The sequence below is a fragment of the Cupressus sempervirens genome, chromosome 3 (assembly GCF_028749045.1).
Source record: "Cupressus sempervirens isolate cs-2001-9-10 chromosome 3, ASM2874904v1, whole genome shotgun sequence".
Taxonomy (NCBI): Eukaryota; Viridiplantae; Streptophyta; class Pinopsida; order Cupressales; family Cupressaceae; genus Cupressus; species Cupressus sempervirens.
Window position 1 is genome coordinate 1,080,927,673 of NC_143120.1, and position 144,179 is coordinate 1,081,071,851.

Consider the following 144,179-nt stretch of genomic DNA (forward strand, 5'->3'; position numbering starts at 1 on the left):
GAAGTTTTGTCTTCATCATACTTAGGAGGTGGATAAGATATAGAATATGGAGGGGAAAAATCTTGAAAGAGATGAAAGGGTGCTTGATCTTGATCTTTCTTGATATTTATAGCTTTTTCTTTTTGAGAGTCCTCTTGACATGGAGCCACTTCTAAGGACAAGGGAGAATGAAGAGAGAATGGAGTAGTGCTTGGATTAGGCATAGTAGTGCATGAAGGTTGAGGATGTTTAGGATTGGTAGCATGGAAAAGGTTTGCAGCCAAGTGAAGGTTAGCTTGAGTTTCTTTTAGAGGTAGCCCTTGAGGATACACATAGTCAATGTGGAAAGCATTAGGTTCCTTTTTTGATAGAGGCATGTTGGAAAGCTTTGAAGTTTTGGGAGATGCATGAGTGTTGGAAGAAGTGGAAGATGTAATGGAGCCACTACTAGACATAGGTTCATCAACATAATCTTGCTCAAGAGAAGTATCGTCAGCACATGAGTCACTAGAGGTTCCAAGATCAATAATCTCATCATCAATGAGATCTTGGATTTTATGTTTAAGTTCTATACAATCAGAAGTAGCATGGTCATTAGATTGATGATAAGCACAATAAGCATCCAAGAAAGGATTTCCATAGGAGCTAGACTTAGGCAACATGATGAGCTTAGTTTCAAGAAGTGTTTGCAAAATGTCATCATAAGAATGTTCCAAAGGAGTAAAAGTCCTCTCAAAAGTATGTCTAGGATCTTCTTGTTGTTTCTCAAGTGAATAGCATGCATTCATGTCTTCATCATTATCTTCATCAAAGATAGGTCCATCATGAAATTTTGGCATAGGCTCAAGTGCTTGTTCTCTACAAAGGTCTTTAGATTTAGAAGATGAAGACATTTGATGTCTTGAAGTAGAGCATGTAGACCTAGAAGAAGAGGATGACCTCAAAGAAGGTGACTCACATGCATGTAAAGACCTTAAGGAAGATTCATGTAATGATGCAATCTTCTCCTCTAACCTTTTCTCAAGTTTAAACTTCATTTCTGTCATGCACTTAGAGAGATGAAGGTAAGAAAGATCATTTGTCTCTTCTAATTCTTTGTATTGTGCATATAGATCTTGAAACTCTTTAGTGACATGGAGGATATCATGATCATCTATATTTGGTTGAGGTTTGGTAGCACAAGATTTGGATCCCATAGTTTTAGATGCAAAGCCAAGCATAAAATAGCCTAGAAGATAACTTGATGTTGAAACTATAGGAGGTAGAGTGTTCACTTGCCAAGATAGTAGAGAGAGATTAAAGCGACTTGTCAAACAATATGTCCAAGAAACTTACGACATGAATGACTCAAGTCAATAGCTAGGCAAGATGCCCAAATAGCCAAATAGATAGAGCAAGCAGGGTGACAAGTGAACAACTTTCCCAACCCAAGAGTGTAGTCAAGAAATCAAGACAACCATTTTAGCAAAAGGATAACTAGCAAGCATGCATAGACCATGAAGACAAAAAGACCAAGAGCAATAAGACCAAAAAGCCACTTTAAGCATGTTTAAGCACTAGAGACATAACAAATCAAAGCCGAATGATGAAACTCCCCTTAGCAAGAAACACAAGAAAAATGTTAAGACATGATGCTTTGACTTGGTTGACAAAGTTTGACAATAATTGATAGCATAGCAAGTTTGATGTTCAAAAGCAATTTCTTTCCAAGCAAGATAGTGACACATGAAGTAGTCTTCAAAAAATCAAGCAAGGGACAAAGAAACCTTGCATGATACAAGCATATGTAAGGTCTCAAAAGAAAGCTGTATAACTATCATCATGTGTATGTTCCAAAGATTTTCACTGGTATACCACATTTGAGAACACATCAAGCAATATCTACCTAAAGGACATGGTTCATTACTCAACAACTTAGCCCACGCTTGATGCTCCTTCGCCTCACACCAAGTGGTTGCCCACAAGAGATATTGGCTTTGTCATGGAAGTGCCATAAGCACAACCAAGGGAACACATATGGTGAGTGTAAATCTTGGGGTGATCCGGGTAGTCCACTAGGATCGATCCTTGCACCAAGAAGTTGAGCGGCTAAAAAAAAAGGTAGTTACTAACTTAGAGTTTTTAGATCGGGCTTCCATTCATAGTGTTCCTCTTGCTCCCAATTACGGGACACCTCACCTTGCGATGAGTAACCGATCTCGCGATCACAAGAGTACCTTAAGCATTCTTGCCTAGTGATCTCCCTATGGTCGAAATCCCATAAGCAATCACACTAGGCGAAGACAAATACTACGTCTACCAAAGTTTTGTGTCCTTGGTAGCCTTGAGTTTATAGTGGGTTGGAAGAGCCGGGTAATCTGCTTGTCCCCACTTGGGTCGTTCCTCTCAGGTTGTCCGAGAGCAGGCCCTCTAAAGGATTCTAACTACACAAAGAGTGGATCAACTTTCGAAAGTCAAGATTTCTGATTGACCACAAGGGTGAAGAGCATACTCTCCTATTCCAATTGTTTTCTCCCAAACACGCCAAGAAGATTCAATTGCCTCTTACTCTTGAAACCAAATGGTAAGTCAAAATTTCTGATTCACCACAAGGGTGAAGAGCATACTCTCCTATCACCAAAAGATCCCAATTGTAAGTTTTAATGTGCCTAAAAATAAACAACTAGTATATGCCGCACATGAAAACTAAAAAGAAAGAAATTTTGGGTTTTTATGCTTTGGGCAGCCCTGCAAACAATGTTAGTAGCCCTTGCGCATTTGAAGCTTTGACATGTGTTCTTTTTATGCAATGTTTCAATTTTTTTTTTCATAAGGATGGCAACCTGTAATCACAACTTGTTAGCACCAAAAGTTAGTATGAAATAACATAAAAATCTGCAATAAAAAGTGGTGAGTTGCCTCAAAAATCCAATTTATCTTCCAACCAAGTGCATGCAAAGAAAGTGCAAGTTAATCACAAATGCTCTCATTTTTACTCTTTGATTTTGACCTAGTCAATAAGATTGGACTTGTTTACTGTGATTTTGTATCCAAAAATGAAAATGAAAAGAAGAGACCCCTATTAAAAATCAGAGAGCTTTCCAAAAATGCAAGAAATTTTAAAAAATCTCTTCATTTGCGCTCTAGAGATCAATTTTGTCAAATAGACCAAATTTATCAAATCAAGTTTTTGATCTTTAATACGACTTCAAAATTCAAAACACAAAAAAAGAACCCCCATTAGAATTGAAAACCCTTTCTGGAAATGTAAGTTTTTTAAAAAAATTCGCTGATTTGCGATCAAAAACGGCTTTTTATGAAAAATTAAGAAAAACTCATAACTCTCGAAAATCACGTCAAAATGCTCTGCAAATCGGATTGAGACATTTTGAGCATATATCCAACCTGCAAAAAAAATTTCAGAACCAAAATCCAAGCGGTTTAAAAGATATGATCAAATCTTTAAACCAACTAAGTTTTTGACCTTCAAACCAATTTACTTATGGGTTGGCCTTAAAATCAAAGTGATAATTCTACAAAAGCATTTGATTAGATCCAATATGCTGCTGTAAAAAACCAGAGATAAAAAATAAAAACAAATGGAGCTAGAACTTGATTCAAGCCCCACGGTGGGCGCCAAAAATGTACACTCGAAAGTGTCCCACTCTAAACCCTTCTATCCAAACGATTCCATGAGATTGGAATGCTTGGATGCCAGCTTAGAGCTCCCTATCCACGGAGTGCAAGAGAGTATATTTCAAGAATAAGAAGGCTCTCAGATGAGCCTTAGAGATACTCTTCTTGCTAGTAAACCATGCAATGGGAGGTTCCAAAGACAAGATGCAAGAATGCAAATGTCCCAAGGAGTTCCTCAAGAATGCAATGCAAATGAAAATTAAGCTAGAATGATATGCAAAGTGGAGCTATGCTAAAACATGTATGAGAGTGTTACAATCCAAATATTAAGCTATGTGAGATAGATTATTGCAAAATAGAAGCTAAACTAACATGCAACATGAATCTAAGCTAAAATGCTATGGTATGAGAGAATGTAGACAAGAAATAGAAATACTCCACAAAGCTCCAAAGAAACCTGTTAGAAAACCTGCAGCATAACAATATTCAAAAGATGGATGGATTGAGGGGGAAAGCTCTCTCCCTTTTAAAGATGTATGGACGGTAGAGATCAAGATGAAGATGGCGGATGATCAACGGTGGAATTCAAAAAGAGGAGTGATCCATGTGCACACATAAGTCCACCAATAGAATATAAGTTGACTTGTCATATAAGACAAAAGTCACAAAGCCTTTTCTTTTAATTGCAAAATAGAAAAAGGACTTTATGTGTGCACTTTAAGTGGGTTAGAAGAATGGGGTCTTTTATTTAATTAAAAGGGGACATGTTCTTTTAATCAAATAATGAACTTAGGATAACATAGTCAAACTATAGGTTATAATCAAATAAATTGATTATTAGCAATTTGGCTTAAGTAAGTGATTAAATTAATTTAGCCAAAATGTTGAAAAGGGGGCTAATAGTCTAGATGACCATTTTTAGGTGATTACAATAACCATGCATCACATCAACTCGAAAGCATATACAATGAAAATGCTTGAGAAGGAAAAATATGTGATAATATGTATATTGCCCAGTCAACATAGTGGAGCTTGCAATTATTTCAAAAGCATCAATAATGTTTAAGGAAAATTAAAGAAGAAAAACAATGACAATAGAAGACCAAATGTTTTAGAAGAGGAGAAGAATATTTATCGCTGACCAAATGTTTGACGTCCACCTGGAAAAAAGAAAAGAAAAGAAAAGAAAAGAAAAGAATACATATAATAGCCATCAATTTGAATCTACTCTTGTTCACAACAACAATATGAAGAAGATAATCATTAAAAGGGATACAAATTTCCAGTTAGCATAAGATGACAATGGCAAGAAATGATAATACCCATATACAAAGATGAGTATTGTATCCACAAGAATCGATGAAAGTCACATGTCGATGGTAATGGATTTAATAAATTATTTTTGTAAAATAAGTAAAATGGTGATCTCACAAATGAGTAAGATAGTGCATATTTTAGCCGATATTCTATATGTGGAAACTTTGTTCCCGTATAATTACTTTTTTCGTCAAAAAATTGTCAGTCTTTGACTGGTAAATTGTCAACCCTTGCCATTAATAATTTTTTGATTGATTTTCATTTCACTCCACTTTTAACTCTTTTTAATTAATTAATTGATTTAATTAGTTATCATCTACATGGTTAACTATTATTATTTATTTATTTATTTAACTTAAAAATTATAACTATAAAATAATAAGATATGTCATACATTATTTAAATATTTCTATTTATTTAGCTTAATTAGCTATTATCTATATTGTTAACTCTTATTTTTTAATTTATTATTTAACTTAATAGTTATTATTGGTTGTTTATTTTCAAAAAAATACATATTTTTAATTTTAATTAGAAATTATTTATAATTTAAATTATTGAGATGAGATTTTTTATTTTATTTATAATTTTTATTTTATCTCTAATTTTAACTCTCTTGTTTTCCTATTTATTTAGAAACTTATTTACTTATTATCTCTACTTTTAACTCAGATTTTCCTTCCTTTTTATGGAACTTTTGATTTTCAAAATTGATTGAAGTTTTAGTTTTAAATTAATTTAATTTATTTTTAAAATTAGTTTAGCTAATAAGATATTTGTGAGACGAATTGCTATTTTTTAATATCTTATTATATTTCTCATGTTAATTTTTCATATTAAAAATTTCGTGAAGTTTTTAAAAAATGATTATTAATTTATATATTTAAGTCGACATATTTTAAAGTAGTTTAATTTTTAGTTTTTATAATTATTTTAGTTAATTTTTTACTATTCACTTTATACATGTTATTTTTTAGATGATAATTTATTAATATATGGTAAATTGAATTAAATAAATAATATTTATTTAATTTATTAAAAAATTAAATTTTATTTTACTTAATTTTTAAAAAAAATTAATCTAATTTATGCACATTAAATTATAGTTTTAAAAAATATTAGTAAACACCTATCGGCTCATCCTTGCAGGTACAAAAGTTTGGAACTGCTAGTTACAAGTATGTGATCAATTGGAGCAACCACATCAGACAATAATGATAAGGGTCCATTTGACTGCAAGAATAGAAATATGAGAATTGTTATTGTTATTTTGGAATAGACAATGGGGATACATATTCCTATTCTTGTTCGGGTTAGTCAGAATTTGATGAGGAATTCATAGACCCAAAAATTTATGTTTTCTAAAATAAATAAAATTGGAATAGGAATATGTATTCGAATTCCACCTATTTAAGTGGAATTGCAAATGCTCATTTTTGGGCCAAAATTGGAATACGTATTCATATTCGCAATTCTGATTTGGTGCACTCAAATGAAGAATTCAAAATTTAAGAATTTACATATGCCTATTCCACTCATATTCCCACTGCCAAACAAACCCTAATAGAAAGATAGAGCCTTGACACAAGATAATATGAATGACATATGTGATTATGTTCAGAAGATCCATCGAAAGAACTTGGAACATCAAATGCCTTCAAACAAGTTAGTTTTGACTTATTTAACAAGTATAACAAAAATAATCATAGTTGTGTTACAGGGACACCGACGAATAAGTCATGTAATGGGAGACAAAAAATGGGACCAAGAGGATTCCATAAACAAAACAAAGAATACCTGCCAAATCATTGTTTATGCAATAGACTATGTTCGATCAATAAAGAAAAGATACACAATGGTATTGAGAGTTGAATATATTTAATGATATCGATGATCAAACATGGCTTTACTTAAGACAATATATTTAATTCCAACGATTGACAATTTCATAATATGAGACACTTAATTACTACAAATAAATGAAGTTGATTGATGGGTGCAACACACAAGGAAGTACATTAATTAAAAGATTGTTTTATGATAATATTTGTAAATGAAAGATTACATTTTTAGTAAAGTCATAAAGATAGGACGTGAGTATCCTCCCTACAAACTGTATAGTTGACCAATTTTCAAAAAATAAAAAACACCATGAACTCTTCTAAAAATTCAGCATTTGATCTTCATGATCTGCATAGCTTGTAGTAAAAAACAACCAAAATTTTCGAAAACAATCGCTAGATTTTCATGAATCTGGAAAAAAAAGAAGTTTGACTTTGTTTTGTCTTTAGTGCATTTTGTCTGGAGATTAGCTTGTCCCATAAAGATATACCTCTTCAAATAAAAATTCTTAACTTTAAGAAGATGAAGGCATATATATATATATATATATATAGAGAGAGAGAGAGAGAGAGAGAGAGAGAGAGAGAGAGAGAGAGGTTGAATTTGAAGAAAAGAAAAGTGTGTGAGATATGAAGTATGAATAAAGAAAAGAGTAAAAAAAAAACTAGAAGCGTGAAGTATGTGTACTGATAACAAGAAATCAAATGTAAGTAAAACATAAAAGGAGACTATTTCAAAATATTAGATGAGAGGATAAAGAGCAAAACAAAAAATTCAATAGAATAGAAGGAATATTTAGATTTTTTAAATCTGACATATAAATTCATATATTATAAGTGTGGATCAGAATAATAAAACTGAACTTAAATGAGGAAGATTGTTTCTCTTTTCAATAAGGATATAAAGAAATATAATTTTGATATAAGCGAAGATTTTATATCTATTTAAAGAGAAGAAGTTGTGTAACTGAGAAAGTATCTATCATCAGTTAAGTGAGAAACATAGTCAAGGTGGAGAAACAATTTATGTGCAGTGAGTTGGTGCTCACGAAGACAATAGTGGGGGTTGGTGCTTCTAGTAGGTCAATGTCTGCGAAGTGTGGGAGTTGGAGCTTCCAGTGAGTTGCTGTTAAATAAACATAGGGGTTGGAGCCTACAAATCATTGTAAAAGAACAATTTTATACAAACACAATTATTTGCCATAATTTTCTCCTGTATTGGGTTTCCATGTAAACATTGGGTTATTGTGTTCATGTGCATAACTGTTTATTTCAGTATTTTAAGTTATTGTTTGGATAAAAGTTTGAAATTGCAAAAGTTGTTATTACACTGATTCACCTCCCCACTCTCTCAATATAATTGTGTGCTCTTCAAGGTCATATTGCTAGAGTCTATAGGAATCATCAAAATATGTTAAATGATCATTGTTATAATTGTAATAAATTTTTCCATAGAGCTAATGAGTGCAAAAGTAGATTAAACAACTGTCCTAGAGAATTTGTTAATTGGGTAAGTCCATAGAAAAGTAAAAATAGATGGAATGTTACTTTTTCACATTGTCACAATTATGGATGATTGGAAATTAATTTTAGACTAAGGAAAAAGAGACGAAATGTTGGACCTTGGAGAACAATAAATTTGCATGTCTTCTTTTCTATAAGGTTGGACACCTTGCTAAATTTTATTGGTCAAGGAACAATTGTAAGCAACTAGTAAAGCAAAATAGTGACAAGAGAGGAGACACAATTGCAATAGTTGAAGAGACAAGGAATCAAATGAACTAGATTTGGGTGAAGAAGGAAGAGGTAAGGATCTGCATCATCTCCAGATTTAAAGAATTCATTATCCAACTAAGTCATGATATGGTTAGGGGGAGCTCCATTTAAAACCACATACATGAATCCCCTAGGTAAGTGTGTACTAAATGAAAAAGGTTATCATCTTAAGTTCAAAGAAGGAGACAAAAAACTGTTGTGATGTGGAGCCTGATCAGACTTGGAGGTTTATTCAGTGTGGTTTTCTACCCACATTATTTCTAGGAGGTTTGGGGGCAACACCCCTGTGGAGTCAGATGCGCTCCCTATCGTAGTATACGGTGGGGTCGAGGGGCAACGCCCCAAAGCCAAAAATGCCCTTATATTATAAAAGGCATCGACTACTATTTTTCCTGTTGGACAACTTATTCTAGCCTTAATTTTGTAAATAGCAAAAACTTGTTTTAAAAGGCTTAGGGTTAGGGATTTCTTAATGTAATGGTGATATTGTAGTTTCTTGCGGCCATATTGAGTTGTAAGGGATTGTAGATTGTAATCATTAGATAATAATAATATTGGACTTGTTCTTGGTGGATGTAGCCTAGGGATTGGGTGAACCATGTTAAATCTTGGTGTCGTGTGTTCTCTTCTATGTGCTATATTATTCTCTGATATTGGCTATATTTGCATTAGCTGTTATTTCTGTTTGAGGTTAATCCTAACAAAAACATGCATGAAATTGTGTATGTTCAACCATAAGAGTATGGGGCAGTTTAGCTAAATAATGAAGTGGAATATTTAGAATCGATTGTACAAAAAATTGTGCTACAAGATGAGCAAAAATAACAAGAAAAAAATGAATCAAGCTTTGAGATAATGATACCGAGGTATGTGAAGTTAAATCATTTTATTGATTAAATTATTGGTGATAACAATACAAGAGTGTAGACTACCAGGAAGATCAGAGGGAGTACCTATTTGTTTTCAAAACTTGAACCTAAGACACTAAAGGAGGCATTGAAGAATGATGATTGGATAAATGACATTGAAGAAGAATTGGATCAAATTGAGAATAATGACACTTGGACACTTGTTCCCACACCAACAATCAAGAATATGATCAATACTTAATGGGTCTTTAGAAACAAACTCAATGAAGAAGTTGAAGTGGGTTTTAAAAAGGAAAGGTTAGTATGCAAAAATTATCCACAAGATGAAGGATTAGATTATGGAGAGGCTTTCACACTTGTAGCAAGACTTGAAGGGTTAAGAATCCTACTTGCCTATGCAACTTATAAGATATTTAAGGTTTATCTAATGGATGTCAAGTCACATTTTCTGAGTAAAATACCTGAGGAAGAACTATATATAGAAGAACATGTTGGTTTTTCATTCGCTAAAAACAGGGACATGGTATGCAAACTTCATAAATATTTGTATGGTTTGAGGAAATTTCCTAGAGCATGGTGTGAAAGGTTAGATTTGTATTTGATTAAAATTGATTTCATTAGAACAAGAGAGGATAGTAATGTTTATTTGAAATCTAGCAGAGAAAAGGCACTCATTGTTTAAGTGTTTGTAGATGATATCATTTTTGGAGGAAATGACAATATGAGTTTAGTTTTTGTAGAGATGGTATCTTTATCAAGCAGTCAAGGTAGATCAAGGAGATATTGAAGAATTTTGGAATGAAGGATTCAAAACTAGTTGGAACATCTATGGTAAAAAGATCTAAATTGTCCAAGAATGATGATTCAAGTGAAGTGGATGTGACTCTCTATATATTAATGATTGGTAAGTTGCTCTATGTAATACATAGTAGACCAAATGTTGCACAAGTAGTTGGGATAGTTGCTAGATTCTAGTCTAATCCTAAAGAGTCTCGTATTGTAGCAGTGAAAAGGATATTGAGACATCTCAATGGAACTATAGATTATGGTTTATGGTATCCTCAAAATGATGATTTCATTTTGACAGTGTTTACTGATGTAGATGTTTGAAATATAAGTTAGGCTAGGTTACTGAGAGGGGAGGGGTGAATCAGGAACCAATAAAACTTTATCTTATTTCACCAATTAATCCTTCATATATTATTATGATCTAATTGCATGCATAAAAGAATGAAAGCAATAAAACATTCATAACACTTTAGACAAGATATGGTGACCTGGAAACCTTCCAATTAGAAAGTAAAACTAGGGTGGGGATGATACCCACGAGCTTTAGTGTTATAGTATAAAGTTAACTTGCTAAGGTTTATAATTGACCACTTTTGGTGATATGCCCTATTAGGAGTAATAAGGACTGTGAGGTCCACCCTGTTAAAGGATTTACAAACATACAATGAAGTATACACTCTGTTAGGAGATTTAGCAAAAGATTGTTAAGTCTACGATGTTAAAGGATTTAACTGATACACCTGTTAGAATGAATCAGTGGATGATCTCTAATCTGTAACTTTGATTTGTTGTATCAGATTCCTTGTATTGTAATGATCACTTGGCTATGATAGATAAATATTTGTTGTTCCTTATACTACTTGTAGCCTTCTTTAATTCACACTCATGCACTTTATCTACTACTTCACATACTTCTTTGGATATGATATAATGTATTACATATATATCAATCCAATTCATTACCCTCTGAAGTTAGCTAGAATACCAAATTCATCATAATTCACAAAGTTGGCCCAACTGTTGTAACTTGGGTTTTGAAGACAAAATCGATGATGTTCTAATACACAACAAACACTATCAACACTCAAAAAACTCTGGCACTTGGTTGAAGTCGAAGCTTGGTCCATACTGATCACTCTTGAGTAGCTCAAACTCGGTCATCGCTATGTGACTTCTTGAACACTAAGAAACTTGGTAGCAACTGAATCACTCGATTGACAATGCATGACTTGGTCAATACTGGATTCACTATGTTAACATTGCAAGCTCGGTTAACACTGGAGAACTTGGTTAACACTACAGAGCTTGGTTAATGCTAGAGTCTTCACCACTTCCATTAGATAACTTGGTGGACACTGCTACGCTCAGGTTATACTGTAAATTGACTCTAATGATCAATAGATACTATGTAGCTCAACATGGACTACAAACTATCTGTTTAGCTTGGTAGCATTTGAGACACTTGGTTAACACGATTGGATGAATGATAAGTTCGGTAGCAACTATAGAGCTTAGTAGCAATGTAACCATTTTACTAAGTGTTTAGTCACTGATAGACAAACTGATCTTAATGTCAACAATCTCCCCCTTTGGCATTAGTGACAAAAACACTTATCAAACCAAAAAATCTAAATACTCAAAATTACAAGTAAAAAAGAAAAAACTTTCTTTATCACCATTCTGTGTCTTCAACTTGATTTTGATTTCCTATAGTTGTAGCTCGGTAACATACTCTATTTTTTTATTTTATTTTTCAAAATTTCTTTTGTAAAGATATTTTCTGCTTATCTGTACACGTATCTACTTATTACTATACTACTCCTCCATACATATATCTCTCCTGTGCACATATATTTAGAGTATAGTATTCTTCTCTATATATACACTTCTCCCCCTTTATCAATAGTATTCTCCCCTTTTATTAGAATACTATTATACAGATAATCATATTTACATCTCCCCCTTTTTGAGATAAATGCCAAAGGTTTATAATATCTACAAGTTAATACCAAAATTTGACAATAAATCATAATGTACCTTCATAATTAGTACCATAGTCTTGCCCCAATTCTCTTGCAATACCTTGTATGCAAGGCTATCTGTACTTCTGATGATAGTTCCATCATGTGGTAAGCTATGGAGAAGTTGTTATCATGGATGAGAGACACTGTATGTGCAATGCGCATTTTCAGTGCATCCATGTTTGGAAGAATCATGCCTTGAATTTCTGTAGGTGTAGCCCTGATTCTGGCTTCTTCCCTTAATAATTCTGCCTGTAGATTTGTCAGATATCTGATCTTTGTGAAATGTGCAGAGCTATAACTTGAATCAAGTGACAACTAGTGTGCACTTTCCTTCACACCCTCATCTATCTTTGATAATTTATCTTTAATATCCTTTGTGAAGATAGATGTGTCACTTGGTTTGAAAAACAATGAAACAACATTATTGATAGATGTTTCTAGTGTAGCAAGAATGTTAGATAGTTCTACTTGATCTATTGCAATTTTCTATGCTACTTGCCCCAAACAAATATCCTTTTAGCTCTTTGGAGCAGTTTTTCTTGTCCATTCAAATCTTCATTATACTTGTGGACAATTTTAGCTAACTAATCCAAAATGGGTTGTTTGCAATCAACCTCAATACTCAGAGCATCAACAAATATGCTCTTTATGTCCTCAAGGATTTGATTTTCTTTCTTCTTCTCTTCTCTAAGCTTCTGTTGCTTAGCCCTTTTCTTCAAGAGTTCTCCCAGGGTATCCATTTGATCAGGAGTGATGATAGTGATATCCCAATTTGGAATAACAATGTCCTCATCCAGATCAATTGCTTCCTCTTTACCCTTTTCTTTTGAAATTATCGATGAAATTATTTCTTTGCCTTTATTTAAAACTTCAGTGCTTGGTTGAGACTAATTCTCAATTGTCATTACACTAGCTATGGATACATTCGGTATAGAAACAATTGTAGAAATAGATGGAATAACAATAAATGTAGAAATAACACTGACAACAGGAATACCTTGATGTTGCTTAGTCAAGCCTGATGTTGGAAGAACTTGTTGCATGACAGATGAAGAGTTGGGCACTTTAGTCAATGTAACACTCGACAATATAGATCTAGAGATTGGTTGTGTGCTTGGTGTAACAGTTTTGACCTCAATCAACTTGGTAGAAGCCTTCTTTGAGCCTGATTGCACTAGGGCTTTGCTCAGAGAGTGAGGAAATGAAGTTATAGCTAATGCTGCAATCTTCTCTGCATCAATTTCTTCAATGCTTTGTATTTATGGAATATTTTCCTCAATGGCTTCCCGACCTTCCTCCTCATCATCAAGATCAACATCATCTATCTCATCATCCCTTATTTGTACTTCTTCTTTTGCATCCTCATCTTCACCATCCTTGTCATCAACATGCACCATAAAGTCACTGGGTTTGTGCAACCCATATATGTTCTTCCATGTGGTAGTAGTTGTCTTCATCACGGATTCAATGTCCTTAAGCAATATCATACATGTATTGAATTTGAGAGTGAGCTTCTTCTCATTCTACTTCAAGGATTCCTTCTCCTCCTTCTCACCGAGACTCAGCATAAGTTGTCTTAAAGTTTGTTCACATATGTCCCTAGTAGTCTTCATTGCACTTTCCCATCTAGGTTTAACTCCATTCATAAGTTCATTTGAAATTTTCTATGAAATCTCATAAAGTGAGCATTTTCACTTACCCAATTTTGCTACAAGGGTATCCTCAATCTACTCTTTCTCTTCTTCATTCCTGGTCTCGTACTTAAGAGACTTAAAGCATGCCATAAATGACCCTTCTTCTATCCTCTTCAATTTTTCTTGAAGTCTAGGTGTAGACCTTTTGAAGATGATCTATTTGGCTTCATCTTCACCTAACTTCAGCTTCTTTTTGGATTTGGCTGCCCTTCTTGTCAACACTGTAGGGCAAGATTTAACAGGTTTGGTTATAATGAACTTCCCCTTCTTCTTGGGAGACTCTTCCTTCTTAGATTTAGTTTCCTCTACTTCATCCTCTTCATCTTCATCTTCTACATCATCTCCTTTTCCCTTGGTAAGCATAAGAGGATAACTTGATGACTTGACATTCTTGATTATATTCTCTATTCTCTTTCTTCATCTGCTCATTGCTTGAGGTAGCTTTATCTCAAGCTCAATTCTTGCCTTGGCTTCATCATAAGTTCCAAAATAGGTGGCTTTAGGATCCACATGCTCATTCAATAGAGCTTCAATGATATCCTTTGTGTCATCAATGTTAACCTCATATTCCAAAGGCTTAACCTATGCCACTCTAGGTCTAACTGCCTGAATGTAAACTTTGTCACAGTCAACCATGAAACAAATATCTTTCTTATAGTCTTCTAAAAACTTGCTACGTATCCTGAATCTATTTTACATTTTTTCTTTGAATAACTCAAAGTAACTATCCATAATTCTGCTAAAATTCTCACCCATTTCTACTATGTATTCATTGATTTGGTATAATACTGGAACATCCTTTCTCCATACTACAGATCCTTTGGAAGGGAAAAAATTTTGAACAAAGAAAAATAGAAAAATCAAAAGAGAACCGAACTTACACAAGTTGTTCTTTGACACTCTAATGCTTTCCATATTTTGTTGAATTGTATTAGCAACAAACTGGTAAGGTCAAAAGACAAGTTATTCTTCACCACCTTATATGTTAGAACAATAGCCTTACACAACACGTTGTTCAACCGACTTGAGCTATATATCGTGTGAGCAATCACATGGATCCAAAAATTCAACTCCATGTATGTCACACCACTTAGCTTCATGCCTCTTCCATCCCACTCGACAAGAGTCCACTTTGTTAGTTTTGCCTGACCTAGGATTTTAGTGGTCTTAGCTTTATTTAACATTGGCAATCTAGTAACTCTATGTATCATCTTCTTTGTTATCAAGATAGGGTGATCTAACCATGACTATCCATTATGAACTCAACTTAGAATAAATCTAATCCACTTAAATTGAAATACCCTATATGAAGAATATGTGTTAAGCCCTTTGTTTCCAAATGATTATGCTCGAGTTTGAGAATGTCATCCACACATAGCTCATTGAATGCTTCATTCATTTCCATGGTTAAAAGTTCGTGAATAGAACAATGATAGAACGAGCATATATTGTGGACAAGAAGTACCTTGGGCAAAATTTGCAATTGCACTCCAATGGGGTCTAATGTCTCTGCGATTGTTGGACTCAGCTTGAATGTGGAGCCTTGCAATCCACTCCATGAACCAACATTTCCAATCCTTTCTTAATTTTTCTTCTTGAAGATGTCATTTCTTGGTAGGGTTTCAAAAATAAGAGAAATCTTCAACAACAATTGCTCAAATCGCTCGGAAACTCTAAATTCTCTCTTCACTTTATGCTTTGAAAATTCGCAGTGAAATAATTTGTTCGATTACTTCCTTTTAATGAATTTCCTCTTTTCAATTGCCATTAATGCTTTGTACACATGTTTTCTCGGTGATAGGTTGTCCTCCACTTGGTTTGGTTTTTAATGCTCGAAAGACACCTTCAACTCGGTAAGGTCTCCTAACTCCGTAGGAACTACCAACTTAGAGAACTTCAAAACTTGGTAACAATACCACCATTCGGTTTAACCTTGGTACTCGGTAGAGTCACCAACTCGGTGTCTGCATTATGAAATGACATGTAACTTGACCATGCTCGGTAAGGTCTTGCGACCCGACCTTTCTTGGTGATCCTTGTGCATCTTGAATGTTGATATGGATCTTTTTGCTTGTTGGTTGGAACTGATGTTAGATGACTTCTTTTGAATCATAGTTCTAGTGATCTCCATAGGGAACTAAGTTGAAATGGTTGGGCTAGCCAACTAACTGACTTGGGTGTCAACAATTTCATGACTTTGGTTTGCCATCACTCAGTAGAGTCACCAACAAATCAACATCTGCATCCTAAAATACTGTGCAACCGAACCTTACTTGATAAGGTCTTGTGACCTGACCTTTTCCGGTAAGGTCTTGATTTTTCATCATCACTCAGTGATCCTTGTGCATCTTGAATGTTGACTGGATCATTTGCTTGCTAACTAGAATTGATTTTAGATGACTTCTTTTGAATCACATTTCTAGTGATCTCCATGGATGTTTAAGTTGAAATGATTGAGTCACCCAATTCATTGATTTGGTTATAAATATTTTTTGGACTTTGGCTTGCATCCTTTGGGGATTTATGTACCCATTGCTGCCTCATTTGTTTTCTGATGTTGTCAGCTTTGGCTTTCTTTTCATCTTCAATTCTTCTTGTGTTCATATAGTTCTTGGCAAGATGTCCAAGTTCTATACAAATAAAACATCTCTTTGTAGTATCTCTTTTCCTCATGTGATGTTTCACACAGTTTGCTCCAATCTGCCCAAACTCACCATATTAGTGACATCTACACTATGTGTTGTAATCCCATCCAAATATTGCTTTCACAAATTGTTTTGTTGGGTTCCACTGCTTGGTTTTGCACTCTAATGAATTGTGTCCTTGTTTCTTGCAATTGTGACACTTTCCTTCAAACTGAGGTTTCTTTGCATTCACTTGCTCTATGTCCATGCTTGTTCCAATTGTAACACTTTCCATTGAATTTTTCTTTACCATTGCTCCAACATTTGTTTGATGTATGACCTATCTTACCCCAATGATTGCAAGTAGGCCTTTTGTTCTTTTGAGCTCCTTCCTGAGATGATTCACCTTCTTTTGTATATCCTAATCCAACTTTTTCTTTGTGTCTATACTGATTTTGCTCATTCAATTGATTCATGCTTTCTTAAGATTTCATAATTCTCTCATTGGTTAGGTTTTCAATGCTAAGATCATTTTGCATTCTTTCATTCTTTATCCTTAGATTGATAAGCTCTTGATTTGCATCATTGAGTTGATCAATAAAGTATGCTTGCTGAAGGGATACTTGATGGATTTCATTGTCTTTTCCTTCTATCTCTTCATTGGATTTTTCCTTCTGTTCCATGACTTCACACAATTTGACTGATTGGATTTATTGTTCTCTTTTCAAGTTTCAGAATTCTTCTTGAAGATTTAAATTCTTCTCTAGTAGGTCTTTGATTGTTGCATTAGCTTCATCTGAGTTTCATTCTGGACATAAGTCTTCAATTCTTTCTTCAATGTACATATTGTCATCCATTTGTATTGCAAGATCTTTCCTTTTTTTCAATGATTGAGAAAGTTGCTCCTTTGCTTTCTTGAGTTGTTTAATGGGTAATTCCATATCTAACTTTTCATTCTCAATAGCCTTATCTAACTTGTATACCTCCATTGCCTTTGATCTTATCTCAAGGTATCAAACTTTTGATGTGAGAACCAATAGCTCTGATACCAATTGTTGGAAATATAAAGTAGACTAGGTTACTGAGAGGGGAGGGGTGAATCGGGAACCTAATAAAACTTTATCTTATTTCACCAATTAATCCTTCATATATTATTTTGATCTAATTGCATGCATGAAAGAATGAAAGCAATAACATTCATAACACTTTGACACAAGATACAATGACCCAGAAACCTTCTAGTTAGAAAGTAAAACTAGGGTGGAGATGATACCCACAAGCTTTATTATAATATAGAGTTAACCTCTTAAGCCTTATAATTGAACACATTTGGTGATTTGCCTTATTAGGAGGAATAAGGACTATGAGGTCCACCTTGTTAAAGAATTTACAAACATACAATGAAGCACTCTATTAGGATATTTAGCAAAATACTATTAAGTCTACCCTTTTAAAGGATTTAACTAATACAACCATTAGAATGAACCAATGGTTGATCTTTGATTTGCAACTTTGATTTGTTGAATGAGATTCCTTGTATTACAATGATCACCTGGTTGTGATAAATAGATCTATGTTGTCCCTTATACTGCTTGTAGCTTTCCTTAATTCACGCTCATGTACTTTATATACTTGTTCGCATACTTCTTTGGATATGATATAATGCATTGCATATATAGCAATCCAATTCATTACCTTCTAAAGTCAGCTACAATACCAAATTCATCATATTTCACAAAGTCAGCCCAACTGTTGTAACTAGGGTTTTGAAGACAAACTCGATGATGATCTGATACACAAAAAACATTATCAATGCTTGAAAAACTTTGGCACTCGATTGAAGTCAAAGCTCAGTCCATATTGATCACTCTTGAGTAGCTCAAACTTGGTTAGCACTGTGTGACTTGGTGAACATTGAGAAACTTAGTAGCAACTGAATCACTCAGTTGACACTGCGTGACTTGGTCAGCACTAGATTCACTACATTAACACTGTGAGCTTGGTTAACATTGGAGAACCTGGTTAACACTACAGAGCTCAGTTAAAACTAGAGTCTTCATCACTTCCACTGGATAGATTGGTAGACACTGCTATGCTCAAGCTATACTGTAAACTTTCTTTGATGCAAGGTAGATACTATGTAGCTCGGCATGAACTGCGAACTGTTTGTTTAGATTGGTAGTGATTGAGACACTTGTTTAACACTATTGGATGAATGATAAGCTCAGTAGCAATTGTAGAGCTCAGTAGCAATGTAACCATTTGACTAAGTGTTGAGTAACTGATAGACAAATTGACCTTAACGTTAATAGTAGATTAGGACCAAAAGAGTATAAGTGGAGGAACTTTCTTTCTTGGTGAAAGATTGATGTCTTGGAAAAGGAAAAATTGCATATCACAAAATATAAAAGAGGCAAACTATGTGGCATAAACAACAAATTGTACACATGTTTCTTGGATGAAGCAAATTTTGGAAGGTATTAAGGAAAAGGTAACTGAATTGTAACTATTTACTACGACAATAATAGTGCAATAAATATTTCTAAAAATCTTGTTATGCATTGAAAGACTAAACATATCTTAATCAAATATCATTTCTTGAGAGAGAAAGTACAAAAGAAGGAGGTAAAGTTGGAACACATATCAACCAAGAGCATCTTGTAGATATTTTCACAAAGCTTTTGCCTATGAATACTTTTGAGTATCTAAGAGGTAGGTTAGAGGTCTTTCCCCTACCTGATCCCAACTGAAATATTTTTTATGACATCAATCTAAAGATCTTAATGCATATCACTGTTGAGAAAATTGGCATTCAAAGGTAGCAAGGAGACAATTAACATTACCTAACCATTTCCCAATTGGAAAGCTATATGATTCTCTAATGGTTGTCATTGATGGCAATCATACATTGATCGATGAGAACTAAGTTGGAAATCCAACATGTTCATTGGTAAAATCACATGTTAATGAGTCAATGAAGGACACCTGTCACAATTGGTGATCAATATGTGACAATCGATGATTATATGACAAAGTATGGATCATTTGCAAACCAATTGAGGAAGAGGTACATTAGATAGTGTGAATCCACAAATAGAAGGACAAGAGATATTAGTTGGATTTCTAGATTGATGCACTGATAAGAAGGTTACCTTGGGATAGGTAATGATTTCTAGTCTGAGCGATGGTCCGGAAAACATATATGAAGGCTGACCTAGTCAAATCTAATCATTGAGATCTATGAAATGTTTGATAAAACAAAGGAAACAAAAAACTCAAATGAAGGGTCACGATTAAGAGACAAAGATTATCGGTAAAAATATAGGATCTATAATGGATAGATTGATGTGGTTGAAGTTGTTGATGTGGAGAAGAGAACACAAAATGAACCATCAAAAGAAAACGATTGGTGCAAGCTAGTAGAAGAGAGTGATCTAGCAATTGTGATCAAGACACAAAGAAGAGAAGTGCACAATGTAGAAGAATTAGATTAGAGAGCATAAGGGATATGATAGGAAAATAGTTCCATATCTAGATTATAATAGTTATAACCAGTTATAACCAATAAATCCCTAGATTAGGTGGAACCTATAAGGATCTAAATTATAAATTCCTTATCAGGGTAGATTCTCAAAAGAGTTATGTAAATCCTTTAACAAGGTAGATCTTAGCATATATGTGTGTACTTCTAACAAGGTACAAAGTCACTCCTAACTTTGTAAACCCTTAGAAAGAGTAGTTGTATCCTCTTAACCAAAAAATTCTTTTACTATAGTAGTGAAGATTTGTGGTTACTATCCTCACCACGATTTTTACCTTCTAACAAGGGTTTCTACGTGACCATAACATTGTGTCATAAGTCATATATGTGTGATGGTTTAATCTTAATATGCTTTAATTTTTTATACCAGTTATATTTTTAGTCATTTGGAAGTTAGCAATTCAATTTTATAGATCAACAGTTAAAGTTTGGAATCATTTGAATGTAAGGATTCATCCCCTTCTCAGTAGCTACCAATCCTAAAAATCTTATTGATTGGGTTGATGTTATTAGGACTACTCTTTAGGGGGAGAAGTCTACAAGAGATGGTGTTTTTGCAATACCTTTAGCATTGGTTTCAAAGAGGGAGAGAATAGTAAGAAGACAAACATTGCTCCAGAGGGAGAGAATTGGTAAATGGTAAGGGAAAGAGAATAAGTAAGAAGAACAATGATGTACTAGTTAAGGGTGACAAATTGAGATCAAGGATGCTATCACTTATTCTGGTGTTGGCATCAATGCCAAAAGGGGAGATTGTTGGCATAACTAATGCAATGATGATTACTAAGGTTTCGTACATGTTTGGTGATAGAAAGATCAATTATTATGTTGACTATGTTCTTGATATATTGCTTGGTTGTATTTGATGTTGCATTGTTTAAGAACAAAATTCTTATTGTTATGGTGGACTATAATTTGGTTGTTTATTTTTTATTTTTTAACTACTATTTGTAATGCCAAGCACAAATTATTTGTTATGTTTGTATTTTAAAAATACAATAATATTACTTTTGTATTTTATAATTTTGCATTCAAATTATTAATTTAAAAAATAAAAAATAAAAATAATTTTAACTCAAATTATTTCACAAAATTTATACAACATTCTAGTTATTAAAATGAATTTTTCAAGACTAGTACATTTGTAAATTTTTACAAATTATATTGTACTAATGACTATTTTTTATATTTTTATTTTAATCTACCATATGTAAAACATTAACAAATGACAAGTATTATTCACTATGTAACACTTCTTTTGTCTAGTAGTGAGTATTTTAGGGAGTTGATGGCCCTATACATCTGTTTCATTTCCTAAATAATAGTCAATCAATAAAAATAGGAAAAGATTCCATATTATCCCTTTTCCACGATTCTAATTCTGCACGAGAACACTTTAAGTGCTTAAATTTAAGCAAAAAATGGAGTTAATCAACCACATGGGAACATGGTATAAACAAGTAAAAAATGGAACAACTAGAAATCATCCCATTAGCTTAAGAGTTATGTTTGCACATTTCAATCACTCAATAACTCCCACCAAAAGTTAGGACAAAAAATAATATATAAAAATATTTAAATATTCCTAAAAACTCACCCATCCCTACTTCCACCTCTCAAATTTTTTTCTTTTATTTTAATTAAAAATTTTTTTAGAAGAAAAATATTATTTTTACTCATTTTTATCATGGTGACTTAAAAGATAAGATCCACACATTTTCTCTAAATAAATATGTAGCATAAAATGTAGGCTTTTGAGAAAAAAATTATAATCCTTAACATTTTTTGTTTGACTTCATAGTATATGTGACTCCTTAAAAATAGATCCTAAATTTAGAACCCACTCATGAAATCTCACACCTATACAAATTATACTTTATTAGCCAATAGGCTTCCTCACAAGGGCAGTCGTTAGAATCATCTCATGCGAGCAGAAAGTAATGGTTTTGTCAGCATTAGAAATGGATGTCCATTGACGAAAAATCTTGAATGGTGACAAACATTTCAGAAGTGTGTTGTTTGCAAATAAAGACAAACGTCACAACAACCCCATCTTACACAGGATTGTGTTAAACTAAATAATTAGGTCAGAGATTAACATGCATCTTTTGGTGTGCAATGATGGACAATGAGTGTGCTTGCAAACACACAATGACTACTACCTTCTCTTGTGGCAAAGTTAATGTAGAGTAAGTTGAAAGGAAATTCATTGCCTGTTCTGACCACCAAACTTCTGATTTGCTTTGAATGATTGATTTCTATTTGGCCATGAATGTTATGAACTTCTTCTATAGTGACAGTTGGAGTAAAGATTGATGCAACAAGACGGGATAAAAAAGGGGGAGTGTTTACCGCATGGGGTAAATAGATCAATGCATACAAAAAATGAATAAGAACAACATTACTCCTTTTATTATTCGTATATGCCAAGAGATTACATAATGCTTTTGATGATGATTACAATGTTTTCCCACGATGTACATATACTATTCTGAAGAACCTTCCCAAAGGGGTTCGTTGGCTACATAACAAGAACCTTCCCGAAGGGACCCGTCGGTTACATAACAATAACCTTCCCGAAGGAAACTGTCGGCTACACAATATCTACTGACGACATCAACCCATCGGCTACACAATATTTACTGACAACATCATCCCCCCCAAAAGAAAAAGTCATCTCCGGACAACAATTACAAAATATCCGAGACAAGTTAACAAACAAAATACATTAACTGACTAACTACAACAAGATAGATCTGTTTCTATCACATCACTTTCACATTCATCCCATGCCTACACCAAACTGGTCTCCAAACCACGTTGCATTTGTAGCCTCTATTGACACCATACTGTCTCCTTAACCAAGCTGACCTTGATAGCCACCCGTGTCACTTTCTCTGCTTCCAACTCCTAGGTGTAGAACAAGATTTAGTGTGCAAGGAACATTAGCAATGAGAGAAACATTCACAAACTAAAACTAAATTCACATATATGCTTAGACAAAGAAAGCAAACAAGAAATGCAAACCTCAAAAGAGAAAACACTCCATGCTTCCTTGATTTTTGTAGATGTGTCCTTTGATGTGGATGTATGCTCAATTGCTTAAAGTTGCTTCAATGGTGGAGATGGATAATAGAAAATTGGTAGCTTTGTGAGCTCTCAATTTGGCATTATAAGGTTAAGATTGATGACTTTGGTTCTCAAAATAGTATGGTAACTTTAGCTCAAAGATTGTTTTTGAAATGGCTTGGGATGGGATTCAATTTATAGGCCAAGGGGTAGAGGGATGGAGGGCTTAGATGCAAGGAGAGATGAAGGCTTAAGGAGGGCTAGGATGCACTCAAAGGAGAGCACATGGATTGTGCTTGTTTAGCACCAATGGGAAGGTGACACTTGTCACAAGGAGGATGAGTGTGAAAGGGTAGGGTAAAGGGTTGGTTAAAGGCATGATGAGTGGGGTTGAGTATGTAAGAGAGATGTAAGAGGAATGAGTGTGGAAGAGGGAAGAGTGTGAAAGATGGATGTAAGAGTCATGAGTGGGCTTGTAAGAGTCTTTTATGGTTTGTAAGAGCACTCATGACTTGGTGGTTGGGATTTTTGAGGGGAGACTTTGATTTGGTATAGGAAAGTCTTAAACTTGTTTAGGGAATGTGACAACATTAGGCGGTGGATTAGGCTTGGGTTTAGGATTAGATTAGGGATGTTAGAGATGTGCAAGTGGATGGCATTAATGAGGGTGGGTGAGTTAGTGGTTAAGCTTGGTTAGTATGGGTGGATGGGGTGGATTAGGCTAAATGGAGGATTAGGGATAGGTTAGGGGTTTTTAGATTTGAGGATTTTATTTATCAAATAGATTTATTTAATAAATGGGGATTTTTGGAATTAGATAGGAGAATAAGATTTAATTGATAAATAATAGGTTATTTGATTTATCAATTAGGACTATAGATGATTAATTAAATTAATCAGCTAGGGGATGGCAAAGGATTAATTAAATAAGAATTTAATTAATGATGCCTTTAGAGATAACTAAATAGGATTACTAAAGCGGTGTAATCAAATTTAGGTGTCTACATTTTGCCCCTCTTTGACATAGTGTTGAGACAACACTATTTCAAAGAAGTTCGAATGAAGACGACATGAGGAAGATGTTTTGGCAACAAGGTTGCCCCAGTCTCGGATAAGAAGAAGAGAGACTAGACTTAGATGATGCCCCCTCAAGAAGGCGGCGGGGAGAGAAATGAGGCTTGACGACTTCTTGAAAAGTACAAGAAATCGAGATGAGTAGAGACATAGATTGGCAAAGGGGCTGAATTAGCTCAAACTCTCACTACAGGAGAATGATAAAGGGAAATTAGAGGCACAAGAGTAAAGCAAGCTTAAGACTTTCCAGGATTGGGGGGGGGGGGATGAAGGAGCGGAGCGCTATAAAAAGAATCCATGATAGGGAGATGGATGATGGGATGATAGAGCTGATGCAACAGGATTTCAAAGAGTCAGATTGGCAGAAGATGGGTTTCAGAGATCCCTAGGACTAGGATTGTGGATCTCAAAAAATGAGGCTTGGTGGGTTGATTTGATTGGTGGATCCCTAAGACTAGGATTTTGGATCCCTAAAGCTAAGCGTGAGGAGTGATTCAAAGAGATACTGATGCATAAGCTAGGATAGGTGCTGAAGATGGATGGGGAATAATGGAGATGAAGGGAATCTATTGAAGCTTTTTTGAGTGGGGGGGATACTTCAAAGAGAAGTACCACCATGTAGTTGAGCACTAGATTTGCTATAGGACTGTTGGTTAATTGCCAAGGTTACCAAGAACATCAAGGCCTTTTCACCAACCATCCAGAGGACTGATGAATTGACTCGAAACAAACACACAAGGATTGCCCCAGTATCACACATGAATCCCAGAGGAAGCAGCGTGGAAACGACACCGGGTAACCCACAAGCAGAAAAAGAAAATAAGCAAAAGACATGATCAAGACCTTACGCTCTGATTGCCCCATTCGCAGCATACCATGATATGGAAGATCGTGGCAACCTTGAGGAGGGAACAAGGAGATTGCTTGGAAAAGATATTTCAAGACCCAAAAGGGAAGATCCCAAATCAAAAGAAAGCAAAAATCCAAAAGAGAACGGTTTGCCAACGAGATGGGTAGGATGAGGTACTAACGGACCAAGATCAGACATGAGGAAAGCTATATCCTACAAGGACCTATCAGAGAGCACCTAAGGTGGTGGATCTGGATGAGTGATGCATCTGACAAGCTGAACTAAGAAGGATAACACTTTGGTGACAGGAAATCTAGCTAAAGGATGCATCAGAATAGCTAACCAAGGTGTGCGATGTGTGCAAGATGTTGATCAAGGACGAACTGACACAAATGCTGGATAGATACAATGGTGCTAAGCTAAAGAGGATGTACAAGTTGATAGACCAAGATATGTTACAAATGTACAAGTTTGTGCATGTTTTGGTTTTAGATGGAAATGTTTGTGAAGGATGGGATGTCTATAATAGTTGATAGGTGGATAGGTAGATGGTTTGCGAAAAGCTTAAGTGAAAATGGGGTTCTTTGTGTGCATGTGATAGGATACAAGATTATTTACAAGATGGAATATGGTACGAGCTTTGGACAAGATTCGGATATACAAGGTATGGTACAAGATTTACAAGGTATAATACAAGCTTTGGTACAAAATTTACAAGCTGAGATTCAAGATTTACAAGCTGAGGTACAAGATTTACAAGCTATACAGGAGGTATTTACAAGCTCCATTAGATTTTGGATATTTGGTTGGAACACTAAGGGAACAAGCAGGTGTTTTATGGCGATGGTGGGTGGATGGATGAGGGATAGGATAGTGATAGATAATGGATTAGTCTTTAGTACACAAGGCGCTTGAATTACCAAGTTTTCACCAAGGTACCTATCCAAGGCGCTTGAATTGCCAAGTTTTCACCATTGGACGCTTATTTCTCTTTACTATTTTTTTTTGTATTTTTCAAAAGCTGGGTATACCAAGGAGCTTCAAGCATAAAACTTCTTGAGATGAATGATGTTAGTGGGATCATTCAAGAGTTCTCCTTCTGGTGTAGATAACTGATAGGCTTTGGAGCCAAAGGATGCAGTGACAACGTAAGGACCAAGCCATGTAGGTTCAAACTTGCCTTTCTTTTCTCGATCTGCTTGGACTTTCATGTTTTCTTTGAGGACCATGTCACTGGCTGAAAGTGTCGTGGGAGCACCTTCTTGTTGAAATTTCTTTTGAGACGAGTTTGGTAGACTATGAGATGGTCATAGGCTTGTTGTCTCTTCTCGTCTAAGAGATCTAGCTGGGTGAGCATAGCTACTCTGTATTCTTCATCTGAGATTTGCCCTCGCAAAGATATGCGTAGTGAGGGAAGTTCAACTTCTATAGGTAATACCGCTTCGGCACCATAGACTAGGGAGTATGGAGTTGTTCCTGTGGATGTATGGAAGGAGGTTCGATAAGCCCATAGGGCTGGATTTATTTGTAGGTGCCAATCACGGTCGGAATCATTGACAACTTTCTTTAGGATTTTGAGGAGGGTTTTGTTAGTTGCCTCTACCTGGCCGTTACCTTGTGGGAAATATGGGCTAGAAAAGCGGTGATGGATGCAGAGGGAAGTGCATAATTCTTCCATGTTGAGATTTTCAAAGTTACCTCCGTGGTCTGTGAAGATTGTGGATGGGATGTCGAAGCAGCAAACGATGTGGTACAAGATGAACTTGGAGACCTGAACTCCTGTAGTTGAGACTAGGGGGACTGCTTCCACCCACTTAGTGAAATAGTCTGTAGCTGTTATTATCCATTTATGTCCATTAGATGATAGAGGTGTGATAGTTCCAACTAGATCAAGGCCCCAACAAGCGAAAGGCCAAGGTGGTGCAATAGGCTGTAGATCCTGTGATGGAGCGTGCACAAGATTTGTGTGTTGCTGACATGGGAGACACTTTCTGACAAAGTCACATGAGTCTTCTTCAATGGTAGGCCAATAGTAGCCTGCTCTAAGGATTTGTTGTGCTAGGACAATACCACTCGTGTGGGCACCGCAAAGTTTGAAGTGTACTTCTTTTAACGCCATTGCGGCCTCGTTTTCATCTAAACATCGAGAGAGAGTATCGTGATAACCCCGATGATATAGGGTATTGGCTATGATAACATAGCGGGACGATTTTCGAATGAAGTTCTGGCATTGGGTACGTGTGAGGTGAGGGGATATGATACCATCGTTAAGGTAAGCGTGAATTTCATGGTACCAAGGGGATTGAGGACCAACCAAGATACAAACATGTTTTGAATCCTCATTCGCATAGGTGGGTGTGAGGAGCTGCTTGACTAAAAACTTATACTGTGTAGCTTCTTGGGGAATTTCCAAGAGCAAGCTGATAGTGGCCATGGCATCTGCTGCCTTGTTCTGCATTCGAGGCACTTGTGTAAACTGAAGCTTTGTAAAATGTTGGGTCAGGTGATCAACTAGCTCTTTGTAGGGTAATAGCTTTTCATCTTTGGTTTGATATTCATTTAGGACTTGCTTGAGGATGAGCTAAGAATCGCCAAAGATTTGTAACTCAGTGATGTTCCATTTGGCTGCTATCTTTAATCCTGCTATGAGAGCCTCATATTCTGCTATATTGTTGGTACTAGGGAATTGTAGCTTGAAGGCTTTTGGAATATAATCTCCTTGAGGTGTGACCAGCAATATTCCTACCCTTGATCCATGAGATGTATATGAGCCATCAAAATAAAGCTTCCATGGGGGCTATTCTTCAATTAGGCAGATATGCTCGTCTGGAAATTCGGTGAGCAAAGGATATGCATCTACTAGAGGTGCATCAGCTAGGTGATCTGCTATAGCTTGCCCTTTGATTGCCTTTCTGTCCACATACTGGATGTCAAACTCACTTAGTAGCATAACGGATTTTGCTAGCCGACCTGTGAGTGCTGTTCTAGAGAGCATATACTTGAGAGGATCAATTTTGGATACTAGTTGGATGGTATGACTTAGCATGTAGTGGCAAAGCTTTTGAGTTGAGAAAACAACTGCCAAACAAGCTTTTTCCATAGGAGTGTAATTGAGTTCATAACCAAATAGGGTTCTACTGATATAGTAGATGGCTCTTTCTCTGTTATAATCATCGTGTTGTGCTAGAAGGGCCCCTAGAGCAGTAGGTGTTGCTGATATGTACAAGATCAAGGGATGACTAGGAACTGGTGGAACCAAAATAGGGGGATTGGCTAGATACTGCTTGAGTTGATCAAAGTTGCGTTGACATAAAGGATCCCACTTGAAGTTCTCATCCTTCTTTAGTAAATGTGAAAATGGTGTACACTTATCTGCAAGCTAGGAGATGAAGCACCAAACGGATTGAAGCTTTCCCTGAAGAGAGCGAAGCTGTCACAGTGTTTGGGGAGGAGGCATGTCTAAGATAGCTTTGACCTTCTTGGGGTCGATCTCTATACCTCGTTTAGAAACTATGAAGCTTAGAAGCTTGCCAGATGTGACCCCAAAGACACACTTCTTGGGATTTAGCATGAGATGATATTGGGCTAACCTATCAAAGACTTTCTCTAGGTCAGCAAGATGATCCATGAAGGTGTGAGATTTGACTAGGATATCGTCCACATAATCCTCCAAAATGTTATGGATAAGATCATGGAAAATGGCTGTCATAGCTCTTTGATAGGTAGCCCCAGCATTCTTTAGGCCAAAAGGCATCATGGTGTAGCAAAAGATTCCCCAAGGGGTAGTGAATGATGTCTTATGCTGATCCTCTTCTGTAATCTTGATTAGATTATACCCAGAAAATCCATCCATAAGGGAAAAAATTTCATGTCCAGCTGTAAGATCTACAATCATATCTATGTTGGGCAAGGGAAAATCATCCTTTGGACAAGCTTTGTTAAGATCTCTGAAATCAGTGTAGATTCTGATGTCACCAGAAGGCTTAGTGACAGGGACCATGTTGGAGATCCACTCTGAGTAGTCGATAGGTTGGATAACCTTAGCAGCTAACATTCTTTCTAATTCAGCTTTGACCAGTAATGCCACCTTGGGGTGCATTTTTCTAAGCTTTTGTCTGACGGGCTTGATCTTTGGATCGACTGCAAGATGGTGAACTACAAGCTTTGGATCCAACCCTGGCATGTCCTGATATGACCATGCAAATCGGCCAATGTTCTCCCTTAAGACCTCAAAGAGGTGATCAACTTGGTCTTGTGATAGGGATGCATCAATGTGAACAAATCTAGGGATCTCTAAAGAACCGATGTTGACTTCTCTAGTATCCTCTATTAGAATAGATGACACCTTTGGTCGATTATCTTGAAGAGGCAATACTAAATCCTCATGTTCTACTTGTGGCTCTAGATTTTCTTGTTGAGGGGCTTTCTTCACTACCTTAGCTAGTCCCAGATTCACCTTAGTTCCAATTTTGGGTGTATCAGAACTAGGTTGGGGATTTTCTCCAAAATACCCCTTGGGATCTAGCTTATAGATATAGGTAAAATCTGGCTTTGTTTTCTTGTGAGGTGTTTCAGCTCCCATGAATCTTTGAAGCGCTTCCTCTGATGCGAACTCATCAATGTGTATGATGCTTGGTTGGTCCCAATCTATGAGTTGTGGACGAGCAAGTGGTAGGTCAATGAGATGGATGAATAGTTCTCGGAGAATAGAGTCTCCTAGGAAGATTTGGTCCGAGATATCATCGTAGGCTCTCTTTTCAACTTCCTCAGGAATGTCTTCGATTTCGACAAGGTCGCAGTGGATGTTTGAAAAAGCGTGACCATTCTCGTTGGTGACCCCAATTGTGGGTATGCCAAAGCCAAGACCTGACTTCGTTTCCCACTTATGTGCTTCGATGGGACATTGCATGCCCCTTTCTTCTGGTCCTAGTCCACCTCCTTGATAGTTCCATTTTGTAGTGATGAGCTTATGTTCTTGGGGATACTTCTGGTTGAAGTGATCAAGGCGTGCTTGATTTCTTGGAGGTGCATCCTTATGTAACCAATTGTTGATATCTGGAGTGAGCTCTTCATGAAGAGGGACTTTTGAGGACACAAAGATGGTTGGGCCAAACTGTTTGTATTGAGGAGGTGGAATCTCCTTAGCTTTGTGATATGTCGGCCATCCATGGGTATGTGGATCAAGTGGGATTGCTCCGACAGCAAATGCATTTGACAGACTATATTCTCCACAGCCTTTATTGTTGATCTTTACGGTAGATAGGGTGGAGGCGAGGATGATTTTTGCGTCATTAAAAGTGTGGGATGAGCTGGCGATGGCTGTGCCAATGTGTATTCCAGGGCAATGGTTTGTATATGAAGCTTCAACTGCATTGCAGTAAGCAAAGGGTTTTGGATCAACATGGATGGTTACCTCAGTGCCTTGATGCGGAAATTTGATGCACTGATGGTAGGTGGATGGAATGGCCTTCATAGTGTGAATCCATGGGCGACTGAGGAGGATGTTAAATGGTAGGTTTAGATCAACAACATGGCAAACTATCTCTTGGATGACCGGCCCAACCTTGATTGGTAACAAAATAGTCCCTTCTGTGGTTCTTTCCAAGTTGTCATAAGCATTGATGGTGATAACCTCACTGATCATATCTGCCTCAGTATACCCAACTTGTTTTATGAATTTTAGGGTGCAAATGTTCAAGGCTGATCCATTATCTATCATTACTCTTTTCATGGAAAAATTGGATACCATGATGGCTATGCGAAGTGGAAGGGTGTGATCTGGCTCAATCGCGGGTATGTTGGTGGGTTTGAAAGACAGGGCACATGAGGAGGATAAGTGTTCGACAAGATTACGAAAGTCAGTAGCATTGATATCTGAAGGGACACGGGATTCTATGAGAGCACTATCAAGGATGCTTTTGTACACAGGACTTGTGCAGAGAAGGTCTAAAATGGAGATTTGGGCTGGCATGTTCCCAAGGTGTTCCAAGATATTGTACTGGCTTTTTGATGGAGTTGGTGGTGCTGATGAAACTGGTGGGCCGACAATGTTAAATCGCGCTCTTCGAGTGGTAACTGCACAATCATTGTCTGGTCCTCGGATATTGATAATATTGACAGAAGGCTCTTTCTCAGATATACAACCTATAAGGCTACCATAGTCTATATAGGATGAAGTGTGGTCATTGTTCTTCCCATGCTGTTGGTTTGGCTGGCGATTGTTGGTGTTGTTTTGGATAGGTGCTTTTCCAAGATTTTGGTTGTTGTGTGGAGGAAAAGCATTTTGATAAATCTGTAAGCCTGCATTGGGAGAGGTTTGGGCACCAACAGTGATTTCTTTCCGATCAATGAGGTCCTGCACATAATCTTTCAGTTTCATGCATTTGAGGGTGGTGTGACCATTTACCCTATGGAACTTGCAATACTCATTGTCCTTGTACCATGCAGCTTTGGATTGGCTTGGATCAATTTTCTGGGTAGGAGGAAATTTGATGAGGTTTTCCTTAGCCAATTTCTCAAAAATGACATCCAATGGCTCACCAAGGGGTGTATAGTTTCTAGGTGCAGGTTGGAATCTGGGTTTTTGCCCTGCAGCTACATTGATGGCATTAGCTTGATTGTTAGACCTTGAAAGTTGGGTCTTGTATTGTGGTTTTGATAGCTTTGGTTATTTCGTTGTTGGTAATTGATAGCTTGTTGGTTGTTTGGTTGATATGGTGGGTTAGACAGGTTTTGAGAAGGACCAACAATATTCACATGTCTGGTGTCAGTAACCCCATCTGTTGCAACATGCTTGTTTTTGTTCCAATACCTAGACTTGTCATTGGAATGTGATTGATTTTGGTTGGTTTCCTTATAGATCTTGACCACGCCATCTTTGATGAGTCCTTGCTCAAGGATCATTCCTTTCTCTTTGATATCCTTTTAGGTCTGCAAACAGTTCATGGTCATGTGGTGAGCCAAGCTGGGATGTGCATTATCAATAAACATTTTCACCACATGGCGCTCTGGCAAGGTGCAGGATATGCAGGTGGTAAGGGTTTGCCATCTTTGCAGGTATTCAGCAAGGCTTTCTCCACCTTTTTGCTTAGTGTGGACAAGGTCAACTATTGATAGCTCTGTTTCAACAAGATGGGCATATTGGGCTACGAATGCCTCAGATAATTCAGCAAAGTTTTTAATTGTGCCATAGGGGATTCTGTAAAACCATTCAAGAGCTGGTCCAGCCAAGCTTTTGGGAAAAGGGAGCAAGAGGAAGACATCATTGTATGCCACGTTTTGGCAGTGCATGACAAATTCTTTGATATGTGTGACAGGGTCTCCTTTTCCTCTGAATTTGTCAAATTTGGGTACCTCAAAGTGTTTGGGAAATGGTGTCATGGTAATGACTCTATCAAATGGGTAAGGACACACATTCTCAAACTTGAATGTCTTCGGATCATTCCCTTCTTGGATGGCTTTTAGAGCTGTTTTCATTTGCTCCCATTCTGAATTGATAGGTGATGGCTGGGGTGCCCCCAATGTAGGAGTTCCTTGAGGTAGGTATGCACTAGATGGGGCCACTGAATATGGATGGCTGTGAGGGATTTGCTTATAGGGATTGTACATTGTTTGGGCAGCTGCATGGTGGATGACGGGTTGTTGAGGGGGAGGTGGCGCATATTGCTGCATGTGCTGTGAGGCTTGTTGTTGATATGGGATTTGAGGTTGGGATTGAGGAACATAAGCTGGCTATGGGATAAATGAATGGCTTTGTGGAGGTAAGGTATAAGATGGTTGTGAAGCTTGGGGAAAGGATTGGGGGGCTTGTGGGGTTTGACCAATATATGTGCGTTGTGCCCCCATTTGGGATGGTACCTGCAAATAATTGGTGGTTGGTTGGATTGGTGGATTACCTCCTAGAAGTGGCATTGAAAAGTAGTTGGTAATAGGAGGCAATGGATTAGTTGGTGGTGGAGGTGGTGGGAATTGAAAGCTTGGAAATGGAACTGATGGGGTTTGATAGCTTGGTGGCTGGATTTGGAAGCTTGGTAGAGTGGTGGCAGGAGCTGGGGTCACTTGGGAGCTAGGCAAAAAATTGGCAGTAGCTTGTGGGATTTGATAGCTTTGTGGAGTGAAGGTAGTAGCTTGTGGATTTGTGGCTGATGGTATTGAGCTCCCAAGACTTAATGGAAATGATGGGGTTGTGCTTTGGGCTGTGGTGAACAAGCTGGGGGTGACGAAAGGTTGATTACTTAGCCCTATGGGTGGCATCCCTGTTGTATATTGCTAAGGTTGGCCAAAGATGCTAGCATTGATTTGGGAGATGGGTGGATTTGGAAGGTTGGGTTGGGGAGCAGCAGCAGCAATAGTGAAGGGGGTGAACGGTGAGGTGTTTTGGGTAAAGGGGGTTTGGAGCGGAGAGGTATGGACCAAGGATGGAGTGGTGGTGGCTAGGTTGGCTTGTGGCATGGAGATTTCAACTTGGGTGGATGATGGTATGTTTGGGTCTGTTGGATCATATGGATTGGCTTGAGGCTCTTCTTTTGGCATATATTGAGGATAATTTGGATCATAAGAGCCTATGGGTGGTGGCAGCTGCCCAAACAATGGGTGAGATGGATCTGATAACAGAGGGGGTCTTCCAAAGTCAAAGGTTCCTATATTGTCCCTTCAAAAATTAGCCATGATTGTCTCTTTGTTCTTGTCTATAATGGCGTTTACCAATATTGCATTTCCTGATTGGTTCATGAAAGCTTCAATGTCAGTAGGTGATGGCATAGCTTTCTCTAGGCTGAAGGATGGTTGAGTGCTCAACGGGGGTGAGGCTGTTCGATCCAAATGATAGGGCTTCATTGTTTCTTTCTTCTTGGCTAAGCGAGTGACGGGTGGCATGAAAATGCAAAATGTTCCTAGGGATGAGATGCAATAATGCTGATGGATGCAAAAGGGGGAAGGATTTTCTATGCAAATGATTTCTTAGGTTGAGGCAAAGCTATATGACAAAACCTAAGGAGGATTGGGTTGGGGATTCTAACTTCAAAGATATGTTGCCAAAGCACGAAAGGTCTGCTTTCCTATGTGCAAGCTTGGTGGTGATTGTGTCAACTTAAGGATAGACTCATGATCCTTTAGGAAGAACACGAGATTGACCACTTGTGGATCCCAACCTTTAGCTCAAGGTGATGAGGGATAACAAGTGACAAAGCTAGATTACCTTAGACAAAGCTCTGTCAAAGGGATAACCTTGGTGAGATTGGTGGATTTGGAAGATTTTAGGAATGACAAACTTTTGGCAAGGTGACAACAATTTTGAAAGCTTAGATGTGAAGCTTTTGGATTGCTGGCTAAATGGTTTGGTTTTAAATGAGATGGATAAGCTAATAATGCTTAAGGGGATAACCTAAGATGACTGGCTTTTCTACAAAGATGACTCTAAAGTGAAGCTTATCCAAGAAGATGTGGAGAAACAAGGGTGTCTAATCATAGAAGTCATGCCTAGTTGGTAAGGCATAAGCAGGATTAACTCCTGAATGTTGGCTAAATTTGATGGTGTGCTCTAACCAGGCCTCTTGAAGTGCTTCGTCAACAGCTTTGTCCTCTGCTTTGTGGAGTTTGGCAATTCGAGGACTTGGTGTTAGTTCTTTTCTCTTGGCTGAAAGTTCTTGGCATGCCTGAGATGGCTTGAGTTTAATTTTATGGAACTTCTGTTTGAGTTTGGGTTGTTCCGACATAAATTTCTGAATTTGCTTGGCTTTAAGAGATCTGAGTTGTTTTGCTTCAACTTGTTCAACTTCTAAAATAGGCAGTGACTATGCTAAGTGTGCCCTAAGCTAGGATTGACCAAGTTTGGCAAACATTCATTCAAAAAGTAAAATAAAATCAAGCAATAGATAGGAACACCCAGATAGAAGTTTGTGGTTCTCAAAATGTGATACTTGCGCCGAGGAATGTGTATGTTCTACAAATGTTTCGATCAGTCACTTCAAACACGTTAACACCCTAAATGGTTTCTGCAAGGCTAACAGTTGGTTTAGCTAGGGATTCCTCGATATACGCAAGGTACGTGAGGCCCAAATCCGTAGATGAGACCAAAAAGATGTCACACAGCTGAGAGGAGCAGTAACCCACTTCTCCTCTTTCACTTCTCAAAGGTATAAAGTTCCTTAAGGCTTAGCCTGAGTGACAAAATCTTGATCCCAAGAGAGGTGTCTTTTGATTCACCTCTCGGTTCTTATACTTCGTCGGAACGTTGGAGTTGAGGTCGTCCTAAGGGTGATGAAATCCCCAAGCAGGCCTCTTAAAAAAAAGAAACAAAGTTTTGGATCCTAATCTTATGCACCCAAGATGGCCTCGAAAGACGACAAGGGGAGAGAAGACTTGGATGACCTTGGGCTAAAAAACACGCTTGTTCTTTTACCAACTGACTCTTATGTGTGCTAATCTAGACCTTGCAAGCACTCATGTTTAAGAGACAATGTTCAATTCCAACTTGAAGCGCCAACAAAAGTAAATCGATTGAAGAATGCAAAAAAGAAGAAGAGTTAGGGTCAACAAAAGCAAACTTGCGCCCCCGGAGGCCCTCCACGTCAAGTATCGATTGATTTTTTTTAAGGCATTCAAGATTGAGTGTGTGTTCGTTTTAAACCCAAAACAAAGATGTGTGAGATTCGATTTCAAGCACACGCCCGGAGGCCCTCCACGTCAATTGTTGTTCAATTTTAGTGCCCAAACTTGAAGTGTGATCGATTTAATCTAGAGTTTTGGTCATTTAAGAATTTTGATAAAGTTAAAGCAAACGTTCAAAGACCAAGTGAGTTAGTTAGATTGTGGAACATTTAACACCTTTTTCAAGTAGACCCATCCCCATAAATGGCGCTGAGATTGCAACCAATGGTTGAATTGATGGGTGATTAGAAAAGAGGTGAGTCCAAGAAACTACTCAAATTGATTTTTGCAAATTTGTTTTTATCTTAACAAAGTTTCTTAATTGTCCAAAAATCAAACTTTGCCTAAATTGCATGCAAAAGAGAGATTTGTTTGTTTTTTTTAATGCACCAAAAATTGAAGTGTGAGATATTGCAATGGTTAATTGATCTTTGCATTCAAGATTGAGTTGTTTGTTTTAAGCATGCATTCCAAGAAAAATTGATTTTAATCCATGGCATTCAAGAGTGTGTTTTGAGCAACATTCATTCAATGGAAAATGTGTTTAACCATTCAAGTTCATTTTAGCAACATGCATTCAAAGACAAATGATTAAACATTCAATTTCATTTTTTAGCAACATGAGAACTTGCAAGAAACATGGTTAGTGGTTTCATATGTGCTCCAACCTGCAATGAGACAAAAAAAACAATTTAGTTAGTCACCCAAAATCTTCAAAAATGAAAGCTTAACTATGGGAAAAAAAATGTTAACTTTTTTTGTTGTCTTTCCTACGCGTAAAAATGCTTAGAATGGTCTAAATCCTATGGAACCACTAAAAGTCAAATTTTGATTTGTTTTTTTTTTTTAAAATTTTTTTTAACTACAAAGTGCAGAAATAAAGATTTTAAAACAGAAGTGCAACAGAGACAGGCGAATACGACAGTTCATCAGGCGCAGATGCCAAACTGCGGAGACGCTGATCTGCGGAGACGACAGAGAGAGAGGCAGAGACGATAGATTAGGTTGGTGACGACGGAGATGACAGTTTAGGTTGGCGATGGCGAAGACGACCGTTCAGGTTGTGAAGACGACAGAGTAGCCGACGGAGGCGCTGATTTGCGGAGACAACAGTCCAGGATGCATAGATGACAGTCAGAGACGCCAAATTGTGGAGATGACACTGCGCGAAAAAAGCTGAAAACACGAATTTTTTCCAAATTTTTTAAATTTTTTGTTATTTTCAAATTTTTAGAGGGTATTTCTTCTTCCTAAGTGCGCCTTTCAACCTACAAAAACAAGTGAAACACCCTACAACTAACTCAAACAGCAAGAAACATTAGATTGTTAGAAAAACAACATATAGATGGAAATTGATGATTAAATGACCCATAGCGGAGTCCCACCGGGCGTGCCAAAATGTAGAACAAGATTTAGTGTGCAAGGAACATTAGCAATGAGAGAAACATTCACAAACTAAAACTAAATTCACATATATGCTTAGACAAAGAAAGCAAACAAGAAATGCAAACCTCAAAAGAGAAAACACTCCATGCTTCCTTGATTTTTGTAGATGTGTCCTTTGATGTGGATGTATGCTCAATTGCTCAAAGTTGCTTCAATGGTGGAGATAAATAAGAGCAAATTGGTAGCTTTGTGAGCTCTCAATTTGGCATTATAAGGTTAAGATTGATGACTTTGGTTCTCAAAATAGCATGGTAACTTTAGCTCAAAGATTGTTGTTGAAATGACTTGGGATGAGATTCAATTTATAGGCCAAGGGGTAGAGGGATGGAGGGCTTAGATGCAAGGAGAGATGAAGGCTTAAGGAGGGCTAGGATGCACTCAAAGGAGAGCACATGGATTGTGCTTGTTTAGCACCAATGGGAAGGTGACACTTGTCACAAGGAGGATGAGTGTGAGAGGGTAGGGTAAAGGGTTGGTTAAAGGCATGATGAGTGGGGTTGAGTATGTAAAAGAGATGTAAGAGGAATGAGTGTGGAAGAGGGAAGAGTGTGGAAAATGGATGTAAGAGTCATGAGTGGGCTTGTAAGAGTCTTTTATGGTTTGTAAGAGCACTCATGACTTGGTGGTTGGGATTTTTGAGGGGAGACTTTGATTTGGTTTAGGAAAGTCTTAAACTTGTTTAGGGAATGTGACAACATTAGGGGGTGGATTAGGCTTGGGTTTAGGATTAGATTAGGTATGTTAGAGATGTGCAAGTGGATAGCATTAATGAGGGTGGGTGAGTTAGTGGTTAAGCTTGGTTAGTATGGGTGGATGGGGTGGATTAGGCTAAATGGAGGATTAGGGATAGGTTAGGGGTTTTTAGATTTGAGGATTTTATTTATCAAATAGATTTATTTAATAAATGGGGATTTTTGGAATTAGATAAGAGAATAAGATTTAATTGATAAATAATAGGTTATTTGATTTATCAATTAGGACTATAGATGATTAATTAAATTAATTAGCTAGGGGATGGCAAAGGATTAATTAAATAAGAATTTAATTAATGATGCGTTTAGAGATAACTAAATAGGATTACTAAAGCGGTGTAATCAAATTTAGGTGTCTACACTAGGTACCCTGAGCCAAGTGTCGTTGTACTGCCTTCAACTGAATGATCAACTCCTCCCGAGCTCTCTATGCATCCACCAAGATAGCTTCATGTCCGACACCTACTCTAAGTGCCTCAAAATGTATCACCCCTTTTGAAGGGCTTGCTCCAGTGCTCTCTCCACCTTTGGCACACTATGCCTACAACAACTCCAGGTCTCATCAACCGATCACACTTCCACGACTGATAACCACATCGACTAGGGGTCTAGGGCATCACCCCTAGCGGGGTCCTAGGGCAAGCGCGCTCCTTGTCGCGATATAGGGCGAGGTTAAGGGGTAGCACCCCTGCCGCCAAGACCAAATTAGCACTTTGAAACCCACACAAAATTGCATGGAATACACTATTTTTGTGATTTTCTTCTAATTCCACTCTTTCTGGCAACCGCTAATGTTTTACTACTTGCTTATGTCTTTCCCTTCGCTTGGGCATCGTCCATTATGCATTTTGAACATTTTTTATTTGTCGACATTTTTTTTTTTTTGCTCCTTCCTCTATTTCTCTGGAACTCTATAAATCCAACCCATGGCGACCGAAATCAAACATTTCTGCCCTAGCTTTCCTTTGATAGAGATGCAAAATTTCTCTAGCACTCCTCTCGTGCACCATATGGTCTATATTTTTGCCCCTTTCATCTCCTTCACTGTACCTATTTGTTTTTTCTTTGATTCCATCGTACCATCCTACGCCTTCTTTCCCTTGCTGGTAGTCATACGGGTTGGTATTACTAGTACCTTGTGTGCATTTATGTTGCCTTCGTACATCCATGAAAAAGTACAGCAACATTGAATCCGTACGGCATCAAACAGAAGGCTTAACCCCAAATTCGTACGATGTGTATAGAGAATTGCATTTGAAAATGTCGTATGGTGCTTGAATAGATAGGCTTTACGGTATCTTCAAGGCAATTTCGTACAGTGCCCAAAAACAACTTCCAATTGCTTACGAAATTCGTATTCACCAATAAACAAATTAAACTTCCAATTGCGTACAGAATTCATACGACACTAATCAACAAGTTAAACCTCCAAAATTACGGTAACAAAATCAATTTATTCCTAAAATTCGTACGATAGTAATATCAATTTAAACCTCTACAATCTGTACGTGTCCAATCATATAACTAAATCTTCAAAATTCGTACAGGATGGGGATCTTTTTTAAAGAAAGCTCCAAGGAAACCACCATACGGTGCCTTCCAGGTCACTTAAAGATACCGTACGGTAATTTTTTTTCTCCATTTTTTTGGTCTTTTTTTTCAAGTATTACTGCTCCCCGATATTCAACGATGACAGAACAATTCGTGCATGATATATGTTCAACTTGGAGCTGTTCATCATTTTCAAAATTTATTGTTCGTCCAACGTCCATAACTTTATTGCTCCGTTATCACCTACTTCCCAGATCTGATATGGCTTGACCCATTTGACTTTAAACTTGCCTGGTTTGATTTCGTTCCGTCTGTCATTCTTCAACACCATCTGGCCTAGTTGGAACTTGTTCAGTTTGAAGTGCTTATCGTGCCATGCTTTGCGCCTGTTCTGTGTCACCTTCGTGGCCCTTTGTGCTTGCAATCGTCAAAGTTTATTTAAGTTACACGATCTCTCCCTCAAGTTTTCCATATCGCCTAGTTTTTTCTCGACACTCGGTACCATGAATTCTGTCGGTTGCCACTCCTTGCCGTCAATAATTATATTCTTGATTTAGAACCTTCACTCCATACTACTACAACTTTTATTAAACCCTTCCTCTTTGTTTCCTTTTCAAATCGTATGATGTATCTTCCTTGCTGTCGACACCTTTCTGCTATATCTGTGGTTTGACGTAACATTTCCTTTCTACGCGGTCGTACGGTGGAATCTTTTTATTTTTTGGGTTCGTATTGTATGTTCTTCCCTTCCATTTCAGTCCTAACCACCTTTCCGTCTTCCACTTCTCTGTATTCCTTCGAACATTCATTTCCCTCTTCTTTCTCACCTTTATTGACCCTTAACATATTACAACTTAGAAAGAGCTCGTGATCCTCCACCTGCTAGTGGAAAAGGTCGTTCAACGAGTCTAGGTCATCCTCATTCGACCCTCCTTCTAGTCTCAATACTCCCTCTTCATCAGGTTCCATTCTCTTCTTCCCCTCGTCATCATTCTCGCTTTCACCTTCTAAGTCTGACAATGCTGCCTCCTCACCTACCATTTGTGTGTGCAGGTCAATTATGAATCTTCTGCCTTTGTGCTCCATTGATAGAGTATTCTTCTTCCAATCATGCTTAACCTTTGCTTGTATGAGCCATCCTCAGCTTAGAATGGCATCATATCCTCTCCTCTTTAGCAGGATGATGACGAAGTCGACCAGGAATGACTGTGTTTTGATAGTTATTGGTTGTGCCATCAGGACTCCCAACGGTTTGATCCTGTGTTGGTCTACCGTGAGCAACTAGAAGGTAGGTGGCTACAACGTTGGCTGTCCCAACTTCTTCCAGGTATCTTTTGGTAGGACGTTTACCCCTAAACCTCCGTCCACAATTGTGTCTGTCAGAACAATTCCCAAAATTCCCATCTTGACGACTGCCAGATGTCGTCCGGATGAGAGGGCTAGCAGCATTGGATCCTCTGCACTTACACCACTTTCCTTCTCCCTTTTGTTCGCTGTACTTGCTCTACTTTCATGCAATCTTTTGTGTTCTCCTGGTAGTTTAGCAGTTGGAGCGATGTGTGTAAGTATTGATCGGAGTTGAGGCATTGTGAGTAGCAGATCGTTTATTTTGATTGGTACTTTAGTTTGTAATATTTGTCGTACGATGTTTTGTTCTGCGCAATTCCTTGCTGAGGTACTAGTAGTGTCCTTCAGGTGTGCTTTCTCTACCTGTGTTGCTTTCTAAATTTTCATCTGCGCTACCTCTAGTCTCTTCTTTTCTTCCGTCGGGTTGAGGTACAATTTTGTTTGCTTCCATGTGATTGCCAGAACCTCTTCTTCATTTGTCCCGATAGTGATCAAATTCACTCTTGACTTCGGGCAGTTGGCATCTTCATGATCTCCAGGATCGCACCATCTGCATAACAACTTTGGTGCATTTGCCATTGTACAATCTCGGGCAAAGCGGCCCCACAAATTGCATGCGTGACATTGAACCATCGACTGGTCGTTCGCATCGTACTGAATTTGATTGCAACTCCCAATATAATTATTATTGGTATTGTTGTTATTGTTTTGCCCTCGTCGATTATTTCTATACTCTCCCAATGTGGCACCCGCATTACTAGTGTTACCGCTTCCTCCTAAAGCGAAAACCTCCTGTGTGAGGAGCACTTGCTGAGGTCCTCTTGTTTTCATGTTGAAGGGGCATTATTTTGTGGAATGTCCCATGATCTGACAGATCTCGTAGAACTGGTGTTTTAGACAGGATCCCTTCGTATGGCCTTCTGTCTTGCAGTCTGTGCACCATAGCTCATTTCCCTTGGTCTCCTTCTGCATGTTCTTAAATTCTTTCATCATTTGGATCATATCCTTTTGGAGAGCTCAGACCTTCTTGTTGCCCTTTTCGTCATCGTTGCTCTCTTCTTCCAAAGACAGTTTGTCATCTGACTCAGACGAGCTGCTCTTCCTCTTCTTTTATTGTTTTCTGCTCACTTTCCAAGTTCGTCGCTCGATTGTATGCTTCAGTGTATGATGATGGCGACACAATCCTCATCTTTTGCCCTAACTTCGGGCGTAGTCCTTCCATGAACCATCTCTTCAGCAGCCCATCCACAAGCTTACTTTCCATCTTGTTTATTAAGTCTTTTAATTTTCTAGCATATACTCGAATTGTTTCATTTTTGCCTTGCTTCATGTTGTATATCTCTACTACGATCTCATTGTCATCGCGGAGCAATTGGAATTCAGTGGTAAATTCCCTTTTAACGTCTTCCTAATTGGTTAATTTTTGGGGATCCATATTGGCAAACCAATCAATTATGACACCCCGTAGGGTTGTCAAAAATTGTTGGACCCATTCGTTTGTATTTGTTATGCCATTCGCCCTCCAAATCGTTTCACATGTTTTAGAGTGTCAGATTGGATCGGTTGTTCCATCACCATCAAATTTTGGCAATTTCTCCTTTGGTCTTGCCATTATTATTCGAGGATGAGGGGTTTGTTGTGTACCTGCACTATTTTGCACTCCCGCAGTGTTCTGCACACTTGCGATGTTCTGCACACTCACGCTATTCTGAACACCCGTGTTGTTATGCACACTCGTGCTATTCTACACACTCGTGCTATTCTGCACTCCCACACCATGGCTTTGCACTCCCACACCGGTGCTCTGCGCTCCCATACTGTCATTGTTTTGTACAGGTGCCTTGTTTGCAACAACTGCGAACTTTGGTGAAGAAGGATCTTTTGAAGTTGTCTCCTCCGGAAGTGTATCGCAGATGAAGAGTTCTCTCCACGCTCGTGCTCCCTCGACACTTCGAGTCGTGCAAGTTAATTCCCTTCCGTTTGGATTCTCTTCCCTCGGTGAATACAAGTTCAAAAATTCCTCCCTTACTTCTTCCACCAATTCCACCCACTGTCGAGTCTCCTCCAACAATTCCTCAATGCTTTGGTATCTGTTAGCAATTTGCTGAAACCTCCGTCTGCGTTCGGCCTGTTGTGCCAAGATTAAATTTTCTTGTGTGATGTGTATTCCATCTTTTCCCTTTAGCTTATATCTATCCTTGTTAAGCTGATTTGGCATTAGTCTGCATTCCTCTACCTTTATTCCAGGTCCATCAAGCAACGATGCCAAATGTTTATTGCATGGGGTAAATAGATCAATGCATACAGACAATGAACAAGAACTACAATACTCCTTTTATTATTCGCATATGCCAAGAGATTACATAATTCTTTTGATGATGATTACAATGTTTTCCCACCGTATACATATACTGTTCCGAAGAACCTTCCCGAAGGGGTCCGTCAGCTACATAACAAGAACCTTCCCGAAGGGACCTGTCGGCTACATAACAATAACCTTCCCGAAGGGACCTGTCAGCAACACAATATCTACCAACGATGTCAACCTGTCAGCTACACAATATTTATCAACAACAGGGAGTTCTTGGCTTAGAGATGTGAAAAGGGCACTTGGAACTCCTTCTAAAGGTTGAATCTAAGAAAAACATAAGGTAGTGTTCCCCTTCCAAAGGTAGAGGAGAAGAACTTTGTGTAGGAAATGGAGAAAAACTATTTGGGTGCTCTTAAAACTTGGCGGCTTTGCATTTTTTTTATGGTTGAGATGGATGTATTGGCTAATGAATTGAAGTTTATTGTGTGTAGAAAAAAATCCCAAAAGAGAAGTGCAAATGGGTGTTTGGGAAATCACCATAGTGTGGGGACCATCATGAAATGACAACAGTGGAGAATGGAGTTGAGAATAAGAATGGGGGTGGTGAGAAGCATGTCATTACTGTGGCTTTGGCATTTGCAACTGCTCAGGTTGCTATTGGAGTTGTCTGGCTCACCAAGCCTTCCATTTCTTAGGAAACAATCCAATCCAGACATTGGTAGTTATTAGGATACAAACTTCCTTCAAGGGATACCTGGTTAGTATGAGTAGATATATAAGTTACTTTCCCAGGTTGAAAAATATTGTTGTTTCCAAGACCCATTGCTGAAATTAGTTTGTTCTTTCGTCAATCCGGGCAAGACGGGCTTTGCGTGCTCTGAAAGGGCTTGTGAGACTTCAGGCCCTGGTAAAAGGACATAACATGAGGAAGCAAACAAATAGTATATTACAGTACATGCAAGCTCTTGTAAGAGTTCAAGCTCACGTACGAAACTGGTGTCTTTTTCTCGCAGACAAAACTCGGACAAACCTCAAATTTGGGAGAGAAGGCAACGATAAACCATTGAAAGAAATTCCACCTAATACATTTTAGAGGTTCTTTCAAATTGTTTATTTCATTTGGATGTATCCAAGTAACATTGCACCACATATTATCACATTGCGTGTAAGTGATAGTCTTCATATTGGTTATGTGACTGATGCAAATTTGGTAGGTTTGTACCTATTGTGTGGATAATTCTTTTCTCTGTGGACCTTGGAGAAAGAGTTGAGTGCTTGTTCTGTTTGGTTGTCATATTCCCAACAAATTTAATTTGTATGTTTCATTCTTACCATCTCTTAGATACACACACACACACACACACACACACACAAACACAATTCAAATGTGCTTATTGTAAATATTCGTTTATAAGTTCCTAAAAAATGGATCATTGATCTTCTCGTTGTATATTTAGTTTAATTGTAAACTCGTATTCGGTGATGTCCTTAATCTGAATATGTATCCTTCACAAAAATATTCATCTACAATTCGTCAGCGCCAAGTCCAACATATTAATCTTTTGATGTGTTTTTGTGTTTGTCTTTTCTTTTGCTATCATCTCCCTTTGAGTGATGTCTTTCAATACACATCACTTCATTGCCTTAACAAGACCCTTTCCTTTAATATGATCTGTATATGGATTAAATTAGAATTACAACTAGATTAAATTAGAATTACAACCACATCTGATGTCTTATGTTGTTGTTGACAGGACGACTTGACTTATTAAGCGCTGCTAGGAGCTTAGACATGAACTCCTCCATTAAAGAATGAACAAGGCATAGCCTCAACCTTACTAACTTCACCTTCATTAAAACCTCCAACTCTATTTACCACATTAAGCAACATGCAAAATTAGTTTAATAATCTTAAAGCTACTCTCCAAATCCCTAAACCTATGGACTATACATTTGCACCCTCTATGATGCAAGCACTAGTTAAATATTATACCCCAAAAAAGTCCCCTCATAAATCTGACAAATCATAAAGCCTAAATAAACAAAAGAAAAACACTTTAAAAAATTGATTATTATTTATTAAAAATAATAATTTTCCATTGCAGCAAGCGTGGAAGGTCAACACTAATTTATCTTTTGTTATCTAAACTTTTATACTAGAACTATGTATTGTTTTCCCTTTTGATTTACTTTTTGACGGGGATCACCCCGTCGTCCATGCGATCCTTCATCAGAAACAGTGTGATTCGGGACTCAAATGCAAAACTACTCAATAATTATCGAAGACCTGGTACAACAATAACAATGCATGACTGAAAAAATAATACTTCCGATTTGTTTTAAAATTTTTAGGGAGTAAAGTTACAGACATTTGAATTATAGTAGGTACCACGAATCTGGTCAAGTCCCAGGAATTTCGCGTGGAAGTTGAATTGTCATAATGAAAATGACTACGGACGCACTAACGCCCAAGTCTGTCACGATTTCCCCCTATAAACAGTTCCATCTCAACAATTTCCTTACGTAATTCTTGTTGAAGGCTGAAAAAATCTTAAATTTTAATTTTTCTTGCTCATTGAAAATTAAAATTTAACAATTTGTAAGTTCTAATTCAGCGGAATGGATGATACGTGCATTGTACAGGAGAACCTGTAATTTTGTCCTCAATAAAAAAAAAAATCACTCGAGTTTTGCCTCTGCAATTTAAGTACTCTACTATTGTTCATTTTGGAAAAGCACTCAACAAATTTCTCACACAACTCTTGTTGAAGGCAGAAAATATCGTAACTTCTAATTTTTCTTATTTCTTAAAAGTTAAAATGTAACAATTTGTAAGTCTTAATTCAGCGGAATGGATGATTCGCACATTCTTCAGGAGAATCTGTAATTTTGCTCTCAGCTGAGTTTTGTCCCTGCAATTTAATTACTTTACTATTGTTCATTTTGGAAAAGCACTCAACAACTGTTTTACATAATTCTTGTCCAAGGCAGAAAATATTGGAATTTTTTTTTTCTTGTTCATTAAAAGCTAAAATGTAACAACTTAAAAGTTTTAATTCAGCGGAATGGATGATTCGTACATTGTGCAGCAGAATTTGCAATTTTTACCTCAATAAAAAAATTCTACGGAGTTTTGTCTCTGCAATTTTATTACGTTACTCTTGCTCATTTTGTAAAAGCACAGCATGAATGCCAGAGCAATTATTAGTGTGGGGCAAATTTCTGGCGAGTATATTGTACGGATAGCGAATGTAAAGTTCAAGATCTGTATAATACAGAAAAAGCTGTGTGGAATGAATCTGCCTTCGACGTTTACTGAAAGGTCAAGTTTTTTCTTTCACCGCACGGGGTCAAAACAGAGAAAATGAAGTAGAGTACGATGGGCCCCACCATTTCTTGCCATAATCGTCTCACACTCTACGACGTGTCCCCGGAGGAATAAGAGCGCCTCCGATTGTTCTCCAAAAGCGCTGGAAAGAATCCCCTCCATTCATACAGTTCACTGGATAAATGACGTTAACATTGAATACCTTGTTCTTTTAACCAAGTTTTCAGTAGTTTCTGATTTTTTTCCATTTTTTTTTGGAAATCTTCCAGTAGTAATGGAAGTCAAATTACGACTAGATTCCAATGGATAGAGAAAATTCAAACCGAGGGTTTCCAGAGGTCGTGAGTTCGATTTCAGGAAGGGGCGAGGAGGCGGGTTTGTTTTTAACTTGTTAAAGGCATATGTGACGCTACAGCCTAGTGGCAGACGAGAAAATCTTTTTGTTTGAAGCCTTTTGCGGTTAAGGTGAAGGTCGCGAGTTCAATTTTAGCTCAAGGTATATATATGTTTGATGCACAGATGTTTTTAGGACTGCGTAGCAGCCCCAGTGGCTAATTTTTTTGTAATGCTATCTCAGATGTAGGGCAGATGTCAGGCCTGGAGCGGCCATAGAAAAAGTCTGCGTGCGTTGAAGTAGACAAGGTGAATATTTGCTCGCCTTTTTCTTTCAGAGCAGGAATTTTACAACATATCAAGCTTGCAGAAGAATATAATAAGCCTGTATGCGTTGAAGGAGACAAGGTGAATGTTTGCTCACCTTTTGTTTATGGAGCAGGAATTTTACAACATATCCAGGCTTGCAGGAGAATTCAAATGGGGTAGAATGAGCTTTAATTGTGAATGAATTGACCTTCTGAATATTTCTGAAAATATAAAAATTACAAAGTTTGAAAAATAAGAAGATCTAGAGTCCTGTATGTTTGTTCCTTCAAAAAAAAATTGAATGGCGGAATTGGTCTCATGTCTGTCACAAGAGCTTCGTTTCCGCTCAGAAGAACTCAGCTTGACGCCTAGTAAGCTGTGATTTTCTTAACTGCTCTGGTGTGACTATTATGAATTTTATAGGTCAGGAGATAGATCTGATCAGTGCTGAGATTTTTTTTTTTTATTAACGTGCTGTGGTTACTTTGAGAACGTCTGAGACATATCTGCTAGAGTTCGAGATCTTTTATGTAGACTAGTGTACCTACTCTGAATTCAGAAGTTCAGGAGATACATCTGTCCAACGTTTTTATTTTCAAATATGTAATTGTTGCGAGCTTTTAGATATTTCCTTATTGTCTTCAAAATCTTGCAGTTACGATCTTATTGGTCTTTGAATGTTTGTTGATTACAACTAGTTTCTGTAAGTTCACAGTTCTATAATATTTTTAAATTGGTGTGAGCAATTTTAAGAAAGTAATGGAGCCAGTCCCTCGCGGGTAAAGGAACGTGTATCATCTGTGTTCTTTCTATCCAGGAAGATACCTCCTATGTAATTCAGTCGTAATATAGACATTACCTGTTCTGTTACTCGAAGTAATATGAGATGCATTTTTAAAAAATAAATGCGTTGGTAAGTTTTGTTTGTTTGTTATATTGATATCTAGCTACAGTTTACCGCAGGGTCATAGAGAAATAAACAAGGAGTAGAACCATAATTGCATATCTAACAGTGCTCTTAATTCAAAGAACATCAAGGTACTTTCAGCTGCCGGGGACACTGTTGAGTTTTTTGCATTTCTTGTAGAGTATTGCACAGATGATCTACTTTACAGTTATTCGCTGCTTTGGACTTTTTAAGTCATTTTTGAAGCAAGCATAGCATGCAATTCTTTGTGTTGTTATGATGCATAATTTTATTTCTGTATTTTGTGAGAAGATATGGGTCGGGATGAAGATGTGACTTTGGAAAATGAAACCGCATGGAAGGGCAGGGAGGATGCAAGCAAGCCAAAGAGGAAGAATAATTGCTACAAAGGTATAGCCACGTATGCAGCCGTGCCTTCTGCTGAAGATGCACATAATACAGGTGCTAGTTGCTCGTTAGGGTCGTCTTCTGGAGTGGAAGGTGCTTATAATAGTAACGATCATAGAAGAGTGCTGCAAAAACAGGGTTTATTTCAAACTAACTCGGCAAATAGGGGGCATCAAGAACAAAAGACATGGGTTGAAGCAGGTTACCAGGGGCAGCTAAATAGTAATTTATACAGTGGGCCGAAAAATGGGAATAGGGAAATAGCTTTTTACCAGAGATCTAGATCGTCAAATTTGAAATCCTCACCAAATATGGCCAAAAGTGAGTTGTCTTCTTCAGTGGGTTTCAAAGACGATGCTGGTACCAGAAGGTCTAAAAAGGATTTTAGTCGAGCTCCACAGAAGGCACAAACATCGCATGATAAGAGTATAAGTAACGGGGGATGGGATCAGCCTAATGATGCAGGTAAATTATGGATCAATTTTGTCTCTTCAAGTCTCTTGGGATGTCTGTTTATTTATTTCCTTAGTGGTTTACGGTGTCGTGCACAATCTTGTTGATTGGCTTGGTGATCTCCTGTGTCAGCTTCTAAGACCCAGGGATTTAAAGATGGAATTCATCTTGAGAACAAGGGACAGAGGATTCTCCAAGTTGACAACTGGGGCATGAGAAATAAGGGTTGGCAGCCAGAAAATAAGTGCGAAAGGTATCAATCACGGGGGATGTGGCAATCACATAAGCCAGAAACAAATTCAGAAACTATTAATGTTAACTTAAACAGAGACAATAGACTTATCCCTCCTCCTGCACAGGGTTTTCGATGGAGAAACAAAGTGAATAATTCAGTCACAGGATCTGCCAAAGATTCTGCATCACAGGAGGCTGCAGAAGCTTCACATGTTAGAAATGGTGCATTGCCCAATCTTCTTCCTTCAGAACAATATCAAGCATTAAGTATGCCGGATGATGACATTGGATCTTATCAATCTGGAAGTGATTTTGATGCTCAAAGTATAGAAAGTGATGATGATTTGCTGGGAAGCGGTGATGATGATGACTCTGATGCTAGCAATGTAAGCCATGAAACTCAAAAGAAGAATAAGTGGTTCAGGAAATTCTTCCACTCATTGGATTGTCTGACCATTGAAGAGGTAAATGATTCTTCAAGGCAGTGGCATTGTCCGGCATGCCATGGTGGTGTGGGAGCCATTGATTGGTACAAAGGTATGCAACCCCTCATATCCCATGCAAAGACCATACGGTCAAAGAGGGTTAGGTTGCACAGGAAACTTGCAAAAATTTTGGAAGAGGAATTAAATAGGCGAGGAGCTGCAGGTCTGAATGCAGAAGGAATGTTTGGAAAGTGGAAAGGTTTGGGGGAGGTAATGAATAATCAACAGATTGTTTGGCCTCCAATGGTCATCATTCAGAACACTCTTCTCGAACAAGATGATAAAGAAATGGTATTGGCCTCAACCTTTGCTACTTTTTTTGTCTTTTCTTTTAACACAGGGAAAACAGTTCTTCGTGAAGTAGGAATCTTGTTCTGCTAGTACGCTGAATAAAATATAGAGCAACTCTCAAATCCAATAGAAAGCCTTATGAAATCATGTGTTTACCATCACATCTCTTCATAGAATCCGCAAATCAGCTGAAAGAGCATTTTGACTAGAACCATCTCTATGGGTTTATACACTTTGCCTCAAATCGAGGGGCTCATTGACATATAGCTTCACTTGAATATCTTCTAAGATTGGGCTTGACTATTGGTGTGACAATGCAAGAATAGATATTGGTGTTCTGATAGAATCAAAAAAACTCAATCTTAGAATTCTATTGAATAATGTTATATGTAGTAGGTATGTACTTCTGAAAGGTGACCTTTAATTTTTTTGTAACAGATAATAAGGCCCTACAAAAGATGGATGGTACATCTTGTAGTGGCACAAAACCATAGAAAATATAGAATCTGTATCAGATACTTCTAAATCCTTATTTTTATCTTCATTATTGGTTTTTTTAATACTAATGGAATAATTGATTAGGTAAGGAGGAATTATAAATTTATAGTTTAAAATCTTAGTTTTCATAGTCCCACCAACTCCCTGATGTGAACTCTCCAGAATTCATTGGGACTCTCTTATGGGCTACAAATATGTATATATTTCTGACTTTTATATGTTTTGGTAATGAATGAATCTAAAACAAACTCAACCTCCCAAAATTTTGACTGAACCCATGAACCGAATCATTGAATCCAAACCCACAAATCAGTCAACAACCATTGCTAGAAGGAAAAAGCTGTTTAAAGCACAAAATGATCAAACAGAGTAGAATGACTAAAAAAGGGAAAACAAATTAGAGATAATCTATCGCTGAAATGAAACTGGGTAAAGAGAATTTGGCCAAAAAAAAATTTCTCTTGAAGATTTTCTTTGATAAAACATATGTCAAGGAAAAGTGAGATTTCATAAGAAATGTGTTCATGTTAAGCTTGGGTTAGCTAACATTTTGATCCATGTTCCACAACGTAGCAGGGTCTTAATGGTCACATGCTTTAGCACATTTTGGTGTGAATGGTATCCTACCCTATTCATGTGTAGAGGCCCACCAAGATATGATACTCCATAGCTCCCAGCCTCTATGTTTAGTTGTTTCTCATTGAAATTTAGCACATTTTAGAGTGAATGGTATCCTACCCCATTCATGTGTAGAGGCCCACCAAGATATGATACTCCATAGCTCCCAGCCTCTATGTTAGTCTAGTTGTTTCTCATTGAAATTTTTGAGAAGCAGCCAAAATTTAGGGGCAAAATAGAGCATTCATGTGCTACATAGTTGGTATCTTCTAAACACAATGTTTGATGATGACTTGTCTAACCCTTTAGTGTACTCAAAAATGAGCTCAAGGTTAGTGGTGAGCAAAAAATTATTTACTGGGTGAGGTGACCCGATTCTGTGGCTGAAATGAGATAGAAACTCATAAGAAGTGAAATCATCTATTACTTGGGAATTCCACTTGGCACCTAGCTCATAGTGGCTAAGCAATGACATTAGGCATAATGGTAGAGTTTTGAAAAGAAGAAACTAGTGTGAAATAACGTGGACCTTCCACTTTCTTGGAAGGTTACAATTGTCAGAACTTTTGTAACTAGATGTATGATCTATTTGTCTTGTTAGTTCCCCTGCCAAACTGTATATAAATCATTGAGAAAACTCTTGGATGTTTTCAAAAAGGTAAGCAAGGAGTTGGCAAAGGCATCCCTGTTTCATGGGACATTTGCACCACAAGATCATGAGGGATGGGGATTCCAGACCTAAGAGAACAATGGATGGGCTGCATATGGAAGTGGATTGTAAAAGCAATGGAAGACAAGCTCTTTGTAAAGCCCTGATGCATGACACAGTCCTTATTTCACACCATCTACCAAACATAAGGAGCACCTGATGCTTTGTGACATAATTGGTAAGTCCTTGTGGCTAATGTTTCAACACCATTTAAGAAAATTTGGGATGTGTAGCAAATACTTTTGGATTCATTGCATTTTTCAACTCACTGAACAGTCAACTTGGGCTTTGTTGTTCTTTGAGGGAAAATGGTGGGAGTGCAAGGCTTGTTTTGGTGGAGAGATCTTTAGAATAATGACAAGCAACAATAACAATTTTGGATGAATCTATACCAAGCTCTAGTGTTGATGCGAAAAAAACAAACCACCTTGTCCAGAGATGTGTAAAATAATCTTGAAACTTGCCCTTTCATATCAAAACTAAAGTTCAGGGTTGTGTTGGAGTTATTGAAAGTTGAGCATTGGAAATTTGTTCTTCAATTATAAGACAAAGTACCAATATAACAAGAGAGTCATTCTGCAAGCACTTCTTCTTGATAAACAAACAAACAATGATAATGAAGGATCCTAAGTGAGATGGTACAGCATTGTCAATTCATTTGGAAAGCAAAAACCACATTCACAATACAAGGTAATGGGATGGTTAGTAATGCCAAAGAGTTTCATTGTCAAAGCACAAATGAGTGTGAATCGTGACGTGGGTATTACGAATGCTTTTTGCATTGTTTGGGAAAGAGAAGAAAAACAATCTCCTGGAAATGTTCAACTGCTAGAGGTTTTTGGGAGTAGTTACAATCTGAATTCAAATTTCTATTTATAACCTCTTTTGTGGCAGGACAGATGCTAAAGAGATTCATAGATGACAGCTAGGGACGCCAACAAAAGTTCAACACACAGTTTGGTTGGCAAAATCACTTTCCTTTAGAGGACAAGGTGCTAAGCTTGAGTGGTTTTGGAGGGGTTTTATCTTCTAACTTTTAGGAAACAAGTCTAGATACTAATTTCCTTTTCTATTAAGGGAGATATATTCCTTGTAATCATGATGCTTAGCCGAGGTATTTTGTTTTCTTGAGTAATATGAGATCATTTTTTTGAAATAGAAGATAAAAATTTAATAAATTCAACCTGATGAAGGCAAAGGATTGTGACAAAACCTAGTTGCCTAATTCAGGCGAAAAATCCAATATATATATATATAAATAATTCACATAAAACAAAATGAAATTTAAATCTCCAAAAAATTTATGTAGCTTAATATAGTATCAAAATTGGAGACAACTGAAGAAAAGAAACAAAATAATGAGTAGTTGGTAGGAATGAAGACTGGAGTATCCTATTAAAGCAGCAAGCAGACAGGTTTACAGAAATGTTAAGGCTTGTTACTTCCATAAATGTCTGGATTAAGGACCTCTAAGTTCACCCAGAATGAAAACAGAGATTCTGCATCTGCTATAAATTCACAAAATAAAACAGTTTAACGAGTTTTGCTAGTGAGATTATTTAATCAATCATTCAAATTCTTCTTTGATTATGATTCACCACAAACAATGCTAAATCTTATATCAGACCAGTAAGTTGATAGTAAACAGAGTATTTTGTTGCAAATGTTCATCTGGCATAGAATGTGATATTCTTCTTCCGGAAGAAAGAAGTCAACACAGCAACTACGGGTAAATTATTTTACTGCAGGTGACAGACTTAAGAGGAAAAATACAGGTAATTTTGGCTGATCATACCTTCTGTGATCAACAAAAGGTTATCATATTTTATCTCTTTTTTCTTCCTTTAACAGGGTAAAAATCAGTTATGCAGCCAACAAATGGTTATTGAAGATTTATTGTTTCCTTTAATAGTTATGTTGACAGAATAAAATTGAGTGTTGGGAAGCCCAAAGGCTTTTTAATTCAAGCATTTAGAATATATAGATACGTTTTCATAGTTAATGTCATACGGATTGAAGATGTCAAGTTGAAGGAAGAGAAAGCTCCTTAGGCTCTGACATTGCTCAATTTCTAAGAGAGGGATCAAATTTAACAGAGGTAAAAGTTTGATGTTTCAAATGATACTCATCAAATGACGTTGAATATGGACACAAGATTAAAAATCAGAGCCCTTAAAGGAGAGTACCAGAGGATCAGACTGCATGCTTGAGTAATGCATTGATGTAAAGTTTTCTCATGACCACTAACATTTGGTACAAGTTTGAGAAATATAGAACACTTCAAGCATGCTGCACTAATCAGTTCTTTTGAATAGTGGGATCTGAATAATAGCATGAGCAGAGGAGCAGTATCTCTCTTTGCAATCTTATGAAATACGTTAACTTTACATGTGTTTTCCTTGTTATGTCCACCTTGTTGGTTCCCTACAATCCATTTCTTCCCTATTTAACATCCACATGTTTTAGTATGTTTCTGTCTTTGAATTTCTTTATTAGGTGATGAAATACACATATAAATCTACTTGTTTTTGTTGTTCACGATTTATTTATAGAAGAATTTATAAAGTTGTGGAGTTTTTTTTGCTTATCTTTAAATCTTTCATATGATCTTATATAGAAAGTCGATTTTTTGTTGTCCACTTTGCAGGAAATCTAGAAAATTCAAAATGTTGCTTGTGAGAGTTGTGAATTTTAATACCATATGTTATTTCTAATATATTTTCACTAATATGGTGTTGCTGTTATGGTACAACTGTTTGAAGTGGCTGGGAATGGGAAATAAAGAACTACTTGAATATTTTAAAGGCTACAAGGCGATGAAGGCAAAGCATGCATATGGTCCAAAAGGACATCGAGGAATGAGTGTCCTTATCTTTGAGAGTTCAGCAATGGGATACTTGGAGGCAGAGCGCTTACATAAACATTTTGTGAAGGAAGGTAGAGGAAAGGATGACTGGGACAGATGCCGTGTTCAGTTTCAACCAGGGGGGAAACGTGTATTATATGGCCACATAGCAACAAAAGAGGACATCGAAATTTTTAACAAGCATTCCAAAGGTTCGTTTTTGTTAAAAATATTGTTTCATTTTTCCTACTTTTAAAGGTTCTAATTTTGTCAATGAAATTAGAAGAAAAATAAGTTCTGCATAATGTTCTTTAGCCTTGAAAATCAGATGTGCATTTCCAAGTGACAATATTGTTTAAGTTGAAATAGTTTTGTTATTGAAAATCCTTATAGTTGACTTGCAACTCATGATGAATTTATTTGCTGTGAGAAGGTTCTTCTTGTAGATAGACTTAGAAAAGTGTGTAGTGTCAAACTTGTCTGCTTAAGGGAGTGAAATTTTCTTATGATGCTTCAATTCTTGTTAGTCAATTTGTTGCCTAATTGGGTAAGGAAAATATATCCCAGGAAAGGCAAGACTAAAACATGACATGAGGTCATACCAGTTAATGGTTGTAGAGCCTATGAAGAAAATGAATGAGGATAACCAGAAGTTGATTTGGACTAAGAATAAAGCTGCCAAAGAACAAGAGCATAATAAAATATTGGAAGAAGCAGTGGGTATAGTGGGAAGAAAGCTGCGCATTAAAGAAAATGAAATTAAGATAATTAGACAAAGGGCTACAGAGCAACACGAGGAAAGCACAAGGGAGGTATGTTTACTCTTTTCTCTTAAAATTATGGCCTTCAGATAACATGTAATACGTGCCATTTGAGTCTATTTACAAGGGAGGTATGTTTACTCTATTCCCTTAAAATTACTGCCTTCAGGTAACATGTAATACATGCCATTTGAGTCTTTTTACCTACTAGTATTGTAAGTTTCCTAAATATCTTATTTTCCAATTAAGGTGGATAATTTTGTGAGTTGTTTTCTTAAATTTCTGTGGAAATCATGTTTTAAAACCATTCCTTTATTAGCTACTGAAAATTATTTGCAGATGAATTATTTAGAAGAAAGCTATAGAAAGGAATTGCAACAGCTGTTTGAAGATATAACAAGAAGAGAGCAGGCACTAGAGAAGATGCAAGAGGATTTCAAGAAAGAATATATGGATCGTTGTCATCAACTTGAAGTTGATTGTGTCAGTCTTCCCCAGGATATGAAAATTGGGAAGGATGAACAGGAAAGACAATCCAGGTAAAGTTTCTATACTCATTGAATTCTGATTTTTTGTTTGTTAATCAAATACAGTTCTAGATAATGTCACAATTTTTTTTGGCTAATGTTTAACTGCACTGGAGCAAAGAATTGCATAGATAATATTTAACAATACTGTAGCAAAGAACTGCATACAGTCATATCTAGTTTTGCAAACAATATAATTCTTTCAATTTTGTGTTTCTGGTAGCTCAACTGTTTATCTAGTAGAACTGGCAGAGATGCATATTGATATAATGAGATGAGAATTCAAGTGCATATCACTTCTAAGGACTTCAAACAGAATTTGTATGCTAAGGATTCAGAACAGGTTTGACCTGTGTTTATTTTGAGCAGTAACCACCATTATTAAGTACTGGTTACTGAGAAGCAACATATGCTCTAGAGGCAAGGCATATAATTCTAATGTTGTGTCCCGGTTGGAACCCTTATGGCGATGCCCCCATCCTTCTCACATTAGTAACCCATTTTTATGAAGTGTTTGGGGGATACAAAATTGCAGACGGATATGGTGTTGACCAAAGAGGAATAAGATATCACAATCTTGCTCTTGTATAACTCATAATTTAAGACTGTTGGTGTAAATACGTATTTACTATTTACACTTACTTAAGTTTACTTAGGTTAATGCATTATTTTATTATTTTGCATTATTTTATTATTTATTTTGTGAGACACTTAGGAGTTTGCGTACCTTTATGAGTTGTCATGTTGACAACACAGGAGTACGCAACTTTAATTCAACACATGGTGTCTATAACACTGGAGTTTTCATCATTCGCTGAGTTGTCATGTAGACAACACAGTTATTCGCACTCCTAATTTAGCAAATGGAGTTTACAACATTAATTTGCGTGATACACCTTTGTAGGCTTATCCTCTCATCATCGCACTTACTTCTGTGCTTAATGGAGGATAACCCATATCTGGTGGAGATGTGCTTGGTTGTATGACTTATCATGATCTTGATTCTTAGGCGTTCTAGATGCATCTCAAAGGCGTTTATATACACTCCTAGTGTACTTTCAATTCATATTGAATTGAATACATATCGATATTCTGATCATACTCTTTCTGGTCTACAATTGTGCTTGTGTTTGAGTTCTTAGTTCTTGGGTGAATTTTTCCCTAAGTCAAATTCTTACATGGCATCAGAGCTTGGAGAATTTCTCTTCCCATAGCCGTTTGAGACCTTTATTGCTTCAGCACCTCGGCTCGAATCCAGAGTACCGCAAAAATTGGGAGCGTCTAGAGCCAGAACGGACCTTGCCACTGCGTCCGAAACGTCAATTCGGTGCAACTTGGTTATAAATTCGACTACCCTAGGCCAAAGTCGATTGTGAGGCAAATTTTTTTTGCAAATCGACAGCCGGAGGCCCTGATTTGCAAGTTCGGGTATGATCTATTAGATCTGTAATTTAATTTAATTCGAATCTACATTTTAAATTCTTTGTATTTCCATCACAATATTTTGGCTATTTTTGGAATTTTTGGAATTTTTTTTTGGCTAGGCAGCCCTGCAGAGAAAAGTTTTTTGGGACTAGTACTGGGCTGTCAGATCTCGGCCTTGTACCCTGCGTAGAGAATATTCAGTTTGGATTGGCAGACCCATTTAATACATTCGGTCGGAATCCGACATCTCCCACTCAGCGGCTCAACTCAACATTCCACCAGCGGCATGCCTTTGTTTTGAACTCCGCATGCTCTTGTTTAAAAACAACGGAGATTGTTATAATCCCACCAATGTGGGATAATACATTGAGTTTCCGGCAAGAGAAACTGAACTCCAATTTGCGAATTCCATAATTTTGTCATCGAACTCTTTTCTCGGCTCCTGCGAAGACCTTCCGGCCGTTCATTCGCCCGTTGTCGCCAAACTCTGGTCCGACCAAATGCTTTTCCAAGAGTCGCAGCAACTGGCGCCAACTCAGCCTCAGACTCTGCCAGTTCTCTACAACACGGCGTAACCACCGTCCAGTCTCCAACATGTGTACAGAGTCCGAGTCATTGCCAACCCTCCATGTAGCACGCCGTCAATAGACCCACAACGCCTTATGTGGAAGCCAGCTCCCTTGCCATGCAGTGCCAGCTAGACATCCGATTGAGACGCCACGTTGGTCCAAGTCCGCAGACACGTGGATTGCCATGTCACCCTCTATGTTAGCACCGAGTCATCAGTTCGTACATGCCACGTGGACTGCTAGCTTAGACTATTGTACGCCACGTTTGCATTGACCATACAGTCTGTACGACACATCAGACGCTGTACTGCCACGTCACTAGGCGAGTTGTTTTTTGCTGACGTCAGCATTTTACGAGAAGAAATTTGGCAGCCATCTGATCGTCATTTCTTGGCATTTTATAACTGCTGCGACGACCATTTGACCGCCAAATTTGAGCTCAGTTTTCTATTCAGACCCCTCTACAGAGTGCTTTTTGTTTTGGCAGCCCCACTTTGAGAAGCCATAACTCGGTCATACAAACTCCAATTCAGGTGCGATTTTTTTAGTTTTGGGTAGAATTTCTTGAACTTTTCAGTGGTGGTGTTCTTTTCGGGTTTTGGTGCAAGGATTTGTCAGAAATTGCATTTTTTGGCAACTGTACCTATTTAATCTTGCATTTTGCAACTTCTGACGCTCCGTACGGGCTCATCTGGACACTTTTTTAGGTTCCATTTTTTTGAAAGTGCGTTATTTTTGTCTACTTTTCAGATCTGCAGTCAGATTCTAGGGTTGTGTGGACAAAACTCACTTGTAGAATTAGGTTTTTTTTTGCATTGTATTGCTTTGATTATTTTTCAAAATTGTTGTACATCTGAGCTATAGTGCTTAGTGATAGATTTGGGCCTCAAAAGGCAGTTGTAATAGGCAAAATCAGAAGTCCACTTTGTACTTTTTGACAAGTGGCCTATTGTACACGCACTACATATAAAGTGCCAAAAGCATCTTTTTTGGGGGGGATCTTTTGATTGAGTGACAAGGGGAGGTGTGTACTATGTTTTTGTGTCTCTTGTGTGTTCTTTTCATTTCTGTATCACAGGTTCACCTAAATGTCCACTTCTAACTTCACGTAATTATTCTACATGGAAAGATATTGCATAGAGTAGATTAATGGAAAAAGGTTACAATCTTTATGTTGATAGTACAATTCCCAAACCCATTGATGCTAAAGAACTCATTATTTGGCAACAACAAGACCAACAGGCTTTAGGAATTATCAGGAATTGTGTTCATAGAGATCTCTTCTTCCACATTTCCAGTTTCAAGGAATCCAAACCTGCATGGGACAAACTTGAATCATTGTATAGTAAGGTGGATGAGGAAAAGGGTTTTTAGATTGAGGATGATCTACTTCTATTGGATCCAAAGAACTTTGACACAATTTAGGATTACATCAACAAAGCCAATGAGTTTAGAGCACTACTTAAAGATTGTGGAAATCCCATGAAGGATGAAAAGTTGATTCATCACATCTTGAAGAGGCTACCTTCCGAGTATGTTTCCTTTGTTTCGAGTTATAATACTCACAAGTTGACCATGGGAAGTGCTTTCCAGAAGCCTACATTTGATGCATTTGCATAGATGTTGATTGTTGAACAATCTCACTTGATAGATTTGGGACTTCTCACGACATCAAAGACCAAAACATTGGTGGCTAGTGATGAGAACCAATCAAGTCAAGGAGGAAGAAGTTCTAACAAGAAGCAGTGGAAGCAGAAAACACAATCTGAGATACAACAATGCTCCTCATAGCAAGGCAATTCTTCTTCCAACAAGAAGGGAAGTAATGAAAAGGACAAACTTTTTTGTACAAATTGCAAGATGTTGAATCATGATGAGCATCCTTGCAAGACAAAAAGAATTGATGAGTTCAAAAACCTACTCAAGAAGAACAAAATTCAAGTGCCAGGTACTTCCAAAGATTCAACTCCACCCACTTCAAAGGGAAAAGGGCAAACACTTATGGCAAATACAAGTTCTTCATCGGAATGGATTCTTGACTCAGTTGCCTCTTATCACATGGGTTCTTCGAAGGGAGACTTTTCTTCATTGAAGCAGTTATAGGTACTGCACATCTTCATCGGAGATGATACTAAAATGGAAGTTGAAGGCAAAGGACATGTGGAAATGGAAAATGGGGAATTCAAAGACATTCTCTATGCTCCTAACCTAAGCTCCAATCTCCTCTCAGTTTACTAAATCACTCACCTTGGAGATGGTCACAAAGTTGAGTTCCTTCCAAATTCAATGATGGTGTGAAGTCTAAAAGATGATTCATTGGTTGTAGTGGGGAAAGTCAATCATGACAAGAGGCTTTATTCCTTCTCCCACTTTGTGCCTAAGTCTACTTCACAAGCCTTGTTGACTCACTTTAATTCACACATCAACCTATGGCATGAGTAGTTTGGTCATATTGCCTTCCACTATCTTTAGCAACTTTGCTCAAAACACATAGTCAAAGGTCTACCTAACATCAACTTTTCTAAGGGTGAGTGTTCATCATGTTCGGTGGATATGCATCTCGAGGAGGAGTATGATAAAGGGAAGTCTTCAAGAGCACTAGTTGTTCTTCAGTTGGTTTACATGGTATTAGTAGGACCTTTTGCAGTGACTTTAGTCAGCCAAGGCCACTACATCCTTACTTTCGTTGATGACTTTTCACGCTTCACATGGGTCTACTTCATCACAAGAATGAAGTGGTTGATAAGCTTCAAGCCTTCAAGATTCATGTTGAACAAAAATCAAGGAAAGCCATCAAGGTTCTACGGATGGACAATGAAAGCAGATATGTGGACAAAAGACTTAAGACTTTTGCAAACTTAAAGGGATTGATCTTCAGAATTCACCAACATTTAGTCCGCACAAGATAGATGTTGCAACACTGAGGATTATAACTCTTAAGTCCATGGCAAGTTGCATGATTAAAGCCAAGTCTCTTGATCCAACACTTAAAGTCGAAGCCATTAGCAGTGTCACCCACATACTTAACAAGTCTCCTCATAATGCCCTAGACGGGAATACTCCTTTTGAGGCATGGTGGGCAGAAAACCAGTTGTGTCACTTCAGAGTCTTCGGTTGTCCAGCACGGGCAAACTTATCTTCCAAGAGATGCAAGGCACCACCACCTAGGCCTTGTACTTTCATTGGGTATGAAGACAATGTTAAGGCATACAAACTTCTGGATCCAGAGACTCATGAGATTTTTGTGAAGAAGGATGTTCAGTTTGAGAAAAGTTCACCTAGCTTATCCTCTAATCCTCTCCGCACTTCATACATTGTGGAAACTGATAGTGACACTAGCGATAGTGCTTCAATAGATTCAAATATTTGGGGTTCTATCGACAGTTGCAGCAAGAGGTCACGGTATTAGTATAGTCCACATGCATACATTGCCATAGTGATAGGTCCAGCACCGCAGGGTACACTTTGTCTTCCAACTCTAGCAACAGAAGATGACTATATGGCAGACATTGCAGGTTTGTTTGTGGAGTCACACACCGCAGACTTGGGAGACAACCTTGATGATTTACATCTTCTCTTTGATGAAGATGATCCTTCTACAGTTGTTGCGAGGGCTCACTCTGACCCTCGTGCCCATTCTCTACATGATTGATCTTCATAGGTTGATGTGATTGTGGATCCTTATGAACAACAGTTGTTGGAGGTCTCTTTATCAGTTGAGGAGACCATTGGGATAGGTTCTACAAACATCCTTGCCAGATCTGCATTCGTTATTTTCAGCATCGTTGGAAGGGGTGAACATCAGCATTGACACAAGGACACTTGAGCAGGTTTTAGGGCCACCATACATCTTCAGGATTGTACCTTTGCCATTGTTTCTTCCAAAGGGAACACCATTCAGCACTCTTGAACCAACTTCTTCCTTAGAGCAACACTCGCTGGTCAACATTCGTCTTTTGGGGGGGGGGGGGGGGGGGTGGACTACCTTTTCTCTCTTCCTCTTCTTTCTTATGGGGGGGACTTTTTCCTCTTGTGAGGTCTTGTTCTTCTCATTCTTCACTATTGTATATACTTGATGTATGTCGTAATGGGGGGGTCTTGATTACTCCATCCATCCCTGCATCTTGCTTTTCATCTCTCTTTTTGGGGTAGGGTTTTTCCCATGAGGTTTTCCCTCTTTCTCTGCTTTATGAGAGATTGCATTTTCATTATGTACATGGGTACCTAATATGGCCTAGTAACTGAGACCCATCTTGCATTTCATCCTAGTTTTCGTAAGCTTAAGTGCATTCCCCTAAGTTGCACTTAAGGGGGGGTGTTGGTGTAAATACGTATTTACTATTTACACTTAAGTTTACTTAGGTTAATGCATTATTTTATTATTTATTTTGTGAGACACTTAAGAGTTTGCGCACCTTTATGAGTTGTCATGTTGACAACACAGGAGTACGCAACTCTAATTCAGTATAAGGTGTCTACAACACTGGAGTTTGTATCATTCACTGAATTGTCATGTAGACAACACAATTATTCACACTCCTAGTTTAGCACATGGTGTCTACAACATTAATTTATGTGATACACCTTTGTAGGCTTATCCTCTCATCATCACACTTACTTTTGTGCTTAATGGAGGATAACCCATATCTGGTGGACATGTGCCTGATTGTATGACTTATCATGACGCTGATTCTTAGGCATTCTAGATGCTTCTCAGAGGCCTTTATATACAGACACTCCCAGTGTACTTTCAACTCATATTGAATCGAATACAGATCGATATTCTGATCATACTCTTTCTAGTCCACAGTTGTGGTTGTGTTTGAGTTCTTAGTTCTTGGGTGAATTTTGCCCTAAGGCAAACTCTTACAAAGGCATAGAAGGCATCTGACAAGTAAGGGTAAATATAATATACAACTTGGATATAAATAAGATATATAGTCATATGGATCATTAGTGATAACTTGTCATCAATGTATCAGAAGAACAAAATTCTGCATAATTTGCATCTACCATGTTTGGACAAAGAGGATGATCTTTTACGAAGTACATGCAACAAATACAAGGAGATAAGGTCAAGCATCATGAGATTGTTAGGATTGAACCACAGACAGAAATAACAATTATATGCAAATATAAACAATATCAAAAAATAATAGATCACACAGAAAAGAACACAAGACACCAAGATTTAACGTGGTTCACCCAATCCCTGGGCTACGTCCACCAAATAGCAAGTCCGATATTATTACAATCCAGTGATTGCAACCTGATTACAATCCGTAATCCCTTACAGCTCAATACTGCCACAAGAACCAATTTTCGCATCACAACACTGAAACAATCTCTAACCCTAAGCCCTTTTATACAAGTATTTTTACCGCTTTAGGGTTATAATTAATAATTACATGTCGGCCCAAAATTTTTTTCCAGCCCCAAAGATTATGAACTATATACAGTACTTTCTTGATCAGTCACCACAAACTAACAATTTCCACTTGGGGACTGATCAGACTCCACACTAGAGAACAATCTCCCACTTGGAGACTGATCCTGTAGCAATACTGCTACCACATGGGGTTCCCATTGGATCAAACCACCCTGGACTTTGCTGTTATGTTATGCCTGTTTAGTCTAGAAGACCAATCGAAGCTGAAGAGGAATTCAACTTCTCCTGTGTCACTACCTTGGTAAACATATCTGTTGGATTGTCATCTACATGTACCTTGTCCAACTTCAATTGTCCATCCTCCAAAACTGACCGAATGAAATGGTACTGCAACTGTATGTATTTTATCTTTAAATGCAGAGCAGAATTCTTCGCAAGATGAATGACACTCTGACTATCTGTAAACAAATGATTATCCCTCTAAGGGTGTCCCAATTCTTCCAAGAACTAAAGCCATATCATCTCCTTCACTGTCTTTGTAGCAACAACATACTCTGCCTTTGTAGTGGATAAAGCATTAACCTTCTATAACTTAGAAACCCAGCTCACGACTGCCCCACCAACAGTAAAGACATAACCTGTAGTACTCCGCCTGGTATCAATATCCTTTGCCAAATCTGAATCAACATAGCCCTGCAAATCAGTAGTAGAGCCCCCAAAGTGTAAACACTTATTGGATATTCCTCTCAAATATCTGAGAATCCATTTGATTGCATTCCAATACTCAATTCCTAGATGACTCATATACTTGCTAACGACTCCCATTGCATGTGTAATATCTGGCCTTCTACATACCATAGCATACATCAAGCTTCCTATAGCTGAAGCATAGGGTAACTTGGACATCTCCTCCTCCTCTTCTTGTGTCTTGGGACACATCTCCTTAGTCAACTTCAAATGACTAGGTAAAGGTGTGCTGACAGCTTAAGTATTCTTCATAGAGAAACGTTGCAACACCTTTTCAACATAATCAACTTGATATAGCATCAATTTCCTGTTCTTCCTATCTTTGCAAATCTTCATACCAAGGATTTGTTTTGCTGCCCCCAAATCCTTCATAGAAAATGCATGTGCTAACTGGCGTTTCAGCCCCTTAATCTGATCCATGTTAGACCCAGCTACAAGCATATCAACATATAAACATAAAATAATGTAGCTATCATCATCCAACCTCTTAAAGTAAACACAATGATATGAATGACACTTACGATATCCACGCTCATGCATAAAACTGTCAAATTTCAGATACCATTGTCGAGGTGCTTGCTTCAAGCCATATAAACTTTTCTTTAATTTACACACTAAGTTCTCTTTACCTTTGACCTCAAATCCTTGTGGTTGAGCCATATATATCTCTTCATCGAAACCACTATAAAGGAAGACGGTTTTAACATCAAGCTACTCTAAATGCAAATCTTCAGTAGCCACAATACTTAAAATAGTACGGATAGAAATCATCTTAACAAGGAGGGAAAATATCTCATCAAAATTAATGCCTTTTTCTGTGCAAATCCTTTTACAACTAACCTGACTTTAAACCTTTTCTTACCTTCATCCTCTTCTTTTAACCTGTAAACTCACTTATTCTGTAAAACCCTTTTGCTTGCAGACAACTTGCATAAATCCCATGTCTTATTTTTCAACAAAGAGTCAATTTCATCTTTCATTGCAGACTTCCATTGAATCTTAATATCCACCTACACAGCTTCATCACAACATTCAGGTTCACCAACATCTTTTAGTAAAATATAATACAAAGAGGGAGAAAATCTTTCTAGAGGTCTAATTTGCTTTGTTGACCGTCTAATATTCACTGGCGTGTGTGGTATTTGTTGTTACAGTTGTTGCACATCATGAGGAATGGCTGAAACATCATCTTTTGGAGTATCATCCAACACTACATAATCATTTTCTTTCTTCTCATGTTGCTTCAACAGATCTTTGTACAACACTTTCTCATTGAATATGACATCCCTGCTTTTTACAATTTTATGATTTTCAAAATCCCAAAGCCTATAACCAAACTCATTAATGCCATATCCAACAAATACACATTTCTTTGACTTAGCTTCCAGCTTGGTTCTATTTTCAGAATCTATGTGAGCAAATGCTTCACAACCAAAGATTTTGAGAAAAGAATAACTCACCTTATCAATCCATGTTTCCTTTAGAACACCACAACCTAAAGGAGTAGAGGGTCCTCTATTAATCAAATATACAATAATACTGACAGCCTTTGCCCACATGTGTAAGGGCAACTCAACATACAACCTCATGCTCCTTTCATGTTTTATTATAGTCCTGTTCATGCGTTCAACCACTCCATTTTCTTATGGAGTCGTTGGAACAATTTTCTGTTTACGAATACCATTGGTGGAGCAATAATATTCAAATTCATGACTGCAATGCTCACCACCATTATCAGATCTGAGACATTTTAATTTATTACCAATCTCATTTTCAACCAAGCATTTTCATTTCTTAAAAGTTTGAAATACATCAGATTTCTGTCTAAGAAATAAATCGATACTTTTCTAGTTGTATCATCAAGAAAGGTAACATAATATTGAGAGCCACCAAGGGAAGATGCTTGAGCTGGTCCCCATACATCGGTATGCACAAGTTCTAATTTCTCCTTTTTATTTTCTTTCCCAATTTTCACAAAACTCACTCTCTTTTGTTTTCCATACACACAACTTTAACAGAAATTCATATTAACACATTTCAGACCTGGCAAAAAATTCTTTGAATGAAGTTCTTTCATACCTTTCTCACTCATGTGCCCAAGTCTATTGTGCCACAAACTTGTATTATAATTTATAGCAACTATTTGTTCTACCTGCTCAACTGCAGCAACTGTTCCTAAACATTCATTTTTCTTTGAAACAATTAAAGTAGAAGGAATAATATGACCTGTACAAAGATATAAGGTGCCTACTTTCATACCTTTTGGTACTACAAGGGAACCTTTTGAAACTTTTCAATTTTTATCAGTAAAAGTAACTACACAACCCTCATCACCGAGTCGCTTTGCTGAAATTAAATTCTTACTCAGCCTTGCAACATGTCTTACCTCATGTAGTAGTCAATGATTCCTATTCTGCAACTTAATATTAACTTTTCCCTTTCCAACAATCTGACAGGGTTCATTATCCCCCAAATAAACAAATCCAAAATTCCCTTGGACATAATCAATGAGATAACCTCTATGAGGTGTAACATAAAATGAAGCACTAGAATCTAAAACCCATGAATCATCAACATTTTCTAAAGATAGAAGCAAAGCATTCTCTTCGGATTTGTTATTTACCACATTTTTCTCCTTGTCTCCATTTGGTTTATCTCCATTTTTCTTTCAAGTCCAACAATCTTTCTTTTTATGCCCCGGTTTCCATAGTACTAGCAGTCATTCGATCCTCTCGATTGAGATCTCCGCTTTGACTTTCCTTTTGATTTCCCATGATTTCTGAAATTACTTCCTCTCTCAGTCGTTCTGCCTTTACTTTGTGCATTCAAAGCACTTCCAGATGTAAATCCACTTGAGGATTTCCTACAAGTTTCCTCACTCAAAATAACCCCAATCATATCATCATATTTTAAGATACTAGATCCAGGAATAAAATTACTCACAGCCATTACCAAGCCATTTCAACTTTCAAGCAAAGAACACAAAATCAAGAGAGCCCTAATTTCTTCATCAAAATTGATACCCACAAAAGATAACTGACTAGTAATAGTATTAAACTCATTTAAATGATCCGCAATAGATCCACCTTCTATCATTTTCATATTAAATAAATGTTTCATGAGAAATACCTTGTTTGAAGCGGAGGGCTTTTCATACAGTTTCATTAGGGTTTGCATCAACTCTTCTGTTGTCTTCGCTTTTGTAATATTAAATGCCACCAATGGTGTCAGGCATAATTGAATGCTTCCAAGTGCCTTTCTGTCCAAAAGATCCTAGTCCTAATTTGACATAGATCCCTGATTCTTGGTTTTGCCTTCCAATGGCTTCTATAATCCTTCTGATAAAAATAGTCTTCTATTTGCATCTTCCATAATTGAAAGTTTTGTCCATTAAACCTGTCAACACTCAGCTTACCCTCATCTGCCATTGCTCCCACTCAACGGGGAGACTCCCACTCAACCGTGAGACTTTCCTGCAGAGGATGATTGAAAGAACAACCTAGCTTTGATACCACTTGTTAGGATTAAACCACAAACAAAAATAACAATTAAATGCAAATATAAACAATATCTGAAAATAATAGATCACACAAAAAAGAGCACAAGACACCAAGATTTAATGTGCTTCACCCAATCCCTGGGCTTAATTATGTATTAGGAATCAATAACTGTTTCTTAATTTCATCTTGTTTAAATGCATAGCGATGTATGTTAATCATTGGGAATTGACAACTTCCTATTAGGGAACATTACAAATTGTCATTTCAAGCACAATCCAAACTGTAGTCGGGGTTTTAGGGTAAATCAAGTATAGACCGAATAAGGGACATTACACCCACTAAGAGAAATATAGACCTTATTATATTGGGCACCTAAGTACCTTGATATAGCAAATATAATACTTGTTCTATTTTAGTAGTTTTTTAATAAGATTCGTGCTTCCAATTTGATATCTCTATATTTTTGAAGTTTGCAAAGTCTCTAAAACCAAACTTACTGTAGTTACATGCAGCAACTGTACCTGTGTAAATCGGAAGTGAGTACATCCTTCTGTAGGGTAGTTTCCCTTTTAGACTACTGCATTCATTTAACAAATTTGATCTATACATATTCCAGTTCTACCATCATCTGCTAGCTAGTTTATTAAATTTGTAAGTGGAAATTTATGTTCAACATAAATGTACACTAGTAATTTTGTTTGGGAGTGTTTGATTAGAGATTGCAAATTTGTTTTGGGGACGTGTCTACCCTTTCTTAGTAAAATTAAAAATCGATTAATTTATTTACCTGTGTAGGGGAAGCAATAAATTTAAGGAAATGAAAATCATTCCCTCTAGATAAGCCTCTCTAGAGGCGTATCATCTTAAAAAGGAAGCACTCCATTTAAGATCTTTTGGCCCTCCTTAGTATGGTTTGGTACATTAGGGCCTCCTTTTGCATTTAATTACTTAAACCAATGTCCTTTCTTCTTCGAACCTTGCTCAAAATTCTATGTTGGCATTAATTTACATGCACGGCTTTCCATTTATTTGCCCAATCACATAGATCATTCTTTAAATGCATCGTAGTAATGTTATTTAAAAAAATATTGCAAAATGACAACCTAAATATTATTACTAGTTAAATAAAGTGGACATCTAAATTGGATATGATAAGGGGCTTTCAAAATAATCTCTAAAAAAGGGTATCAAAAGGGTATCTATAAAAGAGATAATCTCTCATAAGGAGATTATCAAATTAGTGAATCAAAACCTCCTTTTTATTTGATAGCTTGAGTGCTTGTGTTCATTTGTTTTTCCCAAGGATGAAAATCCTCGGAGCATAGAGATTTGGCGAACACAAACCCCTAGAGTGTAGAGGTTTGGATAATGAAAACTCTCTTGATTTCTACGTATGATCGGAGGACAAAAATTGCTTTGTCCTTTGGAGGTAATTTCACCTAGGATTTGCACTTGTGCATAGAAGAGTGTTCTATTTCTCCAATTTCTATTTTGTTATAGTACACAACCCGACTAGCTTTCTTTATACAGGCAATTTTCCCGTGCCCAAGAAGTTTCTAGAAATTTTAACCCTAGACCTTGAGACCGACCAACCCTAAAATATTATTATTCATATTTTATTACATTAGAGTAGGTCCCAACAACTTTTGGAACTCAAAAGAAATTTTGAAGGAATTTCATTTTTGCTCATTTCAACTGGCGCAACTTTCGAAGACCACAACTCATCATCAATTGCTCTAATTGAGTATTATGAGGCCATTTTGGAAATGCCACAATCTTCTCTACAACACTTGACTCGTGCAAGCTCCAATAAGAAAAGTTTTGACCCCTTTTTGTTGCCTCTAAACCCTTAAAAACATAGTTCAAAGTTATTTTACCCTACTGCCAATACCAAAAAATTTCAATAACTTTACAAATAGACTTGATAGTGCAATGAAACTTTATTGGAGGCTAATTAATCTAAAATGAATCTTCAGGGAAGAAATCAAAACATTTGGAGCTCAAACAACCAACTTGCTAAAAATAGTAGGCTTCCAGAAATAGCAACTCTGTACTGAGATAACCCTTATTGAAATATTTTTGGTTAATGCTATTGCTTCATGGTGCTCTATTTTGGTTGCTACTAAGATGTAACGTTTCCAAGAACTGTAGTTCTAAGTCCATTCTAAACAAGGGATATCAACATATAATCATCAAGTTTTTCCTTATAATACTATATTCTTGGTTTACATTTTTCACCACAGAGATGGATTCTGTAACATATTTATGATAATTGAGTTTAGTGTTTTACAATTACATTAATAGATCAATTTTCTTATATGCAAGTTATTTGTCATACAAATTCTTAAGCATCTTCCTTTCTTTCCAAGCTTCAAGTTTAATAGCCTCTATGTCTATTATAACTTGTGAAGAACAAGAAGATTTTAATGAGGCTGAAGCTTTGTTATCTTGCTTTTGGAATCTAGACAACTTTGCAACATAAATAGGGAGTGTAGGTTCATTCTCAACCAAATCTCAAATATCATTGAATATAAAAGTATTTTCCATATTCTACTCCAAATGTCATAATTTTTAGGTGTCTATAATGGGCAACTCTGATACCACTGTAATGGATACTCTAGAAACGGCTCTGATACCACTATAATGGGCACCCTAGAAATGCCCAAGAACTAAACTAATTACTGAAAGCGATTTTAATGTTTTAGCATAGGTTTCAATCCACATAACATGAGCAAGAAGGAATTTATGCAAATTGAAGATTGAACCGCTGCTGAAATATTATTAGTTTTTAGGATGATAAAATCAAATACACAGCAATGTATTCCAAAGGCTAAACTCCAAGGGAATGACCTCTAGAATATTACAAGAGAGGATGAACGTCCTCTAATGCCAAGACCAAATCTCTAACTCACACCTCCAAGCTTTATCAAATGCAATTCACAATCATCCGATGCTAAACAATGAGACTCTCACCCCTATTTATCCTTTTCCTTCACCCTTCTAGAAAGAACTAAAACATTAATTAATTGCATTTACTAAAGGCTTCCCCCTTCCAATAATTAATGCATTCTCTAGAAACTCTTCCCTAGCAATACAATAATTAATTGTGCTTCTAGAAAATTAAATTACTAGAGGTTTCCCCCTTTCCAATAATTAATACACACTCTAAAAGCTTCTCCCTTGTAATACAATAATTAATTAAATTAATTAAATATAAAGTCACTTTTTAATTTTTAATTTATTTAATGACTTTATAAGAAATTAATTGAATTTTCTCTTATGCTCCACTTAGCCTTTGGAGAACGTGAAGGCTAAAAGATGGAGTCATTACAGTCCGCCCTCCTTGAAATTGTTTGTCCTCAAGCAATCTTAGTCCTGTTTGCTGTGGCACCTGCTCACTCTCCCAAGTAGCGTCTTCCTCTGGCAGATATTTCCATTTGACTAAATATTCTTTAATCATCCTACTTCGTAGAGTCCTTGATTGATGGCTTTCTTAAGCCTTGACACACGAAACACATTATGCACCTGACTGCCCTCTGGAAGCTCAATCTTGTAAGCAACCTCGCCCACTTTGCGAATCACTCTGTAGGGGCCATAAAACCTAGGCTTCAACTTCTTTGATCCGCTTTTCTTGAGTGATGACTGTCTGTATGGTTGTAGCCTCAAGTAAACCATATCCCCAACCTCGAAATTGTGCTCTATTTGGCGCTGGTCAGCATACAATTTTTGCTGATTTTGGGCTTGCTATATATTCTCTTTGAGCACCCTCAAAATATCCTGACTATCTTGCAAGAAGTTTTTTGCTTTGGGCACTCTACTATCCCCCAAAACCAGATCCATGAAACTAGGTGCTCCATAACTGTATAGTGTCATGAATGGAGTCATCTTGATGGACATATGATAAGTGGTGTTATAACAATACTCTTCTATATGTAGCCATTTGACCCAAGCCCTCTGTTGTGCAATCACATAGTTCCTTAGATATCCTTCCACCCATTTATTCACAATCTTTGTCTCCCCATCTATCTGTGGATGATAACTAGTGCTAGGTGTAAGATTTGTACCACACAACTTAAACAATTCCTGCCAAAAAGTACTCATAAATTTACTGTTTAGATCACTAACAATGAAACTAGGTAGCCCATGTAACTTGCATATCTCTCTGAAGAAAAGATCAGCCACCTATGCTGCTATGTAAGTGGATGGAATAGCAAAAAAGTGAGCAAACTTCATCAGCCGGTCAACTATTACATAGATGCAATCTTTCCCCTGTACTTGTGGTAACCCGGTGATGAAGTCCATAGAAATACTTTCCCATTTCCTATTTGGAATGGGCAAAGGCTATAACAACCCTACAGGATTTGTGTGCTCTCCCTTATTCTGCTAACAAGTTGCACACTCCCTGACATGCTTCTGAACATCATCCTTGAGCCCTTTCCATGTGAACCACTCACGAATCTGCCTATAGGTCTTAAAGACCCCTGGATGTCTAGGTGTAGGTGCATCGTGAAATGCTTTCAGTATTACCTCCCTAAACTGTGATGAAAGAATCAAATATATCCTACCCTAAAACTTAATCAATCTATCCATCACCACATAACGATCATCATGTATGGTGCCTGCAATTACTCCAGAAGCCCAAGTGTCCCTCGCATACTCTTTTTTGATCTTATTTCTCCAATCTCCTGTAATCTCAACTAGAGCACAAATATGAGGTCTCCTGGATAAAGCATCTGCCACCACATTCTTCTTACCTTTGACACAATGTCAAAGTCATAGGCCTGTAACTTTGTAATCCACTTCTGTTGTCTATCATTAAATCACGTTGGCTCATGAAGTATTTGATGCTATTGTGATCAGTTTTTGATAACAAACTTTCCCCCAACTAGGTAGGATCGAAACTTAGTCAATGTATGCATTATAGCCAACATCTCCTGATCATAGATGGAATAGCTCCTCTCCACTCCACAGAGCTTCTTGCTCTCAAAAATAATGGGATGCTTCTCCTGCATCAAGACCGCCCCAATCCCATCTCTTGACGCATCATAATGAAGCTCAAATGGCTTTGTGAAATCTGGTAGAGCTAGTACCAAACATGGTGACATCACCTTCTTGAAATGATCAAAGCTTCTTTGAGCTGCCTCTGTCCATGTGAAGGTCCCTTTCCTGGTAAGGTCTATCAAAGGTGCAGCGATTTGTGAAAATCCCTTAACAAATCTCCTGTATAATCTGTAGAGACCAAGGAATCCCTTAAGCTGTGTAAGATTTGTAGGAGTAGGCCAATCAACAATAGCCCTAATCTTTTCAAGATCTACCCGAACTCCATTTGCGCTGATGATATGCCCAAGGTATAGTAGCTCAGTCATCCCAAACTCACACTTAGATTCCTTGGCATACAGTGACTCTTTCTCCAAAGTGGACAACACCATCTCAAGATGTTGTAAATGCTCCTCCCAAGTCTTACTAAAGACTAAAATGTCATCAAAGAAAATCAAGACAAATCTCCTAAGTTGCTCCCTGAATACCTGATTCATGCAACTATGGAACGTAGCAGGGGCATTGGTCAGCCCAAATGGCATAACCAAAAACTCGAAGTGGCCATAGTGACACCAAAAAGCTGTCTTCTCAATGTCATCCTCCCTCATCATAATCTGATGATACCCTGACCGTAGATCAATCTTTGTATAAAAGCATGCACCATGATGGAGCCCAAAATTCTGGCATCCATTTATGAGATTATGGAATGGGTCTTTATTTTAATATGATATTCAGGAAGTAAAATACTGGTTTTGTTTTTGTTTCTTTAGTTTTTCAGAAAGCAGAGTGTATGACAAGGCTAGTAAGGGGAATAGTTGTGAATAATCTGCATCCCTCAGTGTCTGAAGGAGAGCTTATGGAGTGCCTCAATTCTGTGTTGCTATCTAAAAGTGCTAACCACCTTCCAGGAACTTAGCACTGTATTAGCTGTGTTGTTAGTGAAGATAAATTCAAGCTTATGCAGAGTTTCTAACACCAGAAGATGCAACTACAACACTTTTGTTAGACGGCATAACAATGAATGGAAATAATCTGAAAATCAAACGACCCAAAGATTATGCTGGGCCAGCAAATGGGGGTTCCGAGAAAACTTTTCCTATGGTTGATTTGATATCCAACACTATTGTTGATTCTCCTTGCAAGATCTTTATTGGAGGGATTCCAAGTTTGCTTTCTTTTGATAAGGTCAAAGAGATTGTCACTGCCTTTGGATAGCTGAAAACCTGCCACTTGGAAGTTGACACAAACAAATCTTTTGCATTCTTTGAGTATGTTGATCAATCTGTCACTTCTAAAGCCTGTACGGGGTTGAATGGTATGAGGTTAGGAGGTGGCACCATCACTATAGTTCGGGCTACTCTTGATGCAAATATTGAGGTTGAATGTCTTCCAAATTATGCTATCCCAGAGTTTGCAAAGGCACTCATGCAGAGGCCTACTTGAATTTTGAAACTAAAGAACGTTTGTCGTCTACCAACTACTCACGGATTACCAGTTATAGAATATCATGCTCGATATATGAAAGGACGCAGATATATGGAAGATGATCGATTCATATGCGGCTCCAGTATATGGGAAGTTTTCTGTCCAATATTACTAATCTGTATCTAACACACTATATTTCTCTTGCAAGTATGAAATAGAATATGGAGAAAGGCGCGTGTGAGAAAGACTTTTCAGAGTTTGTAGCATAAGTCCAGCCTTGCTGGATACGTTCGTCGAAGTTATTTGATATATTTGGAGTAGAGTGAATGCATTTGGTATGATTACAGCACAGGAAAAGGTGATCCCGAAGAGCACAATATTTACCAGGCACTTTTGAGGGTAGCAAAGTTACCAAGGCTCGTAAGAAAAAGAACACGATAAAGATGCCGAGATTCCCATAGATTTTCACAGTGAAACAGTGGAGAAATGATTACAGATGTGCCATCGTATGAAATTGGGCAAATACATGTATTCCAAATTTTTCATAACAATTATAACCAATGATTATTTTATTAACATACATTGGTTAGTTGTTATTATGAAGGGGTGCGATCTTTAGAATGAAACCGATACCCCTTGTTGCTCTATAAATATATGCAATAGAAAACCAAGGAGACACCATCTCTTTTGATATTACTCTAAAAGGGTGAAGACTTTATATATTCTGAAGCAAATATTATCAAACTCTATTTTCGGAGAAGGATTAAAAGTTGAACTAAGCTCTTGCATATTGAAGGTGTTGGACAAATATTTCAAATATTGTGAAAATTTATGTTGAATGGAGCGTTGATAATTGGATGTCTTCAACATGACCCTTTTGCAATTAAAGTTAGTAAGAATTTCATTTGTGCTAGAATTAGATATTATATAATCTGTCTTTTGTGATTTTATTTTTATTTATCAACAATTCATTATCACGATAAGTAGATTAAATTATTCTTTGCTATTTGAACTTGATAAATACAAATATAGTAAAAGAAAGTTGTTTTCACATTTGTATCTATTTTGTCCCTTTATAGGTTAAAGCATTATAGACTAGTTTAAATATGCATAAAAGTGAATAATTTAATACATCGTGATAACTGAGTTGTTTGTAGATACTGTATATCATAAAATTGTACTTGAGAAAGTATACTATTGACTCTATCACCCATTTGAAATCTAGCATTGATCATTTAGCCGTCCATGCTTCTCAATTCATGTGCTGGCAACTTTCTAATCTCTTTTTTGAAGGACTTGATACTTATCAGTTTTAGTAATTCATTTTAAATTTTCCTTTCAGCAACACCAAATTTTAAGTAATCAAAGTTTGAAGATAAATAGTTATTAATCACAATCCAGAAGTTTTCTTTGAACACTTGCCAATTGGGGAGTTTGTTTTTATGTTATAATCCGCTACAAATCATCTTGGATCTGAGTTTTTGCTATCCAGGATTTGGGTGAACAGGCCTTGATCCAGCGGAGCCAAAAGCGCAGAGGATTTGAATCGATTAGATTAATCCTATCAAGTTGACCAAAATCAATTAGATACCCAACATCGAGCAGGCAAGGCTTGTAGGTCTAACCAGCGATTTTGATAACCAACACACGATGTAACTCATCAATCGGCTCATCTATTCGTGGGATGGGATATCTGTTCTTAATGGTCTTCTTATTTAATGTCCTATAATTGATTCACATGCGCATCGTCCCATCCTTCTTCTTTACCAACACTACTGTTGAAGAAAAGGGGCTCTTATTAGGCCTAATATGCCCTATTTCCAAAAACTCCTTAATTGTCTTCTCTATCTCATCCTTATGTTTCTTAGGATGATGATAGGGAGTAATCATAATTGGTTTGGCTCCCTCCTTGAGCTCAATAACATGCTCTATCCCCCTATCAGGAGGAACCCCATGTGGAATCTTGCCAAATACCTTAGTGTGCCTGTCAAGTATCTCTTGGATATCTGGTGGATGACTCTTCACCTGTGGCTCTTGTGAAGTTGGCATAGTGAAACATTATGCTGCCCACTCTATGCTATTATGCCAAAAAAGTCTCTGCATTCTCCTTAGGGAAACTACTCTGCAACTCCCATTTGAAAGTCGTCTAAGTACAATAGTTCTTCCCTCATGTTGAAACCTCATCTCCAATTTTGCTAGGTTAAGTGTGAACTCCACTAGCGAGGCCATCCATGTCATGCCGAGGATGACATCATAGTCTCCCATGTCTACCACATAGAACTCATCCTCCAACTCATAGCCATCTCCAAACCTGATGTGAAGATTTGATATCTTCCGAGTACATAATAGTTTGTCACCATTAGCTACCATGACTCTAAACCCGACGTGCTCCTCAGTCTTAGACCTTTCTTGGCTACCAATTGTGCATCTGTAAAATTACGTGTAGCCCCAGTGTCAATGAGGGAGGTCACTTTCTGCCCTTGGATAGTACTCCTGACCTTAAATGTGATCGCCTTTTGAGCCCTCGTTAATCGTGCTAATGACTTCTCATCCTCAAGAATGTTGCTCTCCTTTATAGTGCTATCCTCATCTGAATTAGAGTGTTGATCCTCCCTCTCTAACTGTGACTCCTCGAATGAGAAATATTCCATTTGATTTGCCTTAGCCTTGAGAGGACACTTATGAGATAAATCCCAAGGCTCTCTGCAATGAAAACATAACTTCTTAAATCATTCAAGGTGTCATTATCCAACTTATCTCTTTTTGGCTGCACATCCTTGTGAATAGTTTTTTTGTCCTTCTCCTTGTCCTTTCTCATATAAGAATCCCTGTGCTGAAATCTACTCCTAAATGAAGAAGTTGCTAAGTCACGAGCCTTTTTAGTGGCCACCTGCAATGTAGCTGGGTCATGCCCCTTGACCCAACCTCGCAAGGGTTCTGAGAGTCCATCCATAAACAACACTACTAACCTCCTCTCTGAAATATCAGTGGCCAACATAGCTAACCTTTGAAACTCACTGATATATGTCTCAATTGATCCCCACTGCTTGAGTTGTGCCAACTCCTTAAACTGTAATTCGAGATCCCTAGTATCAAATCTCTCTATGAGCTTCTCAGTGAACTCCTTGTAAGATGTGATCTGATTATGCCCCAAGGTTACCATGCCATTGTGCCACCACTCATGCGCTGGTCCATCCAAGTGAATAGTTGCATACTTTATAGCCTCCTCCTAAGGCATAGGATTCAGTTGCAAGTATGTATCCATCTTCTGCACCCAAGCTCGTGTGGTCATCTTCCCTGAAGCATCATAATAAGGTAAAGAAAGTTTTCCAACTTTCTTTCTCAGCTCAAGGTTTTGACTTCTTCCTCCTGATCTGGGCATGTGTCTCATCCTCAAGTCCAAGTAATCTCTGAGAGAAATATCTGCCTGAAACTCCAGTCCACTAGCCTCTTAATCCCTCCTGAACTGATCCTGTAACTCCGTAATCTATGGTTCATTAACTGGTTGAACTGGATCTCTAGGTGGAAAGGCGGGTAGAAGAGGTCTCGAGCTTATTGTTCGAGTTGGGCGTGCAACATGTCTAAAGTTATCAGCCTCATTCCCATTGTTGTCATGTCCATTATTACCATTAATGTTGCCTCAACCTCTATATTATTGCCTCTATTGTTGTTGTTTCCATTGTTGGCATCACTTGGATTAATATTAATGTCCATTTGTTTAGCCATAAGTTGCAACATCATATCCATTCGCCTATTCTGCTCCTGTTGCATACGCTGCCCCTCCTCTAATGTATCCAATAACCTGAACATTACATTTTCTTGATCTAGACTGGTATTCCTATCATCTCGGTCACCCATACTGTTGTCTTGTTCAAAGAATATCTCCTCTGTGTCTGTATGACTGGATTGTATGTCCCTTTGCATGGATGAACTACCTTGTTCGTTTTGCAAGTTTGAATTCCTACTTTGTCTTGCTCTGGTATTGCGGAAATTATAAAGCCCTTGTCACATGCTCAAACATAAATGCTTAAGATCTCCACAAGATGGCAGGACTTATAGCTCTGATACCACTGTAATGGATACCCTAGAAACAACTCTGATACCACTGTAATGGGCACCCTAGAAATGCCCAAGAACTAAACTAATTACTGAAAGCGATTTTAATGTTTTAGCATAGGTTTCAATCCACATAACATGAGCAAGAAGGAATTTATGCAAATTGAAGATTGAACCATTGCTGAAATATTTTTAGTTCTCAAGATGATAAAATCAAATACACAACAATGTATTCCAGAGGCCAAACCCCAAGGGAATGATGTCTAGAATGTTACAAGAGAGGATGAACGTCCTCTAATGCCAAGACCAAATCTCTAACTCACACCTCCAAGCTTTATCAAATGCAATTCACAATCATCCGATGCTAAACAATGAGACTCTCACCCCTATTTATCCTTTTCCTTCACCCTTTTAGAAGGAACTAAAACATTAATTAATTGCATTTACTAGAGGCTTCCCCCTTCCAATAATGAATGCATTCTCTAGAAACTCCTCCCTGGTAATACAATAATTAATTGTGCTTCTAGAAAATTAAATTACTAAAGGTTTCCCCCTTTCCAATAATTAATACACACTCTAGAAGCTTCTCCCATGTAATACAATAATTAATTATATATAAAGTCACCTTTTAATTTTTAATTTATTTAATGACTTTATAAAAAATTAATTGAATTTCCTCTTATGCTCCACTTAGCCTTTGGAGAATGTGAAGGCTAAAAGATGGGGTCATTACAGTGTCAGTATTCATAATTTTGAAATGTGAGTAATAAGTTAGGCATATTGACGTAATAGAAAAATAAGCTATATTAAACTAAGAGGTTTGAAGTGAGCAAATTCTTATTAAGAAACTAAAAGGTTTTGGGTCAGTGAATCCTTATAACAATGTTTGTTATTCTAGAAAAGTCCTCCTCCATACTCATATTTTAAATAAACAAAACTATTTTAATGTTCATGTCCGAAAAACTTGTAACTGCAAGTCAAATCCAAAACCTATTATCTTGAACCAATGCAAAATGTGTGTACCTTGAATAAGAGCCACAACTGTATGATTGTTGAAATCATTTTTTTCTTTATTGCCAATAGAGGAGAATTGTTTGTGGAATCCAAAATTGTGTGAAGCCTTCAAATCAGTTTGCCAATTCTAGATTTAGGTCGTGAATCTACCAAATACAAAACTTGAATAGTTGTTTCAGCCGAAATAGAAACAACTTTATATTACAAGCTAGGGTTGTTGTTACACCAAAAGATCAACCTATCAATGTTCAATACAACCACTAGATTTATAGAGCATAGGAAGCAGGTAAGCCATGTCACGAATCCCGAAGGGGAACATTGGCAGTTAGTCCAACAGTCCCCTTTCAACGTTCCTTAAGGAGATTTGGACCTATGAACAAGCTCTGAAACCACTTGTTACAAATTAGGGTTGTCATTGTACTAAAAGATTGACCTATCAATGTCCGATACAACCATTAGATTTATAGAACACAAAATGTGGTTAAGCCATGTCACAAATCCTGAGGGGAACATTGGCAGTTAATCCAACACTTTCAATCTAATTCTCCCTACCCCTTTGCCTTGCGATCAATTTGTTGAACACAATCCTAGATTGAGAGGGGGGTTGTGAATCAATTGGAAACAAATCCTTAATCATTTTCTATCAAAAACACATTAATCGTCTTTATCCAACTAATCCTTAATCATTTTCTATCACAAACACATTAATCATCTTTATCCAACTAAGCTTTGAAGAAATATACTGCAATGAACACAAAACACATGAACACTAAATTTTTACGTGGAAAACCCAATTTAGAAAAAACCACAGTGAGAATCACACACACCATAGGAATAATTGATTATAATGATCAATGTTAGAGGCCAGGGAAGCTCACTACTCCTGATAAGGACTTGCAAAATTGAGATGCGTGATCCTAGGGAAGATAAGGGAGTTGTAGATGAAAGTACACAACTCAAGGCAAGATACATGCACAAGTTGCCAAAGGACTTATTGTTTTCTAACAGGCACAATTTATATGAATTGAAATGTTATCCTTGTCGTGTACCCGTGCTCAACTACTTTTCAAGTGACCAATATATGTCAAAAACCTCACATATTTTCTGCCTTAAACTTGGTCAATCATAAAGTCACGATCATCAAAGCCCATCACAAACTGGCATTCCCAAATTTTTCTCTACACATCATTCTTACTCATTTCACACTTAAATGCAATCATCTGCAAATCTATTTATATAAACTTGATCACCGAAACCCACAATTGGGTTGGCTACAGTAAGAATGAACATTATTTACACAAAATTATCCACCATGAACAATTGCACTCACAACATGTCCTCCCAAGCTAATTCCAATAAACAACACACAACACAACAACCTCCAAAGTCAACATCAAATATAATGTGTAGAAAAATCTATGTTACCCGGGGACACGTTTCCACCCCTAAACCCGATGTTTCAGAAACAAGGACATTTACCAAACGTCTCCACCTAGAGAAGAAAATAGGAAATGCGTCCCCAAAACATCAGAAATGGTCAACAAGTTTTTGAACCATGTTGACCATTTTGGGGACTATTCTTCTGTTTCCTAATGTCCTAGGGACTGCATAAAAAGTTTCCTATTAAAAATTTATTAATCTCAAGAAAACCATTAAAAAAAGATTTTCTAGTCATCTACGGGCCCGGACTTGTAGAAGTCAATTTTTTATAAAATATATTATAATGAGTGATTAGGGGCAGCTGTCATAGCATATGTGTTTTCATTTTGAGGCTCGGGATGATATTGATAGTCACTTTGATATGGACAATTAGGGGCAGCTGCCATAGTATCTTTGTTTTGATTTTGGCTTTGATGTTTTAGAGTTTGGAGTGTTTTGTCTTGACATTATATGATTATTGATAGTCTATACATTGATGGAATGATTATATATCAATAGGATCATTGATAGACTATAGTTGATACATGAAAAGTTTAAAAATTAAAAGTTTGAGTCTTTATCTTTTTGATGTTTCCATTTTATTGAGAGTTGATGTTTTTCATTCTCTTATCTGATTCATTTCATTATGTACTTATGGTATTTAAAGTACTTAGAGGATGATTGAAAATGATGCTATTTAGAATTTTCTATGATGATTTGATTAATGTTGATTGCTATGCTCTATGATCGTTGATGAATCATTCTTGACTATGTTGCTATGATGAATGTAGAATTGATGAATATATTTGAAAATTCATATATATATATATATATATATCCATCCCCTGCCGTCCCCTGTTTCAGCAAAAAAAGAAACTGTTACAGAAACCCATTTCTCCGTCCCCCCGTGCCCTCGTCTTGGAAACTTGGGGTAACATAGTTTTAAACTCTGATGCTGTGATGAATGTAGAATTGATGAGTATATTTGAAAATTCATATATATATATATATCCCCTATTTCGGCAAAAAAAAAACTGTCCCCTAAACCCGCTTCCCGGTCCCCCTGTCCCCTCATCTCGGAAACTTGGGGTAACATAGAGAAAAATACATTAAAGCACGTTAACTAGTCAGCCCAAAGAATCCTCCAACATAAATTACTCCTTGTAGATCTTAACATGCTACATAAGACTCATAACAACCTCTTAACTCAATCTTCATTGCGTATATGGACCAAAAGATCATAATTGAACGAAGATTATCGAATCCAAACATCATAATCACTCTTGTGGAGAAAATCAACACATGAATTCTAAATTGGAAGATTACATGAATAGTCTAAGCATGTTCACCAAGCCATACATCTAGAAACAACACTTCGGAGCAATGTAGAGCATTCTCCAAACTAGTCTTGATAGGCAACCACCTTGTCAATAACTACTCACAACTTTAACCACTGAATTGTTGGGGAGTGCGACATTCACAAACCATAGACATTAAAACTAGAACTACAAAGTTTTCTCCCCTAATGATGTGGAATTTCTCAATTAAATGAGAAATGCCACTCACAAGAGCTAATTCATACAAAAAAATATCAAATACAAACTTTGACTATTGTTTATTAATAATATAACAAGGCTTTATAATTGAAAAAAGGAAAACATCCTCAACAAATTGAGATGCAAGTGTGCCCAAAAAAGGAATAGATTGAGAGGGTTCTCAATTAGCCTAAAATTAGGAAATATAAAATATTTTACCACACCCAAATAATAAGGATAGTCACCAAATATAAACAATTAATGGAGATAACAATTTCGTAAAGAATCCTTATTATTCCTCCCAACCATAGTAGCATTGGCTTCCAATGTTGTCATAGGAGAAGGAAAAATGACATTGGCATAGTTGATATTGATGATGACATAGATGTCCGACGAAACTGATGATTCAAAGACTTGAGCCCCAATCCATGCTGAAAATCAACTCAAATTCTCCCAACAAAAAAGTTGTTAAATGCTTATAATACCATACACAATGTAGTGATCCAAATGATAAGGCTATTGAAGTAGAATATACTTCAACAAAATCCTAGTATGGGGACTTCCAAACTGAGAGTGATTGCCAAAAGAAAGAAGATATACTCCCAAAGTCATGGATACTTGTTGTGAGGTTTTCACACTATCTCCCCATTGCAAAGATGTTTTTAGGTGGTCTTAAATGGTCAAAGGTGGTAACAATTTTCAACTCTTTAAGTCGAAGAGATGAGTTTGAGCAACATTGGTATGTTGTGAAGTCAAGTTTGTCTAGGGTGTGAGCAAAAGTTGATCTAAGCTAGTCAAGGATATGGAGTTGAAACCAAGTGATTTGTGATGAAATGAGTTAAAACCTTTTGAAAATCATTGTTCTAGTATCAATTTCATCTTAGAAAGTCAAGAAAGGTTATGCGAGGTAGCACTGTTGAAGAAATGTTGAATCTTGAAATTTGGTAAGTTCGAATTTTTTTGAAAACCTCTAGAATCTAGAATCTTTATTAAAACTCCTATAAAGTTAAAATTGTTACCTAAATTTTCACCCCCCAGCTCATTTTAGGTAGTCATAGTTATGTCAATCAATGGTGCATTTTTGTTTGAGCCAAATACAAGAGTCAGGTTCACAACAAGTTGAAGGGATACAAAGCAACAAGGGTAATCTACAATAGTTGTAAGAGGAAGGAATCAAAGTTTTCCTGTATGAAACTTTACCCCAAGGTTTCAGATCTAAAGAGAAATCAACAAAGAGCTTCCAGATTTTTGGAAATGATAACAAGAAGCTTCAGAGTTTTTTTTATTTTTGTAAGCTTGTATTGTATTTTTTTAATAATATTTATGAATGATATTTTATAAATCATTTACTTGATATTATTTTTTAAAATATAAAATATAGAAATTGGCTTTTAAAATAAAAATAAATTTTTTTTTATCATTTAATAAAAATTATCAAATAATTTATAATCTATCATTTTTAATGAACATTATTATATTAATAATATTGTTAAGTGATTTAATATCACTCAATAAATATTATTAATATAATTAATTTTGTTTAAATAATAAATTATTAATTATCTAATAATTGTTAAATAAATGTATTAAATACTTTATAGTTCATTACTTAATTGATATTTATTAAGTAAATGGATTAATAAGTTATTTAATAATTATTATAGAGTGCAAGATAAGATATTTATTTTTATCTCTAAAAGTCAAACAAAGATATTTTGGAGAGTTATGGCAAGGTGTCAAAGGTCATATTGATGGGGTTTGAAGGGCAAAAAGTTATTACTTTTCAGAGACTTTATTGGGATATTTTGAGAGAAAAGAGTGCATTAATGAGGGGTCTTTATGTTGATATTGTTGAGGCATGACTTTTGCGGCCACTTGTACACTTTTTAAAGACTTTATAGGGACTCAAAATTGGCTTTGAAGGCTAAATTTGACCAAGGAGTGGTTGTTTGCATTTATGATGCAATTGAAGTGAAAAAGCATAAGTATGAGCTTGAGGCTCATTTGTAAGGGTCCACAGTTTTTTTAGTAAGAGAGTTATTGTTGCACTTTCTTCTTGAATCCTTCATAGTTCGCATACTGATTTCTTTGTAACAATTATGGGAATGCTATTGGCTCACCCTTTGAAACTTCGAATTGAAGAGTTGTTTGAAGACCTTTTCTAAGTTTCATCTTGTTGTATGAAAGGTATTGGTTTGTTGTCATTATTGTGATTCATCTTGAGTCCTCAGTAAGAATCCTTCAGTTTTTTAGCATCTACAAAATGAGTAATCTGTTATCAAGAAGGTTTCATTATGTCAAGAATATCAATCTCATTTCAAGTTCGATGCATCACCTTAGTCTCAAGTTTTAATTATGTTATCCTTCTATCTCTTTCCCTCCCAAGTTTTAATTTATGTTTGAAGAGAAAGTAGGTGAAAGCATCTCATAGGAACCGGCCTAGAACCCAAAGATCTACTATGTTTTTCGAGTAACCCACGGACCCAGGAGTATTTCCATGTTTCTCGAATTTCTCGAAGTGACTAGGTTTTAGAACTCATTTTGGGTGCAACTTTTAGAGATAAGAATTTTGGCACGTTTGGTGGGACATTTTGTGTCGAAACTTGAGCCCAAAAATCATATGAAAACAACAATAAAGAAACCATAATCAAGACATAACCAACACCAGAGGATATCTTGGGAAAACCCTTCTAGAATGAAGGGAAAAACCTAGCCACACAACAAAAGATCATTTTATTGATAATAATAGTGCAAAATGTACAATATCCTTTGTTTGATGCAAATATATAACAATAGGAGAGACTCTTCACATTATAACTGAAGGTTTTTTGAGATTCCCATAACTCCTATAATTAATTATAACTCTTCGAATATTCATGCCTCAATGCATGTGAATGACACATGTCATTTACAATTAATATTACAAATTAAACTTAAGTGACCTTTTCAATTGAAGATGACGATAGCGGTAATAACGCCTTGATTTCAAGAGATAAAGATCTCTATCGCGGCTATAAACTTTAACACTCCCTCTTAGCAAGAGAGAGATCTTTAGCTGAACAATCACACAAAAATGCAACTAAAAATGTCAATGATAAATTTTGATCATACAAATTCAAAACATAATTCATCGAGTTACTCAACATGGAGTCCTGTAATAATGAATCATATTCATGGAATCACTCAACATGAAAACCTTTAACAATTATTCATATTCATGGAATCACTCAACATGAAAACCTGTAACAATTACTCATTGTGAATCATCATGGAATCACTCAACATGACAACTTGTAGCAATTACTCATTGTGAATCATCATGGAATCACTCAACATGACAACCTGTAACAATTACTTATTGTTAATAATCATGGAATTACCCAACATGACAACCTGTAATAATACCCATTGTTAATAGTCATGGAATTGCTCAACATGACAGATTTGTAAGACTCACAGATAAGCCTTTAAACACGAGCTCTCTCAACGTGAACTGCCATGAAATCTCTCAACATGACATCTAACTCCCATCACAATATCTCTCAACATGATGACATCATGAACTCTCTCAACATGATGTTCATGGACTCTCTCAACATGATGTTCACTATCGCATAGTGAAAGAGTTATCATAGCTGATCTTACAATCTTATTGTTGATTTCACACATAAAATCATAATTGAAAGTCTACACCAACACAAGTCTAAAAAATCTACTATACCAAAGCATGTAAAAGAAAACAAGGGTTTTAATGAGAACTCCCTCTCAATCAAGAACAACTCCCTCTGGTCATAATTGATTCCAAATTATTTTAGTCATGTCATGCAATCTCCCTCTAAAGTTGAATAGTCTCTCTTTCTAAATATGATCTTCCCCTTTTGATAATGTGCCATCGGTTTAATATCAAGACTGCAAACAATGTTGCATAATCTCTCACCATTCCATTAAATCCTGCAACCATGAGAGATATTAAAAACTCATGACTATTAATGCTAAAACAAATATTTAAAGACAATATTCAAGAAATATAACCATTAATACTTATCTCTTTGAAGTCTTATCTCAACATGCACACACAAAAGAGATTATGTCTTGACCTTCTCATGACATCAATAAGAAAAATTATATATAAAAACAATCTGATATCAAAATCAAAACAATACTCATTGTATCAAACCTTTGATTCAAAATACTGACTGAGAAAGTTCATCAGAAATATCTGCAAAAAATTTTTGCATCAGTAACACTTCAACACATACAAAGCCTCTTCCATAAATAATAATCGGGTCATTAGAAATCAATATTTAACACGGTGAAAACTTATCTCTTGATTTTCTCCAATGTTGTTGTTAAGTATTTGTCTTATCTATTTCTAACAGGCCTTTCTTGCCTTTGTAGCTTTATTTAATGTATCTTCGGTTTCATTTTTCAATTTAGGTGAAAGATACAATGACCATATCTCCCTCGGCAAATAACTGGATGATTGGGTTGGAAAGCATCAAAAAATATGATAGCGCTCAGCTTGGTGCTCATTACTCCTATGCTGATAGTTCTCAAACATCAAATGAAATAAAACTCCAATAGCTTGACAACTTAGCAATTACACAAACAGTGTCGGTTCATAAGCTAATGTCTTTAGAATGTATACAACAGTCCATGATACTAATGTCCTTAATATTGTCGCACAGTAAGAATAACTATTTTGTCCAGATTAATGAGGCTTTCGATAATGTCTATCGTGACATCAGTACTCCCTCTTTCTCCTTCAAGACGGAAATGAATACACAAAGAGTCTTTGTTAAGATTTGTTCGAGTAGCTCCGTTAAATATATTTGACCCCTCAAGTATGCTCCACCATCAATATCAATGCTCAGAATTTCACCGACATTGGCATCTCCTCCAACCAAATAGTCTCCTACGACATAGTTTCCCTGTTTAGTCAATTTCACTTAGATTGCTTCTTTTGGATTTCGACAAGATACAAAGCACCTTCTCTTGAGCTCCCGAAATGCATGATTTTGATTTTTGATTTTTATTCATCTACATGTGTTACCAAGATTGAGTATGAACGCTCAAAGATGCAAATGCGGTGAATAAGAATATGTTGTCATTACCAGTTCCCCGCGATGTCCAAGCATATCATATTCAACAAATAAAAATCATACCAAAACATGTCACAATTTATTCATAGAATTAACAAACAGAAGGAAAATAGCATGCGCGACAATACTGGGAATATCCATGTTTGAGCTAGATCTTTTAGTAGCAGTGCTAAGAGACAGAAAAAAAGGCTCTGGTGCTTGAGACGAAGAACATGAGTGATGTGATAGGCTCGGTTGAGATTGAGCTCTGAACCACTTAAGAAACTAATATCCTCGACTTTTCTTAGTCCCCATGGATAGCATATCATGCGCCTTCAAATTGTTCTTAGTCACTCCTTCCTCTGTAAAATACTCGAATTTGGGCAATTGGACGCTCGCAACATTTTCTTGACGGGCACGGACCTTGACGGTTGCGGATTCCACATTTTCTAGGATGATATGCTTGATGTTTTCCCCTGCCACATATTTGGCTTCAGTTAGGGCAAAGGCAGATGCTTTCATGGTTTCACCCATGGCTTCTTTCACTAAAACGATGCAGTTCAAGATGTGTCAGAACTAGATGGTAAGGGCATCACTTTTCTTCTTCATAGAGTGTGCTCTAATACAAAGCTATAAAACTCAAAATATTAATCATAGTGGAACGAATCATTATTGCAACCAACGTGAATAGCGGTGACTCCATGAACTGACGAAGAGCAAGAAAATTGTCATGCATTAATGCATGTAATATGACACATGAACACCATTATTGATGACTTAAGGGAGCCAACAGATCATGCATACTGTAATTGCTTAAATCTCTTAATGTCGGAAATTGTAACAGATCAGTATTAAAGGGTATAGAGAAAACGTATCTCAATGATAAAATGAATCTCTGCAAAATTTTGTCATTTAGAGATTTGTCCACCCTCTAAACATGTGATTAAAACTATCCCGAGCATGGTCTTCTAAGATTGAAGATACACATTCCTCCATGTTGCCAAGAGATTGTCAATACAAACAAATCCAACATGCATTGGCAATCATGAAGCCCAGAAAATAGAGCATGTATCACAGATAGAGCCAAAATTTTAAAAAATAGATCATGACCAAGATTGAACCGCAAATATAAGAGAAAGATTTCCTGAAGTTGATATCAAAGGAACCTAGCTCTGATACCATGTAGAAACTTGAGCCCATAAATAAGATGAAAACAACAATAAAGAAACCATAATCGAGACATAACCAACACTAGAGGATATCTTGGGAAAACCCTTCTAGAATGAAGGGAAAAACCCAGCCACACAACAAAAGATCATTTTATTGATAATAACAGTTCAAAATGTACAATATCCTTTGCTTGATGCAAATATATAACAATAGGAGAGATTCTTCACATTATAACTGAAAGTCTCTTGAGATTCTCATAACTCCTATAATTAATTATAACTCTTTGAATATTCATGCCTCAATGCATGTGAATGACACATGTCATTTACAATTAATATTACAAATTAAACTTAAGTGACCTTTTCAGCTGAAGATGACAATAATGGTAATAACGTCCTGATTTCGAGAGATAAAGATCTCTATCGCGGCTACAAACTTTAACATTTTGAACTTTTCCATTCCAGATATTTTCATTATATTGTTGTTGTTAGATGTGTACAATAATAATTTTTGCATTCGGAGGCTACAAACAGACACATCTGGTGACTCTAGAAGAGTATCTACTGGTTTGAAGCAGATAAAGTGCCGGTATGTGGAAAATCAAACCTGATTTTACTGGTTTTCAATAATTTTAATGATTTTCCATCTTTTATGAATGTTTCAGCATGCCTTCTTTTCATACAAACATGCCTTATCACCCTTGTTTCCATGAAAGTCCTCCCCATATCACATCCTACCAACCATGTCAAGAAGCATATTTTACTAGTTTTGCCCAAAAGAATATAAAATATCCTGTAGAAGAAAATATCCAGCAAGCTCTATACAGTTACCATCCATCAACCCTTACTCAAACTCTATGGCAGCCTACTAATGCACATCAACAATCCCAAGAAACCCATCTCCCATCGAGACAACATGCTTACTCACAATGTCATTTTCAGCATGCTGACAATATGAGCATAAATGGCATTTGGTCAAATATTCAAGAGCACTTGCAGTCTATAGAAAGAGAAAATGAGTAACATGCAGCAGGATGAGAAGCCTTCCTATCAAGTTTATCAAAATCAGCAGGAGATGGGATTGCAACAACAACAGTACGAGGAATCTCTTGCAAGAGAGATCGATGTAAAAGAGTAGAAGATGAGGTTATTAATTGCACTTTCCAAATCTCAAAGTAAACAAGTTCAGGAGCTAGAGGCTTAATCAGCCTTTTGTGCTCCTGTAAATGAAGATGTTCCCAAATACAATTTTCCAAATTTCAAACAGGCTGAACCTCTATAGTACCCCAGTATATCTTCTAAGTTTGAGATTCCCAGTTTTAGGGGTCATAGTATTGTAAAAAGGATAGAACATCCCTTAACTGAGCCCCTAAATGAGCAAAGTCAGCCAAACAACTTTCTTAATCCTCAGTTTGATTCTGAACTAGATAATAAAAATATGCAACAGCCATGACATCCTTCTTGGAGTACGCATCCTGATTTTCAAATGCCAAATCTTGTTAAGGTTATCTCATGTAAGCCAATCCAAGATCAGAAAGCTGAAAATGAAGCTGATGTTGTTTCAAAGTTGTTGAGATAAGTGTTAAGAGGTTCAAGAGCAGCTCTAGGTGGGACAAGAGACACCAAATTTATTTGTTGAGTTGCCTGCATATTTTGAGCAATATAGTGAACAATCCATAGTAGTTGCAAGAAAAGAGGTCGGAGAGGAGGAAGATGTCATGTTTTGGTCTGATGAACTATCCTCTTTTGTTGACCTAAATGAAGAAGATATGGCTATGGGCATGTCAACTGTAAACTTGCCATAACTGGAGGATATAGATCATCATGATCTTTTGTTGGTTGAAGAAGCTATAGTTGAAGAAGTATCTTCAAAAGATATGGAAGTTGACTAAAGCACAGAGGGTTGTTTCAACAACATTATCAAAGATTTCTGTGAGAATCTTGCTATTAGAATTCTGGAATATGTATTTATTGAAGAAGTCTTCCTGATGGAAAGTACTCTTCTTGAGGATTATCTGTTTGAATCGAAGCTGGAGCTAGTTTCCAAGAATTTTCAATGGGTTGATAGCTTCAAGAAACTCTTACCTGATCTAATGGAGGATGATGGTCCCCTAACAATGGAAGAGGAGCTAACATGGCTGTCAATTTTGCAAGACAACCACAATAAATCAAAAAGATAGAAAGATATAGAAGAAACCAGCAAAGTAAACTCTAAATTCATATTCTTAAGAGGCTTCCCATTCAGATATTTGTCTCAATTTGGGACAAGTGAGAGGATCTCGTTTACATAAACACATAAGCATGGAGATATTGATGAAAAAGAGCAAATACAATATGTTGACTCTTTCCAATATGCCAATTTGTCCAATCAGCTTGATGAAGTAAGTACAATTGTTTTTGTACTTCAAGAAGTATTGCACCAGCTAGTCAAATGTTGGTTATTTTTCCATCTCCTTATAGTTGTCCATGAACATGGTATTCATTGGAAATTGAAGAGAAAAGGCAACTATTTTTCAGAACTAGTAAATGGTTTTGTTTAGCATCTTGTTGTTGGTAAGGATAAGATAGGTTAGTTTTCAGTTTTCCCAAAGTGTTGTCTAAGCGTAGTAGAGTAGTTTTAGTTGTAGTTTTCTAGTTTTCAAGAAGTGTTCCAAGTCCAAGATTTGTTCAAGTTACAAAGGGAGTTGCTCTGCTGTGAAAAAAGGAAGGTCATGTTCCAAATGTTGTTTAAAATGTGTGCAAACAAAAAACAATCCTTGCCTAATGATCAGACGTGCATCTATGGTTTATGCTAATGAAGTTCAATACTTCAGTGTCACAAATCATAAGCATACATTCAATCAGCAAGGAAGGGTTATCTTGCATCCATAGTCTGAGTTTTAGGTTCAATCGTGTTTTTTGCTGACTCCATACCCAATGTATTGTATTATGCTATTGGTCTTGATGTTTAGTAGGCAGACATATAGCATATGTCGCAAAAAATGTTACCTAAATTTTCACCCCCGGCTCTTTTTAGGTAGTCATAGTTACGTCAATCAATGTTGCATTTTTGTTTGAGCCAAATACAAGAGTTAGATTCGCAACAAGTTAAAGGGTTACAAAGCAACAAGGGTACATCTGCAATAGTTGTAAGAGGAAGGAAGCATAGTTTTCCTGTATAAAACTTTACCCCAAGGTTTCAGATCTAAAGAGAAATCAACAAAGAGCTTCCAAATTTTTAGAAATGATAAAAAGCTTCAGATCTTTTTTATTTTTGTAAGTTTGTATTGTATTTTTTTTAATAATATTTATGAATGATATTTTATAAATCATTTATTTGATATTATTTAAAAAATACAAAATATAGAAATTGGCTTTTAAAATAACAATATTTTTTTAATTTTGTATCATTTAATAAAAAATATTAAATAATTTTTAATCTATTATTTTTAATGAACATTATAATATTAATAATATTGTTAAGTGATTTAATTATCATACAATAAATATTAATAATATAATTAATTTTGTTCAAATAATAAATTATTAGTTATCTAATAATTGTTAAATGAATGTATTATATACTTTATAGTTCATTACTTAATTGATATTTATTAAGTAAATGAATTATAAGTTATTTAATAATTATCACTTAGAAAGCAAAATAAGATATTTTGGAGAGTTATGGCAAGGTGTCTAAAGGTCATATTGAAGGGATTTGAAGGTCAAAAAGTTATTACTTTTCAAAGACTTTATTGGGATATTTTGAGAGCTAAGAGTGCTTTAGTGAGGGGTCTTTATGTTGATATTGTTGAGGCATGACTTTTGAGGCCACTTGTACACTTTTTGAAGACTTTTTAGGGGCTCAAAATTGGCCTTGAAGGCTGAATTTGACCAGTGAGTGTTGTTTGCATTTATGATGCAGTTGAAGTGAAAAAACATAAGTATGAGCTTGAGGCTCATTTGTAAGGGCCCCCATTTTATTTTGTAAGAGAGTTGTTGTAATTTCTTCTTGAATCTTTCATAGTTCACATACTAATTGCTTTGTAACAATTATGGGAATGCTATTGGCTCACCCTTTGAAACTTCAAATGGAAGAGTTGTTTGAAGACCTTTCTTGAGTTTCATTTTGTTGTCATTATTGTGATTCATCTTGAGTCCTAAGTGAGATCCCTTCAATTTTTTAGCGTTTGCAAAATGAGTAATCTGTTATCAGAATTGTGTCATATTGAGTGGTTTTAGGAAGGTTTCATTGTGTCAAGAATATCAATATCATTTCAAGTTCGGTGCATCACCTTAGTCTTAAGTTTTAATTATGTTATCCTTCTATCTCTTTCCCTCCCAAGTTTTAAGTTATGTTTGAAGAGAAAATAGGTGAAAGCATCTCATAGGAACCAACCTAGAACCTGGAGATCTACTTCGTTTTTTGCGTAATCCATAGACCCATGAGTATTTCCATGTTTTTCGAAGTGACTAGGTTTTTTAGAACTCAGTCTGGGTGCAACTTTGAGAGATAATAGAAACCTATCTCAAACATCCTGATAGTATTTATATAAAATATAACTTATAGTATTTATTATTACTTAAATATAAATCATGTCGCCCTCTGAGCAAAAAAGTTGACTAAGTCTACATGAAGAGATCAGGAGGTGGCGGAATTCCTCTCAGCCCAGGAATTCTGCCCAATGTTTGTCCTCTATCCTCGAACATTCACCCAAGGAAAAGAACACTGTTGATGAGGATCAAGTACCCAAGAAATGAGGATGGAAAAGAATTATGATTAGGGAGTGAAAATGATGAGATTTTGAAGGTAAAATAAGAGTTTTGAACATGGAAAAGAGTGGCGGAATTCCTCTGTTCCAAGGAATTCCACCCTAAGAAATTCCTCTGTTCCAAGGAATTCCAACCTAAGAAATTCCTCTATTTCCAAAACCTCTGCTCTAATGGAATGCCAAAATGTTGCTGCAGAAAAACTTCCAAGTTGGGGGAAATTGTGAAGGCAGGAGGTAAGTTTATGAAGGAAGGCAAAGAGCATGGAAGATGGTGGAATTCCTCTCTTCCAAGGAATTCTGCCCATAATAATTCCTCAACTTTTAAAATCTTCACCAATGAAAAGGCTTGGTTTCCTTTGTGAAGTCAAACACCCAAGTTGTGAGGATTAAAAAGTGATGATGGGAGGTTGAAAATATTAATGGGGAAAGGAATAATGACCAGATTTTCGTTGAACAAGAAGGGGGTATAAAATCATGTCAGAATTCCTCTAATCCTAGGAATTCTGCCCTAAAGAATTCCTCTAAAACCAAAATCTTTGCTCCCTCAACCTGAGTTTTTATTGGAAATTTGATCAACTCCAGAATTTGGGTGTGACTATAGGCATTGATTAGAGATGAAATTTGACACAATTCGAAGGGTGAAACCATTTTTTTGGGTCAAAGTGATGGAAGAGCAAATCTGGTCGGAATTCCTCTAATCCTAGGAATTCCACCATAAATTCAAAGAGCAAGATTGATGCAAAACAACAAACAATTTTCTAGACCTTCAAAATGATGAAATCTAGCAAGAATTTCTGGGTCTTTAAAGAGGGCAGAATTTTTCATGGGTGAGGAATTTCATTCCTGAACACCCAAAATCTCTGTCATGGGCTGAAATGAAGAACAAAGGAGCCAAACTTGTGCAATCTCAAAGGATAACAAGGTGGTTCTCCTTTTTCAATCGCCAATTGAAATATTTAGTGCAAAAAATGATGTGGAGCCAAGTAATGTATTTGCAGAATGCTTCTAATCCTAGCAATTCTATCCAATGCTTATCCTCAAAACTCAAGATCTCTGCCTTGGAGAATTTCAGAAGCAAGTGCCCAAAACTCTATATTTTAATCTCAGATTTTCAAGGCAAAATAACAATTTCATGATCATGAAAATCTATCCACTACAACTGACAAAGAGCTGAAGCAAAAGGGGCAATTTGTGTGCCTAAAAGAAACAAAGTTAAATTTAATTCCCTCTATGGTAAAGGTCAACCAGCATAATGCAAAAACAAAGATAAATTAAAACGTTTTAGTTGACTTAAAAAGGCCATGTCAGCTCAATAAATTGACATCTCATTGACTATATAAGGAGAGAGATTGTTTCATTTCAACATCAAATCAAATCAAATTCATCTCGGCATTCAAGGTAGAAATTTTTTACATAAAAGACAGTGATTTTCTTGGCAGCGATGTCATCTTTGATAGTGATTTCAAGACTTCGAGAAAGACTTGGGGAGGATTTCAGGAAGTGAGAAAGACTTGGGGAGGATTTCAGGAGAAGAGTAAAATGTTGGAGGAAAGCAAGGGAGAATTTTGGAAAAATAAAATAAAATCAGACCTTAGAGTACAGGGTTTATTGATCAAGTAGAGGAAAAATTTGATTTAAAGTTGATCTGGATGCAATTTCATATCATGAAAGCTTTCAGATTTTCTTCATTTGGTTATGCTTATCAATTTTGTGAGGCTTATTTATTTTTCTCCTTTGTTTTGGAAGGTAAATCATTCAAGGAGAAGCTTAGGCAGTGAGGAGATGCTACAATGTCAAGTTCAAACTTCAAATAAGAAGATCAAATAGACTTCAAATGAGGAGGAGGTTCAACTCAGATTATCAAAAGACAAATTCAAGGATCAAAATCAAGATGGAGCTCGAGAAAGCAAAGAGCAAGGTAAAAAAAAAAATCAAAGAATTTTCATCAACTTGAATTTCCTCCGATAATACTATTATAGAATAAAGCAATAACATAATTATTAAGTCATCTTGACTTGATCATTAAGTTCCTTTACTTCTCTCTTAAGATAGCACTTTTTGCATTAGTGACATTTAATAATTATATTAATTATTAAATGATTGCTTTTTAGGGTTTCTTATTTTAGAACTCGATCTCCTTTATAAGGATTTATCATTGTATTCTTTATTGATTGATTTGATCTGATAATATGATCTTTCATATCTTTCAGAGCCCAAACCTTTGCTTTGTTATTCCATTCTTTCCGGTGATAAGTTATCTTTGCATGCAGGTGATCTTAGCTTCATGAAGTTGGGTTAACTTGTACATGGTATCAAAGCATTGATCTACTGCAACTTGTACTGGTTTTTCAAAGATTTCTTGGAGTAATCGGGATCTTCTTGGACGGATCACAATTGTTCATTGGTTTTTATGAAATAGGAGCTCACTTTTTATTGGTGCACTCTGAGCCCAAACAAACCTCACCGTTGGGTTCATGACACCCAAAAACCTCTATTTCCATATAAAATTTGTCAAAATAGGACACAATTGCAAAATCTAAGGCAAAAATTTAGACCAAGACCATAGTGCATGCAAAATGAGTCAACAATTTTTTTTATCACAAACAATGAACTCTTTTTTTTTTCTTTTTTTGAAAAGCAACACTTTCTTTTTAATAGACCATGCACTTTTTACAAAGGCATGTGATTCTGTTAAAAGACCAACACCTTGGGAAAGTACCTACACACTCTGACCTCATGTTAGCCTGCTAACAACTAACTGACGGACCCTCTATCCTACATAGCTCACACCACTGTTTTCCAGTGCCAAGCACCACTAGTTTCCATGCAATTTTTCCCACTTGGGCTAGTGCCACATGGGACTTCCACACGATAGGCTTGCACCATGTGGCACTCCTTAGTTTGACTGCCCTCACTGGATTTTTCGTGAATTTACGACATGTAAAGGCAAATTTTCGGGGTTTGACTTAAACAACTAGTTTGCCGACAATGTCAAGTAGTTTTCTCATTTATTGGCAGTTTTTCGTCAATGATGATGGTTTCCTAGGATTAGACAATGATTTTCTAAGTTTTTGATAGTTTTTCAGCATTGATGGTTGTTTATCGAGATTTGATAGTGGTTTTTGGCAGTTCTTGACATCTTTTCAACAATTTTCCAAACACAGGTGGTTCGGCATTCGAAGATGGTTTCTTGGCACACGTCTTTTTTCCTAGTAGCCAGTCCTTTTCTTTCTGGGAATTGTGAATTTTTTCAACATATTTTCTGGCAGGATTTTTCTTGGTGATGGCCAAATGACTGTCAATAATCCACTTCAGTACTGATATCAGCACTACATCAGCATGCTCGCTAGCCCTTCTAGACCTATTTGGAGGATTAAGTGGTTTTTTCCCCATATCTTGGGCATACAAACTTCGTTTTTTCCAAACGAGTTATTGCCAGAAAGTTGTTTGTAAGCCTACTGTAATGGTGCAGGTTTGATTTATTGATTTTGGTGTTTTGATGGCTTATTTTATTGTCCAAGCCAAAGGTTCTATTTTGCACTCTGAGAGATATCTTGAGCATCTGGACTCCGTTTTTCAAAAACTTTTATATCGTTGGAAAACTTGTTTTGTGCTCTTTCCAATGATATGGGTCTTTTCTAGCTTCTTCTTGAAGTACATTCTATTCATTTGTTTGTATTTTTGCACTCTAGTAAATATCTTGGTTGTGTCAAGTTTGGGGATTGTTTTCATTGCATGGAATGAGTCGTCTTGGGTTGTACTTTTTGTTGTACTAGCCCTATGTCTCTTCTAATCTTTGTTGACATATTTTGTAATCATTTATGCAAATGCACTGAGATAAAGTATCATTTTTCTATCTGTCTCTTCGACTTCAATTGTTTGTCTTTGTTTTGCCTCATGATTTGAGCAGTGTCATTTGAGGGCACTCATATAGATTACTATCTTTTTGGGATCAACCACATCTTGTGCCTTATTGTACATGCACTACTAATTAAGTGTAATGGGGGGTTGATGTTTTGCTTTTGTTTGCCATCTACCTTTGTCAGGTGAGAGTTCCTTCCACGACATTAGCCTCATGTCCATGCGCAGAGATTGATCACCTTACGACACTATTATGTATTTTTTGTGCATCTTAATCTTCGTTCCTTGACATGCAATTCTTGTTGGCCATCTTTTTCAATTGCCTATCACCTCATCCTTGTCTACGTTTGAGGATGGGGGTGGTTTCTTGTATTGGTTCCTGTGCTTGGTTCGATGGAGTGAGCTATGTATATAGTATTTGTTCCTATATACTAGGTGGATGCAATGGCTGGGTACCTATGCATTTTGATGAGATAAATCATTTACCATATGGACCCTTTTTTCATTCTTGTTTTGGAGGAAGCCTTCCATGTTCAATTGATTAGCTCTTTAGGGCTTGGTGTTTTATGTCATTTGTATCTTCAATTTCGGTTGTTTGCCTCCTAAGTCGAGTAGTATCATCTGAGGGAACTCATGCAGATTACACTCTTCTCTACTTGGTCACATTCTATTTTAGAGGAGTTTCTTCAGATGAACAATTACTTTCAGATAGAGCTTTACAACTTTTTCATGCTTCAATAGTGTTCTAAATGGTCATTCTTTTATTCCCATTTTTTGGGACATTCTTTAGTTTAGAAGCTTTTGCAATCCTTCACTAGTTTTTCAATATTCTTTCCATCTCTTCTTGGAGTAGAGTTTGTCTCATGTGGTTTTTTCTATTTCTCCACTTTAGAGAGCTTTGGTTGTGATTGGGTACCTCATTACACTATGTTGTTGGAACCCAAGTTTGTTTTTTGCATCGTAGTTTCCTTTGCTTTTTATGCATTGTTTGTAGCTGCATTATCGTTCATCTTAATAAGACACCTTATGTATTAGTGACATTTAATAATTATATTAATTATTAAATGATTGTTTTTTAGGGTTTCCTATTTAGGTTACCAGATCTCCTTTATAAGGATTGATCATTGTATTCTTTATTGCTTTGTTTGGTCTAATACTATAATCTTTCATGTTTTTAGAACCCAAACCCTTGTTTTGTTATTCCATTCTTCTTAGTGATAGGTTATCTTTGCATACAGGTGATCTTGGCTTTATGAAGTTGGATTGACAACTTCTACAAATACAAGTCCATTTTGAAGAATCTAGGTACGTGAAAAACTTCATCATTCCAAGAAGATGAAAATCAAGGCATTGAAAGAGCTATCAAGTTTGTGAGTCAAATCATGACAATGAGGTAATTTCCAAGAACAGAGATAAATAAAATGTGAGAAGATGAAGCAATTTGGGAATTCGCCATCACAATTGAAGGCTTGATAATGTTGAGCATCAAGAGATATTTTGTCATCACAAAAGAATTGTTCGAGTCTACAGAATAAGGATGTTTAGGTGATGCCTGCTCTATCTTCAACCAATCAAAAAAATTCAGTTACAGTAGTTCAATCACATTCAATCATATTATGCCAAGTGTACAATTTTCTCATTGGCTCTCAAGAGCTTTGTAATTTTCTTATTGACTCATATGATGGCAAACCTAATTAGGGTTTGTAATGGATTTATCTTCGCCCTTCATTGTAATTGACAACTATGAAAGGCTAAGGCCTCCCATTTGAAAAAAGGTTAGATTTTAGATTCATTAGAGAAGTTGTTGGCTAGAGAGAAGAGTAGGAGAAGACTTGGTGAAATTGTTGCTAAAATGCTATCAAAGTAATTGTTGATTCATTGTTGGTCTTCATGGTGGATTACTTGTGTTGCTTTGGAGTGTTGCATGGTTTCTTCGAATTCCTCATTTGATTGGAAGTTATTGTTGAATGGTGGTTAATGGTGAAGCTAGTGTCCATACCTTTTGGTGCTTGTTGATTGTGAGTAGTGGTCAAGGTTAGTATGGGTCTAAATTGCAAGTGTTTAACTTCTATTGGAGATGTTCATTTAGATTGTGTCGTAAAGGATATTTGAATGAATATTGACAATGTGAAAGTCACTATCGCATCCTTAAGTGATAGTACCATCTTATGCCTAATTGACACAACAAAGCAAAAATTGGTCAGAGGCTTACCCCATCATCAACATTGTCTTACATTCTTAGAGTTGGATATTATTTCTAAACTCTTTCCTTTGCAAGTTATTTGGTTGGAAGTGATTGAAGAAGTTAAAGTTAGGTTGATATCCATTGAATGAATAGCGTAAGTACCTTTGGGATAACCAACATATCTCATCATTATAATTGAGTGAAAGTCCATGAGTAAGGAGCCTCGAGGTTGTCTCATTTGATTGCACAATCTAGATACGTTGTTTAGCATATAAGCATCCTTATTCAAGAGACAAATAAGATTTGGTGTTTCATTTGGAATACCAAGTGTTCAATTTTGTATTTTGTAGTGGAACACATTGACAATACCAAAGCAAACTTGCAACGAAAATGCTTGAGTGGGAAAAATTGCTAAAAGTAATTACAAAGAAGCCCAAGATGTTAGTGGATGATGCCAAATACGGACATCTCCAAATATAAAATTTGAATAATAGGTTCTCTATCAAAAGTCTAACTTTTACATCAAGAAATCTTGCCACGTGTGTACAAAACATCAGCAAATGATAACAAGAGAATGAAATAATAAGTAAAAAAGAGGTCAAGGCATAAAGAGTTATTGGACCTCTAGCTGCAATTTTGTTCATAGCTTTCATTACAAGGTATTAAATCATATTCCATCAAAAACTCTTTGGATATATCGAACCAATTATTCCATTGTTATAAAATAATTTCTCTATTGTGGCTATTGGAGAGGGATAACCTATCCCAAGATTCAAGGTAGGCACAGTTGTATTGCTTTTAGACCCATGAGACTTCAATCAAGAATATCTCATAAACCAGAAAATAACATTGAATTCTATTTTCCATTGGTATATGATACTTCCTCTATTTTAGCCTTTAGAGAGAATATTCATGCTGAAATGGAAGAGCGACTGTTTTATTCTCAGACCTGCAAGCAACAATATCTCATAAACCAGAAAAAAAAATCAAATTTCATAAAGAATCCATTTGAGTTAACACAAATTCGTTTGGAATGGGCTATCATATGCCCTTTGAAATGATCTACGGATTGTGGCACCTCTCTAATCTTTGCAGACTACATGATTTTCATTTTGAGTAAAAACAAAAAAGCTGCAATTGAGTCGTATGGACATAAATATAAATGATGCAACCCATGATCCAAGTATAGCACTTTGATACTGATGATGTAGTATTTCTCAATTAAATGAGAAACCCCACTCACAAGGGCTAGTTCATACAAACAATTAACAAATACAAACTCTAGCTATCTTTTGTTAATAATATAATAAAGCTTTAAGACTTTATAGTGTTAACAAAGAAAACTTCCTCGACTAAGAAACAAACTCCCCTAAACAAGGAATAAGTGCATATAAGATCTTAACTATACCATAAAGATCCCATCTAGCCCAAAAATAAGAAATCAGAATATTTCATCACACCAATATAATTATGATAATCTCCAAATACAAACAACTAATGGAGATAATAATTACATCTTCAAAATGTAGGGAATAGAATCCTTATCATGTAAGGACTCCAAGTTCTCCTTCATATGCAAGCTTCCCATATTATTACCTTCTGGAAATACCACAAATTGACTCAACATTATCACCCGAAATCAGAGCAACAGTTGAACACATTTTTGAACCCCTATCATCTTCCAGACATCAGGTTGGTATCAATGTATACAACAAGTTGACATTAACGCATACAGCAAGTTGACATGAATGACAACATTGAATCCTTATTGCTAACAATCTCCCTTTCTGTCATTGAACACAACACCAATGACAAACACAGTTAACAACCTTCTCTTACTACTCTCCTTTGTCATCAATGCCAACAAGTTTGACATCAATGACAACATAGTGCAAACTATCAACAATTCTCCCCCCTTTGTCATTGGTGGCAACACTTGCACCACCAATGAATAACTATAACTTTTTCCACAACTATACTCAGCCTTCATTGCTCCCCTCTGAGAGTAGCAACCACATCAATTTAGAAGATAAACAGATAAACATAAGTCGCCCCCTAGAAATATGTGGTCGTGTATTCCTAGTTGTAGGAAAAAGTGTTGCAAAGCTGAGATAACCCTGATCGGAGGGTTGTTAAAGTTGTTAGAGCCATACCCAAAAAGGGAAGAGCTGGTTGGAACAGTTTTTAAGTGTTGCACTCTTTGTCCTTGATATCAAAGGGGGAGGCAGTTGCAATGAAGAGAGAAATATATTTGTGGAGAAAGTTACTATTGTTGATTGGTGGTATAAGTGTTGCAATCAATGACAAAGGGCGAGATTGTTGGCACTTGCATTATGTTGGCATTGATGTCAAATTTGTATATTGATGAAAAAGGAGAATAGTAAGAGAAAGTTGTCACTTATATTTGTCATTGGTGTTTCCATCAAGGACAAAGGGGGAGCAATATGGATATAGTGTTGTCATTGATGCCAACCTACTGTGTGTGTTGATGTCAACTTGATGTATGGAAGAACCATAGTGAGAATCACATTCATTATATTAATACTTAAATACAATGTTTTAAAGGACTCGAGCAATACAAATTCACAAAGCTCGAAGAATACCTGCATGTAAAAACCTATCATAGAAGAAAAAGATAAGAGGAGGTAAGGGTTTTGCTCTGAAAATATGCAAATTGTATTCTCAGAAATGAAAAAGACGTGAGGTAATTACAAACATCTATCCTTATTGAAGGAGATCGAAACTCAAAAAGGGTAACTTGAAATGTAAAAACTATTTAATAATTACTAATTAATTATTAAATAAGAATGCAAAAGGTGCATAAAGTGAAATCTTAAGAAGGGAGAAAAGGTAATTTAATAAATTAAATTAAATTAACCTTTTTCTCTAACACCCCCCCTTTAGATGAGCAACAATGCAAAAAGAGCAAGGAAACTACAATGCAAAAAGCAAACTTGGGTCTTGACAACAAGGCCTGATGAGATACCCAATCACAATTAGATTTTCTATGAAATGGAGAAATAGAGAAAACCCAGTGGGAAAAGAGACAAAAAAATGATGCACAAATGAAACATCTCCAGAGAATCTCTCAAGACCATAAGTACAATGAAAGCCTCCACAATAGAAGCTTGAGACTCCATAGCCCCCCCCAGAATGGTAGAACTCCTATGTTGATTAACATACCAATGTGGCTCCACTCTAATGGAAACAAAGGCAGTGGACAAGGATGATAAAACCCATATATGTAAGGTGCAGCTAGAAGTCCTAGCAAATGCTCAAAGGAGAAAGCATGAGAATCCTGAAATGGAATCTCCAATGGAGGTGGGATAACAGGTGTGTTAAATTTGTCATCTAAGAGGAGCTGAGTGCCCTCTGATATATCATCAACAACTGTAGTAGGTGGCTCGATGACTAGAGCTGCAATAGTAGGCAATGCTAAAGAGTAATCCTGTGCAAGAGATGGAATTTGAATAGGAGGTGGAGGTGTGGAAGTCACAAGACTAGTCTCAGGAACAACACATAAGTTCAAGTGACCTAACTTCACATCAGTAGACTCTTGTGAAAAAGAGAGTGAGTCTCCGATAGTGGAGATGGTGGACCAAAATGTGAGAAGGAATATAGGCGAGAAACATGATCAACAATTCCTATAGCAATAATATTGCCTGTCTCACTACCTCTGATGTGCATTGAATCCTGTGCAAACTCAATTGTCTTCCCACTCCCACTGTTTGTAATCTGATAAATAGAGAGAAGGTTAGAGGACAAAGATGAAACACAAAGTACATCATGAAATGTACCATCACCAATGTCAATGGAACCTTTCCCACATACAGTCATAACAATGTTGTTCCCCATCAAAATGTGTGGAGTAGGAGAAGCCTCAAAAGAAGAGAACAAATCTTGAGAAGATGACATGGTGTGAAGCACTTGAATCTAGTAACCATCTTGAAGAATGAGGAATAGTAGTTGCACATAGTGCATAACCCTTTCCTATATCTTTACCATCAAACTAAAATAATGATGATGAAGAAGCTTTGTAAGAAGTAGAAGGAATATCAATGTTGCTCCTTTGAAGGAGAATTGTCAAATCTAAAACTTGTTTGGCATAGCCATCTAACTTCTTCTCATAGCAATTTGACTCATCATGATTAGGCTTATTACAATAACTACATTTTGGTCTTTTTGGCTTTGATTTACCCCCTTTAAGAGGAGGTGGCCCTAATGAACTGTGAGTGCTGGAATCAATCCAAGACTTTGTAGAACGAGATTTCTGAGTCTTCTCCTTCGTCCTTGAAGATGGCTAAGCTACCAATGCATGAGTTTGAGAGCTTGTGAGAGAATCCAAATAAGAGAGTTTAGCTTGCTCTCGAGTCAGACGATCACAAAAAACCTCAAAGAATGGCATGACAAATCTATTACCCAAAGCATCTTTGGTGGAATAGAAGGTAGAAGAAAAAATTTGAAAATTTCCACGAAGCTTAGAAAGAATCACGTAGACACACTCAGTGTCAGTCTTCATTTGTCCACAACCTTGTAATAAAGATCTCTGTTGATTAAACTTCATCAAGAAGTTGTCAATGGAAGGAGAAGAATCCAGTGCAAGAGAGGTAAGCTCTGCCTCAATCTGAAGTGCCCTGAACTCATTCACTATACAAAACAAGCCTACAAGCTTGGTCCACATACCTAGAGGGGTATTGCACCCATCAAGATGAAACTATAGATTGTCAGAGACCTATAAGGAAATCAATCCTATTGCCTCATCCATCTTGTTCCTATACTACATGACCTCAAAAGGTCTCTGTAAAATTGGTTGCACTGCATCTAAACAAGAACACAATCCTTTTGACTGGAGAAGTCATGTCATCAAGGTCTTCCATGTGTGATAATTATGAGTTAGAAGTTCTAGATAAGAAGAGGTCTCGACCATTGTTTTAGAAGGTGTTGAATTGTTTTCGAATGTAGTTTTGGTTTACATAAGTAAATAATAGCAACAATATGACAAAACATCCCCCACAATTCAAAAAATCGAACCCCAGCTGCTAGAAGGAATGTGTAAATGAGAGGAGCAAAAAAGCTTCAGTTTAGAATCACAATGTACCTTGGAGGAATACTGATGAAAAATATTAGAGAATTTGGAAAGTGCTCGAGAAGAGCTTTCCGACACATTTTTTGGATCGGAAAACGGAGCTATAACAAAGAAGTTATGCTCCCTGGAAGATATAAGTCATCCATAGATTTCAAGCGCCAAAACACGTACCAAACAGGAAATCTAAAAATACTTGATCCATTGTCTCCATCTGAGAACCAACTTTTCAGTGCTTCTTTCGGATCGAAAAAAGACCCCCATATGCTCAATATATTGCCAAAGAACTACAAGGCCCCCAAAAATGCATGAAAAAAGAATTTATTTTTAAAATAAATAAATAAATAAAATCAACCACCCCTTGAGTGGAGTGGCGGTGGCGGCCCGCTGGTTGGAGGGTGGCAACACCATTGGCGACGGAGTTGCGAAGGTGCAAGAGCGAAGTGGCGGTGATGGGTGTCGTCCGGCGACGGCAGGGTGTTTTCCGACGTGGGCAGAGTGTCTTGGTGGTGGCTATAGTGCCTCGGTGGTGCTGTGGTCGGAAAAAGGTGACAACAGTGATGGGAACCGAAAAAAGGTGGGAGCATGCCGGCAAATTTGATTTTGTCAACTGAAAACGGCCTGTGGGCCATTTTTATTAATTTTTCAATTTTTTAAAATAAAAAAATTGCCTTGTAAAGCATGCAAGAGGTCATATGACCCTATTGGGCAAATTTTTGCCTCTCAGATCAATGTTGTCCAAAGTTGACAAACTTTATATGAAAACAGGGGTTTTAACACCTTCTAAATCCATTTGCGAGCTCTGTTTGGCCTCAAAGTGCTTCGAAAATCAGAGACTCCCTTGTTTTGAAAAGAAATATTTGAAAAAATCCATATTTGTTATGTCAAACCGTCGTTTTCATTTTTCTCCAAATACCAAACAAGCTACAACAGATCTGGCTCTTATACCATAAAGGATTTGAGCAATACAAATCCACAAAGCCCAATGAATACCTGCATGTAAAAACTTGTCACAAAGAAGAAAAAGACGAGAGGAGGCAAGGGTTTTGCTCTAAAAATATGCAAATTATATTCTCAGAAATGAAAAAGGTGTGAGATAATTACAAACGATCTATTCTTATAGAAAGAGATCGAAACCCAAAAAGGGTAACCTGAAAGGTAAACGCTATTTAATAATTACTAATTAATTATTGAATGAGAATGCAAAAGGTGCAAAAGTGAAATCTTAAGAAGGGAGAAAAGGTAATTTAATAAAAAAAATTAAATTAACCTTTTTCTCTAACATGTTTTAGGCCAAAGGCCAAAGAAGCTCACTCTTCCTGATTAGGACTTGCAAGCTAAGGCAAACAACCTTAGGAAAAGATACAAGAGCTTGCAAAACTGAGCTACATGATCCTAGGGCAAGATACCAAGGGAATTGTAGACCAAAACACACTACTCCAAGGCAAGATACTAATCTATACAAACTACCAAAAGGACTTACAATCTTCTAGCGGGCACAAGAATATGATGAGTTACAATGAAGTTCTCCTTATCATGAAATTGTCCTCAACCACTTTCTCAAGTGACCAATATCATGCCAAACACAACTTGCACATTTGTTGTCTCAAACTCTATCAATTAAAAAGATATTATCATCAAAGTGCATCACAAATTGATATTCACACTTCTTCCCTTATCACATCTGATACCACATCATCCGTTCTTAATTCACAGTTCAAATTGACCATCCACACATCTAGTTATAGTAACTTGATCGCTGAAACTCTCAACTAGGTCAGCCATAGTATTTACACAAAGTCAGTCAACAAGAACAACTAATTCCAATGCAGCATAACACGAGAGATGAAGGGGATCTAAACACATCAAAAAACATCCTCTGAAGTCAATTCCAATGAACTACATGCAACATAACCACCTGCAAAGTAGGCATCAAATGTTATATGTAGAAAAACGTTGAAGTACATTAACCAGTCAGCTCTAAAACATTCTCCAATGCAAATTACTCAACGACGATCTTAACACACCATGATAAGCCCATAACAACCTCTTAACACAACTTCCAATGCATATTTGGACTAAAAGATCATAATTCAATTAAGATAATCCACTACATCGGCCAAAGACTAAGACAAGCAACAAAATTGAACAATAAAACAACATAATTTTAACTAGAGCATTGCACAGACATTCTAAGCACATCCACCAAGCCGCACACCCAAGAACAATATTATGGAGCATTCTTCGAACCAGTTATGATGGATAACCACCTTGTATGTAACCAACTCACAACTTCAAGCACTGAATTGTTCGGGGCCTAAAATTATAATAGTGTAACATTCATAGACCACAAACATCACACCCAAAATCGCAATCCATCAACTTATGCAAAGGAATGCAAAGCATTGTCCCATAAGGACTTCAAATACTCTTTCTAGCATATTCAAGCTTCCTAGGATGTTATCTTCTAGAAACACCACATACTAACTCATCATCACCAAATATCAGAGAAACATCTTAACACTCATTTTCAAATCTGTCATCTTTCACACATCAAGTTGACTTCAATGACAACATTGAATCCATATTGCTAATAACAACATCCCTTATCAGTAAGTGTTTATGACATAAAAGGTTTAAGGATTTGTTCTAGATTAATTAAACCCCCTAATCTTGTGGTATGTTCAACAGTTGCCTAAGTTATCATGTGCTCTACAAATGAATACAAGTATGGTTTTGGTTCAATCTATGGTCTGCTTTATTTTGTTAGTGCAGAATTTCTCATAGTTGAAAACATATAGAGCTCATGGATCCTTCCCTAACCAAGATTAGGTCAAATTTATATTGAAACTCCGCATTGTGGATCTTGCCAAACTCTCTTTACCTCAAATTCATTATCTTAGGCTCACATAGACCAACCATAAATAGAGCTTCCCTCGGCCAAGCTAAACTTTGACTCAATGTTTGATTCTAAGGGTTTGACTTGTGCACAAGCACTCAAAGATGCTAGTGATAACTTTTACAATTCGGGTCATTAGACACAAGTCTTCTGGGATAGGTTCCACAATCATGAAGCACTAGAGTAAATTTAAATATTTTTTTATAATATAAATTTTAAAATATATTATTTAATTTTAATAATAATCTCAGTTTTCTATATATATATATATATATATATATAATTGTTTTTGTACTAAGGAACCCCGACCCTGAACCCCATTTCAAAATTTTGTCATACTAGTGAACTGGTTCTTCGTATTTGAACCCGAACCTGAACTGACAACTTAGACAATGGGTATCAGAACAACATCTGAACACTCATCTTTGGACCTCTATCATCTTCCACACATCAAGTTGAGATCAATGCACGCAACAGGTTGACATCAGTAACAACATTGAATCTACATTGCTAATAGTCTCCCCCTTTCTCATTGATGGTAACACCAACAACAAACACAGCTGACAACCTTCTCTTACTGTTCTCCTTTGTCATCAACACCAGCAAGTTTGACATTAATGACAACATAAGAAAAACTGCCAACACATGCTAAAAATTTGTGTTTGATAAAAAAATCTCTTTATTTGCTGCAGCTGATCCACTGGTTACATGGGACTGCAATCTGCGCAAAATTTGAATTTCTTCCAAAACATAATACAAGCCCAATCTGCCTGCTCCTATCTATCAACTTTGTCACAACTTAGCTTGTCCACCTTCCATCATTTGGTTGTGTAGTAGCTCTCATACCAATGCCAGTTCAAGGATTAAATATGCAAAAAATAATGATAGAAGAGAATTAAATTGCAAAACACCCAAGACATTTTTACACAGGATATCAATATGTATCAATATTACAATGAACTTGTATCAAATTACAATGCCATTCCGGTGAGAAACTATCGAACTAACCCTAAAACTTACATATAGGAGAATTTCCAAAACTAATAATAAACTACTGAAGTAGCACAATATTTTTAACTACTCACTTCTGATCAATGAACGTAACAATATTAACTACTTTTGGTCACAGTGAAGGAAAGATCAAGTGTGTTGGATGAGCTGCAGGGAAAGAAAGATCCATTCTGGTTATGAAATGTCACTTTTATGTTTTATAGTATGGAAATATCCGGAATTTGATGTGCAAAATGATAATTTTACAATTCTAACTGCCCAAAGAAAAGTGATCCGGTATGCTCTTTCCTTTATAAGAAGGATACAATTTTTATTAGGAAGGGTAAACACCAGAAGTTTCTAATAATGTCTTATATTTTGTGTTGTATATCATACACTGATATTTTAATTATTTATTTATAGCATTCCCATTAACAGTTGGTGGTGATATGCAAAACAGGCAAAGCAGATGCTAATTTTCTCCTCTCAATTAAATTTTGCATAAAAGTTGGCAGTAAGACCATTCATTGCTGGTTAGATTTTTTCACTGCGATTGTTATTGCATACTCTAGATGCTGCACAAGAGCACAAATATCTTATATGTTTCTACTCTTTTCCTCAGATATAGTGGTGTTAAATATACAAGTTTTATGTTTGCATGATTAGAGAATTGTTCTATGGGGTTTTAAGGTCTTGCAGAGCCCATACAGCTGATATCCTCTTTGTTATTTTGGTTTGCAATTTTGATGTTTCTTTCCAGAATTCGAGAAGAGATTGCAACTATTGTTGAGTTGAGCATTAAAGAAACGGAAGAATATGAACGTGAGAGACAAGAACTTATCAAAGATCATGATAGCAGGAGAAAGGAATTCAGAATGAAACAACTTTGTGAGGAAGTAAGCTTCGAGAAGGAATGTGAGCAAGAAAGGTTTCATATGTTGGATAAGTTTTCCAAAAGAAGGCAAGAAGCAGAACATTGTATCAACTAGTAATTTGGAGGGTAATATACTATGGAACCAATGAATTTCAGTAAGAAAATAATAATGGATCCTTTGTTAACATTTGTTAGAAAGCCTCTGGAGGGTGTAAGGTTACACTTGAAACCCTAGCAAGTGTCAACGTATTTAAATAGCTATCAACAACAAACATTTGTATATATATTAGCAGATCTGATTTCAACGTAGGAACAAAACTGCCGGATGCATCTGTTGTTACCGATTCAGAAGCATTGTCTAAACTTGGCTCCTATCCTTAAGTACCTGATTTCTGTGTGTCTTTCTGCACATAATGGATCTATTTTATAAACTCTTTCTATGACTTAAGAAACTATCTTTCTAACAAGTCTATATTTCTTACAAGATAGACAAAGTTGCACTAGATAATAGATTGCAAAATTAAGGACCATTTGGTCATAAAGGGAAAGCTGGGACATCTGCAGGGAAACTATTTTACAAGTTGCAATTCATCGTGCACTTCATGTTTAACTTAGGTTTTTGATAAGACCTACGATATGTAGCTGGATAAACAAAATGAAGGCAATTCAGGAAATCACATTCTTACATACATAACACTGTGCGCTGGAGTTGAGGATATGTTGTGAGACACTCTTTCTTCGTTACTGATCTCCATTTAATTTGGCATTGTTTGTTCTAAATGCGGAGCAAGAGAATGAATGAAATATCTGAAAATCATTCACAACACTTGTAAACTTAGTTCTTTCACATTAACATTTATCGAGGCTTCCTTGAAATTTTCTCATATACTTATCTGTTTCCAAATTGTTGTTTGAACATTCCTGAAGACTGTCCCATATCTTCATCCATGTTGCATTCTTCTTCTTTCATTCTTTTCAAATCATTGCAACAGTTCTTGACAAAATAGGCGAGAAATCATTAAGTATGGTTTCCTGCTGCACATACGGAGAAATTAGTAAAAAAATTCGCGATATTTTTGTCAGCTGAATAATATCTTGATCGGGAAAATCCCGCTAAATTCCATTAGTTTCATTTTCTACCCTGTATACGCTTGCTGACACTGGTTTTTCAACTTATTTTGTGGCTCCGTCATATTTTTAAATATTTGTGCTTCCGACTTTTAAGTTTTTGCTGAACCTTATAGGGTTTTAGGGGAAGTTGCATGGCGATTTGAGGTCACATTGATTAGATCGTCGACATCACCTCTGAAATCGGCAAAAATCATATTCTTTTCGTGTTCCAATATTAAATCCTCAGAAATAGAAATGCTTCATAACCTAAAAAATGTTCTAGTTATGTATATGTAATTGGTGATATGCTTTGAGCCAATTCAATGCAATTATATGTTACATTCTCATACTGTTATAAGATTTATAAGATTTGAATACCTAATTTGTAGGCCATAATACTGATATATAAAAAAATATTTTATATAGGTGATGTTGGCATGGAAGGTCAATATTATTCTAATTCAACAGAGCTTAAATATAGTAAGTTAAATATAGTAAGTGTTAAGTGTATCATTCATATATAAGGCTAATTACATATGAGTCAATGAATTTGACGTGAAAATTATGACACTTGCACAAAATGAAAATTGCTTAAGACTCTGATTTTTATAATTCATTTTAGTTGTCATTTTAATGTAAAAACACCACATTATTAAATTAGTAGTTCTAGAAGAAGTTTAAAGAATGTTAGATATGTAGGGTTCTTTTTGAGTCTAATTTTTACATAGTCTATATGTAAACTCTAAAATGTCATAAAGTTGTGAAAGTTGAATGTTATTAGTATTTGTGACTTCTTAGTTTAACTAGTAATTAAAATAATGTATATGAACCAATTAGAAATTAGTATTTATTATTTTATTTTATTGATTTATCTATTTTTTATCGGTAAAAGATTGAAGCTCTCTATTACATTAAATAATAAATTTACAAATAGTCTTGCTCAAAGAGAGTGGTAAATTAAATTTTGTTTACAGACCAATGTCTTTGTCTTCTACTATTTCAAATTTGCTTCCTTGAACTTTCTTCTTTAATCGAAGATCTTGTTACAAACTTTTGAATGTTTGTTAGTCACTTCCATTCCTTGATGCTAGTTAAATTGTAAATGTATTGAGTGGAGACCTTGCAAGAATATACATACTTGGCCAAGATCCTTGTTAGAGAAAAAATGCAAATAAGTCTATTGTCTACCTTGAACCATTATAATAGATCACATTTCATTTCCTATTAAGGAAAATTGCCTTGTAGATTATTATTATTTTATTTAGTTAATAATAAAATCATGCGTAATTCTTTCTAACCTGTATCATTGAATTGATGATCAATTATACTTCCTTTGATATGATATTTTATTTTATTTGCATCATTAATACTCCCTTCAATTCTAAGATTTCTGTAAGTACGTTTGCTTCTTAATTAGTTAGAATTACTTAGTTTTTTTTTAATGAATATTTCTTCTCCATTGGCCCTTGGATTTGCTACAGAATCGACTTCTTTATTTCCTTCCCTGAATATGTGTTGATCAGACATCTTCTAATTTATCTATTAAATCTAAAGCATGTTCTAATTTGGAGTTGAGTTGCCAATTAGGGGTTCCTCATTTTCTGATTGCATTAAGAGTGATCTGAGAATCCCCAATGATACATTTCTCAATTCCCAAATCCAAGCTCAATTGGAGACCTTCAATTAAAACCTCCATCTTTACAACATTATTTGTAATCTTCCCTATGAATTTAGCTCCTTTGGCTAACCATTCTTAATTAGCAGTATGAATGATGCATCCCAAGCTTGGTAATTACCAGAATTACCTCTCGATACACCATCAAAATTCAACTTAATCCTTCCACTACATGGAGAACTCCATGAACAATTAGCTCTAGCTAGCTTATTAGCTTTAGAGTATATCATGGGAGGGTTGATAAGATTTCTCCAATTTTCCTTCCTTTCCACATCCCATTTAGAGAAATATCCTTCTTCTTTGACCAAGTTTCTAAGATTATTGTTGATGTTTTCTATGATAGTAGCCTCTACTTTATTCAAAAAAGAAGGAATAAATAGTTCCTCGTTCATGAAGTCTCTATGGTTTCTTTCCTTCCAAATTTTCCAAAGTAATATGGAAGGGGTTGTTGGTGTTTGAAAACGTTACCCATTTCCAATTACCCTGATGAGAACAAGACATATCTAGGGGCAGCTAACTCCCATTTTCAACATGCCCATTCAAACACCAAGCCAACTATAAGGCATGACCCTTCTTCTTGTTCAGGCTCTACAAAACCTAGGTGGGTGAACCTATAGATTCCTTATATGGTACCAGTTATCAAAGCATACACTGAATCTAATACAAAGCAAATAGAAACCCTTGTTTCTCCTAATAACTTATGAAATAACATATATCTGCAGTAGCTAGATGCAAAACAATGAAATTCATAAGCTGAGTGAGGGCATTTTGTTTATAGCTCTTCAACATGAAAGGGAAATTCATTTGATTAAAGATGTTGATTCAACAAAACCTCAAAAATGCAACAGTATAACCAGTGATCCTATAACTGATCAGTGCCTAATCCATTGGGCAATTTCATGAATTCAAAACATACATCTGTGACATCAGGACGTATCTCATATACCCAGACATCAGATCTATCCAACCATCTTGTGATTCAGACATCAGTGTTCATTTAGGTCTCATTCTCACAAAATATCCTTCTCAAACAACCAGTAACCTTGTTTAAGTATATTGAGCATTTACTTGGCCCTTTAGTCCAACAACAAAATACATCAAACATACAACCTGAAAGGGATGCAAATGGGTCTCAAATCTTTGTTCCAAAACGACATAAGATTTACAGAATGCTGAGACAGGAGACAAGAACCAGAACAAAACTAGTGAAATTGTTGCTCATATGTATTCATTTCCTTGAAACTATACATTCAGATGCATAAGATTAAAACATGAAACAACCTAATATCTCAGAACTATCTATATTATCTCTACAATGCTGTTCACATGAGAGTTCTGCTGAAGAAAATGGTGTCACAGTCATGGAAACATGTCAAAATACTGGAACCAATGGTCTCACAGTGCAAAAACTGGAATCCCTAATGGTATCACAGCAATGAACTCTTTCTTCCCAGAAACTGGAACCCATACAATGGAAGAAAAATAAAAAGATATAGCAAAGGAAAGAATCTCGGATCTGATCTTAAAAATGACAAGTGTCCATTTGAAATGCAATCCTCTGTAACTGAAAACCTCTTTCTTCCATGGGTGAAAACAAATCCCTCAACTGTTAATCATATCCTTTCTGTTTTGCCTTGCAAAATATCTTAGTAAAAACAAATATCTGTTAATGAACCCGGATATTTGCCAATTTACCAAATTGAAGCCAAAACAACATAAAAACATCAAATAATCAGACACAAAGGTTACTGAGTGCATTTTAGGCATCTTTTCACTGAATCCTGCAACTGGTGATTCAAAACACCTAATAAAACATGCCAACCAACCTTTGATAGAAAAACCCCCTGTAGTAGGAACAGACTACTACCTATGCAAAAAACAACCTCATATTTGGAAAATTTAGATCTTCCCGGTTCCGGCGGTATATTGGAGTGCATATCTAGCCTCCCAAAAATGCCCAGAAAGTCGATTTGAAAAATGCTCCTCTATCTAGAAAAATCAGGTCTGCACATCTTTGATTTTAAAATGTTGAAATTTTTTAAATTTATCTAAAGTTAAAACTTTAGAATAAAATCCCTTTTGAAATTCAAAAACCCTACGTGCATTTAAAATGATTAAAAATCATTTTGTTTAAAAACTTTTATTTTTTAGCACCCTTGAATTTCAAGGTCAAACCCTCGTTGACCAAGCGACACGTGTCACTCACTGATTCGTCCACCTCTACTTCATCTGCCACGTCATCGCCGCAGGGACCCAGTGCCACGTGTCGAGAATGCGCTTCCCCGCATTACTTAAATCCCTACAACTCCATATTGCGAGGATGCGCAGACCGTCAGATCTTGCCACGTGGCAAAATCCTGTGCCTCCATTTGAGCTGCTTGTTCTCGCCACGTCATCTTTCCCAGGACTCACCATGCCACGTGGCGCCTAGGCGCATTCCCACATTTTTTAACGTCCGCTCAACTCTTTTTTGCGGGGAAGCGCCGTTCATCAATCTTCAACACGTGTCATCATCCGCTGCAATCTCCGGTTTTGGCGCCACATCAACGTGCCGGCATGTTTGTTTAAAACTTTGTGGTACGTGATCCCACCAATTGTCTTCATATTCCAACTGGCCGCCAACGGGCCCCGCACACTAAGATTGGTGCTCTCAAAAGCGTTGTCTAATAGACATTCAACCTGTTGCAAGGAAAAGTATTTAAAGACCAAATGAAACATACTGCCAAAGCATGTGGGATTATGCTTCTATGCCTCGGCTCCTTGCACGTGGATAAATTCTTTCATTGGTATTTTCTTATCTGTAGTGGCTGAGGTTTGACTGAGTTCTTTGCTGCCAACGACTCCCTTTTTTGATGTCGCTTCCAAGACCGTTGTTGCTCGAACATTCTGCGCCAGCTCTCTGGCTTGAAACGCCCCTGTTAACTGGTGTGGGATTTGCTGCGGATTCTTCTCTATCTATATGTGAGTCGTGCCTTCTCCAGATCTAAATTACTGCCATGATGCCACTGCCCTGCTAAACGGCTTCTTTATCAACTCATGCAGGCTTCTTAAACTCTGATTGCGGCTTGCAAAATTGCACATCATTTCTTATAGACGCCTTCTTCCTTTAATTGGCGTGATTCTTAATGCGTGAATGTGTGCTCTGTTTTCCTTTTAAAGGCACATGCTTCTGGTTTTATGAATGGATGGGGATTTCTTTCTTTAATCATGCCTCTGAGCACGATTCTTTAAAACCTTTAAAACTTTATTATCTCTGCTAGTGTTTGAACTTCTCAGCCGCCAATCCCATAATACTTGCAATCATTGCCACCACTCCTCCATGCAATATTTCATATACATTCGCGATGGATGACTTGACTTTGAGTGTCGAAATGACAATGCCAGGCTCCACACGATCCACTATCAAATGATGGAGAAGTAGAGTGCGGTTGAAGGTGTAAGATTGATTTTCAGGCGGAAGAAAAGCAGAGGAATGCATAGCTTCAAGCCATTTAACCATTACAGATTGAGAATGATCAACAGAGACAGAGGAGAAGATTGATCTGATGACCTCTCCTGTGTATTGGCGAGAGATGATTGTGTCATTCTAAGACCCTTTGACATTGTGCTTTCTAGTGCTGCGTGGGCTCTTTGAGCAACATGATTTTAAAACGTTGTTGTTTATTGCCTCCTCCACATGAGCAGCTGCCCATCTTGCAATTTTCCATTAGTTTCTCATCCATTTCTTATCAGGAAAATGTTCATTTGGCTGCTTACTTCTAATGCCTGCAACTTATCCACTATTTATAGCATCTGACAATTGTTTATGCATTATTGCTCGTAATGACATAAGCAACATCTCGAAGCTTCTCAAAACTTGACATTTGCGATACAACTTGAAATACCTCTTCATTCCCCTTTTTTTTACTTCCAATGATTTCACATACCTCTTGCAAATTTTAAAACCCACCGCTTCAAAACTTCTCTTAAGATCAAGGATAACTTTTATGATCTACTGGCCACATTATTCTCTATAACCAGCGTACTGGAAATGTCACTACAACTTCTAGGATGGATCCGACTATTCCTCCCAAAGGCATCAATTATAGAACTATAAGTGATGACAAGCATTATAACCTTCTCAAGGGAAACTTTAAAATCTCAGTATCTTATCAGTCCGCAACAATCAGTCAAAATTAGTCGGGCCCCACAGTGGGTCTGGCTAAAAAAAATTTCATTTCCGAACAACTGATTCTCTAAACTGATCCATCAATCATCTTGAACTAAATGGAATCAAATTTGATCACTGATTGACCATTAAAACTCATTTTAAATCAGTTTCGCAACACTGTGAAACTTGTGTCCAAAGGCCTATTGCCTGGTTTTAAAAACTGACCCGGACAACTGGCTAGGCTCTGAAACCTGACCCACTGATTCTTTGCTCCAGATACTTTCACCCTGTTAGATCTCGTCTTATGAAAAATTGGTGGTCAAAAGATATTGACCATCAAAGTCGCCTTCTCAGGTTTATCTGCAAACAAACACGTCAGAAAACAACAAATTGGCTCTGGAATTGGCTTGGAAAACTGGACAAGTGAACACTTGGGAAGAGGAAAACTGGGGCATTGAATCTCTGTCATGAGGAGAATATGAATCTACGATTTGGGCTCATGACGAATAACAGGGTGCAAATGGCGAGCGTTCAAAATGAGCTACTCATAATTACTAACTCGAAACAATGTTTGAAAAGCGATTTTTTGCAAATGGAATGACCTTGGAAAAACCTGCAAACGAATTCGTCAAGATTTGAAAACTAGCACACTTGTCGTATTTTCAGTATAGAACACAGGGAAATAGACCATTTAGTCCTACCAATCACGGATTAGGAGTTATAATGCCACGAACAGGGGTACTGACAAATCTGCGAATATTGACATCAGTAAAACTTTAGAAATTCCATTTGGAATCGCGTTTGAAAACTGATCAAACGAATTCGTCAAGAACTGGAACTTGAAACATGACAAATATCTGATGTCTAAAATGCAACACAAAGGGAATTTTAGCATTTCGATCAACTAGTCAACAATTATAACTCGTCAAACAGGGCTTTCCAGAATTATGAACATTTTGCAAATGTGTGAAAACAGTAACTGACCAAATTTGAGGGATTCAAAACCTAGTCAAACGGACTCAAAATGACTTGAAACCTAAAACATAGGTTCTCAGGTATGGACACTAGATAATCTCAAAATGGCAAGTCATGATACATTTCTGGGTGCAAGATATTCATTGGCAAACATAGCCTCCTGTCGCTGTTTGACACTTAAGTGAAAATGCAAAATTGATACTAGCTCAAAACAGAACTTTGCCAAATGACTCGAAATGACAATTGAACTTCATGGAATGCTTAGGCGGACTGAATGAAAGGTGTTAGAAACATTAAACACCTCACAAGCCTTAAGGGTACAGGCCGGTACATTTGCATTTATGGGGCTTTCATAGGCTTGACTTGATTCAAAATTTTAAATGGTCACTCAAAATGAGAACGCAATTTTGAGCACCAACAGTGGCTCTTTCTGGGGATGCATGTCCCTTGCGGGCATGGCAAGGATTCAGATCTCTGGGAGAAGCAGACCACACACTTGAACTTCAAAAACTTCTCTCGAACAGCTTTATTGAAAACATGAAACTACTCTACTATGTACAAGCAATGCCCTCGGGCCACCAAAAGTTTTAGAACTTCTTACCTCTGTCAAAAACCTGATTCTCATTTACATCCTTCCGAGGCAAACTAAAACTCTCTTTCCCATCAATTCCACTAATCAGATTAGCACTTTGAAGAAAAACACTCAGCCAAATTGAATTCACATTTTCATTCTCATAATGCATACATATATCAGAATTACCCTTTACTTCATGCTCATTATGAGAGAACAAATCAGCATGCTCATAATTATACAAATTGGTTTTAGAATCAAAATCCAACAATGATTCATGCACGCTGATTGGAAACACAAAGACTTCATATTCTATATCATTCACCAAGTTGCATGTATTAAAGGCTTGCAACTCACCTTGTGTCTCCGGCTACAAAAAGTGTTTGGAATCTGATTGTTGTTTACTTGCAGTCGTATCATTCACTAAATCAGATTCATCCTTCACTGAAACCTCTTCACACTCAAAACATTGATTAGTCACCATACATGAAAATTCATTCTAAAAGTGTTGATCTAAACTATGTTGATCACTATCATTTTCTTCATCAAATTGAATGTTGGAATACACCTTGAACTCATCTTTACAAGACTTATCAGCACATGAAAAAAATCTATAATCTGATTGACAACCTTTACTATCTTCTACTTCATCATATGAAACATCAAAACAATGTTCAGCAAGATCAATATGAAAAGAATCTGAAACAACATTAAACTTCCCTTCATCAACATTCTCTACATCCAACAAATCGTCATGTGCAAAAACATTTGAGGTTCTGTTATATACACCTCCAAAGTCTAACAAAGATTGTTCGGATTCTACCTCTTTTTTCTCATCAAACTTTGGGGAATTGATTTGACTGAATGAGAAAGTATTATGAGAGGACATATGAAGATCCTTAGAGATACTTACGTGCTTTTCAAACTCACGAGCCAACAAAACAGAGATTTCATCAGAACTCAAGAAGATTGCCTCACAAATCTTCTCCCGGCTGTGGTTATCATCTGGACAACATGAAGAACTTCCAACAACAGGATCCTTAGTGTAACAATCTAGAAAATCAGAATTATTACAACATTCTTTCTTATCATGGCAATCACTGGATCTACTGTTGTTACAACTTTCTTCAACGTCATATGTACTGTAACTTAATTTATCTTCTCTTTCATATCCATCTTTTTCATGCTGATTGCTATTACCTAACTCATTAACATTTGAATCCACCTCTTCACATTCGGAAGACAGATTATCTTGCTCTACGGACTCATTGTATTCATTACTACCTTGACTTTCAGCACACTCATTATCATTAGAAGACATGTCATGAAATCTGTAATCACCACTTTCCATCTCCTCAATGAATTTTTCAATTTGCAAAAATATTTGTAACCTTATAGGTGCTGGCCAATTGATTGAATCGGGTACTAGAACATCAAGGAAAACACCAAGTAGGAAAGATTCCTCAGGTCTACAATGAAAAGGCATCTTACTGATTACTGATTTAAGCCTTAAATAACATTGTTTGGCACTTAAACCTTTAGTATTTCCTACCTCAATTCTTATAAGACTGGCAGTCCTTTTGTAGACCAGTCCATTCAACATAGCAATGTTATTACTCACAGTTTCTAAACTCTCAGAATTTGGCAGACTAATCTCAGATCTGAGATTTGACTCCATGATAGAACAAAATTTTGACCTCTTCCTTCTAGTGCTGAAAATCACTTGATAGAGCCACTGATTCTAACATTTGATTTCCATTAAAAGAAAAAATGAAAACCAAAATACCTCAAGTGCTGATGCTGAACTTCGATCTGCTAATTTGGCATAGGTGTAAGATTGAAATTCTTCACACCACTGATCAAACTTTGTAGAGTCGCCACCTCCTTTCAAGAGGATAAAGAGATCACTGCTATGATCTACCTTTTACATTTTAGTTTCTTTATAACAACAGATTTCAAACAGCACTTCAAAACTTATCAAGAATTTAGAATTCCTTTCTAAGAAACTATCAACAATTTTAGATCTGCCCATACAACTGAAAGTCCTTCAAAATTTTGCAATGAAATAAACTAGGAACAAACTGGTACAGAGATTTGAGAGTCGCCACTCACACTTTGTGAGAAATGAAACATAATTTGTCACTCAACAAATCTAAACCAGACCTTCAATGCAGGAAAAACTTGCAAATCAATAACACCTTAAAAAGAAAATATACTTTATAAACGAATTCTTGACTCTGGAACTTTTTTAACAGTATCTGCAAACTGGACTGATTGAAGATAGACCTATGCCAGTCATAGAACACAATTTTCATCCAGTTTTACAACATACTGTTGTCTATGAATAAAGCTCAACTGGGGTGCATAATATTTGAGTAAGAGACCTGGAAAATACATTAGATAACCTACTGCTGCAACTGTTTTATGCACTTCATCTGCTGTATTGAATCTCCTCTTTTAAATTCTCAAGGTTTGTCTTACATCTGATTCAATACAGTCCCCAGCAAAGTCGCCATTTTGTTGGTGTTTGAAAACGTTACCCATTTCCAATTACCTGATGAGAACAAGACATATCTAGGGGCAACTAACTCCCATTTTCAACATGCCCATTCAAACACCAGGCCAACTATAAGGCATGACTCTTCTTCTTCTTCAGGCTCTACAAAACCTAGGTGGGTGAACCTATAGATTCCTTATATGGTACCAGTTATCAAAGCATACACTGAATCTAATACAAAGCAGATAGAAACCCTTGTTTCTCCTAATAACTTATGAAATAACATATATCTGCAGTAGCTAGATGTAAAACAATGAAATTCATAAGCTGAGTGAGGGCATTCTGTTTATAGCTCTTCAACATGAAAGGGAAATTCATTTGATTAAATATGTTGATTCAACAAAATCTCAAAAATGCAACAGTATAACCAGTGATCCTATAATTGATCAGTGCCTAATCCATTGGGCAATTCCATGAATTCAAAACATACATCTGTGACATCAGGACGTATCTCATATACCCAGACATCAGATCTATCCAACCATCTTGTGATTCAGACATCAGTGTTCATTCAGGTCTCATTCTCACAAAATATCCTTCTCAAACAACCAGTAACCTTGTTTAAGTATATTGAGCATTTACTTGGCCTTTTAGTCCAACAGCAAAATACATCAAACATACAACTTGAAAGGGATGCAAATGGGTTTCAAATCTTTGTTCCAAAACGACATAAGATTTACAGAATGCTGAGACAAGAGACAAGAACCAGAACAAAACTAGTGAAATTGTTGCTCATATGTATTCATTTCCTTGAAACTATACATTCAGATGCATAAGATTAAAAAATGAAACAACCTAATATCTCAGAACTATCTATATTATCTCTACAATGCTGTTCACATGAGAGTTCTGCTGAAGAAAATGGTGTCACAGTCATGGAAACATGTCAAAATACTGGAACCAATGGTCTCACAGTGCAAAAACTGGAATCCCTAATGGTATCACAGCAATGAACTCTTTCTTCCCAGAAACTGGAACCCATACAATGGAAGAAAAATAGAAAGATATAGCAAAGGAAAGAATCTCGGATCTGATCTTCAAATGACAAGTGTCCATTTGAAATGCAATCCTCTATAACTGAAAACCTCTTTCTTCCATGGGTGAAAACAAATCCCTCAACTATTAATCATATCCTTTCTGTTTTGCCTTGCAAAATATCTTAGTAAAAACAAATATCTGTTAATGAACCCCTATATGTGCCAATTTACCAAATTGAAGCCAAAACAACATAAAAACACCAAATAATCAGACACAAAGGTTACTGAGTGCATTTTAGGCATCTTTTCACTGAATGCTATAACTGGTGATTCAAAACACCTAATAAAACATGCCAACCAGCCTCTAATTGAAAAACACCCTGCAGCAGGAATAAACTACTACCTGTGCAAAAAATGACCTCATATTTGGAAAATTTAGATCTTCCCGGTTTCAGCGATATATTGGAGTGCATATCTAGCCTCCCGAAAATGCCCAGAAAGTCGATTTGAAAAATGCTCCTCTATCTAGAAAAATCAGGTCTGCACATCTTTGATTTTAAAATGTTGAATTTTTTTAAATTTATCTAAAGTTAAAACTTTAGAATAAAATCCCTTTTGAAATTCAAAAACCCTACGTGCATTTAAAATGATTAAAAATCATTCTGTTTAAAAACTTTTATTTTTTAGCACCCTTGAATTTCAGGGTCAAACCCTCATTGACCGAGCGACACGTGTCACTCACTGATTCGTCCACCTCTACTTCATCTGCCACATCATCACCGCAGGGACCCAGTGCCACGTGTCGAGAATGCGCTTCCCCACATTACTTAAATCCCTATAACTCCATATTGCGGGGATGTGCGGACTGTCGGATCTTGCCACGTGGCGAAATCCTGTGCCTCCATTTGAGCTACTCGTTCATGCCACGCCATCATTCCCGGGACTCACCGTGCCACGTGGCGCCCAGGCGCATTCCCACATTTTTTAACGTTCGCTCAACTCTTTTTTGCGGGGAAGCGTCGTTCATCGATCTTCAATAGGTGTCATCATCCGCTGCGATCTCCGATTTTGGCACCACATCAACGTGCCAGCATGTTTGTTTAAAACTTTATGGTACGTGATCCTGCCAACTGTCTTCATGTTCCAACTGGCCGTGAACGGGCCCCACACGCTAAGATTGGCGCTCTCAAAAGCGCAGTCTAATAGACATTCAACCTGTTGCAAGGAAAAGTATTTAAAGACCAAATGAAACATACTGCCGAAGCATGTGGGATTATGCTTCTATGCCTCGGCTCCTTGCGTGTGGATAAATTCTTTCATTGGTATTTTCTTATCTGTAGTGGATGAGGTTTGACTGAGTTCTTTGCTGCCAACGACTCCCTTTTTTGATGTCGCTTCCAAGACCGTTGTTGCTTGAACATTCTGCACCAGCTCTCTGGCTTGAAACGCCCCTGTTAACTGGCGTGGGATCTGCTGCGGATTCTTCTCTATTTGTATGTGAGTTGTGCCTTCTCCAGATCTAAATTACTGCCATGATGCCACTGCCCTGCTAAACGACTTCTTGATCAACTCATGCAGGCTTCTTAAACTTTGATTGCGGCTTGCAAAATTGCACATCATTTTTTATAGATGCCCTCTTCCTTTAATTGGCGTGATTCTTAATGCCTGAATGTGTGCTTTGTTTTCCTTTTAAAGGCACGGGCTTCTGGTATTATGAATGCGTGGGGGTTTCTTTCTTTAATCATGCCTCTGAGCGCGATTCTTTAAAACCTTTAAAACTTTATTATCTCTGCTAGTGTTTGAACTTCTCAACCGCCAATCCCATAATACTTGCAATCATTGCCACCGCTCCTCCATTCAATATTTCATATACATTCGCAATGGATGACTTGACTTTGAGTGTTGAAATGACAATGCCAGGCTGCACACGATCCATTGTCAAATTATGGAGAAGTAGAGTGCGGTTGAAGGTGTAAGATTGATTTTCAGGCGAAAGAAAAGCAGAGGAATGCATAGCTTCAAGCCATTTAACCATTACAGATTGAGAATGATCAACAGAGACAGAGGAGAAGATCGATCTGATGACCTCTCCTGTGTATTGGCGAGAGATGATTGTGTCATTCTAAGACCCTTTGACATTGTGCTTTCTAATGTTGCGTGGGATCTTTGAGCAACATGATTTTAAAACGCTGTTGTTTATTGCCTCCTCCAAATGAGCGGCTGCCCATCTTGCAATTTTCCATTAGTTTCTCATCCATTTCTTATCATGAAAATGTTCATTTGGCTGCTTACTTCTAATGCCTGCAGCTTATCCACTATTTATAACATCTGACCATTGTTTATGCATTGCTCGTAATGACATAAGCAACATCTCGAAGCTTCTCAACACTTGACATTTGCGATACAACTTGAAATACCTCTTCATTCCCCTTTTTTTTACTTCCAATGATTTCACATACCTCTTGCAAATTTTAAAACCCACCGCTTCAAAACTCCTCTTAAGATCAAGGATAACCTTTTATGATCTACTGGCCACATTATTCTCTATAACCAACGTACTGGAAATGTCACTACAACTTCTAGGACGGATCCAACTATTCCTCCCAAAGGCATCAATTATAGAACTATAAGTGATGACAAGCATTATAACCTTCTCAAGGGAAACTATAAAATCTCAGTATCTTATCAGTCTGCAAGAATCAGTCAAAATTAGTCGGGCCCCACAGTGGGTCTGGCTAAAAAAAATTTCATTTCCGAACAACTGATTCTCTAAACTGATCCATCAATCATCTTGAACTAACTGGAATCGAATTTGATCATTGATTGACCATTAAAACTCATTTTAAATCAGTTCCACAACACTGTGAAACTTGTGTCCAAAGGCCTATTGCCTGGTTTTAAAAACTGACCTGGACAACTGGCTAGGCTCTGAAACCTGACCCATTGATTCTTTGCTCTAGATACTTTCACCCTGTCAGATCTCATCTTATGAAAAATTGGTGGTCAAAAGATATTGACCATCAAAGTCGCCTTCTCAGGTTTATCTGCAAACAAACACGTCAGAAAACAACAAATTGGCTCTGGAATTGGCTTGGAAAATTAGACAAATGAACACTTGGGAAGACGAAAACTGGGGCATTGAATCTCTGTCATGAGGAGAATATGAATCTGCGATTTGGGCTCATGACGAATAAGACAGTGCAATTGGCGAGCATTCAAAATGAGCTACTCATAATTACTGACTCAAAACAATGTCTGAAAAGCGATTTTTGGCAAATGGAATGACCTTGGAAAAATCTGCAAACGAATTTGTCAAGATTTGAAAACTAGCACACTTGTAGTATTTTCAGTATAGAACACAGGGAAATAGACCATTTAGTCCTACCAATCACAGATTAGGAGTTATAATGCCACGAACAAGGGTACTGACAAATCTGCGAATAGTGACATCAGTAAAACTTTAGCAATTCCATTTGGAATCGCGTTTGAAAATTGATCAAACGGATTCGTTAAGAACTGGAATTTGAAACATGACAAATCTCTGATGTCTAAAATGCAACGCAAAAGGAATTTTAGCATTTCGATCAACTAGTCAACAATTATAACTCGTCAAACAGGGCTTCCCAGAATTATGAACATTTTGCAAATGTGTGAAAACAGTAACTGACCAACTTTGAGGGATTCAAAACCTAGTAAAACGGACTCAAAACAACTTGAAACCTGAAACATAGGTTCTCGAGTATGGACACTAGATAATCTCAAAATGGCAAGTCATGATACATTTCTGGGTGCAAGATATTCATTGGCAAACATAGCCTCCTGTCGCTGTTTGACACTTAAGTGAATGTAAAATTGATACTAGCTCAAAATAGAACTTTGCCAAATGACTCGAAATGACAATTGAACTTCATGGAACGCTTAGGCGGACTGAATGAAAGGTTTTAGAATCATTAAACACCTCACAGGCCTTAAGGGTACAGCCAGGTACATTTTCATTTATGGGGCTTTCATAGGCTTGACTTGATTCAAAATTTTAAATGGTCGCTCAAAATGAGAACGCAATTTTGAGCACCAACAGTGGCTCTTTCTAGGGATGCATGTCCCTTGCGGGCATGGCAAGGATTCAGATCTCTGGGAGAAGCAGACCACACACTTGAACTTCAAAAACTTCTCTCGAACAGCTTTATTGAAAACAGGAAACTACTCTACTATGTACAAGCGATGCCCTCGGGCCACCAAAAGTTTCAGAACTTCTTACCTCTGTCAAAAACCTGATTCTCATTTACATCCTTCCGAGGCAAACTGAAACTCTCTTTCCCATCAATTCGACCAATCAGATTAGCACTTTGAAGCAAAACACTCGGCCAAATTGAATTCACATTTTTATTCTCATAATGCATACATATATCAGAATTACCCTTTACTTCATGCTCATTATGAGAGAACAAATGAGCATGCTCATAATTATACAAACTAGTTTTAGAATCAAAATCCAACAATGATTCATGCACGCTGATTGGAAACACAAAGACTTCATATTCTATATCATTCACCGAGTTGCATGTATTAAAGGCTCGCAACTCACCTTGTGTCTCCGGTTACAAAGAGTGTTTGGAATCTGATTGTTGTCTACTTGTAGTCGTATCATTCACTAAATCAGATTCATCCTTCACTGAAACCTCTTCACACTCAAAACATTGATTAGTCACCATACATGAAAATTCATTCTAAAAGTGATGACAAGCATTATAACCTTCTCAAGGGAAACTTTAAAATCCCAGTATCTTATCAGTCTACAACAATCAATCAAAATTAGTCGGGCCCCACAGTGGGTCTGGCTAAAAAAATTTTCATTTTCGAACAACTGATTCTCTAAACTGATCCATCGATCATCTTGAACTAACTGGAATCAAATTTGATCACTGATTGACCATTAAAACTCATTTTAAATCAGTTCCGCAACACTATGAAACTTGTGTCCAAAGGCCTATTGCCTGGTTTTAAAAACTGACCTGGACAACTGGCTAGGCTCTGAAACTTGACCCACTGATTCTTTGCTCCAGATACTTTCACCATGTCAGATCTTGTCTTATGAAAAATTTGGGGTCAAAAGATATTGACCATCAAAGTCGCCTTCTCAGGTTTATCTGCAAACAAACACGTCAGAAAACAACAAATTGGCTCTAGAATTGGCTTGGAAAACTGGACAAATGAACACTTGGGAAGACGAAAACTGGGGCATTGAATCTCTGTCATGAGGAGAATATGAATCTGCGATTTGGGCTCATGACGAATAACAGGACGAATAACAGGGCACAAATGGTGAGCGTTCAAAATGAGCTACTCAGAATTACTAACTCGAAACAATGTCTGAAAAGCAATTTTTTGCAAATGGAATGACCCTGGAAAAATCTGCAAACGGATTCGTCAAGATTTGAAAACTAGCACACTTGTAGTATTTTCAGTATAGAACACAGGGAAATAGACCATTTAGTCCTACCAATCACGGATTAGGAGTTATAATGCCATGAACAGGGGTACTGACAAATCTGCGAATACTAACATCAGTAAAACTTCAGAAATTCAATTCGGAATCGCGTTTAAAAACTGATCAAACGGATTCGTCAAGAACTGGAACTTGAAACATGACAAATCTCTGATGTCTAAAATTCAATGCAAAAGGAATTTTAGCATTTCAATCAACTAGTCAACAATTATAACTCGTCAAACAGGGCTTCCCAAAATTATGAACATTTTGCAAATGTGTGAAAACAGTAATTGACCAACTTTGAGGGATTCAAAACCTAGTCAAACGGAATCGAAACGACTTGAAACCGGAAACATAGGTTCTCGATTATGGACACTAGATAATCCTAAAATGGAAAGTCATGATACATTTCTGGGTGCAAGATATTCATTGGCAAACATAGCCTCCTGTCGCTGTTTGACACAAGTGAAAATGCAAAATTGATACTAGCTCAAAACAGAACTTTGCCAAATGACTCGAAATGACAATTGAACTTCATGGAACACTTAGGTGGACTGAATGAAAGGTTTTAGAAACATTAAACACCTCACATGCCTTAAGGGTACATCCGGGTACATTTGCATTTATGGGGCTTTCATAGGCTTGACTTGATTCAAAATTTTAAATGGTCGCTCAAAATGAGAATGCAATTTTGAGCACCAACAGGGGTTATCCTCCAAAGATTGTTATAATTTTTTTATCACCCTAACTTAGGCCAACTTTTGAGATGGTCCCAAAGATTTTTATGGAGTGTGGATTGTCAATTTAATTTGTTACATAGCCAAAACTAGCATATTTTAGGAAATGGACAATTAAATAAAACATGACCTATTATTTTGAAATTGCTTCTACAAAGTGAATATCTTGATGGCCCTTCAAATCCCATTTTCATAAATCTATATGTTATTAAGATCCTGTTTTGGAGTGTTCCCCATAGAAAGATACTTGCTTTTGGTAAACAAGTTGAATCCCAATATAGTTCCAAAGTAATTTCAATTGCTTCCCATCTATGAGATTTTGTGAGAAGTTCGTAGCCTAATTTAACTTTGTATTTCTCATCTTTAGATGCACCTAGGATTAGTTTATCATTTATGTTTATGTAATTAGTTGTTCTTTGTTTTATGAATTGATTATATTGTGATTTTTCATATTTCAGAAGACTTGTATGAGCGACTAATTTCCATCGACATTTGACTGAATGTTCTAAAGTAGTGATATTTGGTAGTCAATAGCTAATTTACCCAAGAGGTTAGACAGGGTATTTTTGATATTTGGGGACATAATCAAGTTTTTCGAGGTTGGAAGACCATCTCATGAGTCTTCCCAAAACAACACACTTCTCCCATCACCTATATCCCAAGTTAAGCTTTTGCTAATGAGAGGTTGACATTGCATCATAAAGTTCCAAGAACTAGATCCCTTCGGAGGATTAATGGTGTGAAATACAGATAGCAGATCCAAAGATGACAGATATTTATGATAGAGTATTTTAGCCCATTTACTATCCCCTTCTTGAAACATTCTCCAAACCAATTTAGCTCCTAAAGCTTCATTTTACTAACTTAAAATATGTATTCCTAAGCCTCCTACTTTTTAAGGTCTACAAATGTTATCCCATTTTATAAGAGCTTGCTTTTTCTTTTCTTCTAATAAATTCCTAAAGAAGTTTCTCAATTTTTTTTTATATCTAAGTTGTTTTTAACCCCTTTAGGTAGAGGTGGACACAACATTTGATAAGTTTGTATTGCTGAAAGAACTGACTTTATTCTAGCTGCTCATCATGCCTTAGTTAACCATTTTCCTTTCCAATTTTCCATTTTTTAAAACTAGTTTGTCTAAAATAGGGAGCCACGATTTAATTTCCCTTAAGTTTTTTTCAAGATGTATTTCTAGGTACTTCCAAGGGAAAGTCCCTTTCTTAAATCCCATAATTTGGCATATGTTGTTTTCGAGATTTGGTGATGTATTTAAGGAAAAAATTTAGATTTGTCTTCATTAACTTTCTGACTAGATGCTTCCATATATGTTATAATGATAATCTTGAAGTTACAAGATTCTTTCATAGAACTTTCTCCTCAGAGGATAGTGTCATTCGTGATTTTTGATGTGTAATTCTAGGAAAACCTTATACTACTATGGCTCCTTTGATAAGAGACTCTTCTTGAGATTTCTTAATACTTCTACCAAAATATTCTACCATAATAATGAATAAGAATGGAGATATTGGGTCTCGTTGCCTTATTCCTCTTGAGATATTGAAAAATCCTTTCAAAGTACCATTGATGGGGAGTGATATTTTTTGAAGAAGTTATGCATCTGAAGATAAGCTTAATCTATTAATGGTAGAAACATAATGTTTCGAGGGATTTACTCCAATCTACTTTATCATATGCTTTATGTATGTCTAATTTCACGAGTATACATGCTTCCTTATTGGATTGGGAGGAGTGGATTATGTCTTGGATAATAATAATTTCGTCTAAAATCAATCTATTAGGCATAAACCGTTTTTGCTCTTCTAAAGTTAGTTTAGGTAAGACAACTTTAACTCTATTAGCTAGGACCTTAGTTAAAATTTTATATATAGTATTGCAGAGCACAATAGGGTGATAATCTCTTGGTTTGACATGATTGACTTTCTTAGGAACAAGAGCTAAAAATGCATTGTTAATATGTGCTAACAACAACCTTGAATTTATGGTAGCTTCCATAGCTTGACATAATTTGCTTCTTAATATATCCCAACATTTCTATTGGAATCCATCTAGTCCTAGGGACTTATTTGGATTGAGGTTAAAAAGTGTTGTTTTAATTTCTTCCTTTGAAAAGGCCTTATTTAAGAATTTATTGTTTTCATTCGATATTAGTTCTGGAATGACATTTAACATAGATCTTTGTGCTTGTAAATTAGAATTTTCATAATTATTTAGAATGTTAATATAATAATCTACAGATATATTTTCTATCTACAAGTATATTTTCCATCTTTAGTTTTAGAAATTTTGTTGACATTTTGATTGTCGATAGTTCTAGTATGAAAGAATTTTGTATTTTAGTCCCTGTCGAATAACCAATTTACCCTTGATTTATGTTTCCAGAAGATTTCTTCTTTTGCTAATATAGATTTTGATTTTGATAGTAATTTTTTTCTTTTAAATATTTATTATTATCTAGTCCATCTTTTATGATTTTTTCATTAAGTTTTTTCAGTTCTTTTTCTGTTGCTAGCTTCTCTTTGAATATGTTATTAAAGTTCTTATCATTCCACCTTAGAATATTTTCCTTTAACATCTTTAATTTGGATATAAAATAGAATATTTTGGATCCTTTAAATTTCCCTTCCAACCACCATTGTTTTATGAGTGCCATAAACTTCTTGTCTTGGAACCACATCTTTTCACATTTGAATGAGTTTCTGGATGGTTTATGTTGTTATGATATTTCTAGTCTAACTAGAAAGTGATTCAATCCCACACTTGGGAGGATAAAGGATTGAATAGAATGATCAAAATCTCTAAGATCTCCTCTAAAAATAAATCTATCAAGTCTCTCTGCTATTTGACATAAATCTTTCCTTCTATTATGCCAAGTATAGAGACCATTAGTTGGGATGAAGTCAATTAGATTGTCTTTGGTAATCCAACTTTAAAATTTGGCATGCCTTGGGAGGTTATATGAGAACCTCATTGTTTTTCTTCTAAACTGAAAATAGCATTAAAGTCCCTGCCTATCTAGGATAACTCTGAAGGATAACTATTTTTATAGGTACTGATTTCTTGCCATAGAACTTTCTTACTAATTGTTGGAGTCAAACCCTATATATTGATTAGAACAAAATGTAAATCCTCTTTTAACTTTAAATTATTTTTCTCATCCAATTATTGTTCGATGTCCATCTTTTGTATTCAATTTTCCTATGATCCTAAATAATACCAATGCCTCCTAAGGCATCCTCAGATTCTATTAGATCAGTTTTCCAAATTCCAAGTTTCCTACTTCACTTTTTTCCTTCTGACTTGCTTAGTTTCATTTCTTGAATTAGAATAGTTTTGGATTCAAATAAAGTTAGATTCCTCTTTAATAAATGTAGTTTGTTAGGGGCATTTATTCCCCTAACATTCCAAGTAGTTAACTTCATTGCCCTGTGGGAAGGTACTTCCCCTTCCCTTCTTTAAGGATTTCATGTTTTTTTATTTTATTTTTTGCTTTTCCAATTGCCAGTCTTAACTCTACAAGCATTTTCCTGCCTCTTTTCATGTTTTGTTTCTCACAACGGGCCACTTTTATTTCTTTCATATTGCATGTCAATCCAAGAGAATCGATAGTATCCTTTGCATTCCTTATATTGTTTTTGATCAGATCATCTTCTTTTTCTTCCTCTTCTTCTGTTATTTATTTGAAATTTTTATTGCTTAAATTAGTTTTTCCAGTTGAATCATTTCGTTTATTACTCTTGGTTTTTCTTTTCTATGCATCTTTAATGCTAATTATAATCCAAATTTTCTTCCACTCCAAATTATTTCCAAAATTCTTTAGTGTTTTTTGATGAGGAGCTTCCTTCCACAAGAGCTCACTGGCTCCACTGAGGCTTTCAATGGCCTCCTAGGGTTCTTTATTCCACCCTACACTAGGTAATCGCACTCTAGGTTCCCTTCCTCCAAGAAAACTCCCCAACAATTCAGGTTTCCTTATCTCCTTCCCACTCTTTCATCCAGGCACATTTAAGCCTTCAAGGGAAAATACCATTGCACTTCTTAATTCTAGGTTCTAACCAAGCTTAGGCTCTCCAAATGAGTTTCTTGTTACATTCCCCACCATTTTGCATCATTATTTTATGTCCATCACACCCAGAATCCCAAATTGCTTAAATTGGCCTTGTAGCCTTAAGAGCCCCTATTAGCCCTCCTAAAAACAAGGGTTTGGCCTTTCCTCCCAAAAACCCTTAATAAGGCTAGTTGGTGTCTAAAGGACTTTGTCTTCTCTAGACCTAGACTAAAAGATTTTGGTGGTCTTAGGTCACAGTACTGTCCGTACAATACGGTTTCTAAAAACCCCTATTTTGAGGGTTTATAAGGTAAAAGCAATATCTTTCTTCTTTCAAGGTGTTCCTCTTCATTTCCTACCTCCTTTTCTAAAACTAACACCCTTAATATCCTACTCTTGTCATACCTTATAGATATTGACTCACACTAATCCCTTATTCACCTCTGCACTTCTTTACAAGCATACATTGTGCCTTGCCAAGCTCTGCTAGCTTGCTTAGGGCTCGCTTGTAACCATGGCTAACTACCTTTCTCAAACCCAAACTTCCATATTTACAACCTATACAAAGGCTATTTCTTGATTCCAAATGCCATGAGAGTTTGAGCATGGAAGTTCAAGCCATAGCGATTTCTATGCTAACAATTCAAAACTGGACAATAGAATCACAAAAAACAAATGATTCTCTAAATCCTAAGAAATGAAACTCTTGAATCAAGACAACTATACATAGTTTCAAAACATGATCCAAGGAAGCCAAATCAATTAAAATAGTAACACAACCAACTCCTCTAATTCATTAGTTCACAAAAAAATTGCTCCAATGCTCATGCAGTACTGCACTAATAGATGTTCATACGTCAAAGTATCCAACCACTAGGACTGGATTGAGGGATATTCAAACAGTCTTCTACCTCCTTCTTGGCCATTGAACCAATCCATAACTACTCCAAGTAGTTCATTTCCAAAAACTTCCTGAAAAGTTGCTAAGCAACTTTACAAAATTGAAAAGTTGTCAATGAGCAACTTTTTGACAGCTTTTGCAATTATTGCAAACCAAGACTCCAAACTTGATCAGTTTCATTCCAAACCTCTCCACATGGATTCATATCATCAAATGACCATTTTTCACCTAGGTTTAACTACTTATTGGATATTTTCACCTTATTTTTTTAGTTTAAGCACTTTGAGCAACTTTTTGCTTCCTAAGACCTACTTGACAACTTTTAACTCCTAGATTTAAGAACTAAATTAACTTCCTTACACTCACCTTGGGACTCTATAAGTAGTCCTTATTGCTTCCATGGTTCGTTAGAACATGTACAAACCAAAATGCCTTTAGGGTTTGACCTTATCCATAGGTGCTCTTATTGTTGGAAATATAGGATAGGCTAGGTTACTGAGAGGGGAGGGGTGAATCAGGAACCAATAAAACTTAAGCTTATTACACCAAATAATCATTCATTTATATTCTGATTTGATTGCATGCATGAAAGACTAAAAGCATTAAAACATTCATAACATATTGACACAAGATATGGTGACCCATAAATCTTTCAAATAGAAAGTAGAATAGGGTGGGGATGATACCCACAAGCTTTAGTACTACAGTATAAAGTTGGCCAATTAAGGCTTACAATTGATCACTTCTAATGATCTACCCTGTTAGGAGCAATAAGGATTGCTAGGTCTACCTTGTTAAAGGATTTATAAAACATACAATGAAGTATGCACTCAGTAAAGAGATTTGCAAAAGAATGTTAAGTCTATCTTGTGAAAGGATTTAACTGATACACCTATTAGGATGAACCAATGGCTGATCTTTGATCTACAACTCTGATTTGCTGGTTAAGATTTCTTTGAAGTGTAATGATCACCTTCCTGTGATAGATAAATCTTTGTTGCTCTTTATACTGCTTGTAGCCTTTTTATTTCATACTTCATTTTTTAATACTTTCTTCTTTATTCTTTCTCATGTATTTGGATGTGATATAATACATTTCATATATACAAATTCAAATTACAATTCATCAAAGTTAGCTATAACACAAGTTTCACCAAAATACACAAAGTCGGCTCAACTGTTGGCACTCGGGTTTTCATGAAAAACTTGGTGAGGTTCTGATACTCAACAACCAATGTCAACAGTTGGCATCATCATGCACTCGGTTGATGTAGAAGCTTGGTTCATACTAATCACTTCTAAGTAGTCTAAACTCGGTCAACACTAGTAACTCAATGAACACTGCAAAACTCAACATATAAACTAAATTACTTGGTTGACATTGCATGGCTCGGTCAATACTAACACTACGAGATCAGTATAAAATGAATCACTTGGTTGACACTTCTTGGCTCGGTCAACACTAGATTCACATTACTGATACTGCAAACTCGGTAGATATTAGAGACCACGGTTGACACTATGCAACTCGGTTAATACTATGAAGCTCGGTTTGCATTGTTACTTATCAACTTGATAGAAACTACTCGGTGTGAATTGAATATTGATTCTGGAACTTGGTAGCAATTGTAGAACTTGGTAGAACCTGGATTACTCAGTTAACATTTTAAACTGCAAGATAAGCTTGGTAGTTGCTAACCATTTGACTAAGTGTGAGTCACTAATAAAAAAACTTGACCATAATGTCAAAAATCTCCCCCTTTGGCATTAGTGAAAAAAACACTTATCAATCAAAACTAAATTCTCAAAATTTTAGGTTCAAAATATTCTTTAGTCTCCATCTTGTGTCTTCAACTTGGTAACATAGTCTATTTTTGAGATTTTTCAAAATTGCTTTTGTAAGGATGTTTTCTAATTATCTATACATGGATTTGTAGAATATTATGTTGCCCCCCATACATATATCACATATTATACTTTTCACACTATATACATATATCTCTTATCTTATCTTCTCCCTCTTTTATATCATATCGTATCTCATCTTCTTCCCTTTATATATCACATCTTCTCCCCCTTTTTGACATAAATGCCAAAGGTGTATGCTACATGGTAATGCCAAAATGTGACAAGAAGTCAGAATGTACCTTTAAAATCAATGACATTGTCTTGTCCCAATTTTCATATAACACCTTTCTCGCATACAATACAATTTGTACTTCTACTGATAACTCCATCATGTGATCAGCTATGGAAAAGTTATTGTCATGGATGAGAGTTTTAGGATGTGCAATGTGTTTCTGGAATGCATCCATGTTTGGGAGAATCATGCCTTGGATGTCTAAAAGTGTGGCCCTAATCCTAGCTTCTTCTCTTAATAATTCCTCTTGCAAATTAGTTAGAAATCTGATCTTTGAATAGTTAGCAGAACTGTAGCTCGGGTCAAGTGACAACTCGTGTGCACTTCAAGTCTTCATCTATCTTAGATAGTTTATCTTTGATTCCCTGGGTGCAGATAGATGTATCACACAACTTGCTAAATAATGAAGTAACATTATTTGCAGAGGTTTCCAATGAGTTGAGAATAGTAGACAATTCTACTTGATTTAATGCAATTTTCTGTACAACTTGCTCCAATACTTTGTTCTCAAATTTCCTCTCTGCTCTTTGTAGCAACTTTTCTTGTCCATTCAAATCTTCATTGAATTTTTGGACAACATCTTCTAACTAAACCAAAATAGGTTGTGTACTATCAACCTTAGTACTTAGTGCATCTATAAGTATGTTCTTCGCATCTTCAAGCACTTAGTTTTCTTTGCTTTTCTCTTCACTAAGCTTCTGTTGCTTAGTTTTATTTTGCAATAATTCACCTATGATGTTCATTTGATTAGGATTCAGAGCAGAAGTATCCCAATTCGAGATAACTATATCCTCATCAAGATCAATGTCTTCTTCTTTACCTTTATCTTTTCTTGAAACTTTAGCACTCGATTGAGGCTTGCTCTCAACTATCTTTGTACTTACTATTTGCATACTTGGAATTGTAACAACAATAGAAATAGAAGGGCTAGCAAAAAAGGTAGATATTGTACTAACAATAGAAATACCTAGTTGCTATGTAGCTAAATCTAATGATGGAGGAAGAATTAGTTGCTTGGTAGATGAAGTGCTGATCACTTCAATCAATATGGTACTCAGCTGAATAGGTGCAAATATTGGTTTGGTGCATGGTGTTGCAGTGGGTGTCACAACCAACTCAGCATAAGCTTTTTCTAAGCTCGATGGCATTAAAGCTTTGTTTGGAGAGTGAGGGAAATGAAGCCATAACTGTTGTTGCAATCTTCTCTAGGTCGATTTCCTCAATACTCTGATTCTTGGGAGATTCTCCCTAGTAGCTTCATGTTCTTGCTCCTCATCATCCAAATTTACATCATCTGTTTCTATATCTTCTTCATCATTGTTTTCATTTTCTTCCTTGTCATCTTCATCATCTATGTCACTAACATGAACAACAAAATCACCCTGTTGATGAAGATTGTAGATATTCTTCCATGTAGTTGTAGTTGTCTTCACCACATGTTCAATGTCATTTACCAATATCATGCATATGTTGAATTTCAGAGTGAGCTTTTCTTTATTTTTCTTCATGGATTCTTTCACCTCTTTGTCACTAAGACTCAACATGAGCTACCTTAGAGTTTGTTTAAATACATCTTTTTCAATTTTCTTAGCATTTTCCCATCTTGGCTTGATTACTTGCATAAGATCATTGGGAATTTTTTGTACAAGTTGATTAGGTGAGTATTTCCATTTACCTAATTTTGAGATTATCATGTCTTCAACTTGCTTCTTTTCATCTGCATTCCTGGTCTCATATCTAAGAGATTTGAAGTTTTCCATTCTAGCTCCTTAAATTTTATTTAATTTTTCCTAAAATGTAGGTGGAGGTCATTTGAAAATAATTTCCTCAGCATCTTCCTCACCTAATTTCAATTTCTTTCTTGATTTGGATGCTCTTCTTGTGAATACTATAGTAGATGACTTGGTGGGTCTAGTTATGATAACTTTACCCTTCTTCCTGATTGGCTCCTCCTCTTTAGATTTTGTTTTTTCTGCTTCATTTTCTGCATCATCTTCTTCCATATCATCTCCTTTTCATTCTATCAATAGGAGAGTAGAACTTGCTCTCCTTAGCTTTGCTATCCTCTTCTTTCCTTTAATGACTGCTCGAGAAAGTCTGATTTCAAGTTCTATTCTAGCTTTGGCTTCATCAAAAGTACCAAAATATGTGACCTTGGGATTCACAGGTTCATTCAATAGTGCCTCAATGATATCCTTGGTGTCATCAATGTTAACTTCATAGCTTAGAGGCTTAACCCACACCACTCTAGGTTTGACTGCTTGAATGTATACTTTGTCATAGTTCACCATGAAACAAACATCATCCTTGTAATCTTCTACAAGTTTCTTTGGAATTCTATATCTATTGTTCATCTTTTCCTTGAATGAATCAAAGTAATTGTCCATGATACTGAAAAAGTTATCACCCATCTCTGCTATATATTCATTAATTTGATATAGTACTGGTATATCTTTTCTCCATACGACTAAACCTTTTGAAGGGAAAAGCCTTTGCACAAAGAAGAATAAACAAGTCAAGAGTGAACCAAACTTACATAGATTGTTCTTTGTAAGTTGTGATTCTCTCCATTTGCTTGTTGAACTGATTCAACATTAGCTTGGCAAGGTCAAAGGACATGTTGTTCTTTACTACCTTGAGAGCCAGATCAACTGCCTCACATGACATGCTGTTGAGATGACTAGAGCTATAGATCTTATGGGTTATCACATGAATTCCAAATTTTAGCTTCATGTTAGTCACATTGCTGATCTTCATACCTCATCCATCCCACTCAGTAAGAGTTTTTCTTTCTAGTTCTACCCAACTTAGGGTTTTTGTAGATTTTTCTTTGTTCAACGTTGGGAGCCTTATGATTCGATGAATCATTTTCTTTGTTATTTGAATAGGCTAATCCAACCATATCTACTCATTGTGGACACAACTAAGAATAAACCTTATCCATTTTATTTGAAAGTCTCGGGGCATATGCAGAATGTGTGTTGAACCCTTGGTCTCAAAATGTTGATGCTTGGGTTTCAGCACGCCATTAACACATAACTTTTCCAGAGTCTCATCCATCTCTAGGGTTCCAATATCTTATATTGAACAACGAAAATGTGAATGAATATTGTTAACAAGTAGTACCTTTGGTGGAATCTACGATTTAGTTCTAGTTGGATCAAGTGCTTCTACAATTGCCAGACTCAACTTGAAGTCTGTTGCCTTCCATTCAATTCCACAAACCAACGTCTTAGACCCTTTCTTGGTTTTGGTGCTAGAAGACGACATGCTTGGTAGGGTTTATGAAAACAAAAAAGTCTTCAACAAAAAACACACAGATCACTTGGAAGCACAAAAATCGCCCTTTGCAAATGGCTCTTTGAAAATTCATAGTGATAAATGAAGTCAATTTCTTTTTTTTAACATATTTTTATTTTTCAATCGCCATAAATGCTTGGTTCGATCATTCATTAGGTGACAAACTATCTTCCACTCGGTTCAATCTTAATGCTCAATAGAGTTATTCATAGCTCAATGTCCACATAATATTTTAGTGTATCCTAACCTTACTCGGTAGGGTCTTGCAACTCGACCTAGCTCAATAAGGTCTTGATTTTCCTGCAATAACTTGGTGATCCTTTTACATCTTAAATGTTGATATGGATCTTTCCTTCTAGCTGGTTGAAACTTCTGGAGATGTTTCCTTTAGAGACTTAATTTTAGTCATTCCTGTGGGAGATCAAGGTGAAATGTTTGAGTCACCCAATTCTTGAGTGACATGTGCTTCATGACTCGGACTTGTATTCTTCTAAGATTTTGGAATCCATTGCTGCCTCATTTTCTTTCTGATATTGTTAGCTTTGGCTTTATTTTCATCTTCAATCTTTCTAGTGTTCATATAGTTCTTAGCAAGATGTCCAATTTTGTACAAATAAAACATCTTCTAGTGGTGTCTCTTGTCCTCGTGTGATGTTTCACACAATTTGGTCCAATGTGCTCAAATTCTCCATAGTAGTGGCATCTAAACCATGTGTTGTAGTCCCATCCAAATATAGCTTTCACAATTTGTTTTTCTAGGTTCAATATCTTGGTTTTGCATTCAGAAGATTTGTGTCCATGCTTCTTGCACTTGTGACATTTACGTTCAAACTTAAGTTTCTCCTTGCATTCACTTTCTCTATGATCATGTTTATTGCAATTGTAACACTTTCCATTGAATTCTTCTTTATCATTACTCCAACATTTTTTTGATGTATGTCCTAACTTACCACAATGATTGCAAGTAGGTCTTTGATTCTTTTGAGCTCCTTGCTTGGATGATCCACCTTCTTCTGTGTATCTTATTCTTGCTTTTCCTTTCTCTCTGTATTGACTTTACTCATTCAACTGATTCGTGTTTTTTTGAGATTTCATCATCCTCAAATTGGTTTTTTTTCATTGTTTAGATCATTTTGAAATCTTTCATTCTGTAATCTTAGATTCATGATTTCTTCATTTGTATTAGTAAGTTGATCAATGAAGTCTGCCTATTGAAGGAATAGATGTTGAATTTCATTGTTCTTTCCTTCTATGTCTTCTTTGGCTTTGTCTTTTCCTTCCATAACTTCACATAATCTTATTGATTGAATTTCTTATTCTCTTTTTAGCTTTCTAACTTCTTGAAGATTGCAATTCTTTTTCAATAGGTCTTTGATTGCCTCATCAACTTCATCTAAATTTTTTTTTGGATAGACATCTTCAATTTTTTCTTTAGTGTAGAGATTGTCATTCATTTGTACTACAAGATATTTTCTTATTTTCAAGGATTGAGAGAGTTTCTCCTTTGTTTTATTTAGTTGCCCAATAGTTAATTCCAAATCCAACTTTTCATTGTCAATAATCTTTTATAGCCTATATACCTCCACTGCCTTTAATCTTTTCTTAAGATGTTAAACTTCTTCTCTAAGAACCATAATGCTTTGATACCAATTTTTGGAAATATAGGATAGGCTAGGTTACTTAGAGGGGAGGGGTGAATCAAAAACCAATAAAACTTAATCTTATTACAACAAATAATCCTTCATTTATATTCCGATCTGATTGCATGCATGAAAGACTGAAAGCATTAAAACATTCCTAACATATTGACACGAGATATGGTGACCCAGAAAACTTCCAAATAGAAAGTAAAATTGGGGCAAGCATAATACCCACAAGCTTTAGTACTATAGTATAAAGTTGGCCAATTAAAGCTTACAATTGATCACTTCTGATGATCTGCCCTATTAGGAGCATTAAGGAATGCTAGGTCCACCTTGTCAAAGGATATACAAAACATACATGAAGTATGCACTCAGTAAAGAGATTTGCAAAAGATTGTTAAGTCTACCTTATGAAAGGATTTAACTGATACACCTATTAGGATGAACCAGTGGTTGATCTTTGATCTACAACTCTAATTTGTTGGTTGAGATTCTTTTGAAATGTAATGATCACCTTATTGTGATAGATAAATCTTTGTTGCTCCTTATACTACTTGTAGCCTTCTTAATTCATACTTCTCTTCTTACTTTCTTCTTTGTTCTTTCTCAAGTATTTGGATGTGATACAATAAATTTCATATATACCAATCCAAATTACAATCCATCAAAGTTAGCTATAACATACGTTTCACTAAAATACACAAAGTTGGCTCAACTATTGGCACTTAGGTTTTGAAGACAAACTCGGTGAGGTTTTGATACTTGGCAACCAATGTCAACACTTAACATCATCATGCACTCGGTAGATGTAGAAGCTTGGTTCATACTAATCGCTTCCAACTAGTCTGAACTTGGTCAACACTTGTGACTCAGTGAACATAGTGAGACTCGACATATAAACTGAATCACTTGGTTGACACTACATGGCTCGATCAGCACTAATATTGCGAGCTCAGTATAAACTGAATCACTTGGTTGACACTTCCTGGCTCAGTCAAGACTAGATTCACATCACTAATTTTGTGAACTTGGTAGATACTGGAGACCATAGTTGACATTGTCCAACTCGGTTAATACTATGAAGCTTGGTTTACATTGTTACTTATCAACTCGGTAGATACTGCTCGGTGTGAACTGAATACTGATTCTGGAACTCGGTAGCAACTATAGAACTTGGTAGAACCTAGATTACTTGGTTAACAATGTAAACTACAAGATAAGTTTGGTAGCTACTAACCATTTGACTAAGTGTGAGTCACTAATAAACAAACTTGACCATAATGTCAATACCTTCACCATTCTCCCTTGTTAAGAAGAGTTCAAGGTACCTTTGAATTGATGAGCTTCTTGCTGATGCCTTGCTTCTTGAAATCACTTTATGTAACCCAAGTAGCTTCAAATTTAGGTTTATCCTTCCATTTCACTTGGTGCTCCTTGTACACCTTGTTTCTTGTACTTTTCTTTACTCTGGAGTCCAAGATTTTTTCCACCTATGGTGGCTCCCTTTCTAGTACTTGCAAGTCTATAATATCCTTGTCCAATTCTTCCTAATATTGTTCTTCATCCACCTCGGGTCCCTTATATGGTATAGGGTCTTTCACATTGAAAATGGGAGAGATAGCCATGTCCCTTGGTAGGTTTATCTTATAGGCATTGGGTCCATACTTCTCAAGTATCTTGCATGGCCCAATCCTTCTCATTTGCAACTTCCTTGGTATTCCTTTACGTAGTCTAACCTTGTTCAAGAAAACCATTACCAAGTCTCCCACTTGAAATTGTAGCTCTCTTCTCCCCTTATCCTTCCTTTCTTTCAACTTCATATTTGCTTCGATCAAGGTTTGTTTAACCTGATCATGTACCTCTTTCATAGATTGGACAAAACCATTAGCATGCCCACTGATGTTGTCATGTGAATGTAAGTCCCTCAATTCCATGATACCCCTAGGGTGTGTGCCATACACAACTTGGAAAGGGCTTAACCCTGTAGTTATATTTTTGCTATCATTATAAGAAAATTTTGCTTGAGATTCACTTTCTCCCAACTTTGCCCATACTCTTTAGTCATGCATCTAAAAAGGTTTCCTAGGACCTTGTTTATAACCTCTATTTGACCATTGATGGGGATGGTAAGAATAGCTATGTGCTAGGTTTGTTCCAAGTCTCTTCCATAGGGTCTTCCAAAAGTGCCACATAAACTTCACATCCTTGTTTGCCACTATGCTTCTTGGAAAGCAATGTATTCTCACCACCTCCTTGAAAAATAGATTAGCAATGTCACTTGAACCATGTGTTGTTTTACATGGAATGAAATGTCTCATTTTTTTGAACCTATCCGCCACCACAAACACACTGTCTAGTCCTACCTTGGTTCTTGGCAACCCACTATAAAATCCATACTAATACACTCCCAAGACCTGTGGGGAATGGGTAGAGGTTGGTAGAGTTCTGCATTTGATGAAGTCCCCTTGGCTTTTTGACATATGTTGCATTTCTCCTCATATCTCCTTATGTCTCTCTACATTTTGGGCCAGTAGTAGAATCTCTCTACAAGGTCCAAGGTCTTATTCAAACCAAAGTGTCCACTCATGCTGCCATTATTTTTTTCTTGTATGAGATTTTCCCTCATAGATCCCCTTGGGATGCACAACTATGGCCCCTTAAATAGTAACCCATTTTGCAAGGTATATTCAGAGAATGTACTATGTAAATGATTAGTAAAGTCTTTACATACTTTGTATGCTTCTAAGAATTAGTGCCCTCTTCATATAGGTCCTTGAATCCCTCCAAACCTATGCTTTGCAACTTGACCTCTTGGACTATCAACAATCTCTTGCTCAAGGCATCAACTATCTTGTTGTTTGTCCCTTTCTTATGTTTGATTGTGAATGTATAAGATTGTAAGAAGTCCATCCACTTCATGTGTCTCAGACTTAACTTCTCTTGTGAATTAATAAAACTTAGTGCTTGATTATCTGTGAAGACCACAAACTCCTTTGGTAATAGGTAGTGTTTCCACCTTTTAAGGGCTTGGACTAGTGCATAAAGTTCTAGATCATATGAAGAATATCTTGTCTTGGCTTCATCAAGCCTCTCATTGAAAAATGCTACTGGTCTACCCTCTTAACTCAAGACTAGCCCTACTGCTATGTTATTATCGTCACATTCCACCACAAAAGGTTTCTCAAAACTAGGCAAAACCAATATATCTTATGTTTCCACTTCCTTTTTCAGCTTCTCAAAGCTTTCATCTACTACTTTGGTCCATGTGAACTTGGTCTTCATGCCCCCTTTGATAGTGTCATTCATTTGTGCACATATTTTATTGAACCTTCTTACAAACTTCTTATAAAATTGAGTTAGGCCATAAAAACTCTTGACCTCAGTAGCAGACCTAAGTGTAGGCCAACTCAAGATTTCCTCCACCTTGCTTTTGTCCATCTTTAAGTTGCCTTGGGACACTACAAACCCCAAGTATACAAGCTCCTTCTTCATAAATCACTCTTCTCCAAGTTGATTGTCAACTTCTCTTCTTGCAATTTTTTCAACACCAATTCAAGGTGCCTCATATGCTCCTCCTTTGTTTTGCTAAAGATGAGGATGTCATTGATGGGCGTTCATTTTGCACGAGGTCAACGATAGGAATCCATAGTGTAATTCCTCTCTTGAAAAGCAAATCTTTTTAAGGATCCACTCCAAGGTTCATTGTTTGTCTTGCGATGTACCAAAATCCGCTCAGTAGAAGATAAATGTGAATGTTCACGAGGAGGCCTTTGCTGATTCCAAAAACTCTTTTACCTTGGAATCAAGTAAAATCTATTCGCTGTCTCAAAATATCACACCAAAAGAACAATATTTTTTGTATTTTCTATTTTTCAATGAATGCAACTCTAACAATGCAGCTACTATGAGGTCCTATTCTAACAGGGGGGTTAGCAAAGCAAATAATGAAATTGAAAGAAAATAACATGAAATCAAATAATTTGAAATTGAAATTCCTAAACGAACATAAGCTACAAAACACAACACGCTGTGAGTTAAACCTTTGAAGAAATCGGTAGGAAACCAATGAAAACAGGAGCAGTGCTTCCTAGAATCCATTGATGCAATCGTCGGTGAGAATCTTTAACAAATCAAATGATGTTTCACTCTTCATCAAATCATAAGGCCATGAAAAGTGCACTCGTGCAAGACAAAAAGCTATGTAGACACAATCGGGTGATCTCTTCTCAAGCTCGTTATGTCGGCAAAATTCATATATCTGTAGCAAACACCAAAAGTAAAATATCACACAACTAGAAACAATGCAATAAACCTTTGGCTCAATCACAATCTCATGAATAAAATCCACAAAACAATGACACATTCAAGTAAGAATAACTACACTCCAAATGCTAGCACCAAAAGAATAGATTTATTGCATAATAATGACAACCATTTTTACATTTTACAATGTGGTATTTATAAGAAATCGTCTCCTCAATTTGTGTTGAGAGTGAGAGATATCTTGATGCAATAAAATGCTTTTAAAACATTTAAATAAACTAAATATATACAAACTGACAACCTAACTGGTGTTTAGAGGGACTCCATCCATATTTTATTCATTAATTGGATGCATGAGCTCTTTACATGTCAAAAAAAATGAAAGGATGAGAGAGAAAGTAGGAGGAAGCCATCAGTTGAAGTGGAAGTGCATGGAGACACCAAAAATAGAAGCTGGCCCTTCACTAGGCGTGTGTCGGAGTTAACTTGCCATTAGAATGTGCTCCCAATGCATGGAAAGTGATATTTTTGGAACTGACAGTCAATTGTCGGTGCACCTCTAAATTGCAGAGCTACATGAAAATGCGGAGTTGCGGACCTGGGGATCTGCGGAGCTGCGGAGCTCAATTCTCCAAAAAATCAAAGTTCTCAATTTTGAAAATGATTTCTGGGTTTTTCTCAAATGAGGTTTTATATCACTTTTTGTGTATGCTCCATGCCCCTTTCTAATGATTTACACCCTCTTTATAGCCAATTACTTTCATAAACTTGCACTCCTTTTGCTTCTTCAATCAA

General features: G+C 36.5%; 1 protein-coding gene across 2 annotated transcripts; it reads left to right on the top strand.

The window, feature by feature from the left end:
* Positions 1–46,585: 46,585 nt before the first annotated feature.
* Positions 46,586–109,298, top strand: LOC149570516 (protein SUPPRESSOR OF GENE SILENCING 3 homolog). Of its 2 annotated transcripts, none has more exons than XM_089823113.1 (9): positions 46,586–46,940; positions 47,022–47,185; positions 48,040–48,124; positions 48,306–48,866; positions 48,987–49,864; positions 54,452–54,746; positions 55,102–55,346; positions 55,635–55,834; positions 108,718–109,298. In XM_089823113.1, exons 4-9 carry the CDS (start codon positions 48,308–48,310, stop codon positions 108,944–108,946), a joined length of 2,406 nt encoding a protein of 801 aa, XP_089679239.1. In that variant the 5' UTR covers positions 46,586–46,940; positions 47,022–47,185; positions 48,040–48,124; positions 48,306–48,307; the 3' UTR covers positions 108,947–109,298. The 2 variants fall into 2 exon arrangements, with proteins under 2 accessions (XP_089679239.1, XP_089679240.1); XM_089823114.1 differs by having other exon boundaries at positions 48,050–48,124.
* Positions 109,299–144,179: the final 34,881 nt, after the last annotated feature.

Coding starts and splice junctions, on each gene's coding strand:
- LOC149570516 (XM_089823113.1), top strand. CDS start 48,308: ATGGGTCGGGATGAAGATGTGACTTTGGAAAATGAAACCGCATGGAAG. Junction 48,867..48,986: donor GGATCAGCCTAATGATGCAG/GTAAATTATGGA, acceptor CTCCTGTGTCAG/CTTCTAAGACCCAGGGATTT. Junction 55,835..108,717: donor GAACAGGAAAGACAATCCAG/GTAAAGTTTCTA, acceptor GTTTCTTTCCAG/AATTCGAGAAGAGATTGCAA.